Genomic DNA, 104,370 nt, shown 5'->3' with positions numbered 1-104,370 from the left:
TTTGTAACTGTGAGGTTCCACTATATGCCTCTGTTCTTATAAACTAGGCTTTAATTGCCATATCTTGTATGCAGCCTCTATTCCCTTTGAGCACACATCCAGTTGGTACCTCTCAGATACTTATGTGGATTGATGCAGTAGGTTTTTAAATCAATTATTCATACAGTGCATTTGAAATGTACTGACTAAGGCTTCCTTGTAATAGTCAGACCCGGATAAACAAAAAATGCAATTTTGTGCAGCAAATGCTTAGTATCATCTCATGTAAGTAGCATACAGTAGGGAACTTCAGTGTAGTTACACCACTGATGGAAATACAGAAGTCATTGCTTTTGGAGTTGTGTAACACAATGTCAGCCTGAACATCACTGTTAGCTAGTTTTTATATCTATTTATTTCTCTAAAATTCACTTTTTTGTAAGGTTCTTTGCAAGCTCAAATACCATTCAATACCTTTATTTCAAACATTCTGATTCTAATACACCAAAAACCAGCTGGCAGTGGTTCCATTCATAAGGACTGAAGTGCGGATTTTTTTGTTTGTTTGTGCTCTCAACAATGGATGCAGCACACAAATTGAAATCCGAGCAGAGTCAACTAATGAGACGGATTACAACCCAATAATGCCCTTGTCTCTGTTTTGCCAGAGTTGATACACTATCATCTACTCCAACCTGCAGGTTGTTTTCTATTAACATTGCCAAGCCCATATTGCTCCCAAAGCTAATGTTCTTCCTTTCTGCATTAGTGCCTGACTACTCTTTCCTACCTCAACCACCTCATGCTTATTTAGTGAGTCTTGGTTTTATTTCAAACTATTTCTCACCTTTATCCATAACAAATTGGATTTTTATTTCTGTCCTCTAAAGTATTTGCAATCCCTCCCAGTTTTGCATCTCTCTAATTTGATTAGTGTACTCTAATGGGCCTTCTAAAATAAATGAATGAAAACACTGAACAGTAGTGAACCAAGACTGGATCCCTCTGCAACTCCACTTTGTGCCTATCCCACTTTGACAATGAACCATTAATTACTGTGAGCAAAAATACTCCTTTGGAGTCTGCTCAAGGGAGGGGAGCAAATGCACAGTGAAACCGGGGCTGAAATGTACAAGCGAGTGGAGCCATGCAGCATGATCCTCCTTAACAAGCTTCTGCTGCCTTCCCTATGGCTCATCTGTTTGGAACGCCACAGCATTTGGGTGGCAAAGTCATAGAATAGGTAGGGGGTAATATGATGCAGCCACTTTATGTGGTAGGTTCTCTGAAATCGCAATTTCTGAGAATCTATATGAGTGCACTGCTTAGAGCAACAATAAATTCCATTCCCAGTTTGGTGTCTACTTCTTTCTCTTTATTGGAATTAGTCCATGGCTTCAGCCCACAACCCAGTAGCAGTATGGCCAACAGCTGGCTGTGTGTGTAGGAGAACTGGTGGTAAATGAAGCTTTCAATTCAAAACTTCATAAATGTTTTCCTGGGTTTTTGCTTCCATGACCATTTTCCAAATAGCCCGAGTTACCAGTGCCTGGTGAGTTCTGGGAATCCCTGCACAAGTCCAGTACCTTGAAATCTCTGCAACTGGGACCAGAGTTTTTGTTGTTTTTAGGGATTGTCAGGCTCCATCCAGCGTGAAGGTCAGATCACCTAACCCTCCCATGTAGCCATTAATCTCCATGTGGGTAGTGTGTTTGCTTTTCCTTGGTTTTCATGCCAGTCCTGCTTTTAATTATTTCCCCTGCCCCTTCATCCTTTTTCTCTCTGTGTATCATTAGTTCACCTGCACCATCCTGGAGCTATTTCCTGGAGATTTCTGAACAGTGCTGTAGGACATAATGTTCATCGTTACGTACTTCACTATAAAGCTTGAGATTTGACTTTAAGAAGTTCTTAGTTATCCTGGTCTGCATCATTACATCCACATTTCTGTTTGTTAGTCTTGGACATCAAATAATGTTACCGTCTAGAGTAAATGGAGACAGTAAGTTCAATTAAATTCTACAACATCCTATAACAAGTGCTGTTCTGGGTGAACAGTAGTTGGAAACATTCTATCCAGGTGAGCAAAGCTTTCGACTGTTTTTTTTTTTTCAGTTTTGATTTTTATCTTTTCCTTTTAAATTACCAGGATTCAAATGTTTGTTCTTTCTAGCAAAGGCGAAAGTATTTTTGTCTGTCTGCCCCTGCTCTCTGTAGCTCCACTTCAGTTTCCCTCTGAGACTGAGAGGATGGATCAAATGTTGCCAATCATGATAAACTCTTCCCATGATATTTCCTTTATCCGTTAAATGTAGCCTTTTATGTTCCAATGGGATTAGGTTCTGCTGTATGTCATAGTTTGTCATTTAGAAACCTGTACCTGAAATCTTGGAGTTTTTGTTTTGTTAACCCTAACTCTCTGGGCATTTGTTTTTATTATGTGCTGCTTTGTCACAGCCATGTTTGCTGGGCACAGCTCTATATTTGGGTTTTTCTTTGTATCTGTTTCAAGGAAAATAACCCAAGCCAGGGCTTTTAATATATTTTAGAATTTGTAATCCAAAAATTGACCTACCTTTTTTATCTATGCGAGCATGATATACAGTCCTAGGAGTTTCCCTGCAATGCTTTGTGGTATTTTTGAAAAAGGCCAGTACTTATGAACAGCTCTAGTTTAATCAACAAAATCCTCACCCTGAAGAAACTCTAGATGATGTGATCTTTTAAAGTTTCTCATTTGAGTCTGCAGCTGATCAAACCATCTCACTTAAGGGGAATAGTGTGTACTGCTAGCAGCAAGTTCCTCCTGTTGGATTACAAACTGGTTTAAGGGGGAGAGGGTTAGCTCAGTGGCTTGAGCATTGGCTTGCTAAACCCAGGGTTGTGAGTTCAATCCTTGAGGGGGCCATTTGGGGATTGGTCTTGCTTTGAGCAGTGGGTTGGACTAGATGATCTCTTGAGGTCCCTTCCAACCCTATTGATCTATAATTGCATTTTAGACTGTAACAATCTTGGACAATTTTGTTTTGATTAGAGAGAAGAAAATTTGTCTCTTTAAATTTTGCCTGCTGTTCCTAAAACACATTCAAAACCCTTCTAAAATCAACCATCTCTGAGTCCCAATGCCAAAGTGAGACAGTTAATACAGAGAAATATGTAATGATACCCCAAGACACATTATTTATAAAGCAGCACTTTTTCCGTTGGTTGGCACAAACACTGCAACTACCATCATATCTACAATGTCAACATATATTTTGATTCCGAAACCAAACAAAGGAGCGCCACAAGATGGGGCTTTATGCAGGCTGCCTATGCTTGAAGCAGAAAAGGCTTTTGAAAGGAAGTGTTTAAAAATGTCATTTAAAGGTGGTAAGGGAGGCTCAGGCAGCTGTGGAGGAGGAGCAGGTATCACAATGTATGCCTGCATTGTAGCTCTGCTAAATAGCGCCCATTGAGTATAAATTAAAGGGCATAAGGGGAAGAAATTTTGCTCCCACTGTCACTCTGAGATCTAATGGCAGGTTTGGCTTAAAATTAGCTTGTCCTAAAGAACAGCTGGCCCTAAAATTAAAATTCTTGCATAGCAAAGTGTGTATAGGAGGTGTGTAATTAAATCCCCATCCACAGCAAGGCTTCTGTTTCTTCTTTTACCTCACTTCCAAGCACACACTATTCTCATTTCTCCTGTCTCTCCTCTGTTTGTGTGCATGGATGCACTCATATCAAACCTGCAGCTACATGTATGTATTGCATGACAGACCAGGTAACAGCATGCTTGCTTTTTTAAACCCTTCTCATCCCTTACCTAAACCCCTCCCCATCATTTGTTGGGCTAGACACTGGGCAAACAGAGCAATAGATAGCCCATTGTTATTTGTACTGAAAAGATTCTAGTGCACTTTGAGGCTTTGTAGAAATAATCTGACTGGTCTTTGGGAATAATGAGCCAGACAAAAAGCCAAGCCCAATGAGAGCCATGAGAAGTGGGGAAGATGTTCAGGCCCAGACAGATTGAGGTGCTATGATGAGAGAAGCTCTGCTTGAGAGGGAAATTTGAATCTGTCTTTTCCAGTCCCATCACTATTAGCTGTGCGTGGACCACCTTCTTCCTCTGGGTGAGGGACACTTCCAGCCAGATTGTACCCTTACGCTCCAGCAGACAAGTCTGTGCGGGCAGCAGGGAGTGCATTCATCCCTGGCTGACACTTGGCCTTGTGTGCATGAGGGGAAGTTGGTGCACTAACCACCATGCCTAACTCTTTGTGTCTGTGTTACTTTTCCATTTTAAGACCTCCAGAGTAAGGCTTTATCTACATACAGCACCCAGTACTATGAGGTCTCATCGCGCATAGGAGCTTTGGGTGCTACCATAATCTAAACGTTTATTAATAATAATAGCCTGCACTTGTATTGTGCCTTCCACCCAAGCACCTCCTGGTGCTTTACAAACATTAGTTTATTATATTATTCTCCACTTGGAGGAAGGGATAATTGAGGAAGAGGGAAATTAAGTGATTCACCCAATGTCACAGCACGTCACTGTGCTACTGCTGAACCTGTAGCCTGAACAGCAGTTAAAATTAGATGACACACTGATGTGAGGAAACAGTAGTCTGTGTACAGGAAGATTGTCCTTGGAAATCTTGACTGAATTTTAAATGTCTGCATGTTCTTGTTCATAAATTATTAGTTTGTTCTGGATTTTATTACTCTTACCTTGTAGAAGAAGATTAAACCTAAAATGCCCTTGCCTTCTCCTCTTCATCTGGTGATGGTTCTACAGACTAACAAGATTGGCACAGATACTTTTTCTGTGATGTTAAGAATGACTCTATAGACCAAATACCCTTTAATTATTTTCATTTCCATTCATAATTATACAGGTTGTCAAGCATTGCTCATCTGGCTTGTGTGTAATTGGAACAGGTCGTGTATTGACGTTTTAATATCGCATTACTGTTGGCATGTGTAAAAGTGTTTTAAAATAGTTTAAGAAACAGTTGTCAGCTATGGCAAATTCCCTCCAGGGCTTCATGACTCAAACATCCTAGTGCTCCTTCCCTGCCTTCATGTCTAGGTAATCCCGAACATGCTCAGTGAGGCTCCCAGCAAGGTTTTGTGGTTGTCAACTCATTATTTTAAGGGCTTTCTTCTTTTCCTTCTTCTTTACTTACTATTTCTGTAACAGGAGTACTTAGAGGGCCCAACCAGTGCTGGTGCCCTATTATGTCAAGTGTTCTACATGCACATACTGAGAAAGATTCCCTGCCCTGCCCTTGCTGGGGTCAGTTGACTCAGGCTCACGGGGTTCAGGCTGTGGGCTAAAAATTGCGGTGTAGATATTGTGGCTCGAACCGGAGCCCAAGTTCTGGGACCCTTCATTGTTGCTCAGCTCCAGCCCCAGCCCAAATATCTACGAAGCAGTTTTTCAGCCCAGAAGCCTGAACCCTGTGAGCCTAAGTAAGCTGACAGGGCCAGCCATGGGGTTGTTATACCTCTGCAGGCAAACCCGAAGTGCCTTGGTTCCTCATCTGTAAAAGGGGGATAACAGCAGTGCCCTACCTCATGGACATGGTGTGAGGATAAATACATTAAAGATGGTGCAGTGCTCAGATATTACAGTGATGGGGGGGCAGGGCGGCATATAGACAGACAAGCAGCATCTCAGTGACCTAGGTTCTTTTTAGGATTAGCCACAAGCAGCTAACATATTAACATGGTTTTGGATACACTTATTGTCCCAGTCTAGACCTGGCCTTGTCCAATTCTCTTCATATATAGTTTAAAAGAAAAGAAATTTTGGAAGGAGTCAAAATGCTGTTATAACTGAGAAGTTGACATCATAATGGACTTGCTGCTGCTGCTCCTGCTCCATATTCTAGGGGGGCCTGCACCTCCCACAAATCTGATCTGGGTTACCTGATCCAAATTCTAATAAGAAATAAACAGGCAAAAAGAAGCTCTTGGGGTTCAGTTAAGGGTGATCAAATCAATAAACAAACTCATGTGCAATGAAGGAATATTAAGCAGTGAAAACTTGAGTGTGTTGGTTACTAATTAACTTTAGATTTTACACTTGAAAGAGTCTGTACGTGCAAAGAATTCCCCTAGATGCTGCCAGGCATAAACATTCTCTTTGTAGAGCCTGGAAATATTTAAATCTTTTATTTAGCAAAGCCTTTGTGGAGGCTGATGTTTTCAAACCCGGGTGTCTGAAGTTAAGCACATAATCAGTGACCTTATTTTCAATTGAGCATTCCTGGCTCCCATTGCAGAGAAATCAATCACAGAAGAGTCAGGATAGTCCAAAAGTTAAGGGGACAGATTATTTTTTCCTGAACTGTGGAGTTCTCAGCTGTTGGCTCCTGCACCTACTGTTCCACTTGGCAGAGGGAATGGTTGAGGGGAAGCAGATCTTGGCACAGGAAAGACTCCAAACCAAGGTTTCTAGGCCCAGCTCTTCAAAAGTATTTAGGCTTCTCATTCCCATTGATTTCAGTGGAAGTACAGAGCCTAAATACCTTTGAGGATCTGATCCCCAGTGCTGTTCGGTAGCTGTGATAAATGAAGGCTGGGGGCGTAACTCCCTTTTATGGACAGCCAGTTAGCTATAAAGTCCCTCTCGGTGGCTGTTCTCTGCTTACTTTACCTGTAAAGGATTAACAAAGTTCCCCAGGTAAGGGAAAAGGAGCAGGCACCTGATCAAAAAAGCCAGTGGGAAGGCTAGACCTTTTTTAAATGGGGGGAAAACTTCCCCGTTTGTGTGTTGTGGTTCTGTGGGAAAGAGCGGATACACAGAGCAGCAATGCTGTAAGCAGCTTTAAAACCAGGTATGAAAAAGCATCAAATCGTACCTCAACCCTGCTTATCTGAAACTCCAAATGTGTAAGTAGATCAGAAATGTTTAGAAAGAAATGATTAGGGTTATTTCTATTTATTTCTTATGGCTAATGGACTCCTCTGTACTAACCCCTGGTGCTTTTGTTTTGCTTGTAACCTGTAAATTGAACCTCAAGAGAGCTATCTTGATGCTTAATTTTTGTAATTTGTTTCTTTTAAGATCTAGCAAAAAGCCTAAGTTCCAAATGTATTTCCTTTCTTTTTGTTTTTAATCAGTTTAATCTTCTTTTTTTTAAGAACAGGATTGAATGTGTGTGTCCCTAAAAGGTTTATGCATATATTGTTTAATTAGCTGGTGGCAACAGCTAATTTCCTTTGTTTTCTTTCTCAGCTCTTCCCCGGAGGGGAGTGAAAGGACTTGAGGGTACCCCACAGGGAGGAATTCCCAAGTGCTCTTTCCTGGGTTTAAGGTGGGTTTTTTGCATTTGGGTGGTGGCAGCATTAACCAAGCTAAGGTGTCAGGGAAAAGCTGTAACCTTGGAAGTGTAATACAAGCCTGGAGTGGCCAGTATTAATTTTTAAAATCCTTGCAGGCCCCCACCTTCTGCACTCAAAGTGCCAGAGTGGGGATTCAGGCTTCACAGTAGGACACAGAGCACATACTATGGGCCAGAGCCTCAGCTCACATATAGCTCCATTTAATAAGGATCTGCCCTGTGAATATTAATGTTTCTTTTGTGAAATGTAAACAATAGGGTGTTACTAAAAAAGTGTTATATAGGACACACCTCACAACCAGGTTAATGTTGCTAGGACCTATCACATCTGGAGTTTCTGGATGCGTGGTTGATTTTTTTTTCTAGGTCAGATGAACCCTGAATTAATGCAAATTAGGGTTATTTTGCTAACAAAGCTCCCAAACTATTGGGAGCCCAATGTTTAACTCCGGTTTCACCCTCCAAAGGTAAGAGGTGATCACTGCCACCTGTGCTTGGCTATTAACTTCTGAAGCTATTTTACTTTACTCTGCAGCCCACATGTAGGTCAGCAGTAACCCAATCAATCCATTTAATCTATTCCACTCGCATACGATTTCTCGCACATACTTTGTTTTAGCAGCAGTGATCTGAAACAAAATGAGAACCATTGGATCATTGGGATTTAACCCTGCCCTGGCTGTATGCAGTGTTGTTCCCAGGACACTAGAGAAATCAAGTGGGTGTGGTAACATCTTTCATTGGACCAACTTCTGCTGGTTAGAGACAAGCTTTCGAGCTTACACAGAGCTTTAACCATGGTTGGCATTTAGTTTTGGCTCTAATGTTTAAGAAGGCTGCACAGAGGGCTGAGAGAAGCTGTGCAGATTACTAGATAGAGCAGAGACTCAAAGAAAAAAGATTTCAACTAAGTTTTAAGCTCTGCCACCATCACCATTTGTAGCTTTCAGTAAATCAGATCTCTTCTTTCTGTGCCTGTACCAAGGGGATACATGTCTTACCTCCCTCTCTCCTGGGTAGAATGAGGATCAATTAACACTCATAATTTGTGAATATGAAGTGGTGTTTTGCATTTGGCTGTTCTATTCTATAGATGCCAGGCACAGTATAGTCCCTTTAAAGCCTGTTTCTGCCTAACCACTCTTGTCCTTCATGGAGAACATTTTACATCCTTTACAAGGCATTTCTGGTACTGTAATACATTTGGATGAGGATTTTTTTAAGGGATACTGCAAGGATTCTGAGGTGTGACAAAATAATCTTTCAAGCAAATTAAAATTAGCACTAAGGAATTCAATAAACCATTTGCCCAGCTGTAATTAAAGTTGGGGCTGAGAGAAAGAAAGCTAAGTGTATCCATTTCAAAGTGACTTCGCAGCCTAGGCTCTCAAGTCATGCAGGTGTTAGGTAAATAAAGCAAGTCCTCACTCACCTCTCCAGCACCCGAGTTCGTGCGGAGTTGGTATGGGGCACACAATTCTGTCAGAGACCAGACACCAATGCGTTGATCAACGGGCTCACACTATCCTTAGCTCTAAAAGCTTTAGATTAAGTGTGGCCCCTTTATTAGGGGTGAGCATCAATATTTATACACAGAAGTAAACAAAGTGATTAACAAAAGATAATGGTCATGCATAATCAATCAAGATTTTACAGGAAAAGCAAGTTTAACAAGTAAATGCATAGAGATAAAGGCTAATGGCTACTTGAGAAAGGGGGTGTCATGAGTAGTTTGCAGGTCAGTGTTTTGTTCAAAAGGGTTCAGGAAGGATTATCCAGAGACAGCCAGTCTGGGTGTGTTTTGGCTTCCCAAAGTTCACCAAAAGTTTAGACCCAACTTTCCTCCATTTGTAGCTTTGGGATAACTATTAATCAAAAAGCTACACCCTATTTTAAGATCTCAAGGGCCGCTTGGCAATTTCAGCCTGGGCCAATTCGAAGAGAGTAAGGCTTTTAGCTGAAGTGGGAAAAGAATAAACTGATTTACATGAGTTTATGAGGGAGGGGACACACTGAATACAGCAACACAGTATTATAAGGACTACTATGGCCCCAACAACACCCACCAAGAGTTTTTTAACCCACCCAAATCCGGGCAGCCAATTCCATAAGGCTCCCCACCAATCATAAGGTGGCTGGCCAGAGGAGTAGTTTTTAGCCATTTCCCTTAGGTGTTTGGTACGTTGAAAAGTGTCAGAGTAGGTGTCATTTACAAAAACACAGCATTTTTCATTTATGAGGGCGCAAGTTCCTCCCTGGGCTGCTAACATTATGTCTAAAGCCATTCTGTTTTGCAAAGCTAACTGGCACAGCTGGGACATTTCCCCGGCCTGATTTTCAAATAGGGTTGCAGTTTTATTGGTCAAAGATTCTAATAGTCCCTGTAGACGGATGATAGCACCCTTCAAGCTAGTGTGACCAGCCCACCGCTGCCAGGACAAACCATCACGGAGATTAATATCTCTGTCAGTTTCACGGATGTTACGAACGTGGGGAAAATGAGGGGGAGTGAGGGAGATGCGAGAAGGCGGTGCTAGCCATGCCAAATAACATGACCCTGCCCAATCAGGGGAGAGAAAATAATAAGCTTTGGGCCCGCACACCCAGTATGTTCCATATAATGCGTTTTGGGTATTTTATTTCTCAAAGTAGGAGGTAACCCACCACCCGTTGTACCACTGTTCCCCTGGTAACGCAGAGGGGTCGTTGTGTGAACTGCAGAGGCACAATTTGGTAGTGTTGTTTTCAAAGGGCAGTGTAGTACTGCTTGAGCAGTTGTAGAAGGCAATTGTGTATCCTTTAACAATTAGTTGGACACCCTTGAGATCTGAGCAGGGCTTTTTTTAAAAACTGACTCTGAAAACCTGCCCCTCCATGAAAAAGTTGAAAAGGTTGGATCGGGGTGAGGGATCCACATATGGGATAAGTGGGATGCGCAAGGCTTGAAGCCAAGATTTTTACTAAAGGCGGTGCCATTAAAATATATGTTGCATTTACTTGTTCCCACAAAAGTTGACCCTTTTCCTTTAACAAAACACAGTGATCCTGTTTGATTGGTTACCCTGAGATATTTGTTAATTGACACTCCTGTTTTGTCCCATGTAAGATTGGGTTGGACTGGATCTTTTATTCTAGTCGGTGGCATCCAAGTCATATTAGCAGTGGTTAGGGGAATGGGTGTGAAGGGGAGTCCCTGTGCTGCATTTACTGGAAATTGAGTACATACCCAGCAATTACTTCTATTTTCTAAAATACGAGTTTTAACCTCGTGGGAATATCTAATAAAAGCATTATCTTCATAAGCAGAAAATAAACTAAAAAAGCATAAAAAAAACATATAGTTGTCAGAATAAAGGGTCCTCTCATTTTTTTCGAGTCAATTTAAGTCTAATGTCTGAGAGAGGTAAGCTGGTCCACTGGTCGAAGGCAGTGTCCTCAGTGGTGACAAGAGCTGCTGGTCCGTCACTGTGGTCCACTACGGCTGGCTTGACGTGGGAGTGGTGGATCCAAGATTTGCGTCCTTCCAGGAACACTGCAGTCTGGGTTGTCAAAAGAACCTGGTGGGGTCCAGTAAACCTTGGCTGGAGGGTGTCGTTACGAACGAACTTTTTGGCCCAGACGAAGTCCCCTGGTTGGAACGGGTGGATCTGTTCCTCCAGCGGCACGGTCTGGGAAAACTGCGAGGCTTTCCAAAGGGTACGGAGGCGAGCCTGTAGGGAGAGAAACTGACACGCGGTCATATGATCCCCTCCCAATAGTGAAACATCAGCACGTGGTAGCGCCCCGCCTTTGAAAGGGGGGTGTCCATAGAGCAGTTCAAAGGGGGATAATCCCAATGCGCGGGTTGGGCGAGTACGAAGGTGAAACAGGACCAAAGGAAGTACCTGAGGCCACTTTAATCCTGTTTCCTGACAGTATTTAGTCAATGTAAGCTTAAGTTCCCTATTCATACGCTCAACTTTCCCGCTAGACTGGGGGTGGTAGGGTGTATGAAAGGAGTGTGAAATGCCCAGTCCTTGTTCTAAACGGCCAAGGACATGACCAGTAAAGTGAGGTCCGCGATCTGAGTCGAGCACAAGAGGGATGCCAAAATGGGGTACAATGTCTCTAAGGAGAATCTTCGCCACTGTGGCAGCAGTACAATTAGCAGTAGGAAAAGCTTCGACCCAGGAAGTCAGAGGGCAAACCAAAACAAGGAGGTGCTTTTTCCCAAAAGCCTTTGGCATATTTGCAAAGTCAATTTGAAGATGTTGAAATGGAGCAGCAGGCGGAGGTCTTCCACCCTTAATTTTGTTAAGAGGCGGAGCAGGTCCATTACACTGACATGTGCTGCATGCTTTCACTATTGATAGGCAATAGGGTTGAATGCCTGGAGCATACCAAAAGCGAGCGATGGTGTCCACGAGGGCGTGCGTGCCGTAGTGACCCCCTTTATCATGGTGCCAGCAAACTGCCACGGGGTATGTGGAGCGAGGGAGGCAGGCTCGGCCATCTGGCATAAGAAGTCCCTTTGACCAGAGTGGCCCCGAGGCTCTCCCACGATTGTAGTTCAGCAGCGGGTACTGGTACGGGGTGCGGTGGAGTAAAGGAGGAGGCTGCAATAGCCAATGTGGGCATGGCTAAAGGTAAGGTGGCAGCCTTCTTGGCGGAAGCGTCAGCCAGGGCATTCCCACGGGTAACGGGGCTACTATCTTTAGTATGGGCCCGGCAGTGAACTACAGCCAGGACAGAGGGTTTTTGGAGGGCGTCCAAAAGCTTGTGGATGAGGGGGAGGTGCTGAATGGGTTTACCGGCAGCTGTCAGGAAACCTCGAAACTTCCAGAGGTGGATATGACAATGCACAACTCCAAAAGCATATTTGCTATCAGTAAAAATGGTAACGGTCCTACCAGCGGCCAACTGGCAAGCTCGGGCCAGGGCATAGAGTTCAGCGGCTTGGGCTCCCCAGTTGCCTGGCAGTGAGGCGGCCTCTTGAATGTCCCATTCAGAGGTGACAGCATAATCTGTGAAACGCTTGCCATCAACATAGAAGGAGCTTCCGTCCGAGAAGAGGATGCAATCGGGATTGTCCAGTGGCACGTCAAACAGGTTGTCCCTTATTTGTAAGATGCTGGAAACTACTTCCACATAGTCGTGCTGATCCTGGGGGACTGGCAGGTCAGGAAGCAAGGTAGCTGGATTAAGGGGTCCACACCTTTCAAAAATTAGGTTAGTGTCTTCTAAGAGTTCGGCCTCTAGCTGTTGCTGACGATGGGCCGAAAAGACTTGGGTTGTGCCCCTACGCAGAAGGGCTGACAAGGCATGAGAGGTCCAAACCGTGGTAAAATGACCCAGGGTTAGGCTCTTTGCCTTTGTGATCAGCAGGGCTGCTGCTGCCAGAGTCCGGGTGCAGGATGGGGTTCCCTGAGCGACAGGGTCGATTTGCTGAGAGTAAAAAGCAAGCGGGAAATGGTGGGGCCCGCTCAGCTGGGTAAGGACACCACTAGCAATTCCGCCCCTCTCGTGGACAAAAAGGTGAAAGGGTTTGCTGTAATTGGGGGGGCGGAGAGACATGGAGGAGGCCACACTGTCCTTGAGTAACTGAAAGGCTTGAATAGTGTCCGGGGACCACTGCAAAGGGTCAGGAGCAAGGTTAGCAGTGAGTCGGTGGAGCGGTTTGCTTAACTCCCCGCAGGACGGCAACCAGGGGCGACAGAAGCCAATTAATCCTAAGAAACCTCGAAGTTGTTTCTTGGTGTTCGGTAGAGGGCAGTTTTGAATAGTCTTTATGCGGGCTGGGTCCATCTGTCTTCCCTCTGGGGTTAACAGGAAGCCCAGATATCGGACCTTCTGTGAGACCCACTGAATCTTTTTAGGGTTTACCTTGTGGCCTCTGGTGTGTAGGTATAATAAAAATGCCTTACCATCGATGCGGAGGGCAGCTTCTTTGCGATTACCTAATAGGATGTCATCTACGTATAGGACCAATGTGGATCCCTGCGGACTGGTGAAACCTTCCAAGTCGTGGCGGAGGCACTGGCTGAAAATCATGGGGCTGTCTCTGTAGCCTTGAGGAAGTCGTTGCCAGACATAACTTTGTCCCTCCCAGGTGAAACCAAAGAGATACTGAGAGTCTGGGTGCACAGGAATGCTGAAAAAAGCTGATTTTAAGTCAATAACAGTGAACCACTCAGCATCCCAGGGGATTTGGCTGATGATAGTAGCTGGGTCAGGAACTACTGCATGAAGAGGGACCACATACTGATTAACAACTCGTAGATCCTGTACAAAGCGCCAACGAACAGGGTCTCCGTCCTTTTTAGGAGGCTTTTTGACAGGCAGTATAGGGGTGTTACAGGGAGTGCGCTGAGGGCGGACTAGCTTTTGTGCAATGAATCCCTCGATAATGGGGCGGATGCCCTCCCGGGCTTCCAGCGACGGGGTATTGAGGGACTGACGGGGGGGGTTAAGGAAGGCTTCACCTGAATCCTTATGGGCTCTGCCGAAAGGAGCAGGCCAACATCAGTGTCAGAAATTCCCCAGAGGGTTGGAGGCAAGTCAGTGAGGTCAGGGGAGAGAGAGGGGGGTGTTTTCCAATTACCCTGAGTAGGGGCCGAATCTTCTAACACTGTCATTAATAATCCTACCCCTTCAGGAGTGCAGGTTAAAGTAGCCTCAAGCTTACAGAGTAAATCCCGGCCCATCAAAGGGATCGGACAAGCTGGGGAAAAAAGAAAACGGTGAGGAAAACATTTATCAGCATAAATAACATTCAAAGGCAAAGTGAGTTCCAGAGACTGTGGGTTGCCCTCCACCCCAGTCGCAGTTTTAATCTCAGAGGATAGCCAGGGAGAGGGGGCATGATTTAAAAGAGAGAAAGTAGCCCCAGTATCAATGAGGAAAGAGACAGGCAGTCCCTGGACTGAAAGGGTTAAACGAGGCTCTTTGCTGGGAGGGGAGAAAGTGAGAAAGGAGCCGGCTAAAGACATTAAGGAAATAAGACCATCACATTGTTTGCCTTCGCCCCCGGGGTACCGTCATTGAGGAGGCTGAGTTTGCTGCGGCTGCTGCTGTTTCCCGTAGTTGATCCAGGCCTGGGGAATGGGCTGAGCTGGTGGTGCAGGGGTGTATTCCTCACTTGTGTAAGCATCTGCGGATGCACCTAGACCCTCTGGGCGTCCCCAGGGGCATTCACGTTTAAAGTGACCGGGCTGTCCGCACTGAAAACAATTTCCTGATGGCTGGGGTCGCCAGGACCCTCTTCCCCGAGCACCCTGGAATCCCCTGCCACGGCCACGGCCTTTGCCTCGAACACCGCCGTGAAAAGCTAAAGCCATCAGCTTATATTCTTCCTTTTTCTCTTTCTTTTTACTACTTTCCCTTTCTTTCTCCCAGGCAAAATCAGCTACGTCCAACACTGAAGTGACTGACTCACCTCCCCAACCAGGGCGAAACTTTAAGAAGTAATCCCTTACAGGGGGCACCGACTGATTCACAAAAAACGAAATAAGAGTAGGGTGGTCTGCTTCTCTTTCGGGATCCATCTGAGTGAACATTCGGGCCCCCTCCAATAGCCTCGACCAGAACTTTCTGGGCGGCTCATCAGATTCCTGCCGAATCTGCATGAACTTAGCCTGATTAGGCGAGCGGCGAGCTATTTCCTTGAGCCTCTCTAACAATCGCTCTCGATCTGTTCGCAGCTGAGTCAGCCTTGGCTGAGTCCAGTCTAGGGGATTTCAGCCAGCGGCCAGATCCCGCCTATCCATCCAAGTAAGATTAACTGCATTGCTATCTCCCCATGTCCTTTCTGCCATCCACAATCTACTACATTCCTCTCCGGTCAAAACTCTACTTAACAACTGATCCACATCCGTATAAGTAGGATTATAACTTAAAAACAATCTTTCTAGAAGTTCTATGATCTTTCGGGGATTTTCCCCAAAAGACCCTGACAACCGTCCCCACTCTTTTAAATCCCATTCTAGCCATCCTTTATATTCCACAATATTAGCATGTTGTAACCGTCCATCATTGCCCATATAAGGTTGATCGTGCACCTGTAAAGGCATCTCTCTGACTATACTTTTATTACTCGCAAGAGATTTGACGGGGACATCCTCTGGGCTATCCTCGGGGGGGGGGGCATGCACCCTGCTGTATCTGCTTGGACATTAGCCTAGTAACTACTCCTCCCGAGGTTTGCCCCTTCATTTCCTCCTCATCCTTCTCCAGAAATTCCAATTTGGGATCCTGCAGATTCCCCTCTGCTACATGGAGAGAGTCCCCCTGCGGAGGAATAGGGGCAGGTGCAGAGGGGACCAGCTGACGAGTCAAAACACGCCGTGGTCTACACCCTTCATCGAAATAACCTGGAGGGGGTTCACTCTCGGGAGAGTACCTGACTGCCATAATTTTTAAAGATTTCCACAGCTCTGCTGCTGTGTCCCAACAAAACCAGTAACATAACTGTCCCAGATGTTCTTTTTCGATCTGGCTCTTTACTCCTCTTAAGGCAGCCTGTTCGAAAGAGCCATACGAAGGCCACCTCATCTCCGGGTCGGCCAATACCGCGGTATACCCAGTCCAATTCCTTACACATAGTGTGTACAACTTCTTCCTAGACATTCCTGTCTGTACTGGGAGTTTCCCTTCGTTCCATAACTTATTTACAATCCCCAACGGACTCTCAAGAGATACGCTAGTCCCTTGACCCATGGTGTCTGACAGGAGCCCTCCAACTGGCGTTTACCCTGCTGTCCAATACACGACCCCTCAATATTGAATTGGCTGGGAGAAATCTCCTGTGGCGCCTTGCCAATTCATATATGAGTGGTCTGACCACTGGACAGAGGTACCGCACCAGAAGGAATCCCGGACGAGCCCCCAAATTGTTAGGTAAATAAAGCAAGTCCTCACTCACCTCTCCAGCACCCGAGTTCGTGCGGAGTTGGTATGGGGCACACAATTCTGTCAGAGACCAGACACCAATGCGTTGATCAACGGGCTCACACTATCCTTAGCTCTAAAAGCTTTAGATTAAGTGTGGCCCCTTTATTAGGGGTGAGCATCAATATTTATACACAGAAGTAAACAAAGTGATTAACAAAAGATAATGGTCATGCATAATCAATCAAGATTTTACAGGAAAAGCAAGTTAACAAGTAAATGCATAGAGATAAAGGCTAATGGCTACTTGAGAAAGGGGGTGTCATGAGTAGTTTGCAGGTCAGTGTTTTGTTCAAAAGGGTTCAGGAAGGATTATCCAGAGACAGCCAGTCTGGGTGTGTTTTGGCTTCCCAAAGTTCACCAAAAGTTTAGACCCAACACAGGCACTTTTTAAAAAATTCAGCCTGAAAGTCAAGGAATTAACTCATCAAGTCTTGGCTAGGTCTCAAATGCTTACCGGAGGGCATCCCAGCAAACATTTGCATGGCTGGGTCTCCTGTTTGCACATGTTAAATGTGCAGAATGGGAAACCAAGCAGGGAGATGAAAGCAAAACAGGTCAGTAACTATAGGCATAGTTGAGCTCTGAACCAGAAAACCTTTTTCTTCTTTTTAAGATTTACATTCCTACATGCAATGCCCTTTTCTTTGCCAGATGATCAATTAGTGAGATTGAAATAAAGTTCTGTCTGAAAGCAGGAACCTGCTAAGTGGATTTCAGTCCCCTAGTCTGTTACCATTCCTATGCTGAATACAGAGCTCCACCTACCGGCTAACAAACTCCTTTCCCTCCAAGTCCTATGCAACCATGACTTTGGTGCAGCTTACAAGACCAACCTGCTTTGCAGCTTTATGATGACTAAGGTGTTGCAAATTCAAAGAATATGTCAGTCACTTTAAACAACCCAATTCCATATCCAGTAAATCCTGGCTGACCTAGATTAGTTCAGTATTAATTAAACTAATGATCTCATGCCAAAATGTTCCATTGGTTAGATTTAACAGAGATCACAACCGAGGGAGTCATGTAATACATCTGAAGATTTAGAGCCCATCTAAAATATGTAACATTTAATCTTTTTAGGAAATAGTACTGAGTGTAGGGATCCAGATGACTCCCGTTTGACTTAATAGAACTTCCAAATGATACTTCCCTCCCCCTGATAGAAGAGCAGTTTCTAGGGGGTTTTTTCCCTTTGATTTCAAGTAAGGAAAGGCACTAACAGCACTGATAATTTAGTGCTCTCAAGGCTATTGATGTGTTTTTTCAAATAAAAAATTACTCTGGAATCTTTAAACTCTCAATTATCTTCTGAAATTAAACCAATTTCATTCCCACCAGCTCACAACTACCTGAGTGAACAAATAAGTATGTTAGTTGCAACATGCTGTGATTGAAATTGATTTAAGAAAATATTTGGTGTGCATCTAAGATTAGGCTTGCGATATTAACGGTCTCTTTAGAAAAAGCCTCCCAACTATTTCCTGGCTTTTAAAAAGGAGGGATAAAATTAGCAAAAGTGCTTAAGTCCCTTTGATTTTTCTCTTCAGTGTCTAATCACTTTTGCAAACTTTACCCCTGGTGCCTAGAGCCTGTGAGCATAGTATCATCAGGAGACCTTTTGTGTTTTATTGTTGCAGCCATCAGTAAGAGTGTTAGAAACTAGCAACTTTTCATAGCTGTTCTGTTACCCAGCCCTAAACCCTGGTGTTAATTGACGCATTCTTCACATATAGCAGGTGTGCTCCATGTAAATTTATTCCTACCAAGCAGGGCCGGTGCAAGGATGTTTTGCATCCTAGCGAACCTTCCACCTTGCACCCCACTCCCGCGGCAGCTCCCCCTCTCCGCCCTGAGGCAGCCCCCTTGTAGCAGCTCCCCACCCTCCGCCCTGAGGCAGCCCCCCACCCCAGCTCACCCCTGCTCTGCGCACGAGCACCCCGAGCACACCGTGGCTGCTTCACTTCTCCCGCCTCCCAGGCTTGTGGCACCTAAGTGAAGCGGCCACGGCATGCTCGGGGAGGAGGCAGGGCCGGGGTGAGCTGGGGTGGGGAGTTCCCCTGCGTACCGCCCCTCCCCACTTGCTGCAGGTGACCCTCCCTGTGCTCCCCTGCCCCAGCTCCCTCCGCCTAAATACTGGTGGCAACCGGCGTGGCCGAAGATCCAGCTGCGGCGGTCGCTGCTGAAGAAAATCCTAGCGCCCTAGGCGACTGCCTAGGTCGCCTAAATGGTTGCACCGGCCCTGACCACAAGCATTTACTTGGTGCCTGTCACTATGGTATTAAGGCTTGAGAGATTCAAGTTCTTGGTGAAAGAGACTAGACACGCTCCCCAGCTGCTTGCAGCTTTATGAGTGAACTGGGAATCCAGGATTTCATTAAGTGGGTAAGGCTCGGAAAGAAGATTGCCATGGAGAGCACATTCCAGCTGAGCAGATCCACTCCTAAGAAAGCTCTGCCCTCAGCAGTACTGGATTACAGTACTCAGTGAGAGATAGGAATGGGCAGACTTGGGTTTGTCTCATTTTGAACCCACTCAAGTAACGCGACTTCAAAAGCTCAACTCAAATATTAGCAAGTATGAGCTTTGTTTAGGAGACACTGTGGGAGGGAAGGAAGTGAGGAAAGGAGAGAGAGAGGGAAAAATCTCATTAAAAATATGCACAGTATACACCTACACACTAGGCCTGGGCAATTAACACAGCTATATTAAAAAAGCATTAGGGTTGCAAAGTGAAGAAATGACAAATTTAAGATGTTTTGAGTAATCTTTAATTCTTCCAAGGCAGCCAAGGGCATTTTCAGGCACTACATCATCTAAACTATCCAACTTGATATTCTCCCTTATGTCATTCTAAATTGGATTGTTTAAAACTTTCATGTTTGTGTTGACCCCTATTTAACTCAAATGTCTAATGAACATTTTGGAGAAGGTCATCTTTGTGGATTTGATAAGTGAGATCTGAAAAGGCAAATAATATATATTTTGGAAGCAACCTCTAGCAACTTCAGAAAGAGGGAAAACATGCATCTGTCCATCTCTTTCAGGCTCTCTTTATAAGTCATAAAAAAAAGGGGGGGCACAAATCTCAATTAAACAAGAGAACACCTCTGCATGTCTTCCTTAAAACTCCAGGAAAGGAGAGTATGGCTTTATAGGAACTCATTTTAATTCAGTAGAATTTTCTATGCAGGGTAGAAGGTCCCTAGGAATGTAGCCCACGCATCACTTTAACTAAATATATAACTTAATTGAATCGCTTTCGGAAAAACTTTTCAATTCAAAACTAGTTTTGGGAGACACCTCCCCCCCAGACACTCCCAAAATTGTTCACAAGACTTGAACCCTTAAACACCAAAAGTTTGCCCAGCCCAGATAACAGAATTAAAGTGTAAGGAGGACAGGTTAGGTACCATAAGAAAAGCAAAAACTTCTATAGAGCAATTAAGACATCAACATATTTATTTTTTAATTTACACAAACAGCACAAACTTAACATTTAATTATTTTTACAACAATTATTTCCCTTTTTGAAAATACTCAGATTAAAGTGTAAAGGCCCAGTTTAAAAAAAAGTTCCTAAAGGAAATACTGTTCTGAACGAGCGGTGGGGGGAGGGAGGGAAAGCCTGCGTGCCGAGTCCTCGCTTCTCCCTCCTGCCTAGGGCAATCAGCTGGCTTGTGGTGTTTAGGGGGCAGGAGCGAGGACTCAGCATGCAGGCTCCCCCTCCCTCTTTGGCAATCAGCTGGCTTGCGGCCTTTAGAAGGGAGGGGAGAGAGGAGTGAGGATGCAGTGTGGGAAGTAAAGGGGGAGGAGATGGAGGAGGGAGAAGAGGCAGGTCAAGAATGATGGTTGGGGGGGGGAGGAAGGGAGGGGGCGGGCTGAGGGTTGAGCCCCCTCCAGCCTCTGGTGTTTGCAGAGTAGGGGAAGCTGCTGCTGCTGCGCAATGTGCTTCTCCAAGCCTATAGCACCTTCAGCCTCCTTGCCTGCCTCATCTCCAGTACTAGTGGGCTATGCCTGTGTAGGGTAAGGCGAGGGTACCTCCCAGCTATAGTACTGTACTGTATGTACAGTATGTTTGTAAACACACAGCACGTGCACACTGCTCCCCACAGCACAGTATTAAATTGCTTGTTTAAAATGTACATAATGCTTTTTATCTGGCAAAAAAGTTTCCCTGGAACCTAACCCCCCTATTTACATTAATTCTTATGGGGAAAATGGATTTGTTTCACTTAATGTTGTAGTTCCTGAAAAATATGACTTTAAGTGAGGAGTTACTGTACCACTATTGAAATAATTGGAGCTATAGTTACCTCTGAGGAGCTAGTCTTCATGTGCAAATTCAGATCCAATAGAAAACTGCCTCTTTCTTTTTGAATATATGTCTCTCTTCTGTGTCAAGATGGCATTTGTTTAGTATTGAAGCAGAAGGACTTGCTAGAGCCAACCTGCTACTGTAAGAGTTTTCTCCATTAACTTGGACATATCTTACAAGAAGGATTTTAGAAGCATAAGAGTCCCTATAGTCTTTGAAGGTATGCTGGGGATTTCTGGAGTTTGAGAACTACACTGCATGGGGGGGGAAAGCCTTTTTCATTGCGTCACAAGGACGCTGACTCCCTGCCTGCAGTGATCAAAAAGTCGCTAGTTGTTAATATCTAGATACTTATGGGAGGCTTGGATCCAAAAGAAATGAGTGCTGTACACAACTAGACACAGAGAAAGCTTTCCAGTGCAGGGACCATGTCTTTATTTTCAAAAGAAATTAAATAGCAATACAAATATCTCTGGTTACTTCTAAAAGGTACAATCAAATGTACATTGTATTTAATTAGTGTTAGTCAAGCACTTTGAACAGGTTAAGTGCTAAGTATTGGAAAACTACTAACTTGAGAAAAAACAGATATTATGGGCCAGTCTTTCCAAACCAAGCATGTAAACATATTGGCACTGCCTAACTTATGTATAGAAATGCCAGAGGTGTGCACAGTGATCAGATCTGTGCAAACACATGGCCAGTTATGTGCCTAAGTAGTCCATCACTGTTGCCCAATTTATCCATAACTTAGGTACATTGACATATATAAGCTTGCTTAACCTTGAAAATGTGACTCTCACCAAATGCATAGAAAACAGATCTTAACTCAGACGATTAGTTATTTTAATAAACCCCCTAGTCTCAGCAGCTTCTCATCGGTATCTTGTCTTGCATTTTAGAATGCAATACAATTGAATTACACTGTTACTGTGTTAGTTTCCATAATAAATTTAGAAGACTATGCTTTAAAATATAAAATACACTGTTTTAAAATAGAGACCTACAAAGTTCCAGCTTTCTTTTTCTTGCTCCAGAAAGAGATTCTTTCTGGTGCTTCCTAGCTCTACAACAGAGTTGCACATGCACCTGGTTTTCTCTAAGAGCTTGTCTACACTTACCAAGGATGGACACTGTGGCAATCAATGCATAGGCCATCCACCAATCGCTTTCCCGTCGACTCCTGTTCTCCACCTGATCGGGAAGAGTAAGGGGAGTCAACGGGAGAGCATCTCTCATGGATATCGTGTAGCGTGGACCCCGCAGGAAGTAGGTCTAAGCTACATCGATTTGAATACACTATTCACGTAACTCAAATTGCATCGCTTAGATTGACTTTTCCCTTTAGTGTAGGCTTAGCCTTGCACACAGACCTGATTCTCCATTCATACCTACATAGACCAAAAGTAAGTCCAGTGAAGTTATACTAGTTCTGTACTAGTGTAAGAGGAGAATCCAGCCAGTCTTATTTGTAACTTCAGAATCCGCTCCATTCCATTAACAGGGCTCAATCCAGCAAGCTGTTGAGCACTCTGGCCTTCATTCAGGAGCACACACACAAACACATGCTTAACATTAAGTACAGAAGAATGGGCGACTGAAGTCATTTGCTGGTGTGAGGCCAAAGTGCTTGGCACAGAATCTTAAGTGGTTAATCTGCTGCTGCTACAAGGATAAAGAACCCCCCTTGTCCACTGTTTCCTGGCTGGCCTGATTATCAATTATAATTTTTAAAACTAGGAACCCAGATCAGTATTACTTTGATTTCTAGTACTCTAGGACCCCCCCGCCCCATGTAAGTGTTTCAGTATTTCACTGCGGACGGCAGTGGCTTATTAAGTCAGAAGGTCTCATTTACTTTGCTTGTTCTGATTTCTCTGCATACACAGTACTTCAGCACTCAAAATAACATTTGTCCCATTAGACTAAAAATAATCAGTTGTGCAACACTGTACATGAACATCACATCTAAATCACTCACATTCAAAGAAGTGAAAAAGAAAAGTTAAAAGAAATTTCAAATATTAACACTTCGATACAATTTCCATTCAAGTCTCAGTACAGGAACTGAATGCTTGGAAACCGATGTTATTTTGAAATCACAGCATTACAAGTCCCATTATGACAACTTTTAACAATCTGTAATATGAAGTTATGACTCCTCCTGGAAAAGTTAAGTTGGGAGGAATATAAGCAGTAGTTAGGCCACATCTCCTCTTGGTCTTTAAAGAGTTAACTGAATCAGTTTTAAACCAGCAGGGACCTAGATTAAAACTAATTCTACGCTCTAGTTTTCCCCTAGTTACACTTGAGAGCCAAACCATTTTCACTGAATGAGCCTGAACTGATTTTAAACCTTGATTATAACTAATTATATAGATGTATATGGTGATTTAGAGGGAAAAAAACAAAACCAAAGCCTGTCATAGAAGATTCTGCCCCAAGGAGCTTACAGTTTGGGACCCTGATACTGCAAGATGCTCTGGGTGGGTGATCTCTGTGCCCATATGCAGCCCCATTAGGTCCATGTGCTCGGAGCAGCTTATGGAAGCTGTTCCACTAGCTTTCAAATACTCTGAGCCAAACTGACCACTGCTTGTAAGCCTTTATGACTTTACTACATTTCAAACATTCACTCCAGCAGTGAATTTGGTCACGTGTGTACATAGGGGCCTTAGTGTCTCACAAAAATACTCTGTAGTAAGAGCTCTTTTTTTAATAAAAATTCCAACTGGATTCTTCACTGTAAAAATGATACAAGACTGGCCAAGTCCTGAAAATCTCCCTTTAAAAAAACAGAACATTTAAAAATAGTATCGAAGTTAAGTCATTTTTTTTAAGATCATTTGACCCTACCAAAGTAAAACAAGTGATCAAACTGGGTCTGACTTGTTAAGCATATAAAACATTATTGCAATTCTTTACACCTGTATCATAAGAAACCTGTTGTTCTAAACACTGCAGTCTGATGTTACGAAGCCCAAGCCGCCAGCTGCTTCATATCATCTTCATCTTCCACTTTCTTCCTGGAGGATGCTACAGTGAGAGATTAACAGTAATCAGTGACTCAAGTAACAGCCATTTTATTCACTGACAGCAGGATTTGTGTAACGCTAGTCAGCCTAGAGGTATCTCAAAGCAATTTATCAAATAGTGAGCTAAATATGGTAGCCCAGGGAGTAGGCAGACTAAATGCACAGCCATTATGGTCTCACCAGTAGCTCACTTACAGCCCTGGATATTATGGGTCTGATTCAACTCTCTGACTTCAGCGGGAGGTATTTTGAGCTCTAAACACTGGAACAAGGTGGAAAAAACAAAATCAGTGGATAAATGTTAACTCAGAGTAAATGGTTTAGAATGACTCTAGAAAAAGGGCTGTGTGCCTGGTTATTAGCTACTGCTTAATTTCAGAATGAGATTGTTCAGGAAGCAAGCGTGGCCCATAAGGAAAGGAACTGAAGCTAAGTCTCTAAATTTATATGCACTTTCATTTCATTCACTGGTAAATACAATATCTGTGGCAAATTTCAATCCACTGTCATGCTAAGGAGAAGGAGCTGTGTTACTGAAATGTTCTGAATCCAGGTCAGCCTCCTATTTCAAAAGAAACAAATGGCTGCTTTGCCAGAAAGGGGGAAGAATAACTTCCCATTTCTGGGTTACCTACCTATATGATTAACATAGGTGTGGCGGTATTTTCCAGTGAAACACCAAACAAATGCCAATGAACATGCATATATTTACACCTGCAGATAATTTGGTCCTAAATGTTTCTATGAACCAAACAAAACACCCTCATTACTTAAGTTGAACAGATGAGAGGCCTGGAATATCAGGACACAGGGTAGGGGGTTGCCAGCGATGGAGCCAAAAAAGAGCTGCTGGAGCATGGGAAAAATTGGTGGGCTGAGCAGCCACCATACAGCTGATTCACACAAGCCTGGGAGGGAGGAGGAGGAATGCAGCGTGCTTGGGGAAGAGGCGAGGCCAGGGTGGGGATCTGGGGAGGGATCCAATAGGGCAGGGAGGGAGTGGAGTCGGGGTGGGGCCGGGGCTGAGTTGGGGGCACAAGCCCCCTCCATCTGTGCGCCGGAGTGCAAAATATCGGGACAATTCACATCCTGACCAAACATCAGTCAGGACGCGGGACAAACAAGGAAATATTGGGACGTCTGATCACCCTTCCATTACTTCATGTGAGCAGGCCCAACAAATGGATAAGAAGTCTACATTAAAAGTTAAAGCTGAGTTAAATGCTTCATTTGTGCTTTCACTCTCTCCCTCTTCTCTCTCAGGACATGGCTTAATTATAAGAAACTTAAAATGGCAGGCAGCTTACCGGGACGGGAAGGCAGCGATGTGGATGGGACACTTGGCAATCTGACATCCGTCATTTTCTTATTCAGTTCTTCTTGCTCCAATTCCTCCAATTCTGCCATCAACTCATCCTGAATGCAAGCAAGACTCATTTGCAAAGTTATATTTCAAGCAATAGGTTCAGTTAACATCAAGGGCATCCTAAACCACAATCACTAATCAAAGAACCAGTAGGAACATAGGACAAGAAGGGATCTCTTGGGTCATCATGTCCAGTCTCCAGCTATCTCAGGCAGCTCCGTCCTATAATACATTTCATAAATATGTCAAGCGCCATCTTAAAACCAGGTAGGTTGTTTATCCCCACAACTCCTATTGGACGGGTGTTCCAGAACCACTCACCTCTTAATGGTTAGAAACCATTTTCTAGTTTCCAGCCCAAATTTATTCACGACCAAATTATATCCCATTTGTCCTTGTGCCAACATTGTCCTTTAGCTTAACTAGCTCTTCTCCTTCCCTGGCATTTATCCCGATGTATTTATGGAGGGTTGTAATATCCTCTCTCAGCCTTGGTTTTGCTAGGCTAAATGAGACCTGCTTTTTTAGGGTTTGTCTATACTGCAAAAACAAAAAATGGTGAACCTACAAACCTGGATCAACTAACTCTGGCTTGCAGGGCCTAAAAATAGCAGGCTGCAGCCCGGGTTCTGAAACCGAAAAGGAATGTCTACACTACTGTGTTTAGCCCCATAGTGCAAGCCTGAGTCAGTTAACCCAGACTCTGAGCTTTGCTGCTGCAAGAGTTTTTATTTGTTTTGTAGTGTAGACACACTCAGTCTCCTCTCAGGAGATAGGTTCTCTATTCCCCTGATTATCCTAGTATTTCTTCTCCGCACCTGTCAGTTTGAATTCATCTTTCTTGAACATGGGTGACCAGAATTGTACACAGTACTCCCGTGAGGTCTTATCAGTGTCTTGTATAACTGCATTAATACTTATCCATCTCTACCAGAAATACCTCACCTGATAAATTAAAACTGTTAGCTCAATGGTAACAAAGAGGATGGGGAAAACCCAGTGGTGTTATATAATACAAATTAGTTTAAATTTCAAAATGAAAAGTCTAAATTTTTTTTCAAATGAAACAGTAAGTTTCTCAAAACTGACCCTTCTTCTGTGAAAAGTTTTGCCAATGGACATTTTGACGGAATGTTTTGACAAAACAGTCTGAACAGGCTCTAATTAAGACCAGAAAGGATTACGATGATCATTTAATCTGATCACCTGGATAATACAGGCCACAGAACCTCCCCTCATAATTTCTGCATCAAGACCATAACATCTGTTTGAGCTACAACATATCTTTTAGAGAGACATCCAGTTGTGGCTTAAAGATTTCTAAAGAATATCGATTACATTGCCTGCCTTTTTACTTAGCAGAAGTCAATGGGGAAACAAAACAAAATAAAGAAACCTATTGTTGTTTAACAAGTCACCAAAAGGCTAAATAGTGAGAACCTAGGCCAAAAAAAAAAAAAAACCCCACAAAGGAAGGATATTTTTTCAGGCACATATTAAAATCTTTTTATATAGATATTATTTATATATCTATCTGCAGGACTGGAATGCTGTATGCTTGCTTTCAGCTCAGGTGGAAAAGGTGATTAGTTATTTTTACTGCTTTGGACACTGTTTAAACAATTCTTCGTGCTCATCATTTCAAAATTAATATATAAAAATCTTCCAACTTGCCATGGACTTTGAGCCTGATTCCAAGAGGCGCTGAGTGCTTTCAGGAATCAGTTGCTGCCTTCCATTGATTCCAATGCTTATCACTTCACGGGATCAGATCCTTAGGCCCGCAGTGAGAATTAGTATTTTTCACATTTGAAAAAAAACTTGGTTTAAGAATAATTAAGGGCCTGATTAAGTGCCCAAAGTCAACAGGAGGCCTCCTACGGGCATTAGATAAAGACTTCAACGGGCATTAGATAAAGCCCTAAGGTCTAGATTTTCAAAAGGTTAGGTGCCTAAAGATGCAAACAGATGCCTATTGGGATTTTCAAAAGCACTAGAACAGGTTATGTGCCTAACTCCCATTGGAGTCAGTTAGAAAGTTTGGCATGTAACCCGCTCAGGCACTTTTGAAAATCCTATAAGGTGCATGTCTGCGTCTTTCAGCACCTAAATACCTTTCAAAGTCTGGCCTTGAGTGTTTAGAGATGCACATAGTGCAATGTGTCATACGGATACTGATGTGCAGTGCTCAAGATAAACACACACTTGACTGAGTGTCTATCTTGAGCACTGCAAATCACACATTTCAGTTATGTCCACACATACAGGGTAAGAACATGGAGAGCGAATTTGAGATCAAAACGTCTTTTAAAAATATCTAAATACATTTTATAAATATGATTAAATGTATCCAAGCAATTTTATAGTCACCACTTGCATGGGGAAAAAGGCTAAAAACAAATCACCACACAATAAAATCATCACTGTATTAGGCTGGTACATCTTTTATCCTTGACTTCATTGCAATACTAACCTCATCAAACTCATCACCAAACCCAACTCGGTTTGAAATAGCTTCTGAGATCTCCTGGGCAACTGCTTGCTGTTCAGTGATATCGTCCATCAAAGAATCAATTTTGTCTAGGTCCCTAGAGAAATAGTATTTAAACTGTTTTTAAAATACACATTCTTTGACCACATCTGCCTTAGGAAAACCTAATCTGAAAAGGTTCTGGTCCCTTTAGTAATAAGAACCCTGACTACAGAAAGTCTCCAATTTAAGGCACCAATTCAGCAAGGTACTACGCCCATGCTGATCTTTAAGCATGTGAGAAGTTGACAAGTCAAACATGGCAGATGTTAGTCCTGTCTCTTAATGAACTACAGTGGTGGGGTGCGGGGGGGAGTACAAGACCCCATATTGAACAGAACTGATTTTACTTCAACAGGCTTGAAGCACATGAGTAGTTTTGCTAAACTGGGGTTGAATTAGAACACCTTTAAAAACCTGAATTCCACAGCCATTTAGAGACTTCGGAGAGAAGACTCCATATTGCTCCGCTAAGTGCTATTCTGCTGTTGCTTTCTCTGCCCTCAGCACCTCCCAAAGGCAATTCAGACCTAATACTAACATCCCTGTGCACTTCGTAGGATCTTTGAGCTTTGCTGTTGAGACAAGCTATTTTTCTTCTAAATATCACATTCCACTATCAGAAGTGCTCCCAAACATTAAACATTAACAAAAACAAAATCAGAACCAGGTGTCTCAGTGAAACTAAAACATTTAATCCACACAGTCAGAGAGCGAATTTTACAGCCTGAACCCCCTACTGTGGAAGTGGACAGAATGCACTTACATATTTTCATGCACTTTTTTCATTGCTTGTGCAGCATAGCCCATATTCTTGAACACTTCTGTGTTGGTGTGGGAATTTTCCAATGCTTCCCGCTGGAACTCGATGGTGGAGAGCGTCCCATCAATTTGGCTCAACTGTTTCTCGTACCTCTTTTTTCTCTTCAGGGCTTGTAATGCAGCTATTGTGTAATCAGAAGGGACACAGTTAACTCTTTTCAGACTGAAATGCACATACGAGATTCAGTGACAGTGAACAGTGTAAATGGAACAAAGTATAATTTAGGAGACGCTGAGTTAAGAATTCACATTCTCTTGCCTTATTTTAAGCTGTTATCTATAAGCGCTGGCACATAAACAAAGGGAAAAAAGGACCTACTCCATAAAATGCACTGCTCAGTGGCCTGCCTGCCTGCTCTGCGATTGCACGAATTGACTCTGGGGAAATAGGTTAACAACTCTTGTGCATCAGAGAGAAGCAGCATTGCCTGGAGTCCAGAGGCAGCTTCTTCCTTCGCTGCAGGTGGCCCTGAGTTTCACCATGTCAAAGCATAAAGTAGGACAAGATGGGAGGAAAAGGAGGAGCATCAGAGAGGGGCTGGAAAACAAAACGGAAAGGAAAAAATAGGAGAAGGAAGGAAAAGGAGGCTGGAAAACAGGAAAGAAAAACAGGAAAACCAAAGATGATGGAGAAAGAAACTATCACATCACTGATGGTGTCTGTCAGTGCTGCTCCTTGAAGGTCACATTCCTTGGAAGTGCTGCTCCTTGAAAGTGGCAGGAGCAATAGAAATCCAGAGTCACCTAGCCAAATAGGTCAGTTAGCTGGGAGGGTGGAGTCAGATTTCTTTGGGGCTCAATATGCTTTCGATGGATCTATTTGTCAAAAAACTGTTGTAGGGGCCAATCCCTGACCCTTACATCAAGACCACCAGCAAGGTTCAGCCACTCCCTACTATCTTTGTGACTCAGCAGAAATAATGTAGATAATATTTTTACTTCAAGGTCGCAGAGACACAGACAAAGTTTTCATCTCAAGGCCAAAAGACCAAAAACATCAAGACACTTGATCATGGCCTTGGATAGGCCAAGAGACTACTTACACTTGATCTTATAATACAGCAACAAACAGGATTTTTCAGTGGGAGCACAGCAGCATAAAGATACCATAAGGCATAAGCAAAACCACACACAAGAAAAGATGGCCCATGCTGGGGTTGAGGAGGGGTTTCATTCAAGCCCTTGGTGTGGACATCTTCTTCCCACGGGTATTTTCCCGTCTGTCTTTCCAGCAACCTGTAGCAGCCTGGTCTGCCCCTTTAAAAACAGACATGGGGGATTTATCAGATCCAGCTGGGAAGGGGTCAAGTTATCCCTATAAAGCAGAGGTCTCCAACGTAATGCCTGTGGGCGCCCTGACACCTGCTGAGGTGTCTAAGTGTGCCTGCGTTCTGGCCGGTGAATGAGCATCTGCTGAAATGCCGCCAACAAGTAGCATCATCCAGAGGCATCGGCAGCGATGCCTCTGGATGACACTGCTGAAATACCACCGACAAGCAGCGACACCTATTGATGTTGCCGTATTTCGGCGGATGCTCGTCCGCTGCCACAGTCCTCCATGGCTTGTTGTCTGGCGCCTGTCAGATGAAAAAGGTTGGGGACCACTGCTATAAAGGGCTGAGAGAATTCAGTTGAAGAGAGATCTGCTGGAGGGAGGTTGTCTCCTGAGACTGGCCATGGAGCAGAAAGAGGTGCAGAGTGAGGCACCTGCAGCCTGTATTGCTCAGGGAAAGGGTCTTGGGCATGGTGTTAGTCCTGCCTGGGTTGAGGAACAACCAGCAGCTCTACACAGCCCTTCCTCATAGGCACTTGTGCCAGGAAAGGGATGTAGTTAACTCCTTGTATATTATGGACCAAGTGGTCCTGCACTCTGTCACGCTCTTCCTTCCTTCTTGCTCATATCTCATTTTTGAAGCTGCTGCAGGACTAGAAGCTGACTGTAACACTGCCCATCACTGGAGTGATAACTAGCCACCAAATGCCTGACTGATCCCCATATTTGGGGTCCAGAAGGAATTTTCCTCCAGGGCAGATTGGCAGAGGCCCTGGGTTTTTTTCACCTCTCTCTGCAGTGTGGGGCACAGGTCACTTGCTGGAGGATTCTCTGCACCTTGAAGTCTTTAAACCATGATTTGAAGATTTCAGTGGCTCAGACATAGGTTAAGGGTTTGTTGTGGGAGTGGATGGGTGAGATTCCATGGCCTGCGTTGTGCAGGTGGTCAGACTAGAAGATCATAATGGTCCTTTCTGACCTTAACCTTTTCAGTCGTCCTAGACTTTATCTATTATGCTTCATTCAGACTGCTTGTCTGAGATAATGCTGACTCTAGATACTGTGGCACCTACGCCTACAGATGAAGCCAGGCCCCTTACATAGGTGAAGAACAGTCACCATGTGTAGCAGCGCACTGAAATATACTGTGTTTTACTGATGAATGCCTTGCACTGTGCCTTATAAGCTGTATGAGGACAAATGTTTAGGTAGATTCTGTAATACAAAATATCTTGCAATGCCTCCAGCAAAATGTTTTGGGAGGAAGAAATTGTAGTTACATCCCCCCATTCAAATGTACCCAAAATTGGAATGTTCAAATTCAAGATCCACCCACTCTTGCTAGGCTGGTCCAGTGACTACAAATGTACTGAATTGGGATAATGTGTCTCAGCTGACATTATATTAAAAAAACCTTTGACAGATGGAACCAGAATTTCCACACCTATGTACATACTATTTCAGCTTCACTCTGAATCTTCCCCCCAACACATATACACACACTTGCATGCATTTTTCATGCTGTTTTAGTGCCCTCTGCTCCCAAAGTGCAAAGCACTTCTGCTCTCCTGCTTCAAAATCACTCACTCAACACTTTTTAGGGGCTACTTAATCATGGATTAACAGTTTTAAGGCCAGAAGGGTATTCTGACCTCCTGCATAACATAGACAGCTTTCAACTGCTCTGGATAAAAGATTTTTCACTATATAATTTTATTTTATGGTGCCATGTGGCAGAAAAGTACATATGAATTTGGGAGAAATGGCTGTTGTGAGGGAATATAAATTAATAGGACAAAAAAAGGCATTTTTGAGCTGTGGAACTTAATGGTGTTAGTTAGGGTGTCTATATTTCCCCATGCTGAATATGAGACACTTGATAAAATTACTCATGTTCAGTGGTGAGCTGGAGCCGGTTCACATGAACCAGTTGTTAAATTTAGAAGCCAGTTTAGAACCGGTTGTTAGGGTTACTGTATGTCCGTATCTTCCCCGCACGTGGCTGGCTTTTTGGTTCTCAAATCCCTGTCCAGGAGGAATTTCAAAAAAGCTGAACGTCTGGGAAAATAGGGAGGCATAAGAGGGCCTCAAGAAGCTGCAACTTACAACTCCGGTGATCTGCAGGGGCACAGAGGTGGCGGGCGGCATCCGAGCATGCAGCAGGGGAGGGTGCCCAGGGGCCAGAACAGCCCTGTGCTCCCTGGGAGCAAGACCTAGGCTGGGGAGAAGAGGGTGCTAAGCCCCTGTTTGAAGGGCTGTTCTGAAGCCTGCAGGTTCAGGGCATGAACAGGCTGGAAATCACTTCCTGCTCCCCTGCCACTCCAGAACTTAGCTGAGAGGCAGAGAGATTTTCCCCATGCTAGCGCTGTGTGGGACTTTGGCACATGCAGGGCTTGGCTCTTCCTGGCCAGCACCCCAGGCCAGAGGGTCTTGGGCTATTCCAGGGCACTGACCCAGACAGTGGCAGTAGGGGGAAACAGTCTGCCCGCCAGGCTGTTGGTGAACTGAGAGTTTCGATCAGGGGCTAGTTCTTCATACAGTGCTGGGAGTGAGACACCTTGCATCTTCACCCCACCACCAGCCTTGCACACCCACCCCCATTGTTGGCCACCTGACCCCGCTGCCCCGACTCACCGCTGGTGGGCAGGCGGCTGGCAAGCAGGGATCCAGCCAGCAGCAGGACCCACCAGTACTGAGAGGGGGACAGACACAGAAAATATGGGATCATTTGCCTGTTTTTAAGAAAGTCAGGACACCCGCAGGAGGGCTTAAATATGGGACTGTCCCTTTAAAAATGGGATATCTAATCACCCTAGTGTTAGTATTAGTGACTGTTCATACACACTACGGATTAGCTGTACATGCAGAGCAGCAATTTTTGAAATCCAGAAGGTTCTGGGTTGAAGTTGGAGGTGAACTCCTTCCAGGTAGAAGCCGCAAGAGAGAGAATTCTTTATTTTCACATATTTAGCTGCTTGCTTTTATAAATGTAACACACCATCTTTATTAACTCACTGAATTTAGCTTTCCCACAATGCACTTACGGAATACGTCACTTTGTAACAAATCAATTTATTCACCTCTTCCACATTACCCAAGAGATATTGTGACAGCGCACCCCATAAGGCTTTATGGAAATATGCTTCTGAATGTATATATGACATAACTAGAACATTTTATTCTACATATGTAACACATGTAAAGGTTATGATCTACTGAATATATTCATCCTATTTGTACGCATGTGTCATTGTTGTATTCAAAGTTATGAATATTGGCTATATACTTGTCTGATTTTAAAAAGCCTTAGTAAAGCATTTGGTCAGCGTCTTGAGAAAGGAGTGTGCAAATTAAGTGTCCAATCAAGAAACACTTAACGAACAATCGAACTTGGAAGGCTCCAATACACATAAGAGTCTTCCTGGAGACATTCAAGATAGCATGTGGGCAATGGCTGCTGCCTGTAAAAACTGAGTCATACATGGACATGAGACTTGCCCATGTGACACCAAAACTCCATCTTGGAGCTGGACTTCGCATAGGAGAGAGGAGGGAAGTCTCCACCCACAAGAGAGAGCCCATGGGAGACCCCTCCATTTTGTCTTCAGCTGGCTCAAGAGATAGCTGCTCCACCTCCAAAGGATGCCTGGAAGAAACTGAAACAAAGGACAGTAACCGCAGGGGGTAAGAGTGATTGCTGGACCCAGACTAGAAAGAGACTAATCTGTAAAAGGAAGCTTACTGGAATACCGCTGAGGGTGAGGTTTTATCTGTATTCAGTTTTCTTACTGTATTAGGCATAGACTTGCATGTTTTTGTTTTATTTTATTTGGTAATTCACTTTTTTCTGTCTGCTATTACTTGGAACCACTTAAATCCTACTTTCTGTATTTAATAAAATCACTTTACTTATTAATTAACCCAGAGTATATATTAATACTTGAGGGGGTGGTAAACAGCTGTGCATCTCTCTCTATCAGTGTTATAGAGGGCAAACAATTTGAGTTTACCTTGTATAAGATTTAAACAGGGTAAAATGGATTTACTTGGGGTTTGGACCCCATTGGGAGTTGGGCATCTGAGTGTTAAAGACAGGAACACTTCTTAATCTGCTTTCAATTAAGTTTGCAGTTTGTGGTCGTGGTTCAGACCTGGGCCTGTGTTTGTGGCCGGCAAGTGTGTCTGGCACAGCCAGGTAGGGCTCTGGAGTCCCAGGCTGGTAGGGAAAGCAGGGGCAGTAGTCGCCTTGGCACATCAGTTGGCAGCCCCAAGGCAGGAGTGGCGCCAGGGTTTTTGGCACCCTAGGAGGAGGTCCTTCCGCGCTCCCGGTCTTCGGGGCACTTCAGCAGTGGGTCCCGGAATGAGTGAAGGATCCGCCGCAGAATTGCCGCCAAAGACACGAAGGGCGGAAGGACCCTCTGCTGCCGAATTTCCGCCGACGGTGGCAAAATGCCACCCCCCACCAAATCCTGGCGCCCTAGGCGAGTGCCTAGGTTGCCTAAATGGAAGTGCCGGCCCTGCCCCAAGGGGGTTTCTGTGATCCAACCCATCACATATACAACATTCCCATGCCCCCACTTGATTAACCCATATTTGTGAACTGAATGCCACATTTACTAGTTATCACATTGCCCAGTATTACGTGATCATGTACATAAGAGGCAGTATCGCAATACATAGAGGCAAGGGAGTTAAAGCTTTCAAATCTGAGATTCACGGGGATTTCTAAATTTCATAGATTCCAAGTCTCAGCTATAATGTTCAATTGATTTAGGGCTTTTTTTTCTTACTGCAGAGATATATGACTCCTTAAACATCTGTAACTGTGTTACAAGTAGATGACAGAATTGTATTGAAATTCTCCTCAGAAATGCTACTGTATAATAACCAACCCAGCTATAAAGGAATAAATGAATAAAATGACATCAAAAAGCAAAGAAAGTGAGCAGAGGAGATAAACTTACTTCACAGAATGAGACTGAGAAAGGATGTTTTTACCATTCCAAAGATTTTGGAAAAAGAATCCAGTCAGGCAGGAAGACTCAAAGTATAATCTGAGGAAATATATGTAACACCAATTTAACCAGAAACAGAACGGTTTTCTTCAGGAAACAGCAAGCTCTTACATTAAGACTAGTTTCAGAGTGGTAGCCATGTTAGTCTGTATCAACAAGAGCAACAAGGAGTCCTTGTGGCACTTTAGAGACTAAAATTATTTAGGCATAAGCTTTTGTGGGCTAAAACCCCAGATGCATACAGTGAAAAATACAGTAAGCAGTATATATATACAGCGTATGAAAAGATGGGAGTTGCCTTACCAAGTGTGGGGGGTAGTGCTAATGAGGCCAATTCAATTAAGGTGGAAGTGGCCTATTCTCAACAGTTGACAAGGGGTGAATACCAAGAAAGGGAAAACTACTTTTGTAGTGCTAACAAGGCCAATGCAATCAAGGTGGATGGCCATTTGCAACAGTTGGCAAGAAGGGGTGAGTATCAGCAGAGGGAAAATTACTTTTTGTAGTGACCTATACACTCCCAGTCTTTATTCAGGCCTAATTTGATGGTGTCCAGTTTCTAAATTAATTCCAATTCTGCTGTTTGTCACTGAAGTCTGTTTTTGAAGTTTTTTGTTGTTGACGAATTGCCACTTAAGTCTGAGTGTCCAGGGAGACTGAAGTGCTCTCGTACTGGTTTTTGAATGTTCAATTCTTGATGTCAGATGGGTCACTATAAAAAGTAAATTTTCCCTCTGCTGATGCTCACACCTTCTTGTCAACTGTTGGAAATGGCTGACATCCACCTTAATTGAATTGGTCTCATTAGCACTGACCCCCCACTTGGTAAGGCAACTCCCTTCTCTTCTTGTGCTGTGTATATATACCGCTTACTGTATTTTTCACTTCATGCATCTGATGAAGTGGGTTTTAGCCCACGAAAGCTAATGCCCAAATAATTTGTTAGTCTCTAAGGTGCCACAAGGACTCCTTGTTGTGTTAACACTAGTCTGCTCCTCAGAAGTTCTGAGTACCTGCAGCTCCCAGCGAAGTGAGTGGCAGCTACCAAGGCTCAGAAGCTCTCAAAATCAGGTGCACTATGCTTCAACCTGTGTCATGGTATAAATCCCTACTCTGAACCTTAGCATCCAAAAGATGGGGTACCAGCATGAATCCCCCTAAGCTTAATTACCAGCTTAATCTTGTAGTGCTGCCACCAACCAGGACTTGCAGTGCCTGGTACACTCTGGTCCCCCCAAAACTTTCTCAGAGGGTCCCAAGACCCAGACCCCCTGGATCTTACACAAGGATAGTAAACGCTTTCTCCCACCGTTGCCTCTCCCAAGTTTTCCCTCCCTGGGTTACCCTGGAAGATCACTGTGATTCAAACTCCTTGAATCTAAAACAGAGAGGAGTGCACCTTTCCCCCTCCTCTTCCCCCCTCCCCAAGAGGTAATACAGATTCAAGCTCAGTGAATCTAAAACAGAGGGATTCCACCTCCCCCCCCCTTCTCTCTCCCTGTCTCCCACCAATTCCTTGGTGAGTACAGACTCAATTCCCTTGAGCCTCAACAAGGGGAAAAAATCAATCAGGTCTTAAAAAAGAAAAGCTTTTAATAAAAGAAAGAAAAAAAAGTAAAAGTTGTCTCTGTCATTTAGATGGTAAAGGTTACAGGGTCTTTCAGCTTATAGACACTAGAGAGAAGCCTTCCCCCCAGCACAAATGCAAATTAAAATCCTTCCAGCAAAATATACATTTGCAAATAAAGAAAACAATCAAAAAGGCTAAACCACCTTTGTACTTACACTTACTATTTGAACAGAAAATTAGAGAGCCTGTAGGTATGTTTGGTTACTCTCAGAACCCAGAGAGAACAACAGACAAACAAACAACACACAACAAAGGCTTCCCTCCACCGAGATTTGAAAGTATCTTGTCTTCTGATTGGTCCTCTGGTCAGGTGGTCCAGGTTCCCTGCTTGTAACCCTTTACAGGTAAAAGAGACATTAACCCTTAACTATCTGTTTATGACAACCTGAGTGTGGCTCAGCAGAGTAGCTCCTGAGGTGTGAGGTATCACTTGGCCTGTCTAGCTATACTACTCAGAGGGTCTCCATTACCGTACTCTCAGAGCACTTTGCAGTCTTGATTGCATTTATCTTCACAGCACCCTTGTGAGACAGAGAAGTGCTGTTATCTAGAGCTGCGTGAATAATGGATTTTCCAGATCATGCGTAATTGCAGGGGGAAAAAAAGAAAGATTTTGGATCAAACCAAAAATAATTTTTTCAACATTTCCAGCACAATGGAAAAATATATAAAAGTTTCTGGTCAAATGAAATGTTTTGTTCTAACAAAAATCAAAACACTGCTTTGACTTCAACCATTTTTAAATGATTGTTGTTTAAGAAAATTAAAACTCTGAAACAAAGTTGTTTTGAACCAAAAAAACTGAACACATTTCATAATGAAAATGTCAAAACTTTTTTTTGTTAAATCTTTTGCCCCTAGTAAGTAGCAATGCAACAAGTGAGGGAAACTGAGGCATACACAGACTTCATAAAAATATTAAAGAAAATTTCTCACTTCATCAGAGTAGGTATTTGGCACAAATCTGTCCATCCTTAGGGCTCTCAAATTAAGAGGTATGTTAGGCGGTGAGCAACTTGTGCCTCTCACAAGATCTGCTCTGTAAGAGTACTGATTAATTTAGCTCTCTTTTACCCAGTGGGTCAGATTTTAATCTCACACTGGTGCAAATAAGGAGTAACTTGAGAAGCCAATGGAATGACACCTGCGTAAATCACATCAGGATCAGGCCCATAATTCTTAAAAACTTGTGGGAGAAGATTGTGTGTATTTGTTACAAATAGCACATGTCAATTCCGTGCCTGATTCTTCTTAAACAAAAAAAAAAAAAAAGGATAAGAAAAAGGACTAGGAATGCTGGCTGTGACATGGCACAGTAAGGGTGCTGGGAAAGTTTCCCCACACAGCTCCGCCAATCCACTTCAATCCTCATCTGACATCCTCCCTGCTATTGGAATTATGGACTTGTTTTGTGGTAACATGAAACTGTTGCATCATTGTTCAGCGTCAGCAACCGTATGACAACTAAGTCATTTACAAGGAATGCCAGAACACCAGGCATGCCCAAGTGCATCAACACCACATTTGCAGCAGGCTCTATTAGTAATGTCCTAAAATTGTTATTATCCCATGCCTCTACCTAGGGTTTGTCATCACTAATCTGCTGTATGACTTTTGACGTTCTAGCTAAACTTTGTTCCTAGTCACAAAAGAAGATTATTCCCTTTTCACTTATTCAATTTCTTTTCAGTCAATTCTTAGTGTTCATGGAAGGTGCCAGACTGAGACCACAATCTAATTAAATAAATGCAGCCCAGGCCACAGCTTTGCAGACTTCCCCAGCCTACCTCTCCAATGGATCTCAACTCTCAACTGGAGGTATCACGTCTAGCCATGAGAAGGTTGTTTCAATCTATATACTCATTCAGTCCTTGGTTTCTCTGCCGGTATTGTAGGCAGACGGTGGTTTTTGTGATGTGGAAACCACTCCACAAAACACAGCACAAAGAACACCAATGCATTCATGTGGGCAAGCACATCACCATCAAGTAGTAACCACTTTTGGCCACTCCTGACTTGCAGCTGGGTTTGAACTGCTGATATAGAAGTATGAAGAGAATGCAATGGTAATTGACATGGAGCTTGCATCTTTCCAATAACTTCACCTTCCTCCCCTTTCTCAAATCTATTCAATTTCTAAAATTATATTTTAGATCACTTCCTATCCTTTCAATTTCTTTGGTTCTCTGAGTGCTGAAAACAAAACAAATAAAGGTCAGACCACAGCAGGGGTCAGTAGGTATACTGCAAATTGACTCAAGTCAATGGAGCTAACGGAGGATGTGGCACAATGTGTCTGCAAAGAAATTCAGTACAAATAGGTGATTGTATATGGTGCACAAAGAGACTGCAAAGCTGTTGTGGAAGGAAACAAAGTTTGTAACGAAAGCACCAACACAAAGAATTCCAAAAAGTTGCACTTGTATCCTGGCCGGAGAGAAAACCCCTACAGTTAGTGTAGCTGCAATGAGATATTAACGTGGAAAGGTGGAAGTCATGTATGATTACATTTGTAGCTACTTTCAGACTAAGATGCAGGAATTAGTTGTATTTTCAACAATTATCAGTGAGGAAGATGACAGATTCTAATATCTTTCTATTTGCATAGCTATTTTATTATAGTTCTTAAGTCACATTTCTTGGGCTGGCTGATGTTACACAGTCTTCTCAGGAATCCTATGAGCTCATGAAGAACCGGGGCCTGAATAGGACCTCACTAATATTAGTGTAGCTAAGCTCAGACTCACGCACCTGGAATCTAACGAGGTCATTCCTATTCAGCCAGTGTGCATTCTGTATGGGATGTCCAAAATTCTGCAGTGTGCATCCTACTCTTGTCTCAGACACACCTATTTTAGGTACATAAAGCTTCTCAGATCATGCGATTACAAATGAAATTGTCCCCAATGCTCACTCCCCCCCCCCCGAAGTATTAACTCCAGCTAAGCAAAGTAAAATCCAACTTGTACTCACTCAGTTTCTTATAGTTCCAGTTCATGTAACAAGATTAATTAGGTATTCTCTTTCGTCCTTTCAACTAAATATTTTGCAAAATATACCATAGTATATTGACTAGTATGTTATTAAATATCAGTGATAATTAAAACATACAATGCTTGAAACAAATGAAAGGGATGTATTTGGGGAGATAGTACACTTGTTTTTTATTATTTGTTCACTAGCTAATCTGCAAAATTCAGTCATTTACCGCTGTGGGGGCAGAGGTGTCGAGTTCTATGGGCCTGTGGTGCCCATGCTCCAATAATATGAGAGCACAGGGGTCCAGCTCCACCAAAGTTTGGAGCCAGGTCTCCCTCCTGGCCCCGCCTGCCGCCCTTGCATGCCTCCCCCAGAGCATCCCCCCAGACCCTGGCTGCCATTCCCAGGCAATTTAAAAGGGCCCGGGGCCCCCGCCACCACCAGCAGCACAATGGGGCTAAGGCAGCTTCCTGCCCACCCGGCTTCACTTCCAGCATGTCCCTGTGGCCCCGTATACTGTCCCTGCCCCAAGCTGCCGCCAGTGGGAGCTGCAGGGATGGTGCCCACAGGCAGCAGTGTGTGGAGACCCCTCTGGCCCCTGCCTACGAGCTGCTGCCAGAGGGGAATGTGGGTCACTTCCAGGAGCTGCTCAAGGAAAGTGCTGCACCCCTCTCCCGCACCCCAACCCCATGCCCCAGCCCAGACCCTGCACCCAAACTCCCTCCCAGAGACTGACCCCTGCAGCCCCTCCCGCACCCCAAAGCCCTGCCCCAGACCAGATCCCACACCCAAACTCCCTCCCATTGCCCATACCCTGCACCCCCTCCTGGACCCCAACCCTCTACTGCAGCCCAGAGCCCGCACCTCAATTCCTTCCCAGAGCCTAGCCCTTGCAACCCCACCTCCAGTCCAGAGCCCACACCCCACCCTCAACACTCTCCCTGAGCCCTCCTCAAACTCCCTCCCAGAGCCTTAGGCAGGGGAACAGGACTTGGGCCTCTTCTGGGCACCACCAAAAATTATACAAACCTGCCACCCCGGCCTGGGGATACACAGAGGTCTTCCAGAGCGTGCATCAACTCACCTAAATACTAGCCTAGGTTTACAACAGACTGCATAAAAAACACTAGCTGAGTCAGTACAAACTAAAAACAGACAAAATGAGAAAGTAAGCAATTTTTCAGTAATAGTGTGCTGTGACATTTTCGTATTTTTAGATCTGATTTTGTAAGCAAATAGTTTTTAAGTGAGGTGAAATTTGGGATACTAAAGACAAATCAGACTCCTGAAAAGGATACAGTAGTCTGGAAAGATTGAGAACCACTGATTTACAGTGCCTCAGTCATTTGTGCAAGGATCTATTGTGTTGACTTAACTGTATAAGAACAACAGGAAAGCGAGCAATCTACCTAGTAGCCCTTTTTAATTAAAATCTTTAACTCCTGATAAGAGAGAGAGAAAAGTACAATTAAAACTAAAGCACAGCAGACTACCCTTAATAAGCAGCCTTCTGTGAGACTTCGCCGAAGTATCCTCCTATATATTTAAATTACATGACATTAGCCTTTAAATTATTCATCAGTAGAAAGATCAAGTAAGGGAAAACCCACCACTGAGATTGCCTACTATCATAGCACAATTTTAGTGGTATATTAAATTTCAGATCTAAAAAGATCTTGTCAAATCCAAAAGCTTGTCTCTCTCACCAACAGAAGTTGTTCCAATAAAAGATATTACCTCACCTACCTTGTTCCTCTAATATCCTGGGATCAACAGAGCTACAACAACACCGCATGCAACATTGCCTCTCACAGTATTTGGGGAAGCAGGAACGTGTTTCAAGGCAGTGGTCTTGTACTGAAGATTACTTTATAATGTCAGTACCACAGTTGGCTCAAACAGTTAAAAATCCCATCACTGAGCTGTTAAAAGTGGACTTCTAAGCTAAAACACTGGAGTTTAAAGGGGCTAAAATTTCTGAAAAAACAGCTTGTTGTAACTCTAGTCAACTTATTGCTATGGGTGCTCAGATTTCCCTGCTTTTGAAATTCAGTTATTTATCAAGGCAACAGAAGGTCTGCTCCTGCACTCTTGGAAACTAATGGGATTTTTTTCACTGATTTCAATAGGAGCAGGATCAAGCCCATACTATCCCGCTGCCACAATGCTGATTTCTTCCCACAGCTAAACAAAGATGGTTAGTGATTAAGGCTCTGTGTAGAGAAATGTGGGGTCATTTCCCAGTTCTACCATAGACTTACTATCATTTAATCCATTTTTACACATCTATAGATGTTTCCCCAACCTCCCCGTAGTGTTGTAAGAATAAATCTGTAAATAGTTGGGAGATTCTCAGGTATTTCAGCAATGGAGGCTACTATTTTTCTGCTGCATGGTTGGTGCTTTATTTCATCTCCCTAAGGCCAGACTGTGCTGCTCTTATTTACGTTGAGCAATCCTTTGCACCACAAGTACGTCCCACTGATGCCAACAGAATGTAAGGTGCAAAGTACTATTCAATATTCATAAGGGCATCACAATCTGGCCCATAGTTAATAAATTATTTAAGGGCAAGATAATCTGTTCTACACTCTCAATAATTAAATTAAGCTGAAAAGCATTGATTACACAAAGCTTTTCTTGTACAGCACTAGTGTACAAACATGAAAACACACCTCCTCTGACTTCACACACCCAACAATTGTTACTGTTTAGCTGGAGAGGCTCTAGGAAGTCATAAAAGAAGCCAAACACCATGTATGTGCAGGTTTAAAAATAGATTAGACTCTAGCATGAGCCCAGTACTCTCCTACAAGACCTTCCATCTTGTCTTTTTTTTTCCCCTCTGTACCAAAATATGGCATATAAAAAGGAATACAATGAAGATTGATACATAGTTGGTCTCTACGTGGAAGTAAGTATTTAAACCGCAGGATATTAAACATTTAAAAGGCCATGTTGATGGATTAACTAAAATGAACTTGTCCCTGTGCTGCCCTATATACACACAATCCAAAAGAGAGAGAACTACACCCAAATTCATCTACTTCTGGTGTTGCCATGTGCAATACAGATGTAGCTTTCCATTCAAACAAGCTGACGTGTCTAGCAGGCATTTACACTGAAAGCCAGTGATCTCTCTGCATCGCACTGCCCTGCAAAGCCCACCAATGCCAAGAAGCAGCCCCGGCCCGAGAATAGCAGCTGGCTACGTTTCCCCTCACCGCCAACTTCCCAACACCTGCCGTACAGCTCCCACCAGGTGCACTGCGGCAGCTTTTGCAGGCCCCCCGTAGGGGCGGGCTCTCCTCGCGGGCTGGCCAGTGGCGGGCGGTAGCTCTGTGTGTAGGGGCGGGGGCTGGGCTCACCTCGCTTGTTCCTGGTGCCGTGCTGCTTAGCCGCGGCCAGCTCCCTCTGGATCCTGGTCTCTAGATACTCCTGCTTCTTGGTGAGCATCTCCTCGGTCTCCCGCAGCCGGGCTAAGGCCTCCTGGGGCGTGGGGCCCGCGCGCCCCTTGGGGCGCCCAGGGCCGCCGCCCTTGAACAACTTGCCGATCTTACTCATGGCGGCGGGGCTGGGGGCAGTGGCGGTCCGGGCTCGGCTCGGCGCTGCAGCCCCTGGGGTCGCTCAGCGAGCCGCCAGCGGCCCGGGCATTTCCCGACTGACCGACCTGAGCAGCGCTGGGAGGAGGCGGAAGCTGCCGGGCAGGGAGGTGGCGGGGCCATGTGACGCTCCCCACACCTGGGCCAGGTGTCACCGGAGACTCCGCCTCCTCTGAGCCCTTTGGACCCTCTCTGCGCATGCGCCTTGGGCGAGGTGGCTGCCCAGGGTGACCCCCTGCCCGGCTGCCTCTTCCCCTGGCCCCAGGCAGCTGACCCCCTGCGGGACCATGGAGGCGATAGCTCTGCCCCAGGCCAGGGGCCAGCGTCCCCCAGCTGCAGCTGTTACTGGGGGGCTCAGGCTGCCTGCCCTAGCCTGGTTCAATTATGTTCTCCGCCATTGGCAGCACCATGGATGGTAAAAGGGAGCTGGAGCCTCAGCCTCAGGCATCATCTCTCCCATCCTCGCTCCTTCACAATCCCTGTGCAAGACAGATGGGCAATTAGTGAGGGGAAGGGGTCAGAGAGCTGAGCAGAAGAGGGGATGGGCAGATAAGCAGCCCTCAGTGGTGAAATAACAGGTTAAGGACTATTTAGAAAAGCTGGACATACACAAGTCCAGGGGCCGGATGCACTGCATCCAAGCGTGCCGAGGAAGTTGGCTGATGTGACTGCCGAGCCGTTGACCACTATCTTTGATAACTCATGGTGATTGGGAGAGGTCCCAGACAATTGGAAAAAGGCAAATATAGTGCCCATCTTTAAAAAAGGGAAGAAAGAGAACCCAGTCAGCCCCACCTCAGTTCCTGGAAAAATCATGGAGCAGGTCCTCAAGGAATTCATTTTGAAGCATTTGGAGGAGAGGAAGGTGATCAGGAACAGTCAACATGGATTCATGAAGGGCAAGTCATGTCTGACCAACCTGATTGCCTTCTATGATGAGATAACTGGTTCTGTGGATATGGGGAAAGCGATAGACATGATATACCTTGATTTTAGCAAAACTTTTGATACAGTTTCCCACAGTATTCTGACCAGCAAGTTAAAAAAGTGTGGATTGGATGAATGGCCTATAAGGTGGATAGAAAGCTAGCTAGATTGTCGGGCTCAAAGGGTAGTGATACCTCAATGTCTAGTTGGCAGCTGGTATCAAGCGGAGTGCCCCAGGGGTCGGGCTTGGGGCCAGTTTTGTTCAACATCTTCATTATTGCTTTGGATGATGGGATGGATTGCACCTTCAGCACGTTCACAGATGACACTAAGATGGGGGAGAGGTAGATATGCTGGAGGGTAGGGATAGAGTCCAGAGTGACCTAGACAAATTGGAGGGTTGGGCCAAAAGAAATCTGATGAGGTTCAACAAGGACAAGTTCAGAGTCCTGCGTTTAGGACAGAAGAATTCCATGCACTGCTAAAGGCTGGGGTCCAACTGAATAAGTGCTGGTACTGCAGAAAAGGACCTGGAGATTACAATGTACGAGAAGCTAGATATGAATCAACAGTGTGCCCTTGTTGCCAAGAAGGCTAACGGCATATTGGACTACATTAGTAGGAGCATTGCCAGCAGATGGAGGGAAGTGATAATTCCCCTCTATTCAGCACTGGTGAAGCCACATCTGGAGTACTGCATCCAGTTTTGGGCCCCTCACTACAGAAAGGATGTGGACAAATTGGAGAGAGTCCAGTGGAGGAAAATGGAAATGATTAGAAGGCTGAGGCACATGGCTTATGAGGAGACGCTGAGGGAACTGGGCTTATTTAGTCTGCAGAAGAGAAGAGTGAAGGTGGATTTGATAGCAGCCTTCAACTACTTGAAGGGGGTTCCAAAGAGGATGGAGCTCAGCTGTTCTCAGTGGTGGCAGATGACAGAACAAGGAGCAATGGTCTCAAGTTGCAGTGGGAAAGGTCTAGGTTGGATATTAGGAAAAACTATTTCACTCGAAGGGTGATGAAGCACTGGAATGGGTTACCTAGGGAGGTGGTGGCATCAACATCTTTAGAGGTTTTTAAGGCCCAGCTTGACAAAGCCCTGGCTGGGATGATTTAGCTGGGGTTGGTCCTGCTTTGAGCTGGGGGTTGGACTAGATGACCTCCTGAGGTCTCTTCCAACCCTGATCTTCTATGATAAGAAGCTGAGGAGGAGGAATAACAGGTGAGGGGGTGGATGAGCAGGAAGAGGGGCATTGGGAGAAAGTTGCTAATGTTGGTTGGATGTATTCCTAGACATAATGACACAATCCTTAATTAAAGATTCATTTTAATTCCCGGAGATGCCAGGACAATATGTACATGCATATGGGCTGGACGAGCACAGTGTGGGACTGTATGCACATATATATATATATATATATGGCTTGAGGAGCAGACTAGGAAGGTGGAGGGAACAGAAGAGCAGATCAACCCTGAGGAGCAGACTAGGAAGGTGGAGGGAACAGAAGAGCAGATCAACCCTGGGTGCAGAAAGATGGACAACAGCTGCCTCTGCACCTGATGGGGGCTGGCAAGCAGATCAGTGGATTAACCCTGGATTCTAAAATGATGCGAACACAGTTTGCCTTTGGTTATGCTTGCAGTTAAACCATGTTCAGCAACGTTTCAGATGGCACAGTGCTCCAAGTTCAGTGCTGTGGAGGCTCACCAGTTACAGTCGGCCTAGTTGTGGTGTCACACTGCTCCATCATCACGTTTCAGCTGACCCATATGAGGAACAATCTGTGTGCATAATCCCTGTGGTCACGTATGCCATGTTATACTAAAGACCTGTTAGGGAGCAGAGCTGGCACAGAGCAAAGCATCTATTTATTGTGCTCTTATCTATTCCTTTCTCATGAGCTATGCACAGATCTTTGTAGATTTGAAACATGCCTTTACTGATAGTCACACAATCTTTAATAACAATGCATAATCAGAATCTTATGCAATACAGTTATTTATTACTATTCACAATATTCTTCACATGCTCTTCTCTGCAGAAATAGTAGTTTTATTATTCCTGAACAAAAACTTCCATTTTCACAACTTCAGACCAAAAGGGTAAAACAAAAATTAATGAAATAGAAAATAAATAAGTTTGACTTCCACAATGTTATACAATGTTACTTGAAAGAGATTTAATAACCTTATTCTTAAGGCTGTAAATGCCCAATTCAACTTTATTCTTTACATTCCAGTAACATCTATAAGGTGCTAGTATGACCGGGGTTCCAGGGGAGCCACACTGAGGTCACTTAATTAGGGTAAACTGCAAAGAATGGGGCAGACAATCCCCAAAGCTAGTGGATATTCCAATACATAGATTTACCAAGCCAGCACAAAGAGCTTCTATAATACCTTACTAGATACCCAGAAGCCAACAACACAGTTCCCTTAAAGCAACCCAGCCTCAGGCCTCTACCTAGACACCCAAGTCAAATATGATGAGGATTACTGAATATCTTATTCATCATAAGAAAGTTCTACCAATCCCAAAGGATCGGACACATTACCTCCCACATTAAGAAATATTCCAGATCTTACCCAAATACACACTTACAGCCAATCCTTATTAACTAATCTAAAATTTATTAAAAAGGAAAAGAGAGAGAGTTGGTTAAAAGATCAGTATACATACAAACATGAGTACAGTTCTGAGATCAGATTCATAGTAGAGATGATGAGCTTTGTAGTTGCAAAGAGTTATTTCAGAAATAGTCTATACATTATAGTCCAATGTTCATATTTCGGGTGATCCAGATGGAACTGGAGATCTCAGTCTTACAACTCAAGCTTCCCCTGGATAAAGCATCAAGCAGATCTGAGATAAAAAGGATCAAGACCCAAGGCTTCTTTATACAGTTCCAGGCCTTCTCTTGACAGCTCAGAGTCCTTAGGCGAACAATAGGCAATCATGAAGACTTTGAAATAGACCTGTTTCCTAAGCATCACTGGTAATTAGTTATAGGGATTAACGTAAGACAATTGCCTGTTTTCCACCATTCGGAAGTGACTGCTATACATTTCAAAGAAAGATGAATACAGTGATATCACTATTTATAGTTCATTTAAATATTAAGATTTCCTTTTGATTTCTGAATTAACAGGATACAGCATAGGCAGGGACTGTTTGATTACATTGTTAACCTCTAACAATATATATGTAAACATACAAAACACAAACATTATCTACCAATATGTCCCTAAAGGTTGAATTTGGGTCATTTATCCTGCAGGATGCTTAACCCTTTCTGGCCACTTGTCATAGCTAGGCTTTGTCCACACCCACATACAAATACACAGTCCTTGTCCCAAGCCATTAAGAATCTAACTAAATAAAGCTTTCTAAAAAGTTTCTCAACAGCTTGTGCAATTTTTCATTTTCCAGCTTCATGCTGTAATGAGTGTTTTTAATAATTACGGCTATTTCTTATATAGATCAGTAGATTTCAAAGCACTTCACCTTTTAATGTATTTAGCCTTACCACACCTGTATGAGGTATGGAAGCATTATTATTCCCATTTTAATGGTGGGGAAACTGAAGCAGAGAGGCTAAGTGACTTGCCTAAGGAACGCCAGATGTGCATGATGGAGCTGGGAACTGAACACTAGTCTCCTGTACCCAAGTTAGTGCCCTAACTAGCAGACCATGGTTCCCGTCAAAGGGCAAACCACACACATAGGGAACTTTTTCAGAAAGATGACCACTCTTATTTTGGTTTCACATAGCTAAATTGCCAAGAATGTCTTGTAGATTCATGGATCCAATAAGAGACACAACAGGGGACAGATTAACGTGTCTGCCCTCTGACTTCAATGGAGCTCCTAATACAAGTACTAGATTTGGCAGCAAGCGTTCCCGGAAGACATATGCCAGATATTAATCATGTTGCTTAGTGCACTGCTGGCACATGCTCAGCTACTATGGTGATGAGGCTGGTGTAAGAACCTGAATAAAATAGAATAGGATTGGGCAAATAGGTTGTAAATTGATTGGGACAGGGACTTATCAGTATTCAAAGCACCATGGACATGTAAGGTGTTCTATAAGTAAATAATAAAAAAGAGAGTTGTCCTCATTCTTTCCCTTTGCACTTATATACTTCTGATATTAGGCTCCGTTCTGGATTCTAAATTGAAATGAAAATGTAGATGCAAAAACTGAACAATTGTCCTTATGTTAAAAAAAATGTAGATTTAATTTATAAACTGCACAAGATATTTTAATACAGTTTCAATTTTTCTGCCTCTTATCTCCATCTTCAGCAGTATACTTTCAATAACCAGTATAAAAGTGCTTCTATATCTTTGACACACTTTGGTGTTAGGATAGTTCCTAACTATGTGTATATACAGCAGCTAGCATAGTATGACCTTGTCCTTGATTATGGATTTTAGACATTACTGTAATACAAATGACTAAATAAGTATTTAAAGCAGGCCTGGTAAATAATTCAAATCAGATAGAAATTATAATTTGTCACTGCATAGGACACAGCTGATACAAAAGTACTTTGGATACTGATTTTGAAAGAAGATTTAAACCAGAGGAGCTGCCAGTATGGGGCTGCACAGCAGCTCCATAGTCTGCTCCTTTCGCCACTGCAGTTCCCAGGAGAGCCCTGCAGTTGAGGGCTCCCCCGGGAACCACAGCGGTGAAAGGAGCAGAACGTGCAGCTCCTCTGGCATGGCTGTACTGCCCCTCGCCCTTCCACGCAGCTGCGTGCCTGTGTCTCCTGTCTGGGGTCTGTACAGCAGCTCCACTGGAGGACAGGGCTGGGGGTGATACAGCTGTGCAGGAGGAGCTGAAAAAGATGATGCAGTGCATATAATGCACTTGGACTTTCAGAAAGCCTTTGACAAGATTCCTCACCAAAGGCTTGTAAGCAAAGTAAGCAGCCATGGAATAAGAGGGAAGGTCCTCTTGTGGATCAGTAACTGTTTAAAAGCTAGGAAACAAAGAGTAGGAATAAATGGTCAGTTTTCACAATGGAGAGGTAAATAGCGGTGTCCTCCAAGGACCTGTACTTGGACCTATGCTGTTCAACATATTCATAAATGATCCTGGGAAAGGGAGTGACCAGTGAGGTGGCAAAGTATGCAGACAAAACAAAATTACTCAAGACAGTTAAGTCCAAATATGTCTGCACAGAGTTACAAAGGGATCTCAAAAAACTAGGTGACTGGGCAACAAAAAGGCAGATGAAATTCAATGTTGATAAATGCAAAGTAATGCAAGCTGGAAAACATAATCCCAACTATACAAAGAAAATGTTGGGGGTCTAAATTAGCTGTTACCACTCAAGGAAGAGATCTTGGAATTATCATGGATCGTTCTCTGAAAATATCCACTCAATGTGCAGCAGCAATCTAAAAAGCTAACAGAATGTCAGGAACCATTATGAAAGGAATAAATGATAAGTCAGAAAATATCATAATGCCACTATATAAATACATAGTAAGCCCAAACCTTGACTACTGTGTGCAGTTCTGGTCGCTCCATCTCAAAAAATATATATTAGAATTGGAAAAGATGCAGGAAAGGGCAACAAAAACGATTATGGGCATGAAACAAGCTTCCATATGAGGAGTGATTAAAAAGACTGGTGCTGTTCATCTTAGAAAAGAGACGACGAAGAGGAAATACAATAGAAGTCTATAAAATTAGGAATGGTGTGGAGAAAGTTAATATGGAAGTGTTATTTACACCTTCACATAATACAAGAACTAAGGATCACCTAATGAAATTAATAGGCAACAGATTTAAAACAAACATAAGGAAATATTTCTTCACAAAACACATAGTTAACCTGTGGAACTTGGTTATGAGGCAATGTTGTGTAGGCCAAAAGTATAATGGGTAAAAAAAAAAAAAAATTAAATACATTCATGGAAGTTGGTCCATCAGTGGCTATTAGCCAAGCTGGTTGCAGGTTCTCCTAAACCTCAAACTTCCAGAAGGTGGGTTTGGACAAGAGGGATGGATCACTCAAAATTTTTCTGTTCTGTTTATTCCATTTGAATCACCTGGCACCGGACACTGCCAGAAGACTGGATACTAGGCTAGCTGGACTATTGATCTCACCCGTCATTTATACCTTGGTATTTCACCTTTGGCATTTACTCTGCTGAGCTCAAAGAGTGGCAGAAAAGAGGCATGACACTGAGGCATTTATGGTCTCAGTCCCACTCTTAGACTAGCCCAGAAACTGACCTCTCCCCAGAGACAGACTGCAACCCCCATACACAGTCCTCCACCACAAGCCCAGCCTCCCAGGAACGGCGAGTTATATAGGCCTGTGGTGCCCATGCTTCAGAAATATTCAGGGCCTGGCTCCACCAACTGCCCCCGTGCGCTTCCCCCAGATCATCTCCCAGCCCCGCCTGCCGCCCCCAGGTGATTTAAAAGGGCCCAGGGGCCACCACCACCAGCGCAGTGGGGCCAAGGCGGCTTCCTGCCCACCCTCACTCCGCATCACTCCTGGAAGCGGCCATACGTCCCTGCGGTCCTAGGGTGGGGGTGTCTCTGCATGCTGCCTCCGCACCCCTCCCACACCCCAATTCTCTCCCAGAGCCTTAGGCAGATGGGAGGGAGGGGGCAGGACTGGGGCCCATTCTGGGCACCACCAAAAAATATACAAGCCTGCCACCACTGCCAGGAACCCCTCAGCACTGAACACCATTCCACAAGACATGGCCACCCTGACTCTTCCAGCCCCTGCAACCCCCCACAAACTCCACACCCTATTCCTTGCACACAGCCCATACCCACTCCCCATTCCTACCCCACACTCTGCCCACTGCCCGTACTCCTCAGCCCCATTCCTCACACACACCCTGCCCATACCCCTCCTCAGCCCCACTCCTCGCACACACCCTGCCCACTGCCCATACCCCTCCTCAGCCCCACTCCTCGCACACACCCTGCCCACTGCCCATACCCCTCCTCAGCCCTATTCCTCGCACACACCCTGCCCACACCCCTCCTCAGCCCCACTCCTCGCACACACCCTGCCCATACCCCTCCTCAGCCCCACTCCTCGCACACACCCTGCCCACTGCCCATACCCCTCCTCAGCCCTATTCCTCGCACACACCCTGCCCACTGCCCATACCCTTCCTCAGCCCCACTCCTCACACACACCCTGCCCACTGCTCATACCCCTCTTCAGCCCCACTCCTCGCACACACCCTGCCCATACCCCTCCTCAGCCCCACTCCTCGCACACACCCTGCCCACTGCCCATACCCCTCCTCAGCCCCACTCCTCGCACACACCCTGCCCACTGCCCATACCCCTCCTCAGCCCTATTCCTCGCACACACCCTGCCCACTGCCCATACCCCTCCTCAGCCCCATTCCTCACACACACCCTGCCCATACCCCTCCTCAGCCCCACTCCTCGCACACACCCTGCCCACTGCCCATACCCCTCCTCAGCCCCACTCCTCGCACACACCCTGCCCACTGCCCATACCCCTCCTCAGCCCCACTCCTCGCACACACCCTGCCCACTGCCCATACCCCTCTTCAGCCTCAGTCCTCACACACACCCTGCCCACTGCCCATACCCCTCCTCAGCCCTATTCCTTGCACACACCCTGCCCACTGCCCATACCCCTCCTCAGCCCCACTCCTTGCACACACCCTGCCCACTGCCCATACCCCTCCTCAGCCCCACTCCTCGCACACACCCTGCCCACTGCCCATACCCCTCCTCAGCCCCACTCCTCGCACACACCCTGCCCACACCCCTCCTCAGCCCCACTCCTCGCACACACCCTGCCCACTGCCCATACCCTTCCTCAGCCCCACTCCTCACACACACCCTGCCCATACCCCTCCTCAGCCCCACTCCTCGCACACACCCTGCCCACTGCCCATACCCCTCTTCAGCCCCACTCCTCGCACACACCCTGCCCATACCCCTCCTCAGCCCCACTCCTCGCACACACCCTGCCCACTGCCCATACCCCTCCTCAGCCCCACTCCTCGCACACACCCTGCCCACTGCCCATACCCCTCCTCAGCCCTATTCCTCGCACACACCCTGCCCACTGCCCATACCCCTCCTCAGCCCCATTCCTCACACACACCCTGCCCATACCCCTCCTCAGCCCCACTCCTCGCACACACCCTGCCCACTGCCCATACCCCTCCTCAGCCCCACTCCTCGCACACACCCTGCCCACTGCCCATACCCCTCCTCAGCCCCACTCCTCGCACACACCCTGCCCACTGCCCATACCCCTCTTCAGCCTCAGTCCTCACACACACCCTGCCCACTGCCCATACCCCTCCTCAGCCCTATTCCTTGCACACACCCTGCCCACTGCCCATACCCCTCCTCAGCCCCACTCCTTGCACACACCCTGCCCACTGCCCATACCCCTCCTCAGCCCCACTCCTCGCACACACCCTGCCCACTGCCCATACCCCTCCTCAGCCCCACTCCTCGCACACACCCTGCCCACACCCCTCCTCAGCCCCACTCCTCGCACACACCCTGCCCACTGCCCATACCCTTCCTCAGCCCCACTCCTCACACACACCCTGCCCATACCCCTCCTCAGCCCCACTCCTTGCACACACCCTGCCCACTGCCCATACCCCTCTTCAGCCCCACTCCTCGCACACACCCTGCCCACTGCCCATACCCCTCTTCAGCCCCACTCCTCGCACACACCCTGCCCACTGCCCATACCCCTCCTCAGCCCCACTCCTCACACACACCCTGCCCATACCCCTCCTCAGCCCCACTCCTCGCACACACCCTGCCCACTGCCCATACCCCTCCTCAGCCCCACTCCTCACACACACCCTGCCCATACCCCTCCTCAGCCCCACTCCTCGCACACACCCTGCCCATATCCCTCTTCAGCCTCAGTCCTCACACACACCCTGCCCACTGCCCATACCCCTCTTCAGCCCCACTCCTCGCACACACCCTGCCCACTGCTCATACCCCTCTTCAGCCCCACTCCTCGCACACACCCTGCCCACTGCCCATACCCCTCTTCAGCCTCACTCCTCACACACACCCTGCCCACTGCCCATACCCCTCCTCAGCCCCACTCCTCGCACACACCCTGCCCACACCCCTCCTCAGCCCCACTCCTCGCACACACCCTGCCCACTGCCCATACCCCTCTTCAGCCTCACTCCTCACACACACCCTGCCCACTGCCCATACCCCTCCTCAGCCCCACTCCTCGCACACACCCTGCCCACACCCCTCTTCAGCCTCACTCCTTGCACACCACTGCCCACACCACGCCCCAGCTCTCGCCCTCACACACACCGTACTGGACTACACAGCTCCCCTTTCCGCCGTCACAAGGTTTCTCCAGCCAATCCCCGCGGTGGGGCAGTGACGTATACACAAGGACAATAACTCCGCCCCTCCCGCGGTCGCGGAAAGGAGACCTCTAATATCCCAACAATCCCCGCGCAATAAGAGTGACTGAACAAGCCGTGGCGCAGGCGCAGGCGAAGGGGGTGCGATGGCGGAGCTGGCGATCGGGCAGCACTGCGGGGTGGAGCACTGCGGCCAGCTGGGTAGGCGAGGGGCACTCGGGGTATTAGTGTAGATGGGGCTCGGATGTTTTCCTATTTCATTGTCCGCAGGAACCACTTCCGGTTGGGCGGTGCGGCGAGCGCGAGCTCTCTGTGGCTGAGCTCAGGAGACGGGACACGCCGGAGAGGGGCGGGGCTTAGGAGTCGGGTGCTGTGAAGGGGCGTGGCCTGTCTCGAAGTGGGCACGGCACCAACTCCGAGAGGTGGGGCCTGGCGGGAGCGTGACTACGTGCGAGCCGCTGACCCTTGTTGGCTCACCTCAGCCAGGCTCCCTGTGTGTCCCTCACCCCCATACCCAGAACAGTTCAGTCCGGCTGCTGGGTCTGAGGCCGTCCTCCCTCGGCCCGCAGTAAGTGTCACTTCCAAGGGCAGTCTAATGATCCGGGGTTGTCTCTCCTCTGGGTGAGGTGCTGCGGTGGCTGCCTCCAGGAAACCCTAGTATGGTTCAGCCATCAGCAAATCCATCATACCCATGAGGGGCAGTGAGATGACAAGAACAGGGCTGAAGTAGTGTGTGAGTTAGAAAAGACGGTTACTTACCTTTGTAACTGTTGTTCTTCGAGATGTGTTGCTCATATCCATTCCAGTTAGGTGTGCGCGCGCCGCGTGCACGTTCGTCAGAGAAACTTTTACCCTAGCAACCCAGGCGGGTCGGCTGGGCGCCCCCTGGAGTGGCGCCGCCATGGCGCCCAATATATATCCCAGCCGACCCGGCCACCCTTCAGTTCCTTCTTGCCGGCTACTCCGACAGTGGGGAAGGAGGGTGGGTTTGGAATGGATATGAGCAACACATCTCGAAGAACAACAGTTACAAAGGTAAGTAACCGTCTTTTCTTCTTCGAGTGATTGCTCATATGCATTCCAGTTAGGTGATTCCCAAGCCTTACCTAGGCAGTGGGGTCGGAGCGAGATGTGGCGGTATTTAAAACTGCTACGCCGAAGGCCGCATCATCTCTTGATTGTCTGACCAACTCATAGTGTGCGGTGAATGTGTGGACCGATGACCAGGTCGCTGCACGGCATATCTCCTGGATAGGCACGTGCGCCAGGAAGGCCGCCGACGTCGCCTGAGCTCTCGTGGAATGTGCCATGAGGTGGCTAGAGGGGACACGAGCTAAGTCGTAGCATGCGCGAATGCATGCAGTTACCCAGGAGGAAATCCTCTGAGAGGATGTTGGTTGCCCTCTCATCAGTTCTGCGATCGCCACAAACAGCTGAGGGGACTTCCGAAATGGCTTTGTTCGCTCGATGTAGAAAGCAAGCGCTCTACATACATCTAAGGAGTGCAGCTGCTGCTCCCGCCGAGAAGAGTGTAGCTTCGGGAGAAGACGGAGAGGAAGATGTCCTGGTTGGTATGGAAGGTGGAAACAACCTTAGGGAGGAATGCTGGGTTGGGTCGCAGGTGCACTTTGTCCTTATGGAAGACGGTGTAGGGTGGGTCCACTGTGAGAGCTCTCAGCTCTGAGACCCATCTGGCCGATGTAATGGCCACCAAGAAGGTCGTCTTCCATGACAGGTACGTGAGCGAGCAAGTCGCCAGTGGCTCGAATGGCGGGAGCGTGAGCCTGTTTAGGACCAAGTTAAGGTCCCAGGTAGGAGCAGGGCGGCGTACGGGGGGGTAGAGACGCTCCAGGCCTTTAACAACCTGGCGACTAAGGGGTGGGAGAATACAGAGCGGCCACCTTCTGGCCGAAAGGCGGATATGGCCGCTAAGTGTACCTTTAAGGAGGATGTCGCCAGGCCCTGCTACTTAAGGTACCAGAGGTAGTCCAGGACCGTGGGAATTGGGGTCTGCGTAGGGTTCACCGCTTGAGAAGCACACCAGCAAGAGAAACGCTTCCACTTGGCCCTGTACGTTGAGCGAGTGGAGGGCTTCCTGCTGTTAAGGAGTATATGTTGGACTGGTGCGGAGCAGCTGAGCTCCGCCGTGTTCAGCCATGCAAGAGCCACGCCATGAGGTGCAGGGCTCGTAGGCCCGGGTGGCGAAGTGTGCCGTGATCCTGCGTAATCAGGTCTGGGTGGAGAGGAAGGGGAATTGGGGGTTCCACAGATAGGTCCAGCAAGGCGGTGAACCAATGCTGTCTGGGCCACGCAGGTGCGATCAGGATCAGATGCGCTTTGTCCCTGCGCAGCTTCAACAGGACCTTGTGCACCAGAGGGAACGGAGGGAAGGCATACAGGAGGTGGCGGGTCCACGGCAGGAGAAATGCGTCCGTGATCGACCCCGGAGAGAGACCTTGAAAGGAGCAAAACTCCTGGCACTTCCTGTTGGACTTGGTTGCGAAGAGGTCTATGCGGGGAAATCCCCACCTCTGGAAGATGGAATGGATGACATCCAGTCTGATCGACCATTCATGGCAGAGGAAGGATCGGCTGAGTCTGTCCGCCAGCGTGTTCTTGACCCCTGGGAGGAAGGATGCCACCAGGTCTATCGACTGGGCTATACAGAAGTCCCAGAGTCAAATGGCCTCCTAACATAGGGGAGACGAACGGGTTCCCCCCTGTTTGTTGATATAATACATGGCCGTTGTGTTGTCCGTGAGTACGGAAACACAACGGCCGTGTAGGTGTCGTTGAAACGCCTGGCAGGCGAGGTGGACTGCCCTTAGCTCCCGGACATTTATGTGGAGTGACAGCTCGTGGGACGACCAGAGGCCCTGGGTGCGCAGGTCCCCTAAGTGGGTCCCCCACCCCAGGGATGACGCATCGGTTGTTAGAGTTACCGATGGCTGCTGTGAATGGAACGGCATGCCCGCACATACTAGAGATGGGGTCAGCCACCAGTCGAGGGAGCGGAGGGGGTCGGGGGGGACTGTCACCAATACATCCGGGCGGTCCCTGCTCGGGCGGAATACTGAATGAAGCCACGTTTGGAGGGGCCTCATTCTGAGCCTGGCATGCTTTGTCACGTAAGTGCATGCGGCCATATGCCTGAGAAGTGTGAGGCAGGTACGAGCCGAGGTGAGTGGGGAGGCCTGCAAGCTCCGAATGATCACACTGATCGTCTGGAAGCGAGGTTGAGGTAAGTAGGCCCTGGCCTGAGTCGAGTCCAGGGTCGCGCCTATGAAGTCTAACCTCTGTGTGGGGACCAGGCTGGACTTCTCGGCATTGATAAGCAGGCCTAGTTGGGAGAAGAGGTCCGTAACGGCCTCGACATGTCATCGCACCTGCAACTGGGAGGACCCTTTCAGGAGCCGGTCGTCGAAGTACGGGAAGATGTGGATTTTCCAACGACGGAGGTGGGCAGCCACAATGGCCATGCACTTGGTAAACACCCTCGGGGCTGTGGAGAGGCCGAAGGGCAGGACTGCGAACTGGAAGTGCTGATGTCTGACCGTGAAGCGGAGGTACTTCCTGTGCGGTGGAAAGATGGCGATATGGAAGTACGCGTCCTTCATGTTGAGGGCGGCGTACCAGTCTCCAGGAATGGGATAATGGTTCCCAGGGAGATCATGCGGAACTTCAACTTGAGCATCCACTTGTTGAGGCCCCGTAGGTCTAGGATGGGTCTGAGACCTCCCTTGGATTTGGGTATCAGAAAATACCGGGAGTAGAATCCCTTGGCTCTCTCGGCTAGAGGTACTTCCTCTATAGCTCCCGCCGCCAGGAGGGAACGAACCTCCTGCAGGAGGGTTTGCTCGTGAGAGGGGTCCCTGAAGAGGGACCGGGAAAGGGGGGCAGGAAGGGGGTGAGGAAGCAAATTGCAGATGGTATCCGTGCTTCACTGTGCGTAGCACCCAACGGTCTGATGTTAATTGGGACCACGCCGGGAGGAAGTGGGAGAGGCGGTTGGAGAAGGTAGGGGAAGGATCCTGTCTTGAGTCTGGTATGCCGTCCCCGGGCGCACCTTCAAAAGCCGGACTTGGGGCCCAGCTGTGCCTTGGAAGGCCCTTGGTTCTGGCCTCCCTGGGAGCTGGATTGGCGTCTACGTCCCCCCCCGGCCACGCCGTCTATTGAGGTCCTGCCTCTGACGGGATGGGAAGTATGGGCGCCGTGCTTGGGGCCTGAAGGGTCTACGCTGGGTGGAAGGTGTATGCATCCCCAGCGAGCGAATGATGACTCGATTGTCCTTCAGATTTTGTAATTTGGAGTCCGTCTTATCCGAGAACAACCCTTTCCCGTCAAAGGGTAGGTCCTGGATTGTATATTGCAGTTCCGGGGGTAGTGTGGAGGCTTGAAGCCATGAGATGCGCCTCATGGTTATTCCGGACACCAGGGTTCTGGCTGCCGAGTCAGCCGCGTCTAGGGAGGCCTGAAGGGAGGTCCTGGCCACCTTCTTACCCTCCTCCAGGAACACGTTAAATTCCGGGCGTGAGTCCTGGGGTAGCAGTTCGGCAAACTTACCCACCTCCGTCCATATGTTGTGGTTATAGCACCCCAGTAGGGCTTGCTGGTTGGCCACACGGAGTTGCAAGGCCCCAGCCGAGTACACCTTGCGACCCATGAGGTCCATCCGCTTAGCCTCCTTGGACTTGGGGGCCGGTGCCTGCTGGCCATGCCGTTCCCTGTCGTTGACTGACTGAGCTACTAGGGAGGAGGGAGGAGGGTGGACATACAGGTACTCGTACCCCCAAGAGGGTACCATGTACTTCCTCTCCACTCCCTTAGCTGTCGGCGGGATGGAGGCTGTTGACTGCCAGAGGTTCTCGGCGGTAGACTGAATAGTCTTTGTGAACGGGAGGGCTACCCGGGTAGGAGCATCAGCCGAGAGGATGCTCACTACCGGGTCCTCAACCTCTGAGACCTCCTCCACCGAGAGGTTGATATTAAGGGCCACTCTACGGAGGAGGTCCTGGTGGGCCCTGAGGTCTATAGGTGGAGGTCCCGATGCTGACGACCCAGCCACTGCCTCGTCCGGCGAGGAGGAGGAGGAGGATACTCCGGGGATGAGGGTATCCTGTGCGGTCTCCTGTTCTTGGCCTGGTTCCTGCTCATGTTGCCCCGGGGGGGCCGGAGGCGGCTGTTTGTCCGACTCAATCACTGGGGGGCGGGAAACAGTGGCCTCTGACACCCGATGCTCTGAGGCGGTGGAACGTGTCTGAGGCATGGAGGCACCCTGGGCCTGATGGTAAGCCCAGGGTGTCCAAAAACCCCACTGTTGGGCACCCAAGTCCTGTGGGTGGGGGTCTTGGAACACTCCCAGCGGTACTTCGGGGTCCTGGCCCCGTTCGTAATAGCTACCCGCCTGGGAGGATGCCGACGTGCCCCTTGATGGCCACGGTGGCGCTGCAAAAGTCGGTGCCGAGGTACCGACCGACCTCACACCTCTGGATAATGGTGACTGGTGCTGGTATCGGTGTTGAGAGCGAGACCGGGACCTGCGACCGGCTCGGTGTCGGGAGTGCCACTGTCTAGATCTGCTCCTGGAGGTGCGGTGCCCACCGCGGTGCCGTGAGCTGCGAGTACCGAGTTGACGCTCGGGACGTCGACTGGCACCGGGAGCCCGACCGGTGCCGAGAGCGTAAGCGGTACCGGGGTGACCGGTGCCGGGAGCTCGACCGGTGCCGGGAGTCTGATCGGTGCCGAGGCGATCGGTGCCGGGAGTCTGACCGGTGCCGGGATCGTGATCGACGTCGCGAGTCTGAGTGGCATCTTGATGCTGAGCGTCTGCGGGACCGCGATCTGGAGCGGTGCCGGTCTGCTACACTGACCGAAGCTGGTCTGGTCAGGGTCGGTTTGCCCATAGAGCATAGTACCCGCACCGGCGGTGCCGGGGGTAAGGGCATCGGTGCCTCGGTGATGGCAATTAGCTCTCTCGCCACGGCAAACGTCTCCGGGGTAGAGGGTGAGGCGAGCTCTACCACGGTGTGTACTGGGGAGCTGCCAGGTGCCGGACTCGATGGCCCTCGCGGGGTCGGAGTCAACGGTACCGGCTTCGGCGGTGCCGCGGCAGGTATCGGTGCCGGGCGATCCACCTTCTGCGCAGGGTCTGACTGCGGGGCGGCTGATGTCGAGATGATCTGTGCCTTCGCCGCCTTCGGCCTCGGGGAGAGGGAGCGGCTCTGGGCCGGTTTCGGTGCCGGCCTCTTGGTGGTGGCACTCGGTGCCGCGGTGCCCTTGCTCACCGGCTGACTTGCGCTCGGTGCCGAGGGCGAAGGTGTCAGGGCTGCTTCCATGAGGAGCGGTCTCAATCTAATGTCCCGCTCCTTCTTGGTCCTTGGCTTAAAGGACTTACAGATCGAGCACTTGGCTGATAAGTGCGACTCCCCGAGGCACTTCAAGCAGGAGTCATGGGGGTCTCCCACCGGCATGGGCTTGTGACAAGCCGAGCACTGCTTGAAACCCGATGAGCCGGGCATGGGCTCCGGCTCCCGGTGCGGGGGAGGGGGGCGGGGTACCCCGATGCCCTCTCTACTACTACTAACTACACTAACAACACTAGATAACTGACTAACTGACAACTATATATCTATATATGTACAATAACAACTATAACTACTATATACAACGATAGCGAAATGAGCTGCTAGGGAGTGTGGAGGTCAGCGAAGCCGCGCTCCACAGTTCCAACGACCGACACGGGTGGTAAGAAGGAACTGAAGGGTGGCCGGGTCGGCTGGGATATATATTGGGCGCCCAGCCGACCCGCCTGGGTTGCTAGGGTAAAAGTTTCTCCGACTAATGTGCACGCGGCGCGCACACACCTAACTGGAATGCATATGAGCAATCACTCGAAGAAGAACATCAGGGTTGGAAGGGACCTCAGGAGGTCATATAGTCCAAATGCCCCCCTGCTCAAAGGGGGACTAATCACCAGACTGATTTTTGTCCCAGATCCCTAAATGTCCCCTTCAGGGATTGAACTCACAAACCCTGTGTTTAGCAAGCCAGTGCTCAAACCACTGAGCTATCCCACAACCTGCCAGCTTTTGTCCATAAGAGGTTGAGGCTCCTTGCAGCTAAGTTGCCAGTGTCAGCATGCGAAGGAATTTTTTTTGGAGAAACATGTTAAAACCATGTTACTCTTAAAAGGTGGCATCTGAAGCATCATTAAGGAAAGGATGCCTTCACTGGATATAGTTTTTGTTTCATTTACCAGAATGTTTTCATTTATCAGGATTTCCAGTCTCATTTGATGGGGATTAGAGCAGGTGCACTGAATTGTGTAGTGGGCCAGAAAAAAAACAGTTTACCTTAGCAGATTCATTGTTAATGGGGCTGATGGCCCTTTCCCCATTCCTCCTGGTCTGGCACTTTGAAATCAGTGCCATTCCAGTGCCTAATGAGATGTGTAACAGTACCACACAAGTTAGGAGAGCCATAGAGAGCTTTGTGGCTGCACTTTCTGCAGTTTCTTTTAGAACTGTGGTACTTATATATGTTTTGTTTACACCAGCATTTTTTGGGAAAACTCTCACTGTTGCTGTGTTAGTGTAGATGGGGCTCAGATGTTTTCCTATTTCATTGTCTAGCTTTGTTCTGAGCTGTGTTAGATGACACATTTGTAAAAACATCTATCTCTGTTTGCTCTAGTGCTACCACCATTGAAGCTGATGTGGTATGGTCATAGTGCAAAACTGGGAGATTTTCTGAAAAATGCTAGTTTAGGAATAGCCATAAAGACAGCGTAAGCTGTGAAGAGAAGTACAGTCTTGTTAAAGGTTGGCAAAAGGTCAATTTGCAAATACCAGATCTCATGGGTAATGTATATAATAAAACCTTGCATTCCTATAGCACCTTTCATCAAAAGTTCTCATAATGCTTTACAAAGATAATTAGGGAAACATCACACCTCTGTATTATGAAATCACATTTGCGGATGCGGAAACTGATAAATAGATATGGGGTGCAGTTGTGCAACTCTTATTAATGTTGTAATCATTTACTAATACGAATAGTCTTGTTGAAGTCACTGAGACTACTTTCTTGAGTAAGTGCTCATCATTATGAGTAAAGGTCACACTGAACTAAGTGACTTGCCTGAGTTTATACAGGAAGTGAGCAGTAGAATCAGGAATAGAGCCCAGTAAACCGGACTGATGCCCAATACCATGACTTAAGTACTAGACATGGTTTCACCTCTGTAAAATATAAAGCATTCATATATGACTGATTGCACCAGTCATTCTACATAATAGCTTAAATATCTAGATTTGCCACAAATTAAGGGATGAATATATATCAAAAGATGAGATTGGTTTGTGCATCACCTTATAATAGTTGTACAAAAGCAAAGATTCCCCCTTGTACTCCATCAAACTGTAACTGGGGTACTGATCAGGGGAATCTTGTCATAAATTATAAATTGGCTGACACTGATAAAATACAGCTTGCTTTTTTGTACAGAAGTACACTTCATATTCCTACTCCTAGAATATACATGAATGCACTTCATTTTACCTCTTATTTTTTTAGTAGAAGTAGCAAACTAGAATATACTGTGCATGTTTTAAGATATGCTACAAAAAAACCAACAACATTGTTAAGCAGATTTAACTTTTTAAAGTCTTTTTGAGTCTGTAGAATTAGCAAATTAGACTTGGTCCAATTTCTTAAATATTAATACAGGCACTGTATGAAGGGCTGAAAGTAAATTGATTTGAATGCTTTGGTAGGGAAGACATTTTTGCGTTTATTTCTTGTGGGCATTGGTAGTTAACTATATACATATTTAGATTAAAAACTATAGCTAAATAATTACCTTAGCTAATTAAAAAAACTCTCTCTTTTGGTTTCAGATTTTCTGCCCTTTGTATGTGATGGCTGTTCAGGAGTTTTTTGGTAAGACATCATATAATGTATGATCTTAGACACTTAAACTTGAATGCAACTACCAAAAAGGAAATGTTACAGTATTTTAAGCTGAATAGAAAGATCAAGGAGGGTGTCACTGTTGATTTAGTAAAAAAGGAGATAAAAAGTTATTTGTAGCATAAATTCAGGAACAGATATATCATGAATTCTTATTACTGTCCTATTTTGTTTCTCTGGTCTTTTGTGAATGAGTACAGTTAGACAAAGATGGCCGTACTCCATAGGCATATTTGGTCTTCAGCTTGTGCTTTTGGTACCTCCGATTTAAGTCAACGGGAAGACTGTTTTTGTACGCAGCCAGATCAAAACAGAGCTATCTCACTTAGAGTTCCCTACGTTGGAGTTAAAATTCTTGGAATGCATACTATAAATTTAGCTCTTTTCTTTCCCAGTTAAGTTGTCAGATAAAGCAGCTCACTGCTTATAGGCTTCTTACGCTTCTTATTGCTTTCTGGTAATATATGATCAAACAAACTCGTTTAACTTTCTGCTTCCAGTTCTGAGAATCTTGATAAATAAATGTTCTGTATATATATTTGATGTGACACTCAAATTAGATTAGATCTGATGTTAGTCTTCCTCAGTCTCTCCTGTTGAAGATGTTCTACTTTGGAGAAATAATAAAATAGTCGTTGGGTCAGAGAGAGGAAGTGAGACTGTCTCTCTAGCCTGGTAATTAGAGCACCCATCTGGAAGATTAGAGACCCAGGGTCCAGAATCTCTGCACTGTTGACTGGGTCTACCACATCCTGGGTGAGGGCTCTAGCCACTGGACTGAAAGTTATAAGGGAGGCACACATCTCCAGCCTCCTTCCTGGATTTTGAATGTGTCTCAGGCTGGTAGGCATGCTCAGAGTGTGCTTACCGGATTGGACTATGCGAGAAAGATAGGTGCTCCTCCATTACCCCCCATTTGTGGATTGCGCTGGGGTTTAGGGATGAGACTGGATGCACATCTAGAGGCAGAAACTTAGGCGGCCAGGGAACTTTTACAGCAAAAATGTAGGTGCTGAGTGAGTTTACGGTTAGGTAGTAGCTGAGTGGGGTTTTATAGATCACGGAGGGGCTTAAAATTGGGACTACATCTGGGGCTTAGCCAGCTAAGTTGATTTGTGGATCTGGGCCTTAGTTTTAAGCATGTGAGTAGCCCTTTTCACTAAAAGTACTTTGCTGAATTGGGGCCTAATTTTTGAGAACTAAACCTTCATATGCTGTCAAGAGCAATATGACACTTTTAGTTTTAAAACCAATCCCCTTGGTGATAAAAATCTGTATGCTCATGTTTTCTTTTTGCTTTTTTGAAATTTGGATAATGATGGGGACTTTTTTTTCTTTTAACTCTAAGCCTTCAACATAGAAGCCGGGATTCTCATGGCTGTTCTGAGGTAAGTTGATAATTTGTGATTTCTTTGCAAGACATCAGAACCCCACCAAACCTGGTTATTGGGGATGTTCAATTCACATAGCTGCAAGTGGAGAACTTTTGTGTTTGTTTAAAGCTTGCAGGTCTCCCTTAAAGCACTTTAAGTTAATTTACTGTTTTTCTGTAATGTCAGAATCAAAGCACTAAAGCAAGTTGGATAAGGATGCAAGTTTTTTTCATTACATATGTGTATTTACACTGCATGTTTCTTAATAATGTTTAGGTGAATATAAGAAGCGAGAGCATGAAATCGGATGAACATCGATCTTACCCATGCACTTATAAGGGCTGCAATGGAAAAGAGCTTTTACCAGTTTTATGCCCCTACTGCAAGAAACAGTTTTGCTTAAGGTGAGCAGAGCAGAGTGTTGAAACACCTATTCTCCGTTGTTAACATACGGAACATCTAATGAGAATTTGCTGTTCTATTGTTTATAGACACCGTCATCAGTCAGACCATGAGTGTGAGAAACTGGATACCCCTAAACCTCGCATGACTGCTACCCAGAAGCTAGTTAAAGATATTATAGGCAAGTATCATAGGATATTTATTGTATTACACCTCTACCCCAATATAACACTGTCCTTGGGAGCCAAAAAATCTTACTGCATTATAGGTGAAACCACGTTATATCGAACTTGCTTTGAGCAGCCGGAGTGCGCAGCCCGCCCCACCCCCTTCAGCCCCGGAGTGCTGCTTTACCACGTTATACCCAAATTCATGTTCTATCTGGTCGTGTTGTAGCGGGGTAGAGGTGTATTTTCTTCAGTGGGCTGTTTGAGCTTTTGTATTAGTCTAGAGGTCCAAGCTTGTCAAAAGAATGAAGATACCTTGAATGGACAACGCCTGCCTGTGAGTGCCTATGTATAGCCCTGCTCCTATATTTGGAGACATTATACAGTATGTCAGATGTCCCTAAAGTGTGCCCTGAAATCCAGATGTGGCCCAGGCTGCCCTTTCCCTGCAAATAGAGGATGAGGACAAAGCTGAGGGAGACTGGATTTTATTGCTAATCAAGTCTAAATAGCAGTTTCTATTGCAATGAAAGGTAAGTATTGTGATTGTGTGGATTAGTAAAAATATTAGGTAAAAATATATGCAGATTGGGTGCAAACCTTAGTCTGCTGGCATGTTGCCCGGGCAGCCCTCATAGTAGCAAAGTTTGGCCACAGAGCGGGCACTTATATGGCCCTGTGGGCTTGACCTACACTAAGGAGCACTGCCAGACATGGGTCCCCTGGCCATGTTATGTTTGTGTAATGGAGGGGCTGGAATAGTACCTCAGGGATGTTGTGGTGAAGCACATTTAGAAGCATCACTTTCTACATCTGTTCAGCTCATGTAGCTTATGCTCCCCCAGTGCTGCTCTGCAGCCACAGATCAGTGCAGAGGACGTGATCTCTTTCTGCTCCACCCCAGCACATTTCTCTGGCCCAGTTACTAATAGGGCTGTTGATTAATTGCAGTTAACTCACACAATTAACTCAAAAAATTAATCATAATTAAAAAAATTAATTGCAGTTTTAATCGCTCTGTTAAACAATAGAATACCAACTGAAAATTATTGAATATTTTGAATGTTTTTCTACATTTTCATATATATTGATTTCAACTACAACACAGAATACAAAGCGTATTTTTTATTACAAATATTTGCATGTAAAAATGATAAACAAATAGTATTTTTCAATTCACCTCATACAAGTACTGCAGTGCAATCTCTGTCGTGAGAGTGCAACATAGAAATGTAGATTTTTTTTTTTTGTTAAATAACTGCACTCCAGAACAAAACAGTGTAAAACTTTAGAGCATACAAGTCCACTCAGTCCTACTTCTTGTTCAGCCAATCGCTAACATAAACAAGTTTATTTACATTTACAGGAGATAAGGCTGTCCTCTTCTTATTTACAGTGTCACCAGAAAGTGAGAACTGGCATTTGCAAGGCATTTTTGTAGCAGGCATTGCAAGGTATTTATGTGCCGCATAAGCTAAACGTTTGTTTGCCTCTTCGTGCTTCGGCCACCATTCCAGAGGACATACTTCCATGCTGATGACGCTAATTTAAAAAAAAATGAGTTAATTAAATTTGTGATAGAATTTATTGGGGGAGAATAGTATGTCCTCTACTCTGTTTTACCTGCATTCTGCCATATATTTCATGTTATAGCAGTCTCGGATGATGTCCCCAGTGTATGTTCATTTTAAGAACACATTCACTGCAGATTTGACAAAACATAAGGAAGATACCAGTGTGAGATTTCTAAGGAAATGCTTACTAAAGCACTTGACCCAAGGTTTAGGAATCCAAAATCTGAGAGGGACGAGGTGTGGAGCTTGCGTTCAGAAGTCTGAAAAGAGCAACATTCCGATGTGGAAATTACAGAACCTGAACTACCAAAAAAGAAAATCAGTTTTCCGCTGGTGGCACCTGACTCTGAGGATGAAAATGATATGCGTCAGTCCACACTGCTTTCAGTTGTTATCGAGCAGAACCCGTCATCAGCATGGACTCATGTCTTCTGGAATGGTGGTTGAAGCATGAAGGGACATATGAATCTTTAGTGCATCTGGCACGAAAATATCTTGCGATATCGGTTACAGTACCATGCAAACCTCTGTTCTCACTTTCAGGTGACATTGCAAACAAGAAGCAGACAGCATTATCTCCTGCAAATGTAAACAAACTTGTTTGTCTGAGAGATTGGATGAATGAGAAGTAGGACTGAGTGGACTTGCAGGCTCTAAAATTGTACATTGTTTTGGAGTGCAGTTACAGAACCAAAAAAATCCTACATTTGTATGTTGCACTTTCATGACAAAGAGATTGTACTACAGTACTTGTAAGAGGTGAATTGAAAAATACTATTTCTTTCATCATTTTTACAGTGCAAGTACTTGTAATCAAAAATAAATATAAAGTGAGCACTGTACACTTTCTATTCTCTGTTGTAATTGAAAGCAATATATTTGAAAATGTAGAAAACATCCAAAAATATTTAAATAAATGCTATTCTATTATTGTTTAACAGTGTGATTAATCGTGATTAATTTTTTTAATCACTTGACAGCCCTAGTTACTAATTCCAATAGGACTGGCCAGACTCCCTAGTACTCAGAGTACCAGCAACTCTATGATGGTTGTCCAGATGCATGGAAGAGAAGGGGATCCACTCACAAAAGGTATTTCTCAAACTTGGGACAAATGGGCTTGAGAGTCTGAGCTGTAGTCCGAGCTGCCATGCCCATTCCGCTATTTTAGTGTGCTAGCTCAAGCCCTGCTATCATGAGTCTGTCTACCTTGACTGGGAGGCTCGCCCCCACTGCAGTGTGGGCACACCCACAGAGGCAGATCTAAATTATTCCACTGCACTGAACTCTAAACATTTTGTGACAGTAGACACAATGGTAATTTCATTTGTAACAGAGTGAAAGAAAACGTGACTTGCAGTAACATTCAGAAATATTTCCCTCAGATTCTAAAAAGGAGGAGGCAGTAAGAAGCAAAAGACGGAAAGGAGCAAAAAACAGTGAAACAGTGGCAAAGGTGGCACTAATGAAACTGAAAATGCACGCGTGTGGGGATAAGTCCTTGCCACAGGTCAGTCATACGCAGTTGCCTTCAAACCGCATCCATGTTTCTGATTTACTCTGTTTATTTAAGGATATAAACAGATTTTTAGACTTTTGTTGTTAATTTTACTCTCTCATTTAGAGTAAAACAGAATATTTAAAAAAAAAGTATTCTGTTTACTTATTTTTGTTTCTGAATTAGCCACTGAAAACACAATCATTTACACTCACGCTTAACTTCACACACTGGAGTAATCCTATTAAACTCAGCTGAGTACTCGTGTGTAAAATTCAGCATATGCAGGAGCAGGGCCTGAATCTCCTGTCTGAAAGCAAATCCTCTTCTGTTGTGCGTAAAAGAGAAAATGAACTTGTAGTTTTCTATTTAAACAGCATATTAATCTGGGACACTAACCATGAACAAACTGCAATCCAAAAGAAGGCCTGGTCTGCACCACTAAGGTCTGTGAAAAACGTTGTGCCCTGTGTGACACAGTTAGTTCAGCTTAATCCCCACTGTAGACATAATTGACTTAGCTACTGCCTCTCAGAGAGATGGATTACTTACACTGATAGAAACCCCCTTCCAACAATGAAGAAAGCATCTATGCTACAGCGGCACAGCTGCAGTACCATAGCTGTGCCGCTGAAGCATAGACATAACCTAAGTCTTAACGCCCATAACCCCTGAGAGAGGTTCACAACTGAAGCACTGCCTGTCTTCTCATGTGGATGCAGTGACCCTGGTTGGTGCATAGAGGGTGCAATTTACATATCTTTGTGCCAGCCTGGAGAAATCTAGCTCATACTTGGCCTGAACTTTGAGTGATAAAACAAGATTTGTTCATACTTATGCTACAGTTTAGCTGAGCTACATATTTCACCATAGCCAAGGTCAGCAGCATCCATTACTTCAGAGATTCTTCATTGTTTCTCACTGTGATCATTCAGAACAACAGCTCCATTTTTTTTTTTCCAAACCAGGGTGATTTTTAGTTTGTAAATGTCTTCCTGTTTCCCTCTTGCAAGATTTCATTCTAGACCAATTTGTAATTTTATATATTGGCCATATCATATACAATGCATTTCATCATTTTTACTATTAGGCTTTGTCTTGTTTTACATTTAGTTACTGTAAAACAAATGTAGCTCTTCCCTCTCTGAATCCTATTATGACTTTTTCTCTACTACAAATCTCCACATGCTTGGAGTACAAATTAAACATTCCTCTTTAGGTAGCAATCTTAATGTGAAGTCCTTGCTTGCTGCATAATCCTTAGATTATGCCATTTTAATAGATGTACAAATGGAGACAGTGATTAACATCTTGAGATGCAGGAGGAAACATAATGAGTTTAGGTTTTTTTGTTATAAGGCAATTAAATTGCTGCTCCCTAACTCTAAAGATTGTAACCCACAGCACAAATGGCTCTATGTTAATTCCTTTCATTATTCATTTGCTTAACTGGAGTTTAATTGTTTAATCATGTAGAATAGTGATAATCTATCACAGATGCAATTAAGCTCCAACCCACAATTCTCCTCTCTTTTCAGTTCCCTTCTCAGTCTCTCTTCCAAGCCCTCATTCTGTGCTATTCTCCCCAACTGTCTCTTCAGCTTAGTGACAGATGTCCCTTGGATCCCTCTCTGCTGCATCACTTCTCACAGCTGGAAAGTTGGTCTAGTTAAGGCCTCAAGTTTTTCTTGTCGAATTCTTTCTAAATTTGTAGGTTTTTTTCTAGATTGTTTCCCATGATATGTCTTGACTTCACAGTAAACTCAAGTTACTCCTCTTGAGTTTGCCTGGCTTGAGTGAGAGTAGCCAGATTGTGAAATAACAGTCAAGTTGCTATGTCTGCTCTGGCATTGTACTCACTCAGGTGTTGCAGTGAGACTTATGGAGGCACATCTCATGGTTAGTATTACTGTATGAATTCTGTCCCAGTGAATTGTGAGAGAACTTGTTTGTCCTTTCTGGACACACAGTAGGAATTGTGGGAAAGCATTGGAGGACTATCGGCAGTAGAGTGGCACTATCCTGCATCCAATTATAGAGAGGTCATGTTAGTAGGTTATGAGTTGTGCTTGTTTGAGTTTCAGCCTATGTCCCCTCTTGGGCCAGGTAACTTGAGTTAAAAACACCACCACACTTGAGTTAAAGGTTTTTGTGTGTGGATGGAATTCAGGGTTAGGGTCAGTGCGCAAGTCATTACTTGAGTTAACTGCAGTGAAGTCAAGCCCACAGACTTAGGGGTGGTTTGGGTGGGCAGGTATGAATTCTTTCTAGGGGAAACCCAAGTAAAACCAATGAAAAGAAGAAATATTTTTTATCTTGCTTATTTGCTTTCAGCTGGCACCTGGCAAAGGCGAACCTGTCTATTGTGTTTATAGAACATAAAATAGAAGTTGATGAAACCAGGGAAACAAGTATGAAGGGGAAACAAACCAGAAAAAAACAGGTTGTCCCTACTTCATATTTAAAATGTGCATCTTTTAGGCAATAAAGATTGTAATAGTACCCTCTCATATAAATGCTTCAGTCATGGGAAAGGCTACAAAGCTTTTGATACCTACAGGGAGGAGGATGAAGGTTGAGAAGCTGGCCTTGAAAGAAATGCTGGCAGGCATCTCTGATATCACTGATTGCTCTTTATCATCAGAGCTCAATACATCAGCTCCCCAGTGTACATGACTACCAGCAGCCTTCTGTTTGCTTTCCAGCTTGGGACTTCCACAGTATTCTGACATATTGTATTCCTGACAAACACCGGCACGGGGGCCCAACCAGCATTCTCTTTAAACTACCTTCTTCCTCTTCAAAGCAATCATTATTTTCTTGATAGCCAGGGCAGGGACTTTCTCTTCATAGGTATTTGTAACTGCATCTAGCACAATGGGAGCCTAATCTCGACTGAGGCCTTTGGGGAGTGCTGCAGTATAAAGTGATTAATAATAATAATTAATAATGTACATGTCAGCTTAATTCTCTTTAGACCAGCAAAATTAATTGATGTGTGTTTGTGCTTGTTCGTTTCTCCTGAGTTCATCTTTCTCTGTTTCTTACTATAGACAGAAAGAATTTACTTTCAAGTATTTTTACCTAAGGGAAGCAAGGAGAAGAGCAAACCCATGTTCTTTTGCAGTAAGTGGAGTATTGGCAAAGTAGTAGATTTTGCAGCTTGCTTAGCAGACCTTAAAAATGACAACAACAAATCAACAGCCAAGGTAAATCAGTGGTAGCAATTTTCATTTAATGTTATAATTTTTTTCTGTCTTTCATGCATGAATATGAATTAACAGCAAGATGTTTTTGCGGGGGGGCATTTATTGCAGAAATTAAGGCTGTGTCATACTACATCTGGAGAAGCTTTGCCATTGGACCACACATTGGCTACTTGGCTATCTAATCAAGAGTGTCCATTATATAATGGTGGAAACATTATTCTGGAATACCTTGATAATGAAGATCAGTTTATAGAAGATACAAATTCATATTTAGAGTAGCTAATTGGTGAACTGGATGGAAACAAAGATCACCAGAAAAAACACTGAGCTAAATCCAAGCACAGCTTACATTTAGAATAGGTTCAGGCCTGATTTGGCCCTCAGCCACCCAGAAACAATTCCCACCAACTTCAGTGGGAGATGCATCTGCATAACTGTGGGTAGAATTGAGCCCAATCTCTAAAAATAAATGTATATATTTAATGTAGAACAGTTGTGGTTACTTGAAACAATAGTTTAACCCATTTAATAAATATTTGATGTTGGTGAATTTGAAATATTTATAAGACAGAAAGTGTTCCAGTCACAACTGGCGCAGGATGCCTATGGCAGTAAACTAACTAATCCACCAGCTACCAAAACTTGGGAGTGGTTGATACTGCTAAAAGAAAATGGATTGGTAAGCGGACATCACCTCTGTGATATGACTCTTTCCATTTATTTTATTCTATTGCCATTATGCAACCAAATGAAATTTTTATTTTTGGTTTTGTATTTTAAAGTATTTTTTTTGTACATTACGAAGTATTGATGAAAACAATAAATGAATTAATAATGTAAACCAGCAGAATGAACCGTTAACTAAAGAGATAAGAAGCTGCTTATATTGTTGGAGGGGAAACCTGGTTTGACCTAGAGCCCTTCTTCATTCTACACCTCCCTCTTTTGTGGCTAAACAGAGTGACAGCCCTACAGAACAGAACAGTCCAGTACCTTTCTAAAGCATGACAATAATGTATTTTTTATTCTCTATTTCTTCCTTTTAAAAATGTACAGGACAGAGTTTGAAAAAAAACAACCCTATGTTTTACAAGCTCGCACATGAGGCAGTATTGTTCAGTGGTTAGGGAGCTAACCTACAACTTGGGAGACCTGGCTCAAGTCCCTACATGGTCACAGACTTCCTATGAGACCTTGGACTTAGTCTCTCTGTTCTTCAGTTTTCCATCTGTAAAAAGGAGATAATAGCATTTCCCTACATCCCAGGGGTATTATAAAGATAAATATATTAAAGATTCTGAGGCACTTAATTACTACAGTAATCGGGGTCATATAAGTACCAAAGACAAGCAAGTTTTCATAACATGTAAAATCCTATTTAGCTAATGATCGTAGATATTTGAGTTTAAACAGATGTCCTCTCCGAGACAGGGACCCATGTCCCATGCAGCACATTCAACACAATAATGTTACAGGCAGGCACTGCAGGTTTATGCAGCAGAAAGTTCAGCTTTTTACATTTTCATACATATTGTGTTGTAATTGAAATCAAAATGTATTTATTATCTTTATTACAAATATTCACACCGTAAAAATCGTAAACAAAAGTAATAATATTTTTCAATTCACCTCATACAATCTGTAGTGCAATCTCTTTGTCATGAAAGTGCAGTTTACAAATGTAGATTTTCTTTTTTTTTGTTTGTTACATAACGGCGCTCCAAAACACAACCATGTAACACTTAAGAGCCTACAAGTCCACTCAGTCCCATTTCTTGTTCAGCCAATTGCTAAGACAAACAAGTTTGTTTACATTTACAGGAGATAATGCTGCCCTCTTCTTCTTATAATGTCACCAGAAAATGAGAACAGGCATTTGCCTGGCACTTTTGTTGCCAGCATTGCAAGGTATTTACGTGCCAGATATGCTAAACTTTCATATGTCCCTTCATACTTTGGCCACCATTCCACACCACTATAATAACAGAGATACTCTCTGCCTCAAATAACTCAGTCAGCGTGAATTGTTGGATGTGTGCAGGGTTCATGCATGGGTTGGGGTGCACTGGCAGAGCTGTGGGATGAAGGGTGGTTGGGGTGCACTGGCAGAGCTGAGGGTGCAGGGATTTGGGGTGCACCTACAGAGTTGTGGGGTGCAGGGGATTGGGATTTATCTGCAGAGCTGTGGGGTGCACTGGCTGAGCTGAGGGGGAAAAGGGTTGGGGTACATTGGCAGAGCTGTGGGTGCACGAGGATTGGGGTGCAGTAACAGAGCTGGAGTGTGCCATGCTTCCCTCACCAGATCCCCCAACCTCTCTCCCCCTTTACCACTCATCCCCATGTAGCCCTCTGGTTTCATGAACAGTAACTTAAAGCAGCCCTCTTGATAAAACCTGTACATTCTAGATCTCACAATTTCGTGTTGCCTGCTTCCCTGACCTATCACTTCTTCATCCACTATGACATTTATTGGATCTATTTTGACTTTAATAATCCACATTGTAAGGCCCAAATTGTGAGCAAGAAGCTGCTTCTCCTTGTATGGCTGTGCTGGGGTAACTCACAACAACCACCTCTGAGCTCTCCAGATTGCTTGTTCCACACAGACGCCTACTCAGACCAGTAGCTGAAAAGCCACAATCTGGTGTTAAGGGCTTGATCCTGTTTCCACTGAGGTCAGTGGCAAAACTTTCACTGGCTTCAGTAGATATAGGACTGGTCCCCAAATTACCCATACAATGAACTATATATTAGAGCTGTCAAGTGATTAAAAAAATTAATTGCGATTAACCGCACTGTTCATAATAGAATACCAGGTATTTAAATATTTTTGGTATTATAACTGTGTTGTAAAATATTGGAGAATACAGCACACGGCTATAAGCATAGGATTTGTGAAAGGAATAGGTTATAAGCATAAGAATACATAAGCAGAGGAATATTGTCATCGGCCAGGTCCAGCCTCCCATATAGGCAGCACGAGCAGGCCTTTAAACTGTCAAAAGCACACTCAGCAGTCATTCTGCACTTGCTCAGCCTATTGAACCACTCCTTGCTGCTGTCAAGGTGCCCCATGTATGGCTTCATAAGCCACGGCATTAAGGGGTAGGCAGGGTCTCCCAGTATCACAATGGACATATCAATTTCCCCTACGGTGATTTTCTGGTCAGGGAAGAAAGTCCCTGCTTGCAGCTTCCTGAACAGGCAAGTGTTCCGAAAGATGCATGCATCATGCACTTTCCAGACCAGCCTGCGTTAATGTCTGTGAAACGCCCTTAGTGATCCACAAGCACCTGGAGAACCATTGAGAAATACCTCTTCCGATTAATGTACTCGGTGGCTAGGTGGTCTGGTGCCAGAATTGGAATATGCGAGCCATCTATCACCCCTCCCTAGTTAGGTAAGTCCATTTGTGCAAAGCCATCCACAATGTCACACATGTTGCCCAGCATCACAGTCTTTTGGAGCAGGATGCGATTAATGGCCCTGCACACTTTTGTCAATACCAGTCCAGTGGTCGACTTTACCATTCCGAATTGGTTAGTGACCGATCGGTACCAGTTTGCAGTAGCCAGCTTCCACAGTGCAATCGCCATGTGCTTCTCCAACGTCAGGGCAGCTCTCATTCTAGTGTCCTTGTGCCGCAGCGCTGGGGTGAGCTTATCACACAGTCCCATGAATGTGGCTTTCCTCATCCAAAAGTTCTGCCAGCCACTGCTTGTAATCCCAGATGTGCATGACAGTGTGATCCCACCACTCAGTGCTTGTTTCCCAAGCCCAGAAGCTGCATTCCACTGTGATAAGCACCTCCATGAATGCCATGAGCAATCTTGTCTTGTAGCTACTATAGGTGGCAAGATCAATGTCGAACTGTTCTTGCCTTTGTTGTTTAAGGAATAACTCCACTACCACTCATGATGTGTTAGTGAGAGCGAGCAGCATATTGGTCAACAGTGCGGGATCCATTCCTGCAGACCGAAGAGGCAGAGCATGCAGTACACAAACCATTGAAAGATAGTGCTAAATGCAGACGGAAGCACAGGGATTGCTGGGATGCGAAGCAATGCATCATGGGGCATTGGGACAGGAACCAGGATGCCCCGCAATCCCATCCACCTTCCCCCAACTCTTAGCAGCAGAAGAGGAAGAGATGCTCTGTGGGACAGTTGCCCAGAGTGCACTGCTCCAAATACTGCTGCAAGTGTGAACATGCTATTGCACAGGCAGCTGACAGTGTGAACACACAACAGCGGTTTCCCTTCAGCAATCTCTGAGCAGTGCTGTAACTCTGCCAGTGTAGGCATACTCTTAGAAGTTCATTGTATTCAAAAGGCAAATGTTTGTTGTGGGACTATATGTAATGTCTCCATGGAGGAGACCTGACTAATGTAAACCCTAGGAAGTGTTGTGAGCTTCAGCTGTTTGAAACTGTTAAGTGAGTTTCTTAGGAAATACCTGGAGGGAGGGAATGTAAATTTCTCACCTCTGAACCTAATCTTTTGATGCTACCTCTTCAGGAGGGGACCTTTTGTCTTCTTATCACCTGTTATGTGAGACCAGATCAAATACCCGAAGTGTATAAGGAAGGGACTCTCAGATTCATGGGCATGATTGTTCTGAGGTAACAGTGTTATGAACCTGTGACCAAACAAAACCGCCAGTCCTTCGACTGTTCACCTGCTAGAGCCCTTGTTGAAGTTGGGAGTGATCTAGCTTATTGGCATGCATGTAGGTTCTTTTATTGTTTTTAATGTGTTCTCTCTGATGCTTTTACCTTAACAATAAATGTGTTTGCATAGAAAAAAACTGTGTGGTAAATTAACTGTAGGCAATTACATTGTTTGTTATCTCTCAGAAGGCAAAGCAAGCCTGCTGAGGCAGTCTGATTTGCTGGGGAATTCACCTTGTAGGCAGGGAACTGTGCAGCATGGAAATACCCTGATCAGGAGGGAGAAAGAGACATGGGTCTGAACCCAAAAGAGGTGCTGGCCGGGGAGCTTACAGTGGGTGCCATTACTGGACCATGGAAAGGGAATACAGCAGCAGCATCCCTGAACTGGGATGGCAATGAGATAGGTAGACCATGGGAATGCACCACAGCAGTGGCGAATTAGCCAATGGGGCCTGTGCCCAGGGGCCCCAGCCAATTAGAGATGCCCTTGTGCCTCAATGCACTTCGCCCGCCCAGACGCCTGCTGGGGAGCAGGGTTGGGGCATAGGGGCTGGCCCCACTCCTCCTGGATTGGGGTGTGGGGGCTTGCCCCACTCCCTGGCAGGAGTGCTGGGTGAGCAGATCAGGGTAACCCCCCCATGCCTCACCCCACTTCCCTGGCAGGAGCGCAGGGGCCCCACTTGCTCTGGGCCTGGCTCCATTTGGGGAAGTGGAGTACAGATCTGGGGATAGGTCCTGCTTTGAGCAGGGGGTTGGACTAGACCTCCTGAGGTCCCTTCCAACCCTGATATTCTATCTTAAGAGGCGAGCCCCGCAGTGAAGGAGCACAGCAGTGAGGCTCCGCTGGGCAACAGGGAACAGCGACAGAGCGCGCTGGATAAATGCCTCTGCAGCAGCCCCGCCACTAACCTTACAGGGAGACCTGGACTAAACCCCTCCCGGCCTCCGTCACAGAGGTCTCCCCAAAGGATGCGGGGCGAAGAGGGGGGAAGGACGCCTATTGGCTGGGTGGTGTAGCCTCGCGCAGGCGCAGAGGGGCAGCCGGGCAGCCAGAGCGGAAAGGAAATCGGGGAGAGGGGAGGGAAGGGTTAATACCGCGGGTGTCGCCGAAGGCTTCTGCCTGCGCATGCGCACTGGTTCGGGATGGTTCTGCGAGGGTCACTGACTCACCGCCAGCACTGACAAGGACCCGGCGCGGGCTGTGTGAGGTAATGGGGGGAGGCTCCCCGACTGCCGCGGCCGGGTCGGTGTCAGCCGGCGCGGGACCCGGCCCAGCCGCGCCGCCGCAGGTCCCCGCTAGCGACCGACCGAGCCCGTCGCGCGGGGAGGCGGGTGGGGGTGCTGGGGCCCGAGCGCAGGCGCGGTCCGGTTGAGGTTAAACTAGCGGGGCGGGTAACGGGCCGGGCGGGGGCTGCGGCGCGCCGGGGTCGTTCCGTAGCCAGACCCAGCCGGCACTCGGGGTTTGAAACCCTTCGGGCTGCTGCCATCGGGAGTGCAGCACCGCGATCCGGGGTGACTCCGGAGTGGATTGAAGTAAATCGGAAGAGAGCGTTCCCATTGCACAACAAGTGCCCACGCCGGGACTTGTGCCGGGCTCGTTATTCCAGAACAGCTGTTTTGGTCAATGTGCATTTGTAGGCAAGTCCTCGCTCCCAGTAACACACGCACCCCTCTAGTGTCTCCCCAGATACCCCCTCTAGCTGCACCCTGCCCGCCCCCGCCCGTGTCCTCTTTTGGGGAACCTGAAATATGGCAACTTCACGCATTATCGTCATAGATCTTTACTGGCTATGTAACTTTATTCTGCCTAATGCCGTTCCTACTAAATCCGGTAGTCTAACATGATTATTTTTACATTTCTATAGCTATCTTTATTATAAGTGCTGTGATATTTAACGATGTTGACAGCATGCTCTTAATTCAACAGACCCTTCTGCCATGGAAAGAATACTTTGTATTGCATTGCTTTTTAGCAATCCCTTTCTCATTTTCAGGAGCAGTATTGATGCAGTGCAGTGGTGGATCTGTCAAGTTTAAAGAACTGTTCTCCAGAATAGGTTTACTAGGACTCTACTTTCTGTTTTAAATAATCCCTGGAAATTCCAGAGGTTCCTGCAGTTCACATAATATAGGGGGGCATAAGATTAATTTTAATGACATAAAATTAGTGTATCTAAAAATACTGTCTAGTACATTGTATAGTACACTGCTTGTGCAAACTTACCTAAATTATAATATTGATTATGTGTTTTCATACTGTTGCAGACTATCTTGAGGATGTAAAAGCATCTGTGTACTAAAATAACTGCAATATTCTGTAAATTTTTCTGTGTGGAATTTTTGAGGTGTCTGAGAGTGAAGTGTATCTCCAAAATAGGCCAGTTGCTTATTTTGCACTCTGGTTTTAAAACGTCTGAAGCAATTTAACCCAAAGTTGCTTTAAAAATCGGCAGTTTTTCATCCAAAGCAGGTTATAGTGAAAATTTTAACAATTTGAACTGAGCATTCGACATTGTCTAAAAACATGGTCTACATAACACCACTATGGCTTTGATCCTGCAAAGCCATATATTAGTGCTTAAGTTTACACCTGGTGAGTACTCCCATCAAAGTCGCTGACTGCCCACCGTATGTAAATTTAAGCACGCATGTATGTCTTTCCAGTTTCAGGGTCTGTGCTTAATAACGTCTTGGATTTAATCTTGCCCGCTTGTTTTTAAAAGTATAGAAAAATAATAATGATATGAACTTTAAATTACCTGACAATACATGAACAACACAAAGCTTTAGTGTTTTTATGAATTAACCCCTGTATTGTGGCAAGGGAACAGGCAAGCTTTCATTGTCTAGCATTTTCGTATGAGCATAAATTCCAGCAGAGAGGAGATGTTGAAGTCAGAAACAGGGAAAGTAGTGAGCTGTTGGTCAACAATTTTTGAGGATTTGTAAAACTTTCTATATATTGTAAAAGCTTTATCTGGCATGTTGGGGGAATGGCGGGTGCTGGTTGGTCAAAAATTCCAGTTAACTATGAGTTATACTTACCAATGGAAGGAGGGAGTTTGGATGTGGGAGAATGCTCAGGGGTGGGGGTTGGAGTGCGGAAGAGGTTTCGGGGTGCCAGATCCAGGTGATGCTCACCTCAGGTGTTCCCCCGCAAGTGGCAACATGTCCCTATGCGGAGGTGCGGCCAGGAGGCTCCGTGCACTGCCTCTACCCACAGGTGCCACCCTCACAGCTCCCACTGGCCATGGTTCCTGGCCAGTGGGAGCTGCGAAGCCAGCGCATGGGGTGGGGGCAGCACATGGAGCCCCCGCAGCCATTCCTCTGCCTAGGAGCAGCAGGGACAACCAGACCTCTGGCAACCGCATTGAAGATTTGTATTGGGAGATATCAGAAATGCCTATTTCTAGAGCTTTCCGGTTGATGAAGTGCCAGATGACACAGCTTTTACTCTATTAAGTATTTGTGTTAACAAATCTACCCAGTAGGTACTGTATCTAGGATAAGATGGCTGATCCTTGGCAACAATGCATGGATTATGCAGTTACTTTAGCAAGAAAGGCTGGAGAGGTATGTAAAGTTACTTACAAATTACTGTCTGTTGCTAGAGAAACTCATGTATGTCTTATAGGGGAATTTTACTTTGGGGTTTGCCCATATATTCCACCACTATATTTTGTCCTAAAAAACCCCAAAACATTAGCGTAATCTTCTAAAGCAAAATGGCATTATGTTTGAAACAGGAAGGTATCCTGTTCTCAACTAGGCTAATTTAGGAAAAAATCTGTGCAACTCCTCAGGCTGATACTGAGCAATGATTTGTGGTTTATCCTTTCTCCTTGTTGCACAAATGCCTTTGGTACCTTAAATTTGGTTAAAAGAGTTTCCCTTTAAGTTCCCTTGCTGCTGTAGCAGGCAACATCTCATTTGTCTCTCATACCACTGTCTTTTTGTCTGAACAGTTTTGTAATGTACTTCAGTATGCATGGCTACCGGCAGCATTTTCTCTGAGTGGTTTTTCAACAGTCCTGTGTCTCTTCTCACAGGAAGCCTGCTTCCACTATGGTGCCTCTCTAGCCCTTGGGCAGACAACTTTCCTTCTTCTTCCCTCCTCCCCCTTTCATTGAGGCTCTCTCTCTTGCCAGGAAACAGTTCCTGCTCTCTCACTATAGGTGGTTTGCCCCTCTGACTGTGGTCTAACATGGCCAGAGAGCAAGAAAAAAAGCTAGCAGATCTCTGAGGAGCCATGGGGTAGGGTGGATGACCAGGTCTCCATTTCCTGCCTCTGCTTCTATACAGTAGTCTCTTACAGTGCATGCAGGCAAGGGCATATACCAGCCACACAGTCTTCAGAATCACAGAATATTGAAGTCCTTCAACTGCCTCAGTAAACGTTCCCTCAAACAAAGGTTCATCTCATTTCATTAGAAGTCCTCAATAGGATTTTCTTGGCTGGGAGGCAGAGATTCAGTCACATGTGCATGGCCTTGCCTGGAAATAACTTACCTAGGTGCAGCATTTAGTGTTTCGTTACAACTTTATAGCATTGTTAATGCTAAAATATTGTAAAAGTAAGAAATTTTAAAACAGCTCCTAAGAAACCGATGTTCCATCCTTAAATGAGATTACTTGCAGTACATAAAGTTAAGCATATGTGTAAATTAGGATCAGATTATTACAGTCAGAAAAGAATAATGATGTGTTGGACTTTCCTGGAAGCCAGAATAATTAGTATTTTCATGAAGTTTCTTATAAACAGAATGATATTCCTTACAGGTAGTCCGGGAAGCACTGAAAGAGGAAATATCCATTATGGTTAAAAGCTCGCCAGCAGATCTAGTGACAGTCACTGATCAAAAAGTGGAAAAAATGATTATTTCTTCTATAAAAGAAAAATATCCTTCTCACAGGTAAAACTTCTGTTGATATTTTAATTGCTACTCATGGGAGAAGAGGAAATGGTGGATGAAGGGATAAAGTATGGAGTCTCTTTTTTTTTTTCTCAAGGAAATTTAATATGAGATTGCCGGGAAGTTAAGGAAGAACTTCATAACTTCAGGTGTTAAATATTTAAGTGACACTTATTATAAGGTCCATCAAAGTACTTCTGACTTTCTATTTCTACCTGACAGTGTGTAGTCATAGTATACTTTGTCACAGGAAAAGGCCTTCTGGTCATATATGACCAAGAGTTGCACATATTCTCTAAAGAGTTTTTAATTATATCCCAGTTCTTCAGAAATGAATGGGAATTTCATATATTTTGCTTAATTGACGATCCTCCCCAAGGCAGCCTCCCAATTGACTTATTACTTATGTTTAGTACAGTTTACATAAAACAATTTTGCCAAAATTCCCTGTTGTCCTTTAGTTTCTTACATCCTTATGTGGTACTATGACCTCATGATACTGGACATATGGAAAAATGGTAAACCAGAATTCTCTAATAACATTGAAGTTTCTCTTCTTATGTCTAAAATAATGCGAAATTTTGTAAACTAATTTTAAAGAAAAGAAACATTTTTACTATCTCTACCATTGTGCGCCCTTATCTCTAGTGCCACAAATATCATTCCTCAACAGATAGCCCTCCAGTTTGCTTAGATACCAATTGCAATTTAGCTGTTTTCAGATAAATTTCACAATAATTGCTGTTTAATTTTAAGGTTACATCTGGTTTTCTTTCAAGAATGATAAACATCACCCACTGCAAAGTTAAATTCTAGCCTCTTTAACTATTTATGTTTTAAATATATTTTGGCTACTCTAGTTTCATTGGAGAAGAATCTGTTGCAGCTGGAGAAGGCAGTACCTTGACAGATAATCCCACGTGGATTATTGATCCTATCGATGGAACTACTAACTTTGTACACAGGTATATCTGTTTATTTTGTCCATGATTACTACTTAAATTGGGCAACATTTAGACTAGAATTTTTTTTGCTGTTTTCTCTGGAACCATTTAAGTAACCATGTTTAATAGTGTTTGCAATTGTGTTCATTGCATCTCTTTATATAGATCTTGAATTTCTTGCTTATATTTGATTAGAAACAGCCAGGCAAGTATTACCAGAGTAGCAGTACTTCTGCAAGTCCTATAATGCTCCCAAATAGAATTCTTTCCAGCTGTAACCAACAGTTGGCATGCCTTGAGAGACTAGCATTATGTAGTATAATTAGTAGAGAGTTAGAAGAAAACAGCCATTTTGCTGCAAATATCAGCCTGAAAGTTTGAAAGCAAAGGATGTAGTATTAACAAATAAACCCTATGTCAGGGGTAGGCAACCTTTGGCACATGTGCCAAAGACAGCACATAAGCTGATTTTCAGTGGCACTCACTGGTGGTCCTGGCCACCAGTCCAGGGGCACTCTGCATTTTAATTTAATTTTAAATGAAGCTTCATAAACATTTTTAAAACCTTATTTACTTTACATACAACAATAGTTTAGTTATATATTATAGACTAACAGAAAGAGACCTACTAAAAATGTTAAAATGTATTACTGGCACGTGAAACCTTAAATTAGAGTGAATAAATGGAGACTCGGCACACCACTTCAAAAAGGTTGCCAACCCTTGCCCGATGTAATTACAGTTGGCATTGCTGAGCCAGTTTGGTGGCGAAGGGCAGTAGCTGAAAAATTCAGAAGACACCCTGGATAGCTTACACCTTCCATATTTCCTCTGTTATTACATGGATGGAGTACAACTAGGACTTTAAAAAATGTATAGTAACAAAAGAAACATAATATCTCAATTATAAATTAGTAAAATATTTTGTTTTGAAGGTTTCCATTTGTGGCGGTTTCGATTGGCTTTGTTGTCAACAAAAAGGTATATTTGTTTTATTACTTAACATCCAACAGAGAAAATTAAATTCATAACATATTATTAATCACCACTCTCTTTACTTAAAACTGGCATTTCCACACTAATGGAAAATAAACCTTTCTTCCTTGCAGATTGAATTTGGAGTTGTATACAGTTGTGTGGAAGACAAAATGTACACTGGCAGGAAAGGAAAAGGTGCATTTTGCAACGGTCAGAAGCTTCGAGTATCAGGACAAGAAGGTGAGTTGAACTGAGTAGCTTATTTTGGGAAGGGGATGGGGATGAGGATGGAAATTCTTACATTTATTTTTTCCAAAATTATAATTATTAGAAACCATTGATGTATAATGTCTCCTTTTCTCATAGCTGTTCCTCACTCCATCCCTGCACAAATGTACACTTATTTGCCCATAGAGTATAAACCCTTTGAGGAAGGATCCCATATTTTGTTTTCTTTGAAGCACATAACATGCTTGTGAATGTTATAAAATAAAAATGAAATTTAGAAATTTGGAAGTTTTATCGCCTATATTTGTTAAACTGCTCTGTTTAGAAACAGTGACAAATCTACCAAAAATTTAGTCTTATCTCTGCCCTGAACCTGCAAAACATTTAAGTGTAGGCCTAACTTTAGTTGCACCACTGTTCACCTGTTTCTCAGTTTACATGAAGTTAAGTCCATGTTTAAATACTTGGCTGCATCAAGACCTTAACGATTTGAAAAATGTTGTGATTCTTACCAAGAATCACAATTTGCGACATAAGTAACCCCAGTGAACGCATACACAAAGTGAGACTGGATAGTGCTGCCTTTTTTTTTTTTTTTGGCTAAGTTTTTCTTCCTGTTAGTGTCTAGCCAAAAGTAGTTACTTCTATGCTATATTGAATATAAAGTGAACATGTGAGATGAATGTTTATTACAATGAGCATTCAGTGAAAGTGCATGATATACTTAAATATTGTCCTTATGTAAGTCAAACTGTTGGGGAAAAAAAATTCTCTTTTTCCCTTCCCAGATATTACAAAATCACTTTTAGTAACAGAAATGGGATCTAACCGTGAACCAGCGACTTTAAAGATAGTTCTTTCTAACATGGAAAGGCTTCTCAGTATTCCTGTTCATGGGTAAGGTATTTTTTAATTTGTTTTTCATCCTCTGCTTGAAGCTTGCATCAAACATGATTTTTAGGAAGGAAAATGGCAGTCAAACTCAGCTTTCTTTGCTGTAATTTTTTTTTTTTTTAAAAAGGGATGATACAATTTAAATCAAGCTGTCTTGTGGCTTTTACCAAGAAACTGTACATAAGAGACAAGATTTACGCAACATTGTTGTTTATCCTGATGAGAGAGAGGCATGGACATAGTTTGACATCTATATTTGGAGGGGGGAGGCAGCTCCAGTCAGTCCAGTGGGATTGTGCGTAGACAGGGAGCCATTTCAGATTAGGTGATTACAGGGGCTACTTAAGCACATGTATATTCTTACTTTGTTACTACTCTTGAATACAGCAGTTGAAACAATTGTAGAAGAATCTAGATTATTTTCTATCATTTAAGCTACTTACTTTTTTGCAGTTCACCAAGCTTGGAATAGATAATTTAACTTTTGGAAACACCCTACGAGGGCAAGGCCATATGATTTTATACTGCACCTACCTGGGGCTCTAGATGTGTTACCCTAATACAAATAATAATAGACTAGAAACTGAGTTTAAACAGGAGTGAAACTGACATTTTCACGTCATTTTCACTTCAGTTTAAAGTCAGCTTACTTTCCAGAGGCTCTTAAACACAACACTACAATGATTGAGTTGCAGTTCTCACAGGAGAATATATTTAAAACCAAACACTGAGAAAATTCCATATTTTAAAGTTGAGGAAAAAAAGGTCTTGTTTATTATTTAGAGTTTGTGTATGTGTGTGCATATGTGTATATATTTTGTTTGTTTGTTTTTTGAAGTACCATTCTGTGTTTGTGCCTCAGTTCCCATTGCTGTAAAATGGGAATAATAATACTTGCCTGAATGCCATATGAAATTTAAAGGATTAGATTGATATCTGTGGAGCAGGAACTGGGGGGTCTTATGACAAAGGTTTTGTATGATGCCTAGCACAATCGTGGACTCCTACTGATTTAAGGTCTTTGGGCGCTACTATAACATTAGTCAGCTTTTGAGATACCCATTGGTGGTAGCTGAAGGGAATTTACATGGTGGGTTGGATGTCGGCGGAGTACATGTCGATCTCTGGTTTGGCTAGAAGCACAGCTTTCGTCCCCCACAAGCTCAGCATCTACTGGCAGAATTTGCAGTACAGCATGGACACATACATGTCCTTGAAGCTGCAACCACTAGTGGACTTGACAGCACTGGACCAGTAGGGTCTGTTCCCAGCCTCTTCCCATGGAGAGGAGAGGTTAATCCCTGCTTCTCTGAGGGCAAACTGACTCCAAGACCCACTTAGCTGCTCCTAGCCCCCCAGCCTTCTACAGCTCCCCCTCTCTCAGAATCCTTGCACTAGGGACTGTCCCCTCTCAGCTGCTCCTTCCTCAAGACACAGCCCTATGCCCTCTCCTCTCCCTTCCCCCGAAGATTGACTCCACTTTCCTTGCTCCCCCCAGGCTCCAACACCCGCACCACTAAGGGCCCTGTGCTTTGTTTCCTTCCACCTGCCACGATGGGGGGACCCTGTGCTCCCCCACCACCACCACTGGGGACCCTGTGCTCTCCCCGACCCATCTCCACCATGGGGTGTACTATGCTCTCCCCCACACCACTAGGGACCCTGTGCTCCCCCTCCTTGCCTGCCCCACCCTCAGAGGCCTGCTCACTGCCCTGCTACTATTGGTTCAGAGGATTGTCATTCCATATAGTCTCAGCTGCTGATTGGTGGAGGGGGACGGGATGGGTGAGCTAGTGCGGCAGAGGAGGAAACTGACAGGGGTGAATCCCGGGCTCCTGGAGGAAGTGACCTGACTGCACGGTGCTGCGGCGAAGAGCTCTTCCTGTGGCTGGGGTGTGCACCACGAGCAGACCTGTGGCACAAAACTCAGGGGTGAGCAGGAGCCCCATCCCTCCTAACGGTTGGAAACAGTGGCCCTGTGTGGAGGAGGGCAAATTATGCACCTGCCTGATCTTGCAGTTTCGGGGGGACAACCCTCCGCCGCCCCACACCTCCCCAATTATGCCCCTGGAGTGAGGTACTAAACTTTGTAATCTCAGCTATTCTTACAGATCCTCGTGGCTTTGTTTAAACCCAAGGCCTTGAATGAAAAAGACATGAATAGGAATTTACCTTGGAAAATCTTCTTAATTGATTATTATTTAGAAAGTAGGATATATAGTACAAAATTATGCCAATCAAAACAGCATTGCGGATTTAAAGACTTTGGTATATGGTTTACACTAAACGTTAGTTTCTCTGATCTAAAAAGTATCATTTTATACTGGATTCTAAAAACTAAGTCTTTTATTTTTTTTTTCTGAAATCATGTCTCTGTACCAGAAGGTAGAAAACATTTGAAAAAGTCATGTGAAATCATAGAAACTAGATACAAGGATGATTTATCAGGTTCTCTAGGTTCCCCTTCTCTGATGTAACTAGAGAAAAATCAGGAGGTAAAAAACTAACTTTTACGTAGAGCTTTTCAGATTTATTTTTTCCTGCGGACAAAAAAAATTCAGCCATGGACTGTGGGGTTTTCTTTTTGGTTTTTGGTCAAAAAAAATTTCCACAAAAATTCCACAAGCCAGTTTTCCACAGCCAATTTTTTTTTTTTATTTATCATAAACACAGTTTCAGTGACAGGTTTCAGAGTAGCAGTCGTATTAGTCTGTATCCACAAAAAGAACAGGAGTACTTGTGGCATCTTAGAAACTAACAAATTTATTTAAGCATAAGTTTTTGTGGGCTACAACTCAGCCCACGAAAGTTGCTAAAATAAATTTGTTAGTCTCTAAGGTGCCACAAGTACTCCTGTTCTTTTTACAGTTTCAATGGATACTTTTTGACCAGTAAAAATCTGGCTTAAAGGGTCCAGTCATGCACAGTGCCGTAACCCAGGTGGGGCGAGCAGGGCAGCCGTGCAGGGCACAAACAGTGGAGGCAGAAAAATGATGATGAAAAATGGTAGAGGTGCAAATATGCTTGCTCATCCAGGGCGCTAAAATGCCTAGTTACAGTTCTGGTCATGCAACTTTTATTTACACAAGTACTCTTACTGAGTTTAGTGGGAATATTTACATGAGTAAGGATTGCAGGATTGGGCCCAGAGTACTGACCAGGAACTATCCTTTCTTCCAGGATTCTTAGGCTCCTTTCTGATTCCTTGAGCACATATGCCATTCATACTTCCACAAAGATTTTTGATATCATGAAACAAGGTATCATCTGTCTGCACTTGAATACAGATTTTAGGTTTTCTGTGAAATGATAAGTTAAATTACCTTTGCTCAGGGCACAGTTGGCTCTATGAGCTCAGATCAAGTGTGAGTAGTCTTTTGGCTTATCCAAGGCCGTGATCAAGTGTCTTGATGTTTTTGGTCTTTTAGCCTCAAGATGAAAACCTTGTCTGTGTCTCTGGGATCTTGAAGTCAAAACATTATCTGTTCAATTTTGAATCTTCACTTTGAAGTTCTAAGCTGCCAGCTATATGCCGTTTGTAAATCAAGGGTCACAAAGGATTAAGCTCTTGCCGTGACTTGAGCTTTATATAACAATTCAATCTATATTTGATTGATAACTGTCTGATATATGAAAATATGTGATATCTGACAAGTTCACTAAAAGGTAATTGTACAACTTGTTCAGGGGCAGTAATGCTGATAAGAGTACTGTGAATATGAAACAGAAAAGAATATTGAAAATGTCCTCTTTATAGTTGATTTACATTGCATAGTTGTTTTTTAGTGAGAATTACATTGACATATTTGCAAAAATCAAGAAAGCTTCTTATTGACTCAATTGTGAAAGCTAAGTAACATTTCCAATCAGACAACAATTTAAATTGCGCACTAATTAGCACTCACAAAGCAAAATGGACTATCCATTATTTCAAAGGTGGATATTTTTAATAACGTTTATCTTGAGTTATTTAAACATACCTCATGTTTTCGCCTTCAAAGCAATTTTGAAAGTGTTTTAAAGGAAACTACTTAATTACTTTCTTTTTAACACTAGTTAACTGAAATCTGAGAATGAATGCATGCACACTTGTTTGCAATTAAGATAAAAAATAAGCAGGAGAAAACAGGAATGAATATATACTGGATTATTTCTCACAAATAATATGCTTTCACAATAGCCTTAGTTTCCTTCTTTGCTTTATTCACGCTGGCTGGTATACACTGTCTGATTAGTTTTAATATTTTGATGTTCCTGTAAACTATTGTCAGTTAATGAATCTCTGTATCTGTTTTAGGATTAGAGCTGTTGGTACAGCAGCGGTAAACATGTGCCTTGTGGCAACTGGTGGAGCCGATGCATATTATGAGATGGGCATTCATTGCTGGGATATGGCAGGAGCTGGAATTATCATTACTGAAGCAGGTGGAGTGCTGCTGGATGTATCAGGTAAATGAAGGGAACCTTCAGGAAGGTGGTGGATTTTTTGTTCTTTTGTTTTTTGTTTTTTTGGTAATGTGGATACTTTTGAAACTGAGGTATGGAGAACACTGGAGTGTATGGGTGTTCTCTTGCTCTTTTTTATCAGCCACCTGGCAAACCATAATGAGGACCCATATCAGTAAGATTTTCAGCCATCCTATCATCTGGGTGGTTCTTAACTCTTTTAAACAGTATTTCCATCAAATTAATGCACAGTTATAGTTGTCACTTGTTTTATCCTTTAGTTCACTTAGCAGAAGTTCTTGCTTACTAGCATTGAGTCTCTTGCAGTAGAATCATTCCCTGTTAGGATATGAAAGTAAATAATAAGTCTGAATTCTTCTCCCAGGTATTAATGTTAGGTACCAGCTGAACTCAATGAGACTTGTGCATGCTTATCCAGGGACAGAACTTGATCTGAACTGATTACATTGGCTAAATACACCTCTGCCCCAGTATAACGCTGTCCTAGAGAGCCAAAAAAATCTTACTGCATTATAGGTGGAAGTGCGTTATTGAATTGCTTTGGTCTGCCGGAGTGCACAGCCATGCCGTTTCTTCCCCCCCCCCCACACCCCCCTGGAGCACTGCTTTACTGCATTATATCCAAATTTGTGTTATATTGGGTCGCATTATATTGGGGTAGAGGTGTACTTACAATTTTTCTGTGCCAGTAACTTTTTAATTCTGCCCAAGTGAAATGGTGCTATACATTCAACCACAAAGACAGTAAAACCCTTCCATGTTTGGGTAAGTGATGGCAAAAAGAGGCTTCAAAGAAAGTGAAGAATGTCTAGACCCACACTAAGGGATAGAAGAGCTCCCACCCACCTCCATGGTCATGGTGGTCCCTATTTCTGATGGCCATTCCTGTGAAGTGCAAGGGTCAATTTCGAGTTTTACCTCAATGATAGGGTCAAATTGGGGGCATGCAGGATTTACACCAGCCAAAGGGCTGAAGTCTCCCCAGTGAAACATCTCTTTAGCCACTCTGTGGGTTGCTTGGAGGATCCTTCCTAATTTCCTTCAGCATACAGCTTTATTGTTCTGTCTTTTCCCTGATTCATTTCTCACCAAATCCTTTACAGTTCATCCAAACTAATAATCAAATGTATATGGTTTCTAAGTGAAACATGTTAAATGTCTGCTGCTTCCCTTATGCAACCATTAATATAACACACTTCTAGTATTGTTAGGGGGTGCTCAATATAAGCCAAGTAGAGTTAGGACCCCATCTCCTTTGACAACATTTCCCAAGGTTGGGTAGCATGGAGAATTTGGTTGCTATATACATGAATGAGCCACTGGATCGTGTTTTACATTGACAGTGTTGAGAATTTGATTTTACACATTGTAATATATATATTTTTTTTATATTTGGATTTGTTAACACATTTTCTGCTAGACTAAGTATTGCATTTTGATAGTTGATCTTATGGCTTATTTTTTTCAAGATTAAAATTCTAAGACTACGAGCCAATTACGTTGTTGACTTTGTTTCTAGGAGGACCATTTGATTTGATGTCACGAAGAATAATTGCTGCAAGTAGTCGAGCCATAGGAGAGAGAATAGCCAAAGAGCTTCAGATAATCCCCCTACAAAGGGACGATGCCACAAACTGAATACCACAACTACACTTAAGTGTGGTAATACTAAGTTTGTCAACAGTTGTCACATACTCTGGGAATTTAGAAAATAACTTCCCACGTAAGGTCACATGTTGCACTTAAATGAATAGTAATATACTTCTACTGAATATAACTTATTACAAATTGATTTCTAAATAGAGTTTTGAAATCAGACCCATTTGAAACTGTTATAGAACTGGTTCTAACAAAGTTTGCAGTTTGTGTAAATAAAACATCAGTTTTATATTTTCTATATAGTATTGTAGCTGCTTAAATGAGTTCAAGGAAAAAAGGACACAATCCCATAAAAGTAATATTTAAAATTTATATAGCACACTGGAAGAGAGCAACTAATGCTCTAAGTCATATGTTACAAAGAGAAAGTTGATTGCTCCTAGTTCCAGTTTTCTCATGGTTTCCCCCAATGTGATCAAGGTTGATTGTTGCTTATGAGATTTTCATCTGAAGCCTCTAAATTCTTACCGTGCTATCAGTCTGTTTGGAAGTTCTCACTGGTGAAGGAAATGTAGAAGTAGATCACATGATCCCAGACCTCACTTTGGAGACAGTCACATTTAGCTTTAGGCACACTTCAGGACACTTGTATATTATCACTGTGGAAGAGTGATTCAACAATGATTTCAGTTGCTATCGCAGGGAAGGTTTAGAGAAATATCTAAAAGACGACACATTTATTTTTTAGACTTATGTGCCCTTTACTTCTATAGACATAATTGACCGCTGTTCCTAAAAAATAAGATGTAATGTGGAAGAAGAAAGCTCTGTACGCATCTCCTGTCATGCCTTCAGGCAAAAGTCTGAGAAATGAAGTGGGTTTTATGCTAAATAGTTAAAAGCAAGACCATAAGCTGAATGGGTCCTTTGGTTTCAGTTGATGCTGCCACTTGCATATTCTCTATTTGATGTTTGTGTAGCTCCCATTAACTGTTTAGGGGATTTACTCATACATTTCCAGGGGAGAATCTACCTCAATGTCTAAATACAATTTGAAATCCAAAAGATTCTCATAACTCATTAACTCTCATTAACCTACCTCCCAAAAAACCAAGCCTCTCCACCCATTTTAATTAAAATTAAGCGAGTAGTCCAGATTTTCATCTTAATTATTATTTGATAGTTATGACAGTAATGACCAGTCAGGATCAGGGTTCTGTTGTGCTACGTACTGTATAAGTACATATGAGGGCATAGGTCGAGCCCTAAAATTTACAATTAAAGAAATTACAGTATTTTAAATCTTAATGCTAATTTTTCAAAGCCTTAGGGTTAGTTGTTCTTTGCAGTTTGAGTTATTTTTAGAATTATGTTGATATCAGTGGGTACATTGAACAGTTACTGTACATTTTAGAGTAAAATTTGGTCAGTTTGGGGACCAATTAATAACTAGGGCCAAAAATTTCAGAAGTGTCCTCTAATTTTGGATGTCTAATTGAGACACCCCAAGTTATGATCACTTTTGAAAATATGTGGTTCTTTTTTATTTCTTAGTGTGGAAAAAGGTGTTTTGTATCTTAAAATACAAGCACCAGCAGGTATCTTTACATTTCTTTGGAACTTGTACCAGTTATGTTTTGCTAGTTTTACGGAAATGTTTAATTAGAAATGCCAGTGCCATGCCAACTTTAAACAATTAGCCCTAGTGAGAAAAAAAAATGCATGATAATTCAGGGGCTAAGGAGAAGGAACTCATTAGAGTTTCATTTCCTGGGGGCCCTGTAGGGAAAAAAAATAATCAAAACCTTTTGAACTTCACCACAGCTTCATTTTTTTTAAATCTAAGATATGAATGTGATGTCTTAGCAGGTGTGCCCAACATATTATCTCTCTGGGTTTTTGTGACGAATTTGAGTTTGAGTGTGAAATATGAACTGTGCAGAAGATCTCATGTTAAACTGATTTGTTTTGTAAAATGGAAATGTATAAACTAGTACTTGATGTGAGAAATGTATGCAATAATAAAAGAAAAAAGATTGTAGTATTAGTGGATCATCTGAAAAGGTTCTGTACATATTTGGTTTGTTAGATATTTTCTTTCTGTCTTTCAAAATGCCAAAGGCGTTTAGACCATATTACAGACAAAATTGTTGCTGGCCAATTTTGATTAATATTAAAACTCTTTTTAATTATTAAAAAAATAAAAAGTCAAACTAGCAAACTTTGTATTCTGAAAAAAAAACAATGAGGACTCCTTGTGGCACCTGCTGAAGTGGGTTATAGCCCACAAAAGCTTATACCCAAATAAGTTTGTCTCTAAGGTGCCACAAGGATTCCTCATTGTTTTTGCTGATACAGACTAACACGTCTACCCCTCTGAAATTTGTATTCTGATTATACCTTTAAAACTTAGATGGCCGCCGTGTGTGTGTGAGTGAGTGAGTGAGTCTGCCTACTTAACAATATCACATATTTACAAGAGATAGCAACTACCAGATTTGTGATTCCATTTCCTCACTCTTAGTTAGAAGGAATACCATTCTGTTCCCTCACTCCCTGTCCAAATGTCCCAGTTGCAGACGTAGACTTTCAGTTAGGACTGCATGACGACTACTTCTTGCAAATAGTTACATCTGACCATGGGTGGGTTCCTACGCAGTTGATCAGTTAAGCATAATACCAATCAAAATCATGTTGTACAGCCTGTGCTTTTTTATTGGGTAACAATTTCACTGTGGAGAACAGTAAGGCAAGTGAAGCATCCCTTACACTAGGGTTTCCCATGCCAAATGTGATCCTGGGTGGGGAATAAGACTTCCTCTCTCACAGCTGGGCGAGAGGAAGGGAAAACCAAAATACAACAGCAACACTGAGGTGTAGGAGCAAATCTTTTCTTATGAGAAGGGATGGAAGTAGTTTTTATTTGAATATTCCTGGTTGTCTGGCTCAATGAGAGCCATTCTTCTCTCATGAGACAATGTAGGGGAAGTTGCTCAATCTTCTGAAGTGCTGCCTGCTGGAGGTGGAGAGCATAGAGCTATGTACAAATTCCTTGTGTTAAATAATCCACTTCCCTATTTTCACTTGGATGGTAGGCGGGTGCTGTTCAACCAGCCTGTGTTGTTTTTTGACCTCAGAGGTGATAAACATTTTTTCTGGATTGGGTCATAAAATGACTTGCACCTGAAGAAAAAAGGAAAATCTTGAAAATATAACTCTAGCTCATGCTCTTTGTATATAGTATTTAAGTAATATATAGACAAATATGTGTTTCAATGTGCCTGCCTGAACGCTAGATGGCAGCTGGACCTAGAAAATACACTATAGTGCAGGGTACCTTTTGAAAGACAGGTTGTTCCTATTTCTGTTGTCCTTAAAGTGGATGGCAATAAGAGTATTTCTGAACCCGGACCTGAAGAAGAGCTCTGTGGAGCTCAAAAGCTTGTCTCTTTCACTAACAGACGGTTCAATAAAAAATATTACCTCACCCACCTTATCTTTCTCATGATAGTTATTCAAAATACCTAGAAATCAAATAAATGAAGATTTGGACCAGGTGTGTTGCTGAGGAATATGGAAAAATAATTCTTCCACAATACTAGCATGAAGACACACATCCCCCTCCCTGTTTTAAAAAAGTACATGTATTGATATAGGGGAAGATAGTGATGTTTTTGCTAGTAATCAATTTTAAAATAAGAAACACCTTTGATCTACACTGTATGTACATAACCTCAAGACATAGATCTAGGACACAATGCAGATATAAATTATCAGAACTCAATTCATTATATCCCATGTGGAGATGTACCTGTTAAATTGCCCAAAGGTCAATAGAGAGCATCAAACTCGATGAGAAATATTTAGCCAAAAATATGCTGTAATGAGTTAACACTAGTTCCTACTATCCTTGTCTGTGCCTTCATGTAGCCTGTTTCTCGCTGGGCTGTCCCAGGACTATGTCTTTGGGGTTAGTTGTGAGCAATTTTAGTCTCCCCTCATGCTGTAGTTCACTCTGAAGTTCAAGCCTCTGCAGCTTGTAAACATTTCTCCGTGGCTATTTGAAAGCTTATGAGGGAGGAGAGATGGGCTGGGGATTGTGGGCTTAAGACTGCTTGGGTTCAATTTGCCGTGGTATCTGTGTCTGAGTGAAGAAATGGGCACAGGGGTCTAGTTGTGGCTCCCTGATCCTGCACTGCCCGGCCTTGCTTGAGTTAAAGCTGCTCAAGAGCTACCTACATGACTTCAACCCAGTGAGTATCAGCATAGTGGAACCCTGTTCCACCACAGCCTCCCTCTGCCCCTAAAACAAGACTCCTATACTTGGGGGTGGGAGTGTAGAGCTAGCACAGAAGGCAACTGAAGTGCTCCCATCAGCTTTTCTCCAGCAATGAGTGCTAAGATAGGGAAATTAGTCGCTATTTCTTTCCCCTTTGCTCTTATCCATGCAAAGTGTAGATAGTGAATCAGAGGATCTGGCCCCTGGACTCAGCAATTGAGTATATTTGGCTGAGCAAAGCATGGCCCTAAATTCAACTTGATGGCATTTGTGTTTGTCTGTATGTGCGTAACAAAATACCTTTTAAAATTACCTGTTTCTGAGTCACTGACAACGCATAAGAAATGCTTATGAGTCAATGTCCTAACAGATAATGCACAAGAAGGGAAACTCTTTTCTCTCTTGCCACTGACCACCAAATCACACTGAGAAATAAGATGACCAGTTCCATAGGGGAAAAAAGGCTGAATGACCATTGGGGCCTTTAATCTGAGTGATATATGTTGGAGGTCTCATGCTGCCAGTACTAAAACATCCTTGGAAATTGTAAATATAGATGCCAGTGTCCTAACTCAAAAAGTGTTACATCCAGCATCGGGGGTTTTGATATTAGACCTCATCTTGACAAATAAAGAACTGATCATAGTGGTAAATTAGTAGTAGCTTGTGTACAAGAGATCAGGACATGTGAACAGAATAAAGTCCCAAACCAGTAATATATGTAGAGAGAGAGAGAGAATAGGTGCTTTCAAAATGCCAATTTCATAAAGGTGAAAACAACTATGAGCAAAATCATAGAATTTAAACAGAAAAATGTGAATGATAATTGGGAATTGTTTAGGAACATTTTACTAGGTGTCTCAAAAGCTAGAATCAAGAAGGAAGGCCGCTCTGGTTAAAAAAAAACCAACCTGGCTTAGAAGACAGTTAAAAAACAAAAAACCCATGCATATATAACAAAAGAAATGGGAAATTAATGGTAATGAATATAAATCAGAAGCTAGGTAATAAACCTAGATACTTAAACAACAGATACTAAAGATAGACATTTTAAAATCAGCATATCTGGATAACTTATGTCCAAGAGTTTTACAAGAGCTTGCCAAGGAATTCACTGGTCTCTTAATGTTGATTTTCATTAATTCTTGGAACACTTGATCATAGTCTTTAAGTAGCTACACGAAGAACAAAATTTTGATAATGTGCTCTTCAGTCTAGCAGAGAAAGGTGTAGCGTGATCCAATGGCTAGAAGTTGAAGCTAGACAAATTCCGACTGGAAATAAAGCACAAATTTTACAAAGAAGGGTCCTTTCTCATCGGAACAATATACCATCAGTGGCAATTTTAAAATCAAGAGTGGATTTTTTTTCTAAAAGATGTGCTGTAGTTCCAACAGGAATTAATTCAGGGTTATACAGGAGATTAAATGAGATGATCACAGTGGTCCAATCTGTCCTTATAATCTATGAATGGATCTATGAAAACACCATTTGTTCAATTCCAAAATTTCAGGCAATGTTCTAGGTATCAATGGGCAGAACCCCACTGATTTTGGTGAAAGCCTGATTTCTGCTAAATTCAGGCCCACTGAGTGTCCATTTGGTGCTGCAGGCCACTGGAGCTTTGTGGTGCCCTCTGCTGCTGCTGCCTATACATATCATAGACAGCAGATTCCTAGAGGATTGCACTTTTCATTGTTCATGTAGGCCAAGTGCTGTGTGTTATCCAGCTTTTTAAGTGCAAATGGAGGCCTGGCTGGACGGGGCAGGATGGAGTTGGGAGCAGGTGTGAGGGGGCAAGGGCGAAGCTGGGAGTAAGGGGCTGACTGGAATGGCAGTGAGGATCCCAGCTTTCGGGGAGCAAGGTAAGTATGGGGGCCTAGCCAGAAGAGTGGGTGAGGGCCTGGCTGGTGGCTCTATCGGGTGCAAAAGGACCAGCTGGGTGTATGGCTCAATCTACATAAGCAGAGAAGCGTGTGACCATCTAGCCTTAATAGTCCCCCCATCCCTTCTCAAATCTCACCCTATTAAATGATCATTGAATAGATCAGGAGAGATCACAGAGGTGTAGTGTAAGCTCAGCATTTGCCAGGGCTCCATCATAGGTAGGGAACGTAAACAAGCCTCAGTGGAACAAAACCAAAAAGAAGTTTATAACTGTGAATAAATCAAGAAGGCTTTACCAGTCTTGGGAATCTGTTATAAATGAGTAACAGACTCCGATTACTAGGGCTTTGCACAAGCCTCTGTGAGCAAAGGACAAAAATGTTTGTTGGGTTTGCCCCAGTACCGAAAGGTGAACAAAAGTTCCCTTTACTTCTGCTTCATTGTACATGTAATTACAACCAGCATTCTGAACTCTCACATCGGAAAACACATTTAGAAGATAGCAGTTCCTAATAGTGTTAGAGGTTCCTGTTTCAATATTTACTCTAAGGCCATTAGTAATATATTAGCACAAAGGGGCCAATTGTCCTGCCCTTTACTCATGCACCTCAGTTGGCTAAACATGTATAAACATGATTGTTAATGACAAACTACTGTAGCAGAGAGAGAGAGAGGATAAAAGCCCTCATTCTGTAGATACTTAGCTCTTAATATGCCTTTTTTTGTTGGAGACAGAACAAACTCTAAGGTAAATATTGCCCATCAAAAGCCATTTAGCTGTTTGAAACTGAAAAAACATTGCCATTTAGTCCAATAAATATCAGTTACAAAAGAAAATAAAATTTCCACTCTCCGGTATTTTTGTCTATATAGTCAACTGGGCCTCTTGCTTCCACTGTGACCAGCCACCCTCTGCCAGGTCCTCATCCCCTACTCTTCCCAGCATCCCCCACCTCCAGCTGTGACTTTTGTCACAATAGCTAAGCACCATGGAAAATGAATAAGTAGTGGAGTCTATAACAACAAGGGTGTTCTTTCTGTGCGCCAGTGTCTGAAGTGTGTAGTGCCATTTGGCACCTCCAGAAACTGCAGCCTAGTTCTAACCTGAACCCAGCCCTTCCTTGTTCAGCAGATGGCATTGCCAGTGGAACTGGTAGGAAATTCTGCAATCAGATGGTTTTCCATCTGCAAATGCTGATTTGTCAAAAGCAAAATCTTTCACAGAAATGTGCCAATTTCGATGACTCTTCTTACAAATCACAGACAGGTTTTGAAACTTGCCTGCCTGGTTTTCTGCCAGCTTGCCTGTCATTCTTGGCAGCAGCTAACCCAAAGGATTGTCCCAGGATCAGGGACTCTGGGGTTTCTAGGATCTACAGCTCTGTGGCAGCCCATCATGCCAACTGCTTTGGGGTTGGAGTCTCTAAAGCTTCTAGGGCTCCCTGCTGTGGCTTCTAGGCTCCCTGTTGAAGAACTGGCAGCTTGGGTATTCCAGATCCCAGGCCTGCAGTTCAGACATAACTCCCAAGACATTCAGGCTCCCTTCTGTGAAGCTAAGAGCCAGGAAACCAGGGGGGGCCCACCTGCACTTGGGTTCCCAAGTTTGTGAACCCAACTGGTATTTCATTTTGAAATTTTCAAAATGAAGCATTTTGATTTTTTTGGAAACATTTTTTCTTGCAACTTCTCTTCCCTGGGAATTTTAAAATTGCTACTTTTTGTTCTGAAATAGAACATACTATATTTCAGAATTGCTTGCAGACTGGGAATATAGCTCCATTAACATCAATGGAGATGTGCCAGTTTCCACCAGCTGAGGCGCTGACTAGAATCTTAGTTCATTTAAATCCATTTGGCATTTGTCAGTGGTTGTAAGGAAATAGGGTGCACATCCTAGAAATTAGAGATGGAAAAGATCTATACAGTCATTATTCCCTTACCAATGCAGAACTGTTCCCCATATTTTTCGAGTGTTTTCCATTTGTAGGCTTGGGAATGGATACTGAATAAATTCCTGACAGGAACATCATTAAAGTAATTTATCAGTTTGCACACTTTTTATGCTGATGATATTGAAGATTGTGTAGACTTTCCAAAAAGGATCTGAAGATCAGTTTACAAATACTGTGAATGATTTTGTGCTTTACTGCTAGTTTACATATTTATTTTTCTAGCTGTTCTGAACAAGGCATAGAACATGAAATGGGAAACTGCCTTGGGTACCTAGAGTCATTTCACCAAAGTTTATTCCTCAGCATTCTTTATCCACTAGAGCAGTAGTGCTTAACCTTTACTACCGCCTGCACCCCTTTGGTTCTCAAAATATGTTCTCACACCCCTTATCAAAAATCAATGAGGTAGGTCAGTTCTTTAAACCTAGATATATTTTTTGTTTGTATATTACAGTAATTGTTTAAAAATGTATAATGTTAATAAATACAGAGGTTTGATGAAACAAAGTAGTTGTACTTAGTGCCTGTGCTTAATCTGTGGTTTCAATGATTTACCTTCTAAAAAAATCGAGCATGTCTCGCATCCCGAGAAAGGGCATCTCACACCTCCAGGGGATGCGTGCACCCAAGGTTAAGAACCACTGCATTAGACGGAGTCAGGTCACTACATTAAATTTTGATGTTATACCAAAATACAGTTAGTAAATCACACCAATGCAATGCTATCATCTTCACATTTATAAAACTGATAACTTCAGTGAAAGTACAGCAAATCAATCTCCTTGATTAGCCAGTAACAACCAGCTTGCCAATAGCATCGGGATTCACATGCCAAGACAGATTTGCTTCCTTCCACTTATATAAACAAGCAGCTGTACTGAGTACAGCAGAGATGCCTACACTGCCACGCAGTGGTGCAGGTAGAGTATTATCTGTGCCCATGGTTTGCAGAATAAATATAACATGAACTGTTGTGTGGTGGTAGGGTGACCAGATGTCCCAATTTTATAGGGAGAGTCCTGATTTTTGGGTCTTTTTCTTATGTAGACTCCTATTACCCGCCACACCTGTCGCCATTTTTCACACTTGCTGTCTGGTCATCCTATCTGGTGGTGGGTTTTTTTTGTTGTTGTTTTTTTTAAATGAGATCACCTATCTGCTGGGAACTAGAACGAGATCACTATTTCAGGGCTTGAGCCTGCATCAATGAATTTAATGGGAACTTCTCCATTGACTTCAATGTGCAAAGGCCTCACTCTAATAAAAATTAATGCACATGCTTAATTTAAAATAATGAGTATCCTCACTGAAGTCACTAGTGCTACTCTCATGTTTGAAGTTAATGTGCATAACATTGCAGGATAAGGCTCTTGTTTTATGGACTAGTGGTCTATGTGAAATCTCTTGGGAATTTTGTTGTTATTTAATTTTAACATTTATATTGCAGTGGCACCTAAAGGTGCCATTGTGCTAGGTGCTGTACCAGTATGTACTAAATGACAGTCCCTGCCCCATGCACTAAAGTTTTGTTTTAAAAGTTGTAGGGTTCTTGTTGTGTTTCAAATTTTGGGTGGAACTCAGAGGAAGGATGAGCACCAGAAAAATACAATTAAAAATAAAATGCACAACCATCAGAAAGTAACAACTATTCAGCTCTCATCCTACAACAAAGCAGTCCCTCTACTCAATCTGAAGCTGATTGCACTACTGAGGTACCTCAGAAGCAGTGTTCTAACCATGTTATCTAATCTTGGTGTCTAAGATATTTGTAGAGTGTCAGGATTTCACCCACAGTCACCTTAGTATTTAATGTTACGGCCGGGTCCTGGGTGGCCAGACCTAGTAGTTAGAGTTAAAGTTCAGGGTGATAAGACAGGAGTCAGCTGGATCAGGATACCAGGAGGTCAGAAGCAGGAGACAAACGGGAGATCAGAACCATGAATCAAATACCAGGAGTCATACTAGGTCAGGATGCCTGGGGAGCAGGAGACCAGAACAGGGTGGAGCCCAGTTATTCAGACAGCTTCCTGTTCCTGCCACTGGCTTCAGTAGGGGCAGCCAGCCAATCAGCTGCTCCAGGACTCTGCCAATCAGACTGCAGGGGGCGGCACCTCAAACTGGGGTTAGGCTTCATGGATGCCAGGTAAGCAAGCATCAGTACACTGCCAGATAGACGGTTGGAGCATGGTTGCTCCTACAGATTCCACTTTGAGACCCATGGGTCATGGCATCACCCTCTCCCCTCTGGGTGACATGGGTCCAGGTTTCTCAGGGTGGCGCCTATGAAGGCGTGAACCAGGGCAGGAGTATGAACAAGTGCATTCCTCTGGGCCATAACTTTCCCCATTGATCAGGTACCATAATTTGCCCAGTTACACTGGTAGACCAGGTGTCAGCTCCTGCCAAAGCCCCAGGCCAATTCACTTGTTTATTAGTATAGATCACAGTGATTGTTAATTGTATAAGAATGTATTTTGTATTAAAACTTCATGAAAATGAATGGGATGTTACATGCCCGGTTTTCACTTTATTCATCCTGTTATAATGTAATAGCAAACATTTACATTGTATATACATCTGTAAATAAATAACCCATCAAATGAGAAAGAAGCCTTGTGTAATGCAGATGAAGAACTTTAGCAGGAAAGTGCTAATTGGTGTGCATTTGAAGGCAAGTGGTCACTGTGTGTGATGATCAGAGATCTGAGGCCTTGTCTACACTGCCACTTTACATCACTGCAACTTTCTCGCTCAAGTTTCAGCACTGGAACATGGCAGTGTAGACAGTGCTACAGCACTGGTAGCTACTCCCCTCATGGAGGTGATGTAACAGGGCTTCTTCTCCACCTCAGTGGGTCCTGCGCTTCCTTCTAGTGGTGGGTCAGGACAGTGTCTTGTCTCTCAGAATTTCCTCCTCTCTGTTTATAGTGGTGGGGAAATTCTGTCTCCAAGTGGCCTTCCCATTTCTGGGCCCCTTTTCAAAAATAATTGAAGTAGGTCAGTTCTTTAAACCTAGATATATTTTTTGTTTGTATATTACAATTGCCAGCTTGTCAGATGGAATTCCAGAGACGGAGATGAGTGTGAACAGGTCTTGGGAGTAATTTGCTTTAAGAAAGTTATAGCATTTGAGACTGTGGTCTGGTTCCAGACTGGAGCCTTCTGGATCAGGCCCATATCTTTGGGACAAGGCAGTTGCCTTGCCATTCCTGATTCCAGGGTGGCAGGTCAGGGTAAATTGAACTGGGAGAAAAATAGGGCCCATTGGAGCTGTCATTGGTTTAAGGCCTTAGCCCTGCAAAGGTAATCCAGGTTCTTGTGGTTTGTAAACACTTGGACTGGATGATGGGCCATTTCCAAGAAGTGTCACCTCTCTTCAAAGGCTGTCTTAATTGCCAGGAGCTCCTTGTCCTGGATCTCATAGTTTCACTCAGCAAGTGTGAGCTTCCTTGGGTAGTAGGCAATGGGATGCAGTATTTGCTTGGGTCCCTGGCTTTGGGAGAGGACTGCCCCAATCACAGTACGAGAAGTGTCTGCTTCCACAGCAAAAGCTTGAGCCATGTCAGGATGGGCCACTGCTGAAGCGGTGGTGAAGGCAAGCGTCCGTTGCTCAAATGCTTGCTAGGCCTTGGGTGACCAATGGGACTTGGCATTTTTTTGGAGTAGGACAGTGAGGGGCTTGGCTTGGTTTGAAAAATTTGAAATGAACCCCTGGTAGAAGTTTGTGAAGCCTAAACAATTTTGTAGGGAGGTTGCCCAGTTGCAGACAGACTAGACCTTGCGTGGACCTTCCATCTTGGTGCCTTCTGGGCACAAGACAAAACCCCGGAGCTCTGCTGAGGTCTGATCAAATGTGCACATCACTAGTTTAGTGCAGAGACCGTGTTGTCATAGTCTCTTCAAGTCTGTGCAGACATGAGTGGTGTGTTGGTCCAGATCATCTGAGAATATCAATAGGTCATCTAAGGACACTACCACGAACTGGTCCAGCAGGTCTCGTAGCACATTGTTAATGAAATGCTGGAATGTTGCTGGAGTATTAGTTAGTCCAAATGACATAACTAAATATTTGAAGTGGCCGTAGGGGGTCCCTTGCCATGCTGCCAGCAGAGTTCTGATGGGAAGGTAACTTTATGTTCTTGCCAGTAAACAAAGAGGTCATGAAGGGTCAGTCAGGAGATGCCAAAGATTGGTGGACAATGCGGGGAATGGATCAAGCCAAATTGTATCATTTTTCTGTGTCCCTGAATAATGGCTTCAGGGAGACAGTCCTTCACAACTGGACCTGAGGACAGCAGGGAGCTGTCAACAGTTTTGGTTGTGTCAGGCATGGTCTTGTGTAGCAAGGGGAACTGTAGGGCTTGAGCTGTAGCTGCATCCATGAAATTGTCTGCTGCTCCTAAATCGATGATGGTCTGTTAGAAGGGAGTCTGTCAGGGAGTCCCCCAGGACGTACAGCTGGATAGTCACCTGCTAATGGGAAGCATGTGGATGTGTCTCAGAGAGAACTAGGGACCTTCTTTCAAGATCCAGTCTGGCTCCCCACACCAGGCCTGGGTTGGTTGTTTCCCCATGCTATTTGGCATTTGTACTGGGCAGGCCGAGATGCCATGAGCAGTTTCACCACAGTAGAAGCACAGGTGGTGCTGGTGGGACCGTTGGTTTTTTCAGGTGTGAGTCATTGGCAAGCTAGATTGGCTTGCATGAATTCAGTGGGTGATACAAAAATTGGGGTCATGGTACATGATAAGGGAGGCTACAGGCAACCCCCTTTCTCCTCCCTTTGTTCTCACAGATGATTATCTATGTGAATCGTGAGGTGCACAAAGGCATCTAGGCTTGTTGGCATCTCTATATGGGCCAGTTCATCTTTGATTTCTTCCCGCAAGCCCCATCGGAACCAATATAGCTGTGCTCCTTCGTTCCACTCCGTATCTGCTCTGAGGTAGCGGAAGTGCTCTGCATAGGAGGCCACTGTGTGTTGCCCCTGCTGGAGTCCCATCAGTGCAGGTCATTGAAGATGATGGACATCAATTGGAGAAAAGCATCCCAGTACAACAGAACTGGCCTATTGCCTTCCAGCAAGGGGGCGACCCAGTCTAAAACATCTACTGTCAGCAGGCTGCTATAAATCAATCGTAAAACATTGTATTAGTAAAAAATGTTAGGATGGATTTCATTTCTGCCAAATGATCAATGACAGGGTAGCTGGAGAAGCTAAAATTCATGTAACAACAAGACTGATGAGTAATGGTTTCTGAGCTGTGGCCATCGTATGACATAAAACGCTAACCAGCCCATCCTCTTTTGACAGCCTCCCATAAACTTACCAGCGGGAGTTACTGAATTTAGTTGCATGTCAAAGCTTTGTTTGGATTGGAGAAATGCTGTGGAAGCTTGGCTTTACTGCTCTTGCTCTTCTAGGCTCTGAAGCATATGCGTGAGAGTTTTGCTGAATCAAGGCCCTACTGCTGGCTTGAGATCACTTGAATACAATTCTGAAACCTTTTTCAGATTGAAATGTTTAGCCATTAATCTTCCAGAAGTGTATGGTGGATTCACAGTAGCCATTCCCAGGAATTTTTGCTTCCTTTGGTGCTAGATATTTTTATCCAGCTATTACTCAGGGTTTGTCTATACAAATGCTTAGTTCGTGACAAGCTGGGATATAAATCTCCCCTGCGCTAAGTGTCTGTATGGAACCTGCTGCTGCACATTAGAAGTTTCCCTAGTTCACTTTAATCAACTTCTGTTTCAAAGCAGGATAGCTCAGGGCACACTACAGAACTTTTTACAGTAGATTTACACCCCAGCTTGCTATTAATTGTTTGTAGAGACAACCCCTTAGTAGCTACCATGGAACTGCTAAAACCAATAGCTTTAATTACATAAGATAAGCTTTAAATAGGCCAGTGAGTGACCTGTTGCTGCTCCACTGAAGTCAGTGAGTGCATTGTCATTGACTTCAGTGGGAAGTCATTATTAGTTATTATTTGTTCAGCTCTATCTTCAAACTGTAGATAATTGAGATTTTGATTTTAGAGGATGACCCGCCAGCTTTGCACACAAGTTCTTTGCTGCTCTCCAGGGATTAACAGCTTGAAGACAGAAGGGGACAGACTTTGTTCACTGGCCCACTGTTTTCTTCTTCACTGAGTTCTGAGGGTAAGATCCCAGAGTACACAAGCCCCTGCAGCCCTGGCTGACCTTGGGAGCAGCTGCATGCTTACCAGCCAGTCACTGCTTTTCACTGTGCTCCAGATTTGAGTGAAGAAGAGCACAGGACAGTGTCAGAGCATGCAACTGACTTTTGAATAACAGGGGGTTCAGTTAAGAGAAATTATAGTGTAAAATATTTTTATTTTGTTCTTTTCACCTGGATCAGCAAAGCTGCTTGTGAATGGGCCATACTCCCTTTGTAATCATCACCTGGGCCCTAGTCCAGCAAAGCATTTAAGATCATGTTTAATTTTACGTCTGAATCATCACATGACTTCATACAGTGTTCTGTGGGACTACGCACATGCTTAAAATTAAGCATGTGCTTAAGTACCATGTTAAATCAGGGCTCTTCGCTTGACACCCAAATGGAAATTCTGGATGGGCAGCTTCACTGAGTTTTAGGACCTCATTAGATGAGACAAACATTATTTTAATAATTGAGTTTGTTGAATCCTCCTTTGTCTAATTCAGTAGTAGGAATTATGTTCTCAGCAGCTTTTGTGGCTAACAAATCCCTCCATTTTGCTGCAGCATTTTCTCTCACACAAAAGCCATTTACTGCCTTTTATACTTCTCCGCCACAAATGTTAGCCTTGTAATTAACAAGCTTTTGAGACTGATTAATGCCTCAGCTAAGATTCAGAGTGTAATACATCTCAACAGCTGTTTCTGGTACTGCAAAGCAATGTGATTTACCTTAATCCATGTACAGAAGTGTTGAAGGTTAATTGCAATCACCATTAAGTTTGCTAGAAACAAACAAAAAAAATACACAATATAGATTAATAGATGAGTTCACAAATATCACTAGTATTTCAAGCAATAGAAATGATTATGTTTAGTATGTTCAGCATATCTAGCAATAACTCATGCTGGCTTTTCCTGGAGAAAAGTCTGTAGCAAATGATCAAGATTAGATAAAAATTCTGACGACTAACAGTACAAGGTTATTTTAATTAAATTGTGTCATATGCACAAAGATACAGAATAAGAATGTTTTA

General features: G+C 44.3%; 3 protein-coding genes across 15 annotated transcripts; 2 read left to right on the top strand and 1 right to left on the bottom strand.

The window, feature by feature from the left end:
- Positions 1-20,961: 20,961 nt before the first annotated feature.
- On the bottom strand, positions 20,962-42,919 carry CHMP4C (charged multivesicular body protein 4C). 2 transcript variants are annotated; one of them, XM_030553364.1, is made up of 5 exons: positions 42,581-42,919; positions 28,260-28,437; positions 27,437-27,551; positions 24,905-25,013; positions 20,962-23,598 (listed from the first exon to the last, which is right to left on the bottom strand). In XM_030553364.1, exons 1-5 carry the CDS (start codon positions 42,774-42,776, stop codon positions 23,534-23,536), a joined length of 663 nt encoding a protein of 220 aa, XP_030409224.1. In that variant the 5' UTR covers positions 42,777-42,919; the 3' UTR covers positions 20,962-23,533. The 2 variants fall into 2 exon arrangements, with proteins under 2 accessions (XP_030409224.1, XP_030409225.1); XM_030553365.1 differs by lacking the exon at positions 42,581-42,919 and adding an exon at positions 29,359-30,221.
- On the top strand, positions 42,642-72,141 carry ZFAND1 (zinc finger AN1-type containing 1). 4 transcript variants are annotated; one of them, XM_030553361.1, is made up of 8 exons: positions 42,642-42,660; positions 62,039-62,081; positions 63,460-63,499; positions 63,761-63,888; positions 63,976-64,067; positions 67,013-67,137; positions 70,179-70,334; positions 70,443-72,141. In XM_030553361.1, the coding sequence occupies exons 4-8, from the start codon at positions 63,782-63,784 to the stop codon at positions 70,611-70,613; spliced, it is 651 nt and encodes a 216-aa protein (XP_030409221.1). In that variant the 5' UTR covers positions 42,642-42,660; positions 62,039-62,081; positions 63,460-63,499; positions 63,761-63,781; the 3' UTR covers positions 70,614-72,141. The 4 variants fall into 4 exon arrangements, with proteins under 4 accessions (XP_030409221.1, XP_030409220.1, XP_030409223.1 ...); XM_030553360.1 differs by lacking the exon at positions 42,642-42,660 and adding an exon at positions 53,197-53,342; XM_030553363.1 differs by lacking the exon at positions 42,642-42,660 and adding an exon at positions 53,370-53,563.
- Positions 72,142-76,113: 3,972 nt separating this feature from the next.
- IMPA1 (inositol monophosphatase 1) lies at positions 76,114-91,103 on the top strand. Of its 9 annotated transcripts, none has more exons than XM_030553354.1 (10): positions 76,133-76,214; positions 77,001-77,063; positions 78,495-78,579; positions 79,786-79,919; positions 80,780-80,884; positions 81,799-81,844; positions 81,973-82,081; positions 82,858-82,966; positions 87,261-87,412; positions 88,950-91,103. In XM_030553354.1, the coding sequence occupies exons 3-10, from the start codon at positions 78,517-78,519 to the stop codon at positions 89,066-89,068; spliced, it is 837 nt and encodes a 278-aa protein (XP_030409214.1). In that variant the 5' UTR covers positions 76,133-76,214; positions 77,001-77,063; positions 78,495-78,516; the 3' UTR covers positions 89,069-91,103. The 9 variants fall into 9 exon arrangements, with proteins under 9 accessions (XP_030409217.1, XP_030409218.1, XP_030409210.1 ...); XM_030553353.1 differs by having other exon boundaries at positions 77,001-77,114; XM_030553357.1 differs by lacking the exons at positions 77,001-77,063; positions 88,950-91,103 and adding an exon at positions 86,144-86,223 and having other exon boundaries at positions 76,114-76,214; positions 87,261-87,381.
- The last annotated feature ends 13,267 nt before the right edge of the window (positions 91,104-104,370 follow it).

Source organism: Gopherus evgoodei, chromosome 2, assembly GCF_007399415.2.
Source record: "Gopherus evgoodei ecotype Sinaloan lineage chromosome 2, rGopEvg1_v1.p, whole genome shotgun sequence".
Taxonomy (NCBI): domain Eukaryota; kingdom Metazoa; phylum Chordata; order Testudines; family Testudinidae; genus Gopherus; species Gopherus evgoodei.
The sequence above is the reverse complement of the archived record's forward strand: the minus strand, read 5'-3'. Positions and strand labels throughout refer to the sequence as shown.

Excerpts from the sequence above, each read along its gene's own strand:
- CHMP4C (XM_030553364.1), bottom strand. The coding sequence starts at position 42,776 with ATGAGTAAGATCGGCAAGTTGTTCAAGGGCGGCGGCCCTGGGCGCCCC. Across the intron at positions 25,014-27,436 it reads TTGGTGATGAGTTTGATGAG|GATGAGTTGATGGCAGAATT; the intron begins GTTAGTATTGCA and ends GCTTGCATTCAG. Across the intron at positions 23,599-24,904 it reads ATCGCTGCCTTCCCGTCCCG|CATCCTCCAGGAAGAAAGTG; the intron begins GTAAGCTGCCTG and ends CTCTCACTGTAG.
- IMPA1 (XM_030553350.1), top strand. The coding sequence starts at position 78,517 with ATGGCTGATCCTTGGCAACAATGCATGGATTATGCAGTTACTTTAGCA. Across the intron at positions 79,920-80,779 it reads GAAAAATATCCTTCTCACAG|TTTCATTGGAGAAGAATCTG; the intron begins GTAAAACTTCTG and ends TGGCTACTCTAG. Across the intron at positions 82,967-87,260 it reads CTCAGTATTCCTGTTCATGG|GATTAGAGCTGTTGGTACAG; the intron begins GTAAGGTATTTT and ends TATCTGTTTTAG.
- ZFAND1 (XM_030553360.1), top strand. The coding sequence starts at position 53,288 with ATGGCGGAGCTGGCGATCGGGCAGCACTGCGGGGTGGAGCACTGCGGC. Across the intron at positions 62,082-63,459 it reads GGCTGTTCAGGAGTTTTTTG|CCTTCAACATAGAAGCCGGG; the intron begins GTAAGACATCAT and ends TTTAACTCTAAG. Across the intron at positions 64,068-67,012 it reads GCTAGTTAAAGATATTATAG|ATTCTAAAAAGGAGGAGGCA; the intron begins GCAAGTATCATA and ends TATTTCCCTCAG.